General features: G+C 41.8%; 1 protein-coding gene across 3 annotated transcripts; it reads left to right on the top strand.

Moving 5' to 3' along the window:
• Positions 1-19,183: 19,183 nt before the first annotated feature.
• On the top strand, positions 19,184-88,216 carry azi2 (5-azacytidine induced 2). Of its 3 annotated transcripts, XM_043689498.2 has the most exons (10): positions 19,184-19,536; positions 20,563-20,669; positions 23,188-23,269; positions 23,668-23,958; positions 28,039-28,164; positions 28,860-28,959; positions 33,405-33,553; positions 55,201-55,262; positions 81,187-81,311; positions 86,247-88,216. In XM_043689498.2, the coding sequence occupies exons 3-10, from the start codon at positions 23,189-23,191 to the stop codon at positions 86,648-86,650; spliced, it is 1,338 nt and encodes a 445-aa protein (XP_043545433.2). In that variant the 5' UTR covers positions 19,184-19,536; positions 20,563-20,669; position 23,188; the 3' UTR covers positions 86,651-88,216. The 3 variants fall into 3 exon arrangements, with proteins under 3 accessions (XP_043545433.2, XP_043545432.2, XP_043545434.2); XM_043689497.2 differs by lacking the exon at positions 20,563-20,669 and having other exon boundaries at positions 19,185-19,536; XM_043689499.2 differs by lacking the exons at positions 20,563-20,669; positions 23,188-23,269 and having other exon boundaries at positions 19,185-19,536.
• The last annotated feature ends 12,933 nt before the right edge of the window (positions 88,217-101,149 follow it).

Genomic DNA, 101,149 nt, shown 5'->3' with positions numbered 1-101,149 from the left:
CATTTTAGTTTAATGTAGACAAATTAGGCTCTGCAGTCAAGCTTTTCTGACATTGTTTTCTAACTATAGTATAAGCTGGGAGAGGAAACTTGGATATTCCCACCTTGCATGATGCAAGCTAGCAGTTCGTCCTTGATTCTGGATTAGTGGTGCTGGAAGAGCACAGCAGGTCAGGCTGCATGCAAGGAGCTTCTAAATCGACGTTTCGGGCAAAAGCCCTTCATCAGGAATAAAGGCAGTGAGCCTGGAGCGTGGAGAGATGCCAATCCCACCCAATCTTCCCAACCTGGCACCTTACCTGCTGCTTTTCACGCAGGGAAAATTCTTCTTTGTGTTTTTAAAAAAATTATGGTGACTATTAAAACAAATTATCTGCTGTGTCAGTACAGGAAACAGTAATGAGCTGCATCTCTAACAGTCACTGAACAGGCCTACAATTAAAAAAAACCCAGATCAATTAATATACTGTGACTTGAGACCTTATTTGTTTAAAGCTAGGCTTTCAAGACAATTTGAGGGCAAATGTTTTCTTTTAATAATGACTCATTTGAAAATGTTATTCTTATGGGAAGCGGAGGGAATCTTTTTGTTAATGTAAAGTTCACTTCCAAAAAGTAAGTTTAGAAACAACTGACCAGAGAGGAGGCTTTATCAAAATTTCATAGATCAGAATCTGTTTAGGAGACATTCTATAATGTAATTTCAGGAGACTGGGAAGAAAGGATAAGCAAAAGCTGATAGAAAATATATAAATAATTACTTTGGATTAAAGAATAAACAGTGTAGAAACAAACAGAAAAATCTATTTCTTTAAAGTCCTTCAGGGAAGGAAATCAGCCGCTTTTACTTGGTCTAGCCTACATTTAACTCCAGACCCACAACAATATGCCCTATGTACAATTAGAGCTAGACAATAAATATTGGCCCAGCTAGAGATGCCTACTTCCTGTGTATGAATTTAGAAAAAAGACAAACCAATCCAACAATTTATCCTCCAGCAAAGCCTTCTCCCATTTTTAGGAGAAAGTGAGGACTGCAGATGCTGGAGATCAGAGCTGAAAAATGTGTTGCTGGAAAAGCGCAGCAGGTCAGGCAGTATCCAAGGAGCAGGAGAATCGACATTTCGGGCATAAGCCCTTCTTCAGGAATGAGGAGGGTGTGCCAAGCAGGCTAAGATAAAAAGTAGGGAGGAGGGACTTGGGGGAGGGGCGTTGGGAATGCGATAGGTGGAAGGAGGTTAAGGTGAGGGTGATAGGCCGGATAGGGGGTAGGGGCGGAGAGGTCGGGAAGAAGATTGCAGGTCAAGAAGGTGGTGCTGAGTCAGAAGGTTGGGACTGAGACAAGAATGGGGGAGGGGAAATGAGGAAGTTGGAGAAATCTGTATTCATCCCTTGTGGTTGGAGGGTTCCTAGGCGGAAGATGAGGCGCTCTTCCTCCAGGCGTCGTGTTGCCATGGTCCGGCGATGGAGGAGGCCAAGGACCTGCATGTCCTTGGCGGAGTGGGAGGGGGAGTTAAAGTGTTCAGCCACAGGGCACCATCCAACCCAACCGCCCTGTGGCCCAACACTTTAACTCCCCCTCCCACTCCGCCAAGGACGTGCAGGTCCTTGGCCTCCTCCATCACCAGACCATGGCAACACGACGCCTGGAGGAAGAGCGCCTCATCTTCCGCCTAGGAACCCTCCAACCACAAAGGATGAATGCAAATTTCTCTAGCTTCCTCATTTCCCCTCCCCCCACCTTATCTCAGTCCCAACCCTCGGACTCAGCACCGCCTTCTTGACCTGAATCTTCTTCCCGACCTCTCCGCCCCCACCCCCTCTCCAGCATATCACCCTCACCTTAACCTCCTTCCACCTATCGCATTCCCAACGCCCCTCCCCCAAGTCCCTCCTCCCTACCTTTTATCTTAGTCTGCTTGGCACACCCTCCTCATTCCTGAAGAAGGGCTTATGCCAGAAACGTCGATTCTCCTGCTCCTTGGATGCTGCCTGACCTGCTGCGCTTTTCCAGCAACACATTTTTCTTTTCCCATTTTTACTCATATTACTATGCCATCATAGCCTTATCTTTTCCTTCATATCCTTGTTTAGCTTCTCTTAAATGCATTTACATAATTTTCTTCAACCATTCCCTGAGACAGCAAATTCCATATGTATTATATATTCTGGAAAGACGTTTTTGCTTAATTCTCTGCTAGTTTGCTTGGTAACTATCTAAAATTAATGATCTCCAATTATGCTGCATCCCACTAAGGAAACATTTTGCAGTCTCACAGAGCAGTTTCAGGACTGGAGGGGGCCATTTGACCCTTTTTGTCATGTTGATTTATGACAACTCCCCCCCCCCCCCCCCCACCCCACCCCACCACACACACACACAGACACACTTTCTCTTCATTCTTTACTTTTGGGATAAGAATTCAATGGGAGACTGTTTAGCAAGGTTGGATCTCATGGAATACAGAGAGAACTAGCCATTTGGATACAGAACTGGCTCAATGGTAGAAGACAGAGGGTGGTGGTGGAGGGTTGTTTTTCAGACTGGAGGCCTGTGACCAGTGGATCGGTGCTAGGTCCTCTACTATTTGTCATTTACATAAATGATTTGGATGCGAGCATAAGAGGTACAGTTAATATGTTTGCAGATGACACCAAAATTGGAGGTGTAGTGGACAGCGAAGAGGGTTACCTCAGATTACAACAGGATCTTGATCAGATGGGCCAATGGGCTAAGAAGTGGCAGATGGCGTTTAATTCAGAGAAATGTGAGGTGCTGCATTTTGGGAAAGCAAATCTTAGCAGGACTTATACACTTAATAGTAAGGTCCTAGGGAGTTTTGCTGAACAAAGAGACTTTGGAGTGCAGGTTCATAGCTCCTTGAAAGTGGAGTCGCAGGTAGATAGGATAGTGAAGAAGGCTTTTGGTATGCTTTCTTTTATTGGTCAGAGTATTGAATACAGGAGTTGGGGGGGTCATGTTGCGGCTGTACAGGACATTGGTTAGGCCACTGTTGGAATATTGCGTGCAGTTCTGCTCTTCCTATCGGAAAGATGTTGTGAAACTTGAAAGGGTTCAGAAAAGATTTACAAGGATGTTGCCAGGGTTGGAGGATTTGAGCTATAGGGAGAGGCTGAACAGGCTGGGGCTGTCTTCCCTGGAGCATCAGGGGCTAAGTGGTGACCTTATAGAGGTTTACAAAATTATGAGGGACATGGATATGATAAATAGACAAAGTCTTTTCCCTGGGTTGGGGAGTCCAGAACTAGAGGGCATAGGTTTAGGGTGAGAGGGGAAAGATATAAAAGAGACCTAAGGGGCAACATTTTCACACAGAGGGTGGAACGTGTATGGAATGAGCTGCCAGAGGAAGTGGTGGACGCTGGGATAATTGCAACATTTAAAAGGCATTTGGATGAGTATTTGAATAGGAAGGGTTTGGAGGGATATGGGCCGGTTGCTGGCAGATGGGACTAGATTGGGTTGGAACATTTGGTCGGCATGGGCGGGTTGGACTGAAGGGTCTGTATCCATGCTGTACATCTCTATGACTCTATAACATCTTCTTAAGTGCCTCAATTGAACTTACTTCACTACATACTCAGACGATATATTCCAGATCATAATGTGAAAAATATCCACATGTCACCATTGCTACATATTGGCAATTAAATCTGTGCTATCTTGTTTTTGATCCAATGTTCTTCCCAGTGGAACCAACTTTTCCCTGTATACTCTGTCCAGATCTAAAATTTTGTAATATCTCAATCTTCTCTCCTCTCATGAAAACAGTCAAAACTTTACCAATCCATCCACTAAACTGAATTCACAGGATGTGTATCCCATGATTGCCCATATAAAATTTCCCTCGAGAAGGCAATGGTGAGCTAGAGCCATCTTTTTGAATTTCATGCAGGCAATAATGCTATAGCTACATTCCATACAGATACACCCCAATTGCTAAAGGAAAAGGAGTTCAGAATTTTGATACAGTGGCAGTGAAAATGCGGTGATATATTTCCAAGTCAGAATGTTTGAGCCTTGAAGGGTACCTTGCAGGTTGTGGTGTTCCCATGTCTCTGCTTCCCTCGTTCTTTGTGGTAGTAGAGCCTTCAGATTTGGAAGGTGCTGTCAAAGGAGCCAGGGTGTGTTGCTACAGTGTATTTTTTGGATGGTACACTTTGCTGGCACTGTGTCGCCTGTGGAGGAGTGAATGTAAAGAGATTGGATGGGGTACCACTTTCTAATGGATAGTGCTACAGTTTTGGGTGTCAATGGGGCTGCAAGCAAGTGGAGAATATTCCAACCCACTCTATCCTAGTGCCTTTCAGATGGAGAAGAGTTTTTGGAACTAATGAGGTAAGGCAATTGATGCAAGTTTGTCAACTTCTGACCTGTTTATGCAGCTGCAGTATTTGAATGGCTCATGAAGTTCATTTTCTGGTCAGTGTTATCCCCGGAATCTTAATAGTGGAAGATCCAGTTCAGGTAATTCCATCAGATATCGTGGGAGATGGTTAGATTTGCATGATGACTCAGTGGTTAGCACTGCTGCCTCACAGCGCCAGGGATCCAGATTTGATTGCACACTCTGGCGACTGTCTGTGTGGAGTTTGCACATTCTCCCTGTATCTGCATGGGTGCGCCAGTTTCCCTCCACAGTTCAAAGATATAAATAGAATAGTACAGCACAGTACAAACCCTTCGACCCTTGATGTTGTGTGAATCTTTTATCCTACTCTAAGATCAAATTAACCTACACGCCCTTCATTGTACTATCTTCGATGTGCCTATCCAAGAATCGCTGAAATGTCCCTAATGAATCTGAATCTACGATCACCGCTGACAGTGCATTCCATGCACCCACCACTCTCTGTGTAAAGGACTAACTCTGACATCTCCCCTAAACCATCCTCCAATCACCTTAAAATTATGCCCCTTCGTGATAGCCATTTCCATCCTGGGAAAAGCCTGTGGCTATCCACTCTATCCATGCCTCTCAACATCTTGTACACCTCAATCAAGTCATCCTTCTTCGCTCCAATGAGAAAAGCCTGAGCTCCCTCAACCTTACTACATAACACATGCGCTCCAAACCAGGCAGCATCCTGGTAAATCTCCTGTGCACCCTCTCTAAAGCTTCAACATTCTTCCTATAATGAGGCATACAGAACTGAACACAGTATTTTGGTGTGGTCTAACCAGAGCTGCAGCATAATCTCACGGCTCTTAAACTCAATCCCCTGCTAATGAAAGCCAACACCTTCTTAACAACTCTATCAACTTGGGTGTCAAATTTGAGGGATCTATGGACATGGGCCCCAAAATACCCCTGTTCCTCCACACTGCCAAGAATCCTGCCTTTAACCCTGTATTCTGCATTTAAATTCGACCTTCCAAAATAAATCAGTTCATACTTTTCCAGGTTGAATTCCATCTGCCACTTTTCAGCCCAGTTCTGCATCCTGTCAATGTCCTGTTGCAATCTACAACACCCCATCCACACTATCCACAACTCCACCAACCTTCTTGTCATTGACAAGCTTACTAACCCAGCCTTCCACTTCCTCATCCAAGTCATTTATAAAAATCACAAAGAGCAGAAGTCGCAGAACCTATCTCTGTTGCACACCACTGGTCACCAAGCTCTACACTGAATACCTTTCATCTACTACCACCCTCTGTCTTCTATAGGCCAGCCAATTCTGTAGCCAGACAGTCAAATTTTCCTCTCTCCCATGCCTCCTTACTGTCTGAATGAGCCTACCGTGTAGAACCTTATTAAATGCCATGCTAAATACCATGTACACCACATCCACTGCTCTACGTTCATCAATGTGTTTTGTCACATACTCAAAGAATTCAATAAGGCTTGTGAGGTATGACCTGCTCCTCACAAAGCCATGCTGACTATCTCTAATCAAACTATGGTTTTCCAAATAATCGGAAATCCTGTCTCTCAGAATCCTCTCCAATAATTTGCACGCCACACACATAAGACTGATTAGTCTGTAGTTCCCACGACTATTCCTATTCCCTTTCTTGAACAAAGGAATAACATTTGCCATCTTCCAATCATCTGGCACTGCTCCAGTGGACAGTAAGGATGCAAAGATCATCGCCAAAGATGCAGAAATTCTTCCCTTGCTTCCCGTAGTAACCTTGGGTATATTCCGTCTGGCCCAGGGGACTTATCTATCCTATGTTTTTCAAACTTTCCAACATATCTTCCTTCTTAACATCATCTTGTTGAGCATGTCAGTCTGTTTCACACTGTCCTCACAAACATCCTCTCACTAGTGAATACTGAAACACCATATTCACCAACAACTTTGCCTATTTTCTCCAACTACAGGCACTTGTTCCCTCCACTATCCCTGATCAGCCCTACGCTCACTCTGGCCATCCTCTTGTTCCTCACCTAAGTGTAGAATGCCTTAGGGTTTTCCTTAATCCTACCATCTAAAGCTTTTTCATGCCCCCTTCTAGCTTTCCAAAGTCCATTCTTCAGTTCCTTCATGGCTACCTTGTAACTCTCTAGAGCCCTGTCTGATTCTTGCTTCCTAAATCATTGCAGGTTATGTGGATTGGCCATGCTAAATTGCTCATAGTCCCGGGATGAGCAGGCTAGATGGATTAGCCATGGGAAATGCATAGTGATGTGGTGGGTGTGGGTGCTCTTTGGAGACTTGGTGTGGACTCGTTGAGCCAAATGGTCTGCTACCACACTGTAGTGTTTCTATGAACCTGTCTTGTTGGCGATGGTTTTGTTTGGCACTTGTGCAGTGTATTTTACCTGCCACTTTTCTAGCCAAACCTTACCAGTTGCTGAGGAGTAACAAAGTTTGTTGAACATTGCACAAACATCAGTGAATAAACTCAATACTGACCATTTGATTGAGGGAAAGCCATTGATGAGGCAGCTAAAGATACTCGAGACTAGGACACTACCCTGAAGAATCCCTGCAAATGACCTTCAATAAGCACCACTTTGATTTGTGCTAATTATGAATGCAATAAATGGGAAATATTTTTTCCCTAGTTCTCATTGACTGCAGTTTGTTTTAGGACTCGTTGATGCTATACTTGGTCAACTGCTGGCATGATGTCAAGGAGAGTTATCTAACCTCATCTATGCAATTCACCATAGCATCCTTACGCCATGGAAACAGGCACCTCAGCCCAACACATCCAATCTGACCCTCTGAAGAGTAACCCATCCATTTTCCCCTACCTTATTGCTCCACATTTACCCCTGACTAAAGCACCTGACCTACACATCCCTGAACACTATGGGTAAGTTAGCTTGGACAAATTGACCTAACTTGCACATCTTCGGATTACGGGAGGAAACGTATGCAGACACGGGGAGTATGTGGAAATGCCACACAGAGAGTAACCCGAGCCTGGAATCAAACCTGGGTCCCTGGTACTGTGAGACAGCAATACTAACCACTGAGCCACCATGCCGTCCCATGTTTGGGCAAATGGAGTAATGAATTCTGGAACTGAATGAGTCTGATGGCACCTAAACTGTGTCTCATGAGCAGGTTATTGCTGACTAAGTGAGACTTGATAGCATGTTGATAACACTCATCATCACTTTTGTTTGATGAGTGAGCGTAAACGGTTTGGTTTTGGTTGTCTTGTCCTGTTTTTTGTTTACATAATAACGGGCACACACACAACACTGTTGGATTGATGAAAGTGCTGCATCTGGAATAGCTTGATTAGAGTGCAGCTTGTTCTGACACAGAAATCTTAAATATTATTGCCTTTACGGTATCCAGTGCCTTTAGAACTTATCGGGTTACGTTAGGGCCCGGGTGTCCTTGGAGAAGGAGCACGCGGTGTCGACCAACACCCTGGAGTTGTTCAGGGAGAGGTGGGCGCTGCAGGGAGTGGAGTGCATCATTTCTCCCTCCAATTCTATTTTGATTTAGTCCCTACCCTCCCCTCCCCTTCACTGTTTTGATCACACAGCACTGCCCTTTGATGTGAAGGGCAGTGTTTGTCACTGGCCACTCGGGTGTTTTCCTATCTTCCTGGTGGTGGAATTTGAATAAAGATTCGTGCACCTTGTGTCTTTCACTGTGTCTCACACCTGCACACACACACCATGGGTGCTGGGGACAAAATAAGCACTACCGCACTTAGGTGGTAGTGTGGGGGTTAAAAATAAAAAAAAAAGAAAAAAAGAAAAAAAAGGAGGAAAAATATATAAACAGGGCATCAAATTTAAAAAAAAAGAAAAAAAAAGAAAAAAAAGAACTTGTCGGGAAGGAGAATCCCAACCAAACTGAGGCATGATCATAGTAAGTATATAGTTTAGGGATAGAACTAGTAAATGTTTCTTTCCTTTCTACATTTAAAAAATTTAAAAATCAGTCGTCTAATCTAAAGGTTAATAAGGTAGTTGACTCAGCTGACTGAGGGACGGTCATTAGTCAACAACCCGAAGCCTGATTAGATGTTAATTACGATTGAATCTTAATAAGTGTGAGTCATCTCAGCTCATTTCAGATCTATTTAAGAGAGGGCCTGTTGGAAAACAAGTGGTCAGTAAGCTTCATGCAGTTAAGAAGGAGAGGCTTCATCCTGAATAAGATACTGCATGAGTAAGAGTATAGTTCTGGGACTTTGATGCAGAGGGGAGAAAGGTTTTTTGGTCTAATAGCTTATAAGGTTTTGTTTAAGAATGGAATAAGTTGAAACACAGGTTCAGGGACCTAACATAAAGGAATGATATTGCTGGTAAACCATAAATTGTGTGGAGGTGGAGGTGGAGGTGGAGGTGGAGGTGGAGGTGGAGGTGGAGGTGGAGGTCTGATGTGGACAAAGCTTAAAAATCGCACAACATTGCCTTATAGTCCAAAAAGTTTATTTGAAGTACAAGGAGCAGTGCTCTGAAAGCTCAATATCATTGGTGATAGCTGCTAGTTTTTGCTTAACTTCAGACTGAAGTTTAAAGTAAAGAAATCTTTAAAAACAAAAGATCAGTTGGAAACTTGTAAAAATCAAAGAAATGGCTCAGTAAAACAGGCATGTAGGCCCAGATGTGTTGTATTTGCATGGTGTGAGCTTGTGGCACCCATTGTGGTTCATAAAGACAACATCTGTAGCAAGTGTTGATTTCTTCAACTCCAGATCAGAGTGGATAAGCTGGACTGATCTTTTTTGAATTGATCTGTTAGGGAAAGGAGTTACATGGGTGTTGTGTCTCTGGCAGTCACACCCTTAGAGTCACTACCTCTAATTTTGGTCAGTGATGTAGCAGATAGAGGGATCCAGAATGTAGTACTGAAAGAGCCTCTACTAATGAGCTTGTCTAAAGAGTTTTGAAATTCTTGCTCTCTGGGTGAGGTTTCCAGAGAGAGCAGAGACCGTAGCTCAGTGGTATCGAGCCAGTGAAGTAGGACCAGAAGAGAGAAATGTAGTTAGAATCAAGAATGATATAGTCTGGGGTACTGACACTTGGTCCTCAGGATCAACAGGATTGTATTGCCTACCTGGTGTCCAGGCTCTGGATATCTGAATAATCCAGTTGCTGTGGTCCATATAGGTACCAACAATATAGGTGGAAAGATGTTCTGAATGAATGAGTACCTAGGGGCTAAGGTTAAAAAGCAGAACCAAAAAGTGGTAATGAGATTAGGTTCCCTACAGTGTGGAAACAGGCCATTGGGCCTCTATTCTGTCTTATTGCTGGAGGCATAAGCAAGTTGGCACAGGACCACAAGATTAGGGGTAAATAGTGGCTCAAAGATTGGTGTGAATTGTATTTCAATTCCTGGGACATTTGCCCCAGTACTGGGAAGGATGGAGCTGGTCTGGTAGGATGGTGTCCATTTGAATAATGTTATTACCAGAGTCCTCATCTCTCTTGTAGAGCTATGGATGGGATTCAAACTAAATAGTAGGAAAATAGGTTCATTTCCATGGAAAGGGTTAATGTGGTGAGTGTTCAGCAGAAGTTAAAGTTTACAGAACAAGCAATAGGACAGAGTATAGAAAAGTTTAGGAATATAACTTCAGGCACATTGAGAAGCTCACCACCATTAGAGGTGGCTAATTAGAAGTTATACTTAAGTTTGCAGTATATCAGAACAAGGGATAAATGAGTTTGTAGCAATGATTGAAGTTGGCAGGTAGTGTTGTGGGTATCTTGGATGTGGCTAGAAGGGGATCAAGGTTGGGAACTAAACATCTGAGGATACATGTCCTATTGAAAGCATAAGCAGGTGAGTGGGGAATGTGGCCTTTCAAGAAATGAAATTAAGTTGATAGCAAGAAGTGATTATAGAGTTGGCAGATGTATAAATCTGTGGGCAGAGTTGAGAAACTGCAAAGGAAACATTACCTTCATGGGTGGAATATTCTGGCCTCTTAGCTACAGTTAAGATGAGGGGAGGAAATAAATCAGGATAATAAAACTCCTTTACTAAAAATCAGCTAGGGAGTAACAATCATGTGGAAGAATCTCAAACTTTGAGGGGAAGCAACTCTGGTCTCAAGTGTTCTCAACTTAAAGGCAATTATAGAAGTGTAAAGCAAGTTGGCTAAAGCAGACTGTAAAATATTCTAAGGGAAAGTTTACTGATGAACAGTGCAGGCATTTTAAGCAGAATTCCCAATGCTCAGCAACATTTTATTGGCCTAACAGAAGGACCTCACTGAGAAGGTTGAGTCATCCATCCTTAAAGATGGTCAAGGAGACTAGCCAATCACAGTAAGACATACAAACTGAAGCTAGTGGTGGGACAGAGTTGGGAGTGTTAGGAACAAGAGAAAATGAGGTCTGCAGATGCTAGAGATCAGAGATGGAAATGTGTTGCTGGAGAAGCGCAGCAGGTCAGGCAGCATCTAGGGAACAGGAGAATCGACGTTTCGGGCATTAGCCCTTCTTCAGGAATGAGGAAAGTTTGTCCAGCAGGCTAAGATAAAAGATAGGGAGGAGGGACTTGGGGGAGGGGCGTCGGAAATGTGATAGGTCGAAAAAGGTCAAGGTGAGGGTGATAGGACAGATTGGGGTGGGGGCGGAGAGGTCGGGAAGAAGATTGCAGGTTAGGGAGGCGGTGCTGAATTTGATGGATTTGACTGAGACAGGCTGGGGGGAGGGGAAATGAGGAAACTGGTGAAATCCGAGTTCATCCCTTGTGGTTGGAGGGTTCCTAGCCGGAAGATGAGGCGTTCTTCCTCCAACCGTCGTTTCGCTGTGGTCTGACGATGGAGGAGTCCAAAGACCTGCATATCCTTGGTGGAGTGGGAGGGGGAATTGAAATGTTGAGCTACAGGGTGGTTGGGTTGGTTGGTCCAGGTGTCCCAGAGGTGTTCTCTGAAACGCTCCGCAAGTAGGCGGCCTGTCTCCCCAATATAGAGGAGGCCACATCGGGTGCAGAGGATGCAATAGATGATATGTGTGGAGGTACAGGTGAATCTGTGGCGGATATGGAAGTTTCCTTTGGGGCCTTGGAGGGAGGTGAGCGGGAGGTGTGGGCGCAAGTCTTGCACCTCCTGCGGTTGCAGGGGAAGGTGCCGGGAGTGGAGGTTGGGTTGGTGGGGGGTGTGGATCTGACGAGGGAGTCACGGAGGGAGTGGTCTTTACGGAATGCTGATAGGGGAGGGAAATATATCCTTGGTGGTGGGGTCCGTTTGGAGGTGGCGGAAATGACGGCGGATGATGCGCTGTACATGGAGGTTAGTGGGGTGGTAGGTGAGGACCAGTGGGGTTCTGTCCTGGTGGCGGTTGGAGGGGTGGGGTTCAAGGGCGGAGGATCGGGAAGTGGAAGAGATGCGGTGGAGGACATCGTCGATCACGTCGGGGGGGAAATTGCGGTCCTTGAAGAAGGAGGCCATCTGGGATGTGCGTTTTTGGAACTGGTCCTCCTGGGAGCAGATGCGGCGGAGTCGAAGGAATTGGGAGAATGGGATGGCGTTTTTGCAGGGGGCAGGATGGGAGGAGGTGTAGTCCAGGTAGCTGTGGGAGTCGGTCGGTTTGTAGTAGATGTCCGTGTTGATCCGGTCGCCTGAGATGGAAATAGAAAGGTCGAGGAAGGGGAGGGAGGAATCTGAGACTGTCCAGGTGAATTTGAGGTCGGGGTGGAAGGTGTTGAAGTGGATGAACTGTTCCACCTCCTCGTGGGAGCACGAGGCGGCGCTGATACAGTCATCGATGTAGCGGAGGAAAAGGTGGGGGGTGGGGCCAGTGTAGTTGCGGAAGATGGATTGTTCCACATATCCTACGAAGAGGCAGGCATAGCTGGGGCCCATGCGGGTGCCCATGGCTACTCCTTTCGTTTGGAGGAAGTGGGAGGATTGGAAAGAGAAGTTGTTCAGGGTGAGGACCAGTTCAGTCAGTCGAAGGAGGGTGTCAGTGGAAGGGTACTGGTCGGTACGGCGGGAAAGGAAGAAGCGGAGGACTTTGAGTCCTTCGTGATGGGGGATGGAGGTGTACAGGGACTGGATGTCCATGGTGAAAATAAGGCGTTGGGGACCGGGGAAGCGCAAATCATGGAGCAGGTGGAGGGCGTGGGTGGTGTCCCGAACGTAGGTGGGGAGTTCTTGGACTAAGGGGGACAGGACGGTGTCAAGGTAGGCGGAGATGAGTTCGGTGGGGCAGGAGCAGGCGGAGACAATGGGTCGGCCGGGGCAGTCAGGTTTGTGGATTTTGGGCAGGAGGTAGAAGCGGGCGGTGTGGGGTTGTGGGACTGAGGTTGGAGACGGTGGATGGGAGATCCCCTGAGGTGATGAGGTTATGGATGGTCTGGGAGATGATGGTTTGGTGGTGGGGGGTGGGGTCATGGTCAAGGGGGCAGTAGGAGGAGGTATCTGCGAGCTGGCGTTTGGCCTCAGCGATGTAGAAGTCGGTGCGCCAAACTACTACCGCGCCTCCCTTGTCTGCTGGTTTGATAGTGAGGTTGGGGTTACAACGGAGGGAGTGGAGGGCTGCGCATTCCGAAGGTGAGAGGTTGGAGTGGGTGAGAGGGGTGGGGGTGTTCAGGTGGCGGTTAATATCGCGGCGGCAGTTGGATATGAACAGGTCGAGGGCAGGTAGGAGGCCAGCACGGGGTGTCCAGGTGGATGGGGTGTGTTGGAGGCGGGAGAAGGGGTCGTCAGAGGCTGGGCGGGAGTCTTGGTTAAAGAAATAGGCACGGAGGCGAAGGCGGCGGAAGAATTGTTCAATGTCACGCCGCGTGTTGAATTCATCAATCCGGGAGCATAGGGGAATGAAGGTGAGGCCTCTGCTGAGGACTGATCTTTCATCCTCAGAGGGGTAGGTCTGGAGGGATAGTGAAAACACGGCAGGGATGGGAGCTAGGACCTGGTGTGGGGCTGGAGCTGGGTGTGGGGGCGGGGTTAGGTCTGGGGGCGGGGATGGAGATCGGCGTGGGGGCGGGGTCGGGCGTGGTGATGGCGATAGGCGAAGGGGCGGGGTTAGACGTGGTAGTGTTAGGAACAAGCAAATCACTGTTCTAAAACTGAATGTTGATTATGACAGTAAATTAAAAAGAAATATAAAATAAACATAAATCATCTATAAAGGGAGAATAGGTGAAATTAGATCCTTGGTTGATCTAATTGCAGACAGGGAAATGGCAGATAACCTCATGGTGGAGGACAGGTATGCAAAAATCTCAGGTAAGCAACACAATGGGAGGAAATTCGTTTAATCTCTGGTCTTGTACTACTAAATTGGTCTGCTCAGATAAAGAAAACATTATCTTTATTTCAGAAATGTCTTTCTGAGAATCCACTTTACCAAGACAGTAAGACTAAGATCATATGATGTGTGAACTCTTATCTCTCAATTAGAATTAACCCCCTTAGACCACATCATGCTGCTCCCTTACAATGTGTAAATGGAGAAAGATTTATCTCGTGTAGCTGAAAGTTTGTTCATCTGGAATCAAGTGTAAATGAAGCAGAGATTTAAGTGCTGAGAACAGAAATGAATACAACACTGGCTCTCAAACGTCCTCAATCTGGACAGCCTACACTTAGCCTAACATTTATTTCCCCATCTGTAAACTTCCATTCCATCCACTCTTTTCTATATGCCTGCATTTCAGACCAGACCTAGATTAAGTTGCTCAATACTAGTCTTAATACAATGTTTAGTGCACTTATTGTGCTTGCATTAACTGTTCAAATAGTCATATTCTCAAAATAACTTTTCCTTTCCCCCCAATATTCTTTAAGTTATAAATGTTTCCTTTCACTTTGTTTCTACATAGCACTTGTTAAGAACAGAAATACTAAGTGGTTGAAATGCTTTTGGACTTTACTAAATGTTGTAAGAATTGTTGGCTCCCATGTGGCCATTTAGCTTTAAATTTTGCCAACAACATAATTTTCTCTTCTCATTAAGCTTCTTCTCAGCACAAGGCCAAAGCTGCACTGGGACCATCAAATAATTGACAAGCTGACCATGAAAAAGTGCAATTGTCAGCACACTGCAGGCTGCACTAAACTAGCTATTCTGAATTGTATTTTTCCACTAACTGGGAAATTATCCTGTTTCATTACTTTATTAAAAACCTGTAGTCTTTGTGCTTTGTGACCATTGTAAAACAGCTTTTGCAAACTGTGGTTTTCCAAGAAAATCCTCTACTAACTTTGAGGTTAAACTTCCGATCCTATATTTGCAGGCAACTATGATTCATGAACAGGGTCAATTATTGGGCTGTACTTGAGTATCAATTCTATTAAAGTCCTCACTCACTTTAGTAAAATAATAACTTGTATTTATACAATGTCTTCAACACAGCATTTTGTCAGTAAAAAGTGAACTGCAGATGCTGGAAATAAAATTGCTGGAAAAGTTCAGCTGGTATGGCAGCATCTGTGGAGAAAATTCAGTAAGTGTTTTGCATCCAGTGACCCTTCCTCAGAACTGAATTGTTATTGTGGATGTGGGATCATGAATTAGTTTAATTTCTTCACATAAGAATTTTGTGTAGCTTACTCAAAAGGGGGATGAAGTATAGTGGTGTTTACCCAGATCTCTGGATTAACAATCCAGTGATCTGGGTAATGTTCTAGGGATAGAGTTGGAATCATGATATGGCAGATGGAGGAATTTAAATATCTTGTTTTTAAAAAAAAACTAAGTAATGGTCTAATGTTGACCACTAATCCATTGTCAATTGTTGGTGCGAAGAACCCATCTGGCTCACTAATGTCCTTTTTAGGGAAGGAAATTGCCATCCTTACCTGGTTTGGCCTAGTTGACTCCAGACCCACAGCAATGTGGTTGACTCTCAACTCCCCTCTGGGCAATTGGGGATGAGCTATAAATGGGGATGCTATCGTTCTTGGGAATAAATTTACAAAGGTAAAAACAATGACTGCACCTGCTGGAAACCAGATTCTGGATTAGTGGTGCTGGAAAAGCACAGCAGTTCAGGCAGCATCCGAGGAGCATAGAGTACAGTGGGGGAGGAGATGAAGGTGATAGGTCAGGGAGGAGGGTGGAGTGGATAGGTGGAAAAGATGGGCAGGTAGGACAAGTCATGGGGACAGTGCTGAGCTGGAAGTTTGGAATTGAGGTGGGGGAAGGGGAAATGAGGAAACTAGTGAAGTCCACATTGATGCCCTGGGGTTGAAGTGTTCCGAGGTGGAAGATGAGGCCTTCTTCCTCCAGGTGTCGGGTGGCGAGGGAGCAGCGGTGAAGGAGGCCCAGGACCTCCATGCCCTCGGCAGAGTGGGAGGGGGAGTTGAAATGTTGGGCCACAGGGCGGTGTGGTTGATTGGTGCGGGTGTCCCTGTGCCTGTCTCTTTGTTGGCTACGTAGAACAGTCCATCTTCCATAATTACATCGGCACCACTCCCCACCTCTTCCACCGCTACATTGGTGACTGCATTGGCACCACCTCATGCTCCCATGAGGAGGTTGAGCAAATCATCAACTTCAACACATTCCACCTTGACCTTAAATTTACCTGGACCATCTCTGCCACCTCCCTCCCCTTCCTGGACTTCTTCATCTCCATTAATGACAACTGACTTGACACCGACATTTTTTTTTTTACAAACCCACAGCATTGCACCTCTTCCCACCTTACCTCCTGCAAAAATGCCATCCCGTATTCCCAATTCCTCCGCCGCTGCCGTATCTGCTCTGAGGAGGACCAGTTCCACCACAGAACATACCAGATGGCTGCCTCCTTTGGAGACTGCAATTTCCCTTCCTATGTGGTTAATGATGCCCTCCAATGCATCTCGTCCATATCCCGCACCTCCGCCCTCAGACCCCACCCCTCCAACCATAACAAGGACAGAATGCCCTTGGTGCTCGCCTTCCACCCTACTAACCTTCGCATAAACCAAATCATCCACTGACATTTCCGCCACCTCCAAACGGACACCACCACCAGGGATATATTTCCCTCCCCACCCCTTTCCGCCTTCCACAAAGACCATTTCCTCCATGACTACCTGGTTAGGTCCACCCCCCCCCCCCCCCCCCCCCCCTCCTACAACCCACCCTCCCATCCTGGCACCTTCCCCTGCCACTGCAGGAACTGTAAAACCTGCGCCCACACCTCCTCCCTCACCTCCATCCAAGGCCTAAAGGAGCCTTCCGCATGCATCAAAGTTTTACCTGCACATCCACCAATATCACTTATTGTATCAGTTGCTCCCGATGTGGTCTCCTACATTGGGGAGACTGGATGCCTCCTCGCAGAGCGCTTTAGGGAACATCTCTGGGACACCCACACCAATCAACCACACTGCCCTGTGGCCCAACATTTCAACTCCCCCTCCCACTCTGCCGAGGACATGGAGGCCCTGGGCCTCCTTCACTGCCGCTCCCTCGCCACCCGACGCCTGGAGGAAGAAGGCCTCATCTTCCGCCTCGGAACACTTCAACCCCAGGGCATCAATGTGGACTTCACCAGTTTCCTCATTTCCCCTTCCCCACCTCACCCCAGTTCCAAACTTCCAGCTCAGCACTGTCCCCATGACTTGTCCTACCTGCCTATCATCTTTTCCACCCATCCACTCCACCCTTTTTCCCCCCCCCCCCGACCTATCACCTTCATCCCCTCTCCCACTCACCTATTGTACTCTATGCTACTTTCTCCCCACCCTCCCCTCATTTATCTCTCCACCCTTCAGTTACTCTGCCTGTATTTCTGCTGAAGGGCTTTTGCCCGAAACATCCAATGTCTTTTTTTCTGCTCCTCGGATGCTGCCTGAGCTGTTGTGCTTTTCCGGAATGAATTTATAAAACAAAATTGTATAGGGCTTGAATTGATGAAAAGAGAATGATACCAAAGCTTTTCATTTTACACTCGTCAGGATCAATTTTCAAATTTGAAAGGATTGTGACAATTTACACTGCAGGATTTAATTAAAAAGTGCTGATTGCTTGGTAAATTGAATCTGGCCATGGAGGAAAAAAATCTAGGAATTATACGATCAAGCTTCCTGCTAATTTTTTTTGTTTTTTAAAAAAGCAGGAGTTGAACATATTTCTTTTGTAGAGAATGAGTCCCTGCATATGTACATTACTGCTAGTAAATTAAATTCAAGCACATGATAAACTTGACTGTATCTTAAATTGGGTGTTAGTGTAGCTATTTGTACAGTCATGATTGGGAACCGCCTGCTGAACAATCACTGAATCACATCTAATAATATGCATTTTACAAAAGGTGGGATAGTTGACGGTGTTCTCTAGTTCATCATCCACAACCAAAGTGTGAGAAACAAAGCTCGCTCACTTCAATAATTTCAATCCGAGACAAGATCTGAATCAGTAGTGTCATTTATTTTACCCTTGCAATAGGGTGCGATGTCCACTGTCTACAAAGCAGGGACACACACCCACTGAATTCAACGAATACACGATATTTATGTAATTTGGTTCCTATTTTTTTTATCCCATTGCTCCTCCCTGTTTACATCTTCCACTTCTCTAAGACCAGCACCAATTACTCCTCCTGTTTATCTCTTGCCTTATCCGGCCTTGTCTGTGACAAAATGCTTATTTATAGCCTCACAAGGACGTTTGACCACATCCCGCTGTGGCCCATTGTTAGGTATATCCTTTCTTCACCATTATCTACTCCATCTGTGCTTTCCCCAACCATACTGATCCTTATGACCTTTTAATTGGGGTTTGTTCCTGTGTTTCTGTAAAAGTGGGAAACAGATGCTTATAACTACTGCTTGTGCAAGCATATCTGGCTTAACCTACATCCTCACAGCACCTTATCTATTTGTCTGTAACATCTACCATTGTTTTGCAGTCATGTTTCATTCTTGCATACAATTTTAGCTAATACAAAAACAATTATGTATTTCCTCCACATAGTTTGCATTCTAGTTGACTCCGCTCTTAGTTGAAACAATTACACATTGGTATGAGTTCATTTACCTTGCATAAGTAATTATAATTGCAGAAGTAACACTACTTTACCTATATCCCCACAAAAGGTAACCTGCTGTTTGATCTGATGGATCACACCAGTACAAGATGGCACATATCTATTCTCCATAATCTTTACTGTTCCCCATTAGTTTACCACCACTACATGACTCATCTTGTCACTTAGCATATCGTGGTTAGTTACCAAAAAAACTCTTGTAGTACAGTATGATTTTACTACTTCTGGGCTAAGAGGTTGTCATCCTGTATCTGAACAGATTGATTTAAAATATCCAGAGGGCTCCTGTGCTGCAGTGGACATAGGCTCTACCTCTTGCTGAGGATTTGTGGATTGGAGCCTTTGTGGAAGTTTGTAGTAACGTCTATAGTTTTTGTTTAGAAACTATCTTTACTACCCATAACAGAGGCTCTGTGTGGCACAATGGTGGTATCCCCACATTCCATATCTGTACCTACACCATACACCAGCTTATGATCAAAAGAGGAGAATTGGACAGTAAATAAAAGATTAACGTCTCTGCCAGAGACAGACACAACTAATAATTTATCCTGTCAATTTTAAAAAGAATTAGTAAGATAAACTTGACAAGAATAAGTCCTGTTTTGTTTTGTTTTGATTTGAAATGGTGAAAGTGAGACAGACAGAACGCCACATGCCCCACCTCCCCCCCAGGATATGGGCGGGGCCTACACGTCATGCCGTAACGCCGCAGTGATGCCGTCACGGCGGCGGTCAGGTGGGGTGGCGTGACCCGGTGGTGAAAGGTCAAAGGTGAGAGGAGGCGGTGGCGGCGGCTGTGCAGGATGAAGCTCCAGCCCTTGGCTGACAACATGAGGCAGCAGCTGTCCACCGTTCCGCGCCCTGGGTGTCGGTGTCCGTGACTGTGGCTGGCAGGGCGCCATTGGCTGCGGAGGAAAAGGGAGGGGGTGAGCCCGCACTCGGGCCTGTCCGCTGTCCCTCAGAAAGTACCTGGTCAGGCCCTCGGTTGCCTGACCCTGGTGTGAAAAGGCTGAGCGGCAGCGGCTCCAGTCTCCGTCCTCGGGTCGCCAGCCTCACTCCGAGCATTTCCCTGACCTTGTGTCGTGTCCAGTCAGTCTCCAGGCTCTGCTGGGAACCAGTCGATCCTAGCGTTAGAAAGGTATAACCGCAAATTCGCCAAGTCATTTAACCGTGTGTTTACATGTACTTCCGTGCAGTGAGTGCCTGCTCCAGCTTAATTCCAGCGAATTTATTATGTTTTAAAAGCTCACTGTTAATAACAAGATTTCCCCCGACGTAAGGCGAAGTTTGAAGAGCATGAATAGGTAAAACGAGTACGACACTTGTTTTGATTAGTTTAGATTGTTGTGTGAATAAAATTACTTGGTCAAAGGTTATGGTGACTTGTTAGACTTCAATTTTCCCGTGTTATGTTTCTAAGAGTGTACGGGAAATCGGGTTCCATTTACATGTTGAACTGTACCAAAACTTTACTTCTGAGCAGTCGATTTGTTTCTCTCTCTAATAGTATATAGAGCTTTTCACCTGGGTTTCTTCAAACATTTCAAAAACCATTAACTTATTTTAAGTGCTTTTTGTTTAAAACAAACTCAGAAACTGATTGAACTGAGCTACAAAAAGAATTTAAACTATATCCCCCTTAATCTTAAGAGGGGTATATGCACACATACATGCAAAAACAGAATGAGATGATGCAGTTATACAGCAAAAATTAATGGAAAAATAAAGAAAATCCTTGATCAAAATTGTGAACTAAAAAGGTAGAATAAGGTCTTTCAGTTTTCTGTTGACAAGATCAAATTGCTGCTTGACTTTGTGATTGAAGATCCTTGGTTTGTATAGTGGATCATATATCTCAGTTGGTTGGTATGCAAAGCTGACAACGTGGGGTCAGTTCCCACACTGGCTGAGATTACCATGAAGGAGTTCCCCTCCTCAACCTCTCCCCTCACCTGAGGTGTGGTGGCCCTCAGGTTGAATCACCACCAGTTGTCCCTCTCTAACGAGAGAGCAGTCCTATGGTCTGGTAAGGCTATGGCAACGTGACATTTCAATATAGGTCTCATGATTGAGTTATTGTCAGGATATTCTTTCTTTCCTGGTGTTTTCTCTGATTTTCAGGGAATACTTCACTCAGATATTTCTTTTACTGGTTTTCTTTAAGGTTTATATTGTGCCGAGAAAGAGGTAGCATTGTTGCCTTTCAAGTGTCTCCACATTTGAACAACTCTCAAGCCTGTGGCAAAACATTGATAAAGTCCCACATAGGAGGTTAGTGAGCAAAATTACAGCACATGGTATTAGGGGCAAAATACTGACATGGATTGAAAATTGGTTGGCTGACAGGAAACAAAGGATAGTGATAAACTGCTCCCTTTTGGAATGGCAGATGGTGACCAGTGGTATGCCGCAGGGATCAGTGCTGGGGCTGCAGCTTTTTACAATGTACATTAATGATCTAGATGAAGGTATTAAAAGTAATATTAGCAAATTTGCTGATGACACAAAGCTGGGTGGCAGAGTGAAATGTGAGGAGGATGTTAGGAGAATACAGGGTGACGTGGACAGGCTAGGTCAGTGGACGGATGCATGGCAGATGCAGTTTAATGTGGATAAATGTGTGGTTATCCACTTTGGCAAGAACGGAAAGGTAGATTACTACCTAAATGGAGTCAAGTTAGGTAAAGGGGCAGTACAACGAGATCTAGGTGTTCTTGTACATCAGTCAATGAAAGCAAGTATGCAGGTACAGCAGGCAGTGAAGAAAGCTAATAGCATGCTGGCCTTCATAATAAGAGGAATTGAGTAAAGAAGCAAAGAGGTCCTTCTGCAGCTGTACAGGGCCCTGGTGAGACCGCACCTGGAATATTGTGTGCAGTTTTGGTCTCCAAATTTGATGAAAGACATTCTGGCTATTGAGGGAGTGCAATGTAAGTTCACGAGGTCAATTCCTGGAATGGCAGGACTATCTTACGCTGAAAGATTGGAGTGACTGGGCTTGTATACGCTTGAGTTTAGAAGACTGAGAGGGGACCTGATTGAGACATATAAGATTATTAAAGGATTGGACACTCTGGAGGCAGGAAGCATGTTTCCGCTGATGGGTGAGCCCCGAACCAGAGGACACAGTTTAAAAATAAGGGGTAGGCCACTTAGAATTTAGTTGAGGAGAAATCTCTTTACCCAGAGAGTGGTGGGTGTGTGGAATGCTCTGCCCCAGAAGGCTGTGGAGGCCAAGTCTCTGGATACTTTCAAGAAAGAGTTGGATAGTGGAATCAAGGGCTATGGGGAAAAGGCAGGAACAGGATACTGATTGATGATGATCATAATGAATGGTGGTGTTGGCTCGAAGGGCAGAATGGCCTACTCCTGCACCTATTGTCTAAAACAGAAACCAATAGTCCAGGGATTGCACTGGGTTCTAAAACTCAGAAAAATAAGAATGATTTTAGAAGATGTAGAGTGCAAATTCACTGGAATTGCATTAAGGCTTTAAAGTTAAATTTTAAGCATGGAATGCATTGCATTGTGTTTCAAGGATTGAGGGGTATTCTGATTGAGATTCTGTACATTGCCAAAAATTATTGAGTTGTCTTTGGTACCAAAGATTTTTCCTATGTCTTGTGTAAAGTTGATCCCAGCTTTCCAAGAATCAAACTGGACTATGATTATTAATTGCAAATTAGCAGTTATACAGTTCTTTAATGATGCCCACAGAAGCAATCAGGTTATCCCTTCCCTTCCCCCAGTTCTAGCAGCCATTTCCCAAACAGTTCAAAGGGCAGTTGTAATATTTTCCTACTATCTTTGAGAAAAAAATTGCAGTAATGGACCTTCATTGGGCACTTTTTTATACATTTGAGTTGCATAAGAATCCTGGTTTAATGTCTCATGAAAGGCCGAGCCTCGAGCAGTGCAAAACTTTTACAGAACTGTACTTGAATTCGGTCTTTATCTTTTTGCTCAAGTCCTGGATTAGGACTTGAAACTGAAACTGAAACTGAATGTCCAGTTCGGGCGCAAATATCCTGAGTGAACTGCCAGGAAGACTTTAAGGGGACAGTCTTGGGTAATAAACTGATAAGTGGAAGATTTATCTAAGAATAAGGAATGGAAATGTACCTTAAATTTCCTAGTTCCTTGGAAAAGCAAATGACTTGATAGAGTTTTTTATTAAAAGTTAAATTGATTAAAATTTTTTAAAAACCACTGAGTAGGCAAATGAATTTTTAGGATATATATCAGGAGAAAACATAATGGTATAAGTTGTTTAGATCACAACTAAGTTACTGTGTGTAATTTTGACTTGCTCAGCATAATAATAGGTCATTTGGACCAATTAGTCTGGGTTTATGTTTCTAGACGCGACATTTTGCATCTCAGCATTTCATCATATCTTTCCAAAGTCTTGTGTTCATATGTACTCTTCTGTTTTCCTTATGCATGCTTAAACAATTTGGCACAATCACCCTGTGGTGGCATGTTTCACATTCTATCCAATTCAACTGAAGAAATTTCTCTGTTTTCCTGTTGGGTTTACTTATGACTGTCCTGAATTTGTGGTTCCTATTTTTGCACTCTTCTGCAGGAGAAAATATTCTCTGCAACTAACCTATTCATCCTATTCATAACATTAATGTCCCCTTTCAGATCACCTCAATGTTATACTTCTTGAAATTAAAAAGTCCAACCTGTTTGTTTTTGCCCCCTGGCTTCTCCTTCAGTTCTGTCACTGTCTTTGTAAATCTGCATTATTTTTCTCTAGAATTTCTGCCGCCTTTTTCTTTAGTATGGAGACCACAACAACGCACAATACTCCAAATGCTCAAAAATGCAACACATTTGACAGGGACGAAGAACTGAATTATAAGGTCTGTATTCCCTCAAGCTATACTGAATTGATTCAAAAATGATGGCAAGATCAGTAAATTTTAAAAATTTTATTGTCAAAACATGAGGACAAGTTGAGCAAAGGCAATAGTTTGCTACTATTTCAGACTTTTTAAAAAATGTATAATTATATGAAGGCATTTTATGTTTAAACTGACAAACCTTTTGATGTAACAGAATTTTTTTCATCATGTGAGAAGATGTTAACTCTTAAACAGATCCTGTACATAAATCTAGTAGCAAAGTAGTTTGAATTTTATTTCCATGCTACTATTACATCAGTGAACAATATGTAATGTGTTTTCTTGTGTGGCACTGCTATCTGTGACAGTGATTTTTTTGAAACTTTTTTTTACTCACTATTTTGTTTGACAAGTAGCTTGTGCGGTTTAGGAGGAGGGGGCAGCTTCTGCCAACATTGGGACTCTACGAAAGTATGAGCATGGAAGGACTAACTGTAGAAGATGATATCTCTATATTGAACCATGAAGAAGCAAGCCCTGAAATAACAAATCTGAAGTATAGCCGAAGTGCAGCTCCTTCAGGTGATGAATCTCTTGCTTCCCACTTTGCACTTGTCACGGCATATGAAGACATCAAAAAACGACTGAAGGAAACAGAGTCTGAGAATTCTTTCTTGAAGAAAAGAGCACGGATGCTAGAAGAGAGGGTAAAATATTTTTAATAAATTATATAAGTATTGTGTTCAGTTTTGAAGTTATGAATGTTATCAAATGATTGATGTTTGCCATCTCTTCCCCTGCTAGCTTTCTGTCACTCTTTTCTCCACTTCCACCACCACACCATTGGGCATTTTCTCCATTAGTGAGTTTTAAGAAGATTTGTAGCTCAGGTTGTGGTTCTGGATGTAGGTTGGCTCGCTGAGCTGGAAGGTTTTTTTTCCAGATGTAAACAGAAAGCAGGAATTATCAGCAGTGCTTCGCCTGGAGGCTCACTGAAGATGTTACCTAGTAGGGTGAGAAACATCTGGAAATGTGCCTTCCAGCTCAGCAAACAAATCTACATCCATTTTCTCTATTCTAACTCACTCTTATCAAGATTGTGCTCAGTCAGTCACATTTGTGCTATGATCTCACTAGGAACCAGTAATTTCTATTGAAAGGTGGACAAAGTGAGATGTTCCAGGAATTTACCAAACAAAACCCGCATTGATTCCACTGTTTTGAACAAACAAGAATTAACTTTGTAAAGTTAGCACAGTAATGTAGTCTGTTTATATGGAATTATATTGTATTTAACCTGTAATGTATCGTCAAGAATTAACATGAGGCAAACATTGGAAGCAGACCAGCTGTGAATGTGCACCCCATGGAGCACATCAAAGGACAGATATATAGTCAAGGCAAATCCCATGGATTTTGCAGCAACACCCATTTCCTACTAATGTGGATGTGCTGACATAATCTCAGTAAACTTTACAAGGGATTCCAGTTCTTCTGTTTCAAAGGCATGGCTTCAGACCTTTCTCGTTGTGGACTGCCTTAATGATTGCTCATGTGCTGGGTGTACACCCTTTGCGTTCTGGAAACTGCACACTAGCATACCTTAGAGCATAATTCCATTTTTTTCCACGGGTGCTTTGTTTCCCCAAGCTAGTACTGTTCTTTGGTATCTGAGCTGCAATATTATTCAGCCATGCCAAGCGAATACTATTTGTGAGCTGCTTTTAATTCTGCTTTCACTACACGACTGTCAGTGGCTGTTGGGATTGTGTTGAGCTCCCTATAGTTCTGAACTTATTCCAACTCCTGAATTCAGTTAGTAGTTGCACTCACTGTTTCCCAGTATTTCTCCCAAGTGCAAAGTGCATGAAACTATCAAATAACGTCTTAGCTGCCATCTCAGAAAGAAATCTATGCAGACACAGCAGTCTTGGTTGCTTTCTCACCATTGCAGTAAACAGTACTGTCCTTGCACAGAGCCTGTTTTTCATTCTGTGTCTGACTTCTATCTACTGTATTCTTCAGTGCTCCAAAAAATGTTTTGAGTGGCCAACTTACAAAACCTGGCAAGAAGTCCTACTCCTGTTGCGAGGTAGAAACAATTGTAACTAACATTGGAACATTTTTCCTGATGTGTTACGATTTTTACAACTTGCTGACTTACATAATACAAATGGATCTAAGAGGAAATTCAGCAGCTTGGTGGCACACTGCTGCCTTACAGTGCCGGAGACCCGGGTTCAATTTCATCCTTGGGTGACTGTCTTGTTGACTTTGCATGTTCTCCCTGTATCTGCGTGAGTTTCCACTAGGTGCTCCTGTTTTCTTCCCACAATCCAATGATGTACAGGTTAGGTAGACTGGTTGGTTGTGCTAAATTCCTGAAGAAGGGCTTATGCCCGAAACGTCGATTCTCCTGTTCCCTGGATGTTGCCTGACCTGCTGCGCTTTTCCAGCAACACATTTTCAGCTCTAAATTGCACTATAGTCCAGGGATGTGCTGGACAGGTGGATTAGCTATGATAAATGTGGGGTTACAGGATAGGATGAGGGGGTCTGGGTGGTATCCTCTGGGGAGGGTCCGTACAGACTTGATGAGCTGAACGGCCTCTTTCAGCACTGAAAGGCTTCTATGAAACTTGGATTTCATTGTGCTGTTTCTAATTAACACTCTCTCTCTCTCATTGACTTGTTTTTACAAAAAACGAATAGTCCATTAATTTTGCGTTACTTCAGAAACAACAGGCAGGATTCAAATTTGAAAGCTTGCTAGTTTCCATTAAGCATACAAGAATCTTTTATTCCTTTATTTTTCAAACCTTTGATCTTTATTGCTAAGTTGCACTATTAGGCTTGTATATCTTAAAAATGGATTGAATCAATCAAAACAAATGAATTCTCTAACTTTTTAATATTTTCTCGCTTTTGCTGTTCAGTAAATCACTAATAGGCTAGTTCATAATGCTGAAGAACATGAAATCTTTACTATCTATGATGAAAATCAGTTAGGTGGAATGGATTTTTATATTGTTGACTTCAAACTGCATTAACAAGTTTCAGATTTTGCAATTCGCAGTTTTTGATCAAACCTTCTGTTGTGCATATCAAGCATGGAGTATAGAGTGCAAATTCTTTTTGCAAGGAGTATAAATTTTATCCCATCATGGAATTTACCGTTTTATTTCCTGAAAGAAATTTCTGCTTAATTTCTCCTTATTACCCATTACCAAGGCATGGTTCATCCATCCGTTAGCCAAAGGCACAGACTACCACAAACCATTTTTCATTTTGCTTGATTCTTCCCTAGTAGTGTAAGCATCTGTTGCCATGAAGTATTTAAACCTCATTGTTGCGATGTGCCAAATAATTGGGCTGAGGCCAATTTGAATCGCACAGGTATCATTGATAGCCTGTTGGCTACAATTTAAGGGTGTGGCAAACTTGTATTTTGTTCAGTAAACTTTGGATCTGTTCAGACATTTTCGACTCAGTTTGTTTGATCTACCCACCATTCTGCAGCATTGTACAGCTTTGTTTCTTTTTGGATGAGAATCTCTCCTTGCTTTTCCAAAATGAACAATGTATTGTGGAAAGGAAGCATAAATGTCAATGGGGATACCAAAATAAAACGGCATTAAGTTTCCCATCTCTTATTCTTCCATTACCAAGTATATTACTACATACTGATCTATGTTTAAGTTGCAACCACTTGTCTGTCTAAATATCCTGGTTGATCTTGCCTTTGTTATTTTTTTCCAAACAAACTCTCAGATTCTGAGCTATGTTATGAATGTTTAAAGATTTTTTTTTTTTAACAGTGACAGCCCAATGTTTATTTAATCATTTGCACAATAGCCGTGGCTGATGTACAGTGCCTTTTCTGTACAATTTCTTTTCTGGAATTTGCATGACCATAGGGTGTAGATTGTGAAAGGAATGGACCTGATTAATAAAATGAATTCCGCTCATTCATTGCTTGCCTTTTGTGAAGGCAGTTTTCTTATCACTATCATAAAAAATTAGCTTTATAAACAGTATTTTGTGAAAACGTGTTTTTGAAGTGCACTATCAAATATGTAAAATCATTTGGTGTAAAGTTGCCTTTGCCAATATAAACTTCACTTTCTATGATTATAATAACAATTACTGATTTTTTAACTTTTGTACAAGTTATGATTATTGAGGAGTATAAATAGCCTTTCTGATATTCCCTATTCATGTGGTGAGGCCTGATTTCAAAAGTTTGGAATAATTTGTGGGTAAAATGAATTCTAGGGTGATGCTGAAAAGACTGAGTCCATTTTCCTTACAGCGTCAGAGGCAAACCCTGTAGAGGTTTATAAAATCATGAAGGGCATGGATAGGATGTTTTCTGAGGGTATGGGAATCCAAAACTAGAGGGCATAGGTTTAGGATGAGAGCAGAAAGATTTAAAAGGGACCTAAAGAGCAGCTTTTTCACGCAAGGGATGGTACATGTATAGAATGAACTGCCAGAGGATGTGTACCAGCCTCCAATCACATTTAAAAGACACTTGGATGGGCTTAGAGGGATAAGGGCCAAATGCTGGCAAATGGGACTAGATTAACATTGACAAGTTGGACCGAAGAGTTGTACAGTACAGAAATAGGCTTTATAACTCTAAATGTGACTAGGTCAGACTGGGAGGCTGTTTGCCCCGGACGAGTTGGACTGAAGGTTTTTTCTATGCTATTTGACTCTCTCAGTACATTCTGGAGGTACATGAAAACATAACTTTACTTAAATGTTTATTTCTCTCTTTTCAGCTTCTCACTGCCTCTCTTGACAATGAGAAAATTTCTTTAGGACAGGAAGAAGTGAATAAAGCATATCAGGCTTATCGGGAAGTCTGTATTGAAAGAGATAAGATGAGACAGAGACTGGAAAGAATGGTAATGTTCATATAATGCTTTTACATAAAGTAAGATAACTGTAGAAATTTAAAAATCACGCAACACCAGGTTATAGTCCATTAGCGTACTGGGAGCATACAAAGTTAAAAATCCATTAGGACTATAACCTGGTGTTGTGTGATTTTTAACTTTGTACGCTCCCAGTCCAACACCGGCATCTCCAAATCAAGATGTAGAAATTGAATTTCTTTGAATGATTTCTGTAGTAAATGATTAATTTGAAGTAAATTTTGGATTTATCTGTAAATACTGAAGACATCGAGCATGTTATTTTTTTCTAAAATTCTTGATCTTTTAGTATGTCCTCAGATCTTTGTTGAAAAATAGATTAAGTATCTACGAATTGTAATTTGTCATATTGAAAAATATAATTTTTAGTAAAATTGTGTTTGTTATAGTGTGTGCAAACCTTTTATCTGTAGCCATCTTTAAGTTCGGCCACTTTGTGAATTTCTGCTTAGCTAGACTCTTGTCCACTGTAAAAGAAGTCGTCTTTAATTGTGAGCCAACCAGGTATTGCTGTTTCCCATCTGTCAGACTAGCGTAAAGCAGAAAAAGCACTTCATCCTCAGTGGCAAAGTTCTAGTTTGTTTCTGGAGTAGTTTTTAAGAATTAATGAAAATATATTCATTTTTTGTTGTTCACACCACTGATGAAAAGTTTGTGCTTTAAAGATCAAAGAGCAGATGGATTCTGTGCAAATTCTGAATGAAACTCTGCAGGCTAAAGAAGTAGAGATTCTTCAGCTCAGAAGCGAAGTTGAAACCCATCAAGGTACATTCTCTGACAATGTTTTTGGTTCTTTAAAATGACTGAAAATTTAACAGCAAAAGCTCTCTGACAATGCTTTTGGTTCTTTAAGAAAACTGAAAATTTAACAGCAAAAGCCTTATGGAGTATAAGAACTGTGTGTGGAATTAACATTCTACTTTGTTCACTGTGACAGTTCTGTAGGAAAAATACGTTTCATATTATGGTACTGATAGGTATTTGATCCAGTTTTGATCCATGGCTGTTCTGAAATCTAACCTTGATCAAGGTAGTGGTGAATAACATCAATGAACTTCAGAATCCCTGTGTTAAAGAATGAAAAAGAAACCAGCATTCCCACATATTTTATAATTATCCATATGTGTGAGAGATGGGGCTTAAATGAGGCATCCATTTAGCAGGAGTACATGAGAACAAGGAATAAGAGTAGGTCACTTGGCCCTTGCAGCCGGGTCCACCATTCAATAACATCATGGTTGATCTGATTTTAATCTCAATTCTACATTGCACATCTCCAAAAAGGTTTCATCCCCTTGTTATTCAAGAATCTATCTACCTCTGTCCTAAAGAATTCAAAGATTCTGCATCCACTGTCTTTTTGATGAAGGGCATTCCAGACATGCTCAAACACCTGAAAGGAATAAAGGTTCCTCATTTTCTGTTTTAAATCTCTTATTTTTAAATTATGACCCCTAGTTTTAGACACTCCAACATCCCACACAATCAAGTCTTCTGAGGATCTCCTAGTTTTAATTAAGTCATCTCTGGCTTTTCTAATCTCCAGAGAGTTAGCATTTTGAATCTTTCCTCATAAGGAAGTCCACTCATTCCCAGTATTATCGTCTATTAAACGTTGGACTGCTTCCAACCTATTAATATACTTCTGTAAGTACAGTGACCAGTACAGTGCATAGTACTCCAGATGCTGTCTCACCAATTCTATGTATAACTGTAATTGATAGGTTACTAGCATTCATTGGACAATCAAGTTATTAGAATTGTCGAACTATTCACTAAGGTAAGAAAGGATAGAAAATTGGTAGAGATGGGGGAAGTGAGAAAAATTGCGTAAGTAAAATGTGCTTGTTATCTGCATCCTAACATCTTTGTTACATAACTTAGCAATCTCACTTGAATTGTGGTACACTTATTGTATGAAAATCTTATTATAGAACTGCTAAATCCAAAATTGCTGCTTGCCAACTCTAAAACAGTCATCTACAAGTTTACTCCAAAAACCTGCATTACTTGAATCAGCTACCAAAGCAAGTCCCACCATTTTTGCCTAGAGGCAATGTAGGTAGATGTGAGTAGTCCTGACACTTTGCTATTTCTAACTTTCCCTGAAGCATACATTGACAGGAATACTTTGAGCAGTGTTCAGAGTGACTGTTTTGCATGTGAACATGGTTGCATCCAATTATCAGGTTGTAAGTTTGCTTGTTGAGTTGCCAGGCTTGTTCTCTGATGTTTCATGATAGGTAGCATAATCAGTGAGCCTCTGTTGAAGTGCTAGTGTTCAGTCCTGCTTTCAATTCATGGCTTGGTCTGTTAAGGTGAGTGATTGTAATTTTCAGTTCTTTTTCTCAGGTTGGTAAATGGAGTCCATATTGATGGAGTTCCAGTTGAATGCCAGGCATCTAGGAATTCCCCATGTGTGTCCCTATTCAGCCTGATCCAGGATGGATGTGTTGTCCTAGTCGAAGTGGTGTTCTCCTTCGTCTGTGTAAGGATACTAGTGAAAATTGGTCATGTCTTTCGGTGGCTAGTTGGTGCTTGTGTATCCTGGTGGCTAGTTTTCTGCCTGTTTAAAAATGGATAAATCCCCAGGACCTGATCAGGTGCACCCTAGAACTCCTGTGGAAAGCTAGGGAAGTGATTGCTGGGCCTCTTAATGAGATATTTGTTATCATCAATAGTCACAGGTGAGGTGCTGGAAGACTGGAGGTTGGCTAACGTGGTGCCACTATTTATGAAAGGTGGTAAGGACAAGCCAGGGAACTATAGACCAGTGAGCATGACGTCGGTGGTGGGCAGGTTGTTGGAGGGAATCCTGAGGGACAGGATGTGCATGTATTTGGAAAGGCAAGGACTGATTAGGGATAGTCAATGTTGAGTTGATTGAGTTTTTTGAAGAAGTAACAAAAAGGATTGATGAGGGTAGAGCAGTAGATGTGATCTACGTGCACTTCAGTAAGGCGTTCGACAAGGTTCCCCATGGTTCCCCAAGGGGTGGCAGGCTTGCTCAGTGATTAGCACTGCTGCCTTACAGTGCCAGGGACCTGGGTTCAATTCCAACCTCAGGCGACTGTCTGTGTGGAGTTTGCACATTCTCCCCGTGTCTGCATGGGTTTCCTCCAGGTGCTCCGGTTTCCTCCCACACTCCAAAGATATGCAGGTTAGAGTAGATTGGCTATGCTAAATTGTCCCATAGTGTTCAGGGATGCACAGGTTAGGTGCATAAGTCAGGGGTAAATATTGGATAATAGGGTGGGGGAATAGGTCTGGATGGGTTACTCTTCGGAGGGTCGGTGTGGACATGTTGGGCCAAAGGGCCTGTTTCCACACTGTAGGAATTCTAGGATTCTACCAGTTTAGATCTCTGGAATACAGGTAGAACTAACCAATTGGATAAAGATAGTTGAGAGGGTGGTGGTGGAGGGTTGTTTTTCAGACTGGAGGTCTGTGACCAGTGGAGTGCCACGAGGATGGGGGTTGGGTCCACTTCTTTTCGTTATTTATAAAAATGATTTGGATGTGAGCTTAAGAGGTACAGTTAGTAAGTTTGCAGATGACACCAAAATTGACGGTGTAGTGGACAGCGAAGAAGGTTACCTTGAATTACAATGGGATCTTGACCAGATGGACCAACGGGCAGAGAAGTGGCAGATGGAGTTAATTCTGATAAATGTGAGGTGTTGCATTTTGGGAAAGCAAATCTTAGCAGGACTTGGAAATGGAACAAATTAGAGGAAACCTTCAGTATTGTTAACAACATCCTTACTGGCATAAATTTCACCCAAGAGGAAGCAAACAATAACAGATTCTCCTTCTTAGATGTCACAGTGGAACAACCAGTCAGTGGAGAACTGCAGACCAGTGTCCACAGGAAAGCAACACACACAGACCAGATCCTCAACTACAGGAGCAATCATCCTAACACCCTCGAACAGAGCTCCATGAGGACATTATTTGAACAGGCCACAACACACTCGGCACCCAGGAACTGCGAGCAGCAGAAGAAAAATACCTATACGATGTATTCAAGAACAATGGGAAGCCAATTTCTTAAACAACAAACCCAAACAAGAAGACAGTGTGTGCCTCGAGACTCTAGCCACACTACCATACATCAAAGACACCTCCAAGATGACTACCACACTACTCTAACCTCTTGGTATCATGGTAGCCCATAAACCTACCAACACTGAAACAGCTATTGATGAACCCTGTACCACCAGCCAGCAAATCAAATGTCATAAACAAAATACCTTGCAAGGACTACAACAAACACTATATCGGGCAGACAGGCAGGAAACCAGCCGCCAGGATACACTAGCACCAACTAGCCACCAAAAGGCATGACTAGCTATCACTATATCCTTACACACAAAGAAGAACACCACTTCAAATGGGACAATGCATCCATCCTGGGACAGGCTAAACAGAGACACAGACTGAAAATCCTCAAGGGCTGGTATTCAACCTGGAACTCCATCAATAAACATGTTGATTTGGACCTCATTTACCAACCTCTGAGAAAAAGAACCGGAAATGATACCACCCACCTTAACAGACCAAGGCACACAAATAGAAAGTGGGGCAGAACACCAGTGCTTCACTGGAGGCTCACTGATGATGTTACCTTGCATGGTGATGAAATGTCTGAGAACAAACCTACCAATCTAGCGAGCAAACTTACGACCTGAGCTACAAATCCTTTCAAAAATTGCATCCAATTATGTTTAGCAGCTTGATTGATGTAACTTGGGAGATATTATTTAATGTTGGCTTCTTAAAAGATATTCAGTTGTGAATGTTGCTGGCTAAGCCAGCATTTATTACCCATTCATAATTGTTCTGTAGAATGTGGTGATGAGCTACATCCTTGAGCTTCTGCAGTCCTTGTTGTGTTAGGACTCCCACAAAGATGGTAGGAAGAGTTCCAGGATTTTGATCCACCAGCTATGAAGGAAGGTTGCCAAGTTGACAAGCCAAACGTAAGCACTGATTAGAACATTCAAGAAATGGCGATGGAAGAGAGAGAATAAATTTGAGACTTTGTTATTTACTGGCAACTTAAGTGATGCATTTTATTTATAGGAACTTTTCAGTACTTGGAAGAATGTTATTACAAATGTGCTGCCAACTATTTGACAAATCTTCTATAGAAAAGTTAATGCAATTTTTGTAATTAGGCAATTAACACTAACTTTGCTAATTTGTAGTGATGGATGATCTGCATAGAACCCAGAATTCTTGGGATTTAGCAAAATCCAATAACGAGCTGAAGATGTATACCCTGAATCAAGAGCTGGAGATCCTTAAACAGGAATGCAGTTTTCTCCGAGGAGAACTACACAACTGTAAACAAAAGGTAAATTGAAAGTTTGTGAAGACTTACAGGTTTAAACTTGTTTGTAAATTATTTTGTTTCTCATACATTCATAGCGGCATGTCACGGTTGTACTATTTTTATTCTTCAATAGTCAAATTGAACAACATTTGCCTTTTTTTGGCAATAAAAATTGAAACTGGGGAAAAGGTATTAAATCTTCAAATCTTTCAGCTCAGTGAGGGCAAGACATACTTCTGATTAACCACTTTCAGGGCATAATATTGTGAGGAAGAATAAGTACATTTTCTAAGAAATGCTTAAACAAAAAAGTAGTGATTTCGTAGAGATGAGAAATTATCAAAGAAACTGTGAAAATAAAAGCTATGCAAGAGAATGTTTAATAGATTCAAAGAGAGGTAGTTAAATGTGGCAAAATTGGTGATGTGATGTCGGCTGCAATGGGCCAAAAATTTAGAAGCAGAAGAAATCACCAGATGTGCCTATTTGACTGTTGCCATGCATCCACAGAAGATCCCTATATAACACAGCTGTGTTGAGCATCACTGGACCAGATGCTGATAGTGGGTTAACTTTTTTAAACTTATACATTCAATCTACAAGTGCCATTCTTGAGCTTCCTACTTGGTATTTTAATCTTTGCACAATGCTCACTCTGATCTCTAGGTTTTGACCTTTTTATACTTTGCTGGCCTCCAATGAGAACACTTGAATTGAATGAGATTGACAACATCAGCTGTCAAAGAGGAGTTTGGGCCCAGGATGACTTGCTTGAAGACTAGTTTTGGGTAGTCTGCAACTAGATGTATGGCATTAGGGCTGACACTGAATGAAGGAATGATGTGAGAGCAGACATGTAATCCTGAATGAAGATTATAGCACTTCTCCAATAAGACCACTGCTGATTAGTAGGTTACTTCTCAGAATTTCCATATGTCTGTGCGAAGATATACTTGGGAATGTTTTTGAATTATGCACTCTGGGTGAACTATTTGTTGAACTGGGTAAAAATGCCCCTGTCTATTTTACCACCTGCAACCTGACAACTGGAGAATATCTGTTGTCATGCTCAGTCTCTTGAGATGAGGTTGATCTGTGGCAGGTTTCATGATTTGTCCTTCGGTGATTCAGCAAGTCAAACCTGGAGCCAGAAGTCTTTGGGCAAAGAGAGCAAGACTCCTGTTGAGAAGATTGGTTCTATGCGTTATTTGCTCTTTCCTTGTTTCTCTGCATAAGGACTTGTATTGTCAGTTTCTGACAATGTTGCAACTTGTTGGATGAAGCATATCCCATGTATCAATTTGGTCTCTTTTTGGTGCAATCTTGCAAGTATTGGTAAAATGGTTTTTCTATACACCTTGTGATGAAGTGCCATCCTTGTGCTCTGGAAACAAGCTGTGCTATGGAAGCTGTTATTTGCTTGGTTGGGTGTGGCATCCAACCAGTGGAACTGATTTCATGTGATTGTGATGCTGGTGAAATTGGCTTCCGGATGCTAGAGTCTGTTCTCCTGTCTTCCCACTTGATTGAATCTCCTGCAGCAACCCAGCTGGTGAAAATTCTTCACAGGTGTCTTCGGTAGGTGTCCTGAGGTCACTGCCGATTGGAAGAGTGGTGACAATCGCCTTATAGGTGAAAGCTTTTATTGTCTTATGGAGACCCTGTCAAAAGTTTTGGAAGGTTGCACTGATGCATCTGATTTTTTTCGCTGCATCTGTTTTGAAGGTGACATTATAAGCACGTGAGCCATCATCGCCCTATTGGACCATGATTTTTCCCTTTGGTGCTTTTCAAGTATGAAGCTTACACAAACCATGCACTTCACACTCTCTCTTTACCCCACCCAGTGCTAATCTCATCTGCAGTTCTGAAAATCTGACTATGAAACTCTCCGTCCTTTTTCTCCTTGCAATTTACCTGTTTGACCAGGCTTTTTGTGATGTAAATCTCATACTCTAATCTTTTTTGGATCAGTTTACATGGTTGTCTTGCACTGGAGGTTCATTTTTGATAAATGTGAGTTGCTGCATTGTAGAAAGAAAAATCTGGTCAGTACTTGTATACTTAATATGAAGGTCCTGGGGAGTGTTGCTGAACAAAGAGACGGGGGCGGCACTGCAGCCTCACAGCACCAGGGTCCCAGGTTCGATTCCACCCTCGGGCACCTGGCTGTGTGGAGTTTGCACATTCTCCCCGTGTCTTTGCGGGTTTTCTTCGGGTGCTCCGGTTTCCTCCCACAGTCCAAAAGATGTGCAGGCCAGGTGAATTGGCCATGTTAAATTGCCCGTAGTGTTAGGTGCATTAGTCAGAGGGAAATGGGTCTGGGTGGGTTACTCTTCGGAGGGTCGGTGTGGACTTGTTGGGCCGAAGGGCCTGTTTCCACATTGTAGGGAATCTTTAAAAAAAATCTAAAAGAGACCTTGGAGTGTGGATTCATAGTTCCTTGTAAGTGAAGAAGGCATTTGGTATGCTTTCCTTTATTGTTCAGTGCATTGAGTATTGGAGTTGGGAGGTCATGTTGTGACTGTACAGGACATTGGTTAGGCCACTTTTGGAATATTGTTGCAATTCTGGTCTCTCTGCTAAAGGAAGGATGTTGTAAAACTTGAAAGGATGCAGAAAAGATTTACAATGATGTTGCTAGGATTGGAAGGTTTGAGCTATAGGGAGAGGCTGAATAGGCTGGGGCTGTTTTCCCTGGAGCGTTGGACCTTCCAAAGGTTTATAAAATCATGAGGGGCATGGATAGGATAAATAGACAAGGTCTTTTCCCTTGGGTGGGGCTGTCCAGAACTAATGGGCATATGTTTAGGGTGAGAGGGGAAAGATCTAAGAGACCTAATGGGCAACTTTTTCATGCAGTGTGTGGTGGGTGTATGGAATGAACTACCAAAGGAAGTGGTGGAGGCTGGTACAATTACAGCATTTAAAAAGCATCTGGATGGGTATATGAAGGGAAGGATTTAGAGGGATATGGGCCAAGTGCTGGCAAATGGGGTTGGATTAGTTTCGGATATGTGGTCAGCATGGACGCATCAGACTGAAGGGTCCGTTTCTGTACTGTACATCTCGCGACTCCGTAACTATGACTCCTGGAATCACCATGGCACTATATAAATGCAAGTTGTATTTGTCAAATCTCTCCAGTAGATGGCGATCTAATCACTTCTACAGAATAATGGAGGATAAAGTAGAAAGAATCTAAACTTACCGCTTCCTGTTAGAACCATTAACTAATGTACATAACTATCAATAAAATGTAATAAATATAATCAATCTTGTAAATCCTTGAGCATGCTAACCTAAAAACAAACTTTTGTCCAGTGCTACTGGTGAGTAATTTTGTACCTTTTCTGAGGTCTTCCCAAATTTTCTCTATTGCAGGTTTTCTTGGGTTATGTTCTAAGCAGGATCTTAAAGATGGGTTGTCTGCACACAATCTCCTCTCATCTGGACTGTAACAAAAATGTTTTTACTTTTTGAAAATAGTCACTTTTAAAAGATGTAATGACCTTTTATTGAATTAGTAATTAGGTTGAAATCGAAAGAAAAATATCATCTTAACAAAGGTAGTGTTTTTTTCTTTCACAGACTCATTAACTCCATTGATAAACTTATTAGAACAAAGTTCTATTCCCACAATATTTTTAATTTAGATGTGCTTTAAATTTAGGATCATTACACTTAAAGATGCAGTGGTGTTTAGTGAGTGATATTAATGTTGATGTTAATAAAAGATTTATAAGAATTGCTTGGGTTAAATGTAGTGACCAGTGTTGCAATAGTGTAACACTGATTCATTTCACGAAAAGATGAAACAAATCAATTTGCAGTGACCCTTCCATGCATCTTGGAACACAAATTTTGTCATTTTATATAAGTTAATTAGATGTGAAACTAGGAGGTACAGTTAGTAAATTTGCAGATGACACCAAAATTGGAGATGTAAAGGACAGCGAAGGAGGGTTACCTCCGATTGCAATGGGATCTTGATCAGATGGGCCAATAGGCTGAGGAGTGCAAATGGAGTTTAATTTAGATAAATGTGCGGTGCTGCATTTTGGGAAAGCAAATCTTAGCAGGACTTATGCACTTAATGGTAAGGACCTGGCGGAGTGTTGCTGAACAAAGGGACCTTGGAGTGCAGGTTCATAGCTCCTTGAAAGTGGAGTCGCAGGTAGATAGGATAGTGAAGAAGGCGTTTGGTAGGCTTTCCTTTATTGGTCAGAGTATTGAGTACAGGAGTTGGGAGGTCATGTTGCGGCTGTACAGGACATTGGTTAAGTCACTTTTGGCAAGTTGTGTGCAATTCTGGTCTTCCTATTTGAAGGATGTTGTGAAACTTGAAAGGATTCAGAAAAGATTTACAAAGATGTTGCAGGGTTGGAGGGTTTGAGCAAAAGGCAGAGACTGAATAGGCTAGGACTGTTTTACCTGGAGTATCGGAGGCTGAAGGGTGACCTTACAGAGGTTTACAAAATCATGAGGGGCATGGATAGGGTAAATAGGCAAAGTTTTTTCTCTGGGATGGGGAGTCCAGAACTAGAGCGCATAGGTTTAGAGTGAGAGGGGAAAGATATAAAAGATGCATGTGGAGGGTGGTGCATGTATGGAATGAGCTGCCAGGGGAAGTGGTGGAGGCTGGTACAATTGCAACATTTAAAAGGCATCTGGATGGGTATATGGATAGGAAGGGTTTGGAGGCATGTGGGCCGGGTGCTGGTAAATGGGACTGGATTGGGTTGGGATATCTGGTTGGCATAGAGTTGGACCGAAGGGTCTGTTTCTGTGCTGTACATCTGTGATTCTATGACTCTAAGACCATCTCTCTCTACCACATCCGTTTCAAAAAAAAATTATCCCAACACTGGCAAAAAGTCTGACCTGAAGACTCGGCTAGAAGCACTTTGACACATAAGGGCGAAGATTTGCTGGTATTTTGCTCCTGAGTGCAGTCTCTCATAGAGGAAAGCACAAGGTGAGTGAAAATTGAGATTTCAGTGTATACAGGACTTCTTTCTCGCTCAGCATGTGAGAAATGCAGCATGAAATGCAATTTTGCTAACTGGATAATGAGTTAGATGGCTGGGAAAATAAAAATTAGAGCGGATCTTGATAAAAGTGATTGCAATATAGCAAGGATCGTGATTAGAGTTGAGAGTGACAAATGGAACAAATTGAAGTAGTAAATTGAAATAAATGTGGAAGTAAAAAAGGCAAGCAGGAATAAAATCCTGCATATCTAAAACACAGTGAAACATTCCGAAGTCTATAAAGATTGATCAAATGTTCCAGCAGTAACATACTCCACATAGCTGAAAAGAAGGAAACTAATTGTGGGGCACTCAGCTTGTCCATTGAAGTTAAGGCAATTTGAATAAATTGAAAAGCCAATTAGAAGTAAAGATGTAGAGTTGCCATAGTCTGAGGACTATAGCATTGCTCTCTCCTAGAGGTGGTGAGTTTAACCTGAGGGTCATTGCAACTCCTTTATTTGAATACTAAAGGAGAGGACAAAGGGGAATGCGCTGAGCTTGGGGAAAATGTATTCCTCAAAAAAAAGAAAAATACAAAAATTGAAAAATCATTTACATTACCATATGGATATATTTTAAAGCACAGATGCACAATAAACAAAAGAAAAAAAAAATGGGTAGAGTTAAAGCACGAGCAAGATAAACTCGCTGGTAAGGATACGCTAAGAGAAAATTTAATCACAACTCTATCTTTTGTTTGAAACCTGAAGCAATGAAATAGATAATGTCATTAGGAACAAAATATACAGTTGAGTAGAAAGGGGGCAAGCTGTTGACAGACTTGCTAAGCTTAAAGATTGAGCCTCGTGTACGAACTTCAGAAGTACTCATGAGAAGCTGTTCTTGTTCATGTAGAATACTAATGTGTACTTAATTTCTAATAAATTGACACTTATTATTTCTAGATATCTAAAGGGAGATGGAACAAAACTGTTTGCTTAATATCAGGGTACTGGAATACAGTGGCTCAGTGGTTCACACTGCTGCTTCAAGACGCCAGGGACCTGTGTTTGATTTGAGTGCCTGTCTGTGTGGAGTTTGCTGAAAATGTGTTGCTGGAAAAGCGCAGCAGGTCAGGCAGCATCCAGGGAACAGGAGAATTGACATTTTGGGCATAAGCCCTTCTTCAGGAATGAGGAAAGTTTGTCCAGCAGGCTAAGATAAAAGGTAGGGAGGAGGGACTTGGGGGAGGGGCGTCGGAAATGTGATAGGTGGAAAGAGGTCAAGGTGAGGGTGATAGGTCAGACTGGGGTGGGGGCGGAGAGGTCAGGAAGAAGATTGCAGGTTAGGAAGGCGGTGCTTAATTCGATGGATTTGACTGAGACAAGGTGGGGAGAGGGGAAATGAGGAAACTGGTGAAATCCGAGTTCATCCCTTGTGGTTGGAGGGTTCCTAGGCGGAAGATGAGGCGCTCTTCCTCCAACCGTCGTGTTGTTGTGGTCTGGCGATGGAGGAGTCCAAAGACCTGCATATCCTTGGTGGAGTGGGAGGGGGAGTTGAAGTGTTGAGCCACAGGGTGGTTGGGTTGGTTGGTCCGGGTGTCCCAGAGGTGTTCTCTGAAACGCTCCGCAAGTAGGCGGCCTGTCTCCCCAATATAGAGGAGGCCACATCGGGTGCAGAGGATGCAATAGATGATGTGTGTGGAGGTGCAGGTGAATCTGTGGCAGATATGGAAGTTTCCTTTGGGGCCTTGGAGGGAGGTGAGGGGGGAGGTGTGGGCGCAAGTCTTGCACCTCCTGCGGTTGCAGGGGAAGGTGCCGGGAGTGGAGGTTGGGTTGGTGGGGGTGCGGATCTGACGAAGGAGTCACGGAGGGAGTGGTCTTTACGGAATGCTGATAGGGGAGGGGAGGGAAATATATCCTTGGTGGTGGGGTCCGTTTGGAGGTGGCGGAAATGACGGCGGATGATGCGCTGTACATGGAGATTGGTGGGGTGGTAGGTGAGGACCAGTGGGGTTCTGTCCTGGTGGCGGTTGGAGGGGCGGGGCTTAAGGGCGGAGGAGCGGGAAGTGGAAGAGATGCGGTGGAGGGCATCGTCGACCACGTCAGGGGGGAAATTGCGGTCCTTGAAGAAGGAGGCCTTCTGGGTTGTATGTTTTTGGAACTGGTCCTCCTGGGAGCAGATGCGGCGGAGACGAAGGAATTGGGAGAATGGGATGGCGTTTTTACAGGGGGCAGGGTGGGAGGAGGTCAGTTTGTAGTAGATGTCCGTGTTGATTCGGTCGTCTGAGGAGTTTGCACATTGCCCTCTGTGTCTGCATGGCATGGGGGTTTCCAATTTCCTCCCACAGTCCAAAGGTGTGCAGGTTAGTTGGATTGGTCATGCTAAATTGTGCATAGTGTCCAGGGATGAGGCGATAGTGAGGACTGCAGATGTTGGAGAGTCAGTGGTTAGAGTGCAGTGCTGAAAAAAGCACAGCAGGATAGGTAGCATCTGAGGAGCAGGAGAGTCGATGTTTTGGGCAGAACTCCCAGATCCAGGGATGTGCAGGCTAGACGGATTAGCCTTGGGAAATGCAGGATTACAGGGATAGGGTAGAGATGGGATGCTCTTAAGCAGGTCATTGTGGACCGAATGGTCTGTTTCTACACTGAAGGGATCCTGTGTACTAAGTGACCAAGCATTCAGAGAAAAAAAAGCAGCATTCAATGTGGCTTCAACAAAGTTGAATCATGCTTAATTAACTTGATAAAATTCCTTAAACTGATAGGGAGGTAGAGAGTGGTTATGGAGATTAAAAGAAAATAGCACTGTTCCAAAAGGATTAATGTCGGTTTCTGGTGTTCATATTTTTCATTAATAATTTGAACTTGGAAGTAAGAAATTAAATGCAAGATGTCTTTAATCGCCTGTTTATAGCCTCTTTGAGTGTAGTCATATTACAGGGCACAACTTCGTCACGGGTGAGATTCAATTTGGCATTCACATAGTAAACCAATTCTTTCATTTTGAATTGCTTCAGTCCAGTCCCTTGGTATTTTATCAACTTATGTATGAATGTTGTGCTATAAGCCTGGTGAATGGGCTTGCAGTGTGTTAAGTCTCACTGAGTGTGTTAATTCTCACTCACTGCAGAACTAGCATTCTTAGACTCCAACTGATACTCTTTGGTATGGGGCTAGGCCCTTAGCTTTCTGCCATTCTTGCAAATTCTATTATGTGCATTCAGCTGAAATCTGGTCATCTTTTTATCCAAGTGCCCAAGTTGTCAATGGTCTTCTGTCAGACCATGATTAGCATTAATAGACAATACACTCAGCATTTGCAGCATCCAATAAAGTTCAGTTTTTTTCTTTTTCAATTATTATTTTTAACCTTCTAAATGGTGAGTTTTAACTCCTTGACATTTGGCTCAGTATATGTTCACAGAATGGGAATCTGTACGCCATTTAAATCTTCTCCAGCTGATTTGGAAATGCAACAGGGTAGATTGAAGTTATTAGCCACCTGTGAATCACTAACTGAAGCATAAAACCAGCTCCCAGTTGGAAAAACATTCTAAGCAAGTGTTCACCATAGCAGTTCTTTCCAAGAAATGAGCATTATCATGTTTGGATACATAGGCATACACTCCATGTGGCTAAAATATGCCATTTTGCCAAATTATTTCTGACAGACTTAAGACTTGCAAAATCTATGACCACATGCATGCATAAATAATTAATAGACTGAGTTGCAATGTTGTTTTATTGTGATCGTGCAGTTCTCCCATACATGACATTGATTATAATTACACAAGTGCAAAATATTGTAGATACTGGAAATATTAATTAAAACAAAATATCCTGGACGAACTCTGGTCAGGCAGCATTTGTGAAGCGAGAAACCATGTTATGTATTGATAATTTTGTTCTTTTCATAAATACAACCTGACATGTTGGATATTAATATTTTGATTTTGGGGAAAAATGCATTTCTCACTGTTCAACGTGTCCTTAGTAGTACTTCCTAAATGTATGCCCACTATAAACTTCATATTAAGGTTTGAAAATTGTCAACCCCTCAGAACTAAGAGAGCAAATAATGAGGGTGAGAGAGAGCAGGAGCCTTTTTTTAAAGTGAGATCACAGCTGTTATAACTTGGTCAGAGCTCCACGGTGGTCATTGCTGCCTTAGTGCTTGGAACATTTCAGCCCATGACCCCACATAGGATTCTGGCACCAATTTGAGAAGCCCTGTCTTTCGAGATGCCAATGAGAGGGCTTAACAATACATTATATGGTTTGTCCTGATGATCTGTAAAAGATACAGCTGGCTTTGTAATCGTTTTGATAATTTGTAATGTCTCCATCTATCTGAACTCTTCCAGATTGATTGACTGACAACTGATTTTGTTTTTGTTAAACAAAAGCATATCCTAATAATTAGCCTGCACAATGGGGTGGCATAAAGCCCTAGGTAATCTATGCTCATTTACCCTTAACATATAATCACTCTGCTAATCCTGTGTTCTTGTGATCAGATTTGCTGCAATGCACCCTTTCACTAGATGTTCAAGAGCATGTCCCTGTTGTTTATTCTGGCAAGATAGCACTGATGGGAGAAAGTGAGAACTGCAGATGCTGGAGATTAGAGTCGAGAGTGTAGTGCTGGAAAAGCACAGCAGGTCAGGCAGCATCTGAGGAGCAGGAGAGTCGACGTTTGGGGCATAAGCCCTTCATCAGGAAGGTAGCACTGATGTGGCACTGGCTGAAGGAGTGATGAGTAATAGAAGCTGGCATCTGAAGAATAGTAAAGAAGTGGCTTAAGATAATAGATTGTGAACCTGCCATGAGCTTCAAATAATAGTTTCTATTTAAAGATTGCACTGATTACTGCTGTTAGATTGTGACAGATGCTGTGTTTGATACTGTTGTTTACCCATTATGTTTACAATCATAAATTTAATTCTTTTCATTGAAATTGTGTTAGTTACATTATGAACTGTTTCATTATGACCGACTGCAGTGAGATTGGAAATTAAATAAAATTGCATTTGTATCAAAGCATGAATCAAAATGCTGAATACTGAAAATGTGTGAAAAATATCAAGGATTGAGCGGGTGTTTTGCGTTTCAAAAAAAAAGTGGTTGTGTGGGAGTCTGAAACACCTGATTGTATCGGTGGGTAGCAGCAGAAATGGTGTGGATGATTAGGTAAACAGCTGTGGTTTTGTGTACTAAGCATTTTGGACTGGCATAACTTTATGCACATTAAATTCTCCTTGGCAAAATACTGAAAGGTGAACATAACACTGTTTCATTATCAAAACCAATTCTACATTCTTTTTCTCCATTTAACAAATAAAGTGAAAATTTGTTTTATTTCCACCCTCTTCTTTCCAGATTAGCCAAGTGGTTATCAGCAATTTAGATTACATTAGATTCCCTACAGTATGGAAACAGGCCCTTCAGCCCAACAAGTCCACACCGACCCTCCGAAGAGTAACCCACCCAGACCCATTCCCCATATTTGCCCCTGACTAATGTTCTTAATACTATGGGCAATTTAGCATGGCCAATTCATCTAACCTGCACATCTTTGGATTGTGGGAGGAAACCAGAGCACCTGGAGGAAACCCACGGAGACACGGGGAGAATTGTGCAAACTCCACACAGTCACCCGAGGCAGGGATTGAACTTGGGTCTCTGGTGCTGTGAGGCAAAATTGCTAACCACTGAGCCACCATGCCGCCCAAAAAAAACACACCTGTTTCACAAATTTCTTTTGTGAAAAAGGTGTGGGTTTTTTTCTACTGCTTATTACCTTATGTATGCCTTTTTAAAAATAATTCCCCGATGTTCTTACATAATATAGTACTGTTGCTAATTTTCTCACATGGAAACTGGCATCCACCCTCCTCATATAGAAACATAAAAGGTAGGAGCAGCAGGAAGTCATTGACCCTTTGAGCATGTTCCCCCATTCATCATGATCATGGCTGATCCTCCAACTCCACAGCCTAATGCTGCTTTCTCCACATAGCACAGAACATAGAACATTACAGCGCAGTACAGGCCCTTCAGCCCTCCATGTTGTGCTGACCTGTGAAACCGATCTGAAGCCTATCTATCCTACTCCATTCCATTTTCAACCATATGTCTGTCCAATGACCATTTAAATGCCCTTTAAAGTTGGCGAGTCTACTACTGTTGCAGGCAGTGTGTTCCACACCCCTACTACTGAGTGAAGAAACTACCTCTGACGTCTGTCCTATAACTATCACCCCTCAACTTAAAGCTATGTCCCATCGTGCTAGCCATCACCGTCCAATGAAAAAGGTTCTCACTCTCCACCCTATCTAACCCTCTATCTTACGTCTCAATTAAGTCAGCTCTCAACCTTCTTGTCTCTAATGAAAACAGCCTCGAGTCCATTAGCCTTTCCTCATAAGACCTTCCCTCCATACCAGACAACATCCTTGTAAATCTCCTCTGAACCCTTTCCAAAGCTTCCACATCCTTCCTATAATGTGGTGACCAGAACTGTACGCAATACTCCAAGTGCGGCTGCACCAGAATTTTGTACAGCTGCAACATGATCTCTTGGTTCTGAAATTCAATCCCTCTCCCAATAAAAGCTAACACACTGCATGGCCGCCTTAACAACCCTATCAAACTGGGTGGCAACTTTCAGGGATCTATGTACCTGGACACAGAGATCTCTCTGCTCATCTACACTACCAAGAATCTTACCATTAGCCTAGTACTATGCATTCCTGTTGCTCCTTCCAAAGGGAATCACCTCACACTTTCCTGCGTTAAATTTCATTTGCCACCTCTCAGCCCAGTTCTGCACCTTATGTCCCTTTGGCACGATCCACAACTCTACCAAACTTAGTGTCATCTACAAATTTACTAACCCATCCTTCTATGCCCTCATCTAGGTCATTAATAAAAATGACAAACAGCAGTGAACCCAAACAGATCCCAGCGGTTCACCATTAGTAACTGAACTCCATCAGCCACCACCCTCTTCAGCTAGCCAATTTCTGATCCAAACCGCTAAATCACCCTCAATCCCATGCCTCCATATTTTGTGCAATAGCCTACCATGGGGAACCTCATCAAATGCCTTACTGGAATTCACATACACCACATCAACAGCTTTACCCTCATCCACCTGTTTGGTCACCTTCTCAAAGCTTTTTTTGGCAGCAGTTGCAGTGGGAGAGACGACATTGAGGACCAGGGGCTTGATGGGAAGGTAAATTTTAAAGTATAAAAACTTATCTCTGGTGTAGGCAGAATGCACACTGGACAGGAGCAGAGGCTTTATATTTGGGCGGTTGCTTTACTGGGTCACGTCTCCCACCCATCTTCCTCCTTTAACCAAAAAAGGTTCTGTGCGCCAGATTGGTAAGGTGATTAGTTTTTTTTTAAATAGTTTTCAGTAGTCTCTTTAGGAATTTAGAATAGTGGGAATGGAAGTTAGGGCAGTTGAATGTTCCTCCTGCAGAATGTAGGAGGTAAGGGTCCCTGCTGACTGCATCTGCGAGGAGTGCACCCAACTCCAGCTCCTTCAAAATGCATTAGAGAGCTGGAGCTGGATGAACTTCGGATCATTCGGGAAGGAGAGGGGTTATTGAGAGGAGTTACAGGGAGGTAGTCACACCACAGGTTCAAGAAGAAGGTCGATGGGTTACCGTCTGGACAGAAAAGGAACAGGCAGGCAGTGCAGGGAACCCCTGTGGCCGTTCACCTCCACAACAGGTATACAGTTTGGATACTGTTGGCAGGGGGAAGAGGGGATTACTTATCAGGGGTAAGCAATGGGGCACAGGTCTCTGGCACAGAGTCTGCCCTTGTTGCTCAGAAGGGAAGGGGGAAGAGGAGCAGAGCTTTAGTCATTGGGGACTCCATAGTTAGGGGGACAGATAGGAGGTTTTGTGGGGACGAGAGAGACTCATGGTTGGTGTGTTGCCTCCCAGGTGCCAGGGTCATGATTCTCTGATCGTGTTGTCAGAATCGTTGTGTGGGAGGGGGAGCAGCCCTCAAGTCAAGGGCCACATAGGCACCAACGACGTTGGTAGGAAGGGAGATGGGGATTTAAGGCAGACATTCCGGGAGCTAAGGTAGAAGTTTAGGCCAGAACAAAGTTGTTATCTCTGGTGTTTTGCCTGCGCCATAAGCTCGTGAGGTGAGGAATAGGGAGAGAATAGGGGGATTTCAACATGCAGGTAGACTGGGAGAATCAGGATAGTATTGGATCTCATGAAAGAGACTTTGTGGAGTACCTCCGAGATGGATTCTTAGAACAGTTGGTGCTGGAGCCTACCAGAGAGAAGGCAATTCTGGATCTGGTATTGTGCAACAAACCAGAATTGATCAGGGACCTCGAAGTGAAGGAGCCATTGGGAAGTAGTGACCATAATACAATAAGCTTCAATCTGCAATTTGAGAGGGAGAGGGTACAATCGGAAGTGACAATATTTCTGTTGAATAAAGGGAACTATAGAGCTATGAGGGAGGAGCTGGCCAAAGTTCAATGGTACAATACCTTACTAGGGTTGACCGTGGAGGAACAATGGCAGATATTTCTGTGTATAATGCAGAAGTTGCAGGATCAGTTCATTCCAAAAAGGAAGAAAGAGCCTAGGAGGAGGCATGGGTGGCCGTGGCTGACGAGGGAAGTTAAGAAACATATAAATTAAAAGAGGAAAAGTATAACATAGCAAAGATAAGTGGGAAAACGGAGGACTGGGAAGCTTTTAAAGAGCAACAGAGGATTACTAAGAAGGAAATACGCAGAGAAAAAATGATGTATGAAGGTAAACTGGCCAAAAATATAAAGGAGGATAGTAAAAGCTTTTTTAGGTATGTGCAAGGTAAAAAAATGATTAAGATTAACATTGGGCCCTTGAAGACAGAAACAGGGAAATATATTACGGGAAACAAAGAAATGGCAGAAGAATTGAATTGGTACTTCAGATCTGTGTTCACTGGGGAAGACACAAGCAATCTCCCTGAGGTAACAGTGGCCGAAGGACCTGAACTTAAGGGAATTTATATTTGCCAGGAATTGGTGTTGGAGAGACTGTTAGGTCTGAAGGTTGATAAGTCCCCAGGGCCTGATGGTCTACACCCCAGGGTACTGAAAGAGGTGGCTAGAGAAATCGTGGATGCGTTGGTGATTATTTTCCAGAGTTCGATAGATTTGGCATCAGTTCCTGCGGATTGGAGGGTGGCTAATGTTCCACTTTTTAAGAAAGGTGGGAGAGAAAGCAGGAAATTATAGACCAGTTAGTCTGACCTCAGTGGTGGGAAAGATGCTGGAGTCTATTATAAAGGATGAAATTATGACACATCTGGATAGTAGTAACAGGATAGGTCAGAGTCAGCATAGATTTATGAAGGGGAAATCATGCTTGACTAATCTTCTGGAATTTTTTGAGGATGTAACTCTGAAGATGGACGAGGGAGATCCAGTGGATGTAGTGTACCTGGACTTTCAGAAAGCTTTTGATAAAGTCCCACATAGGAGGTTAGTGAGCAAAATTAGGGCGCATGGTACTGGGGGTAATGTACTGACTTGGATTGAAAGTTGGTTGGCTGATAGGAAACAAAGAGTAGTAATAAATGGCTCCATTTCGGAATGGCAGGCAGTGACCAGTAGGGTACCGCAGGGATCAGTGCTGGGACCGCAGCTTTTTACAATATATATTAATGATATTGAAGATGATATTAGTAATAACATTAGCAAATTTGCTGATGATACTAAGCTGGGTGGCAGGGTGAAATGTGAGTAGGATGTTAGGAGATTACAGGGTGACCGGGACAGTTTAGGTGAGTGGTCAGATGCATGGCAAATGCGGTTTAATGTGGATAAATGTATGGTTATCCACTTTGGCAAGAATAGGAAGGCAGGTTACTACCTCAATGGAATCAATTTAGGTAAAGGGGCAGTACAAAGAGATCTGGGTGTTCTTGTACACCGGTCAATGAAGGTAAGCATGCAGGTACAGCAGGTAGTGAAGAAGGCTAATAGCATGCTGGCCTTCATAGCAAGAGGGATTGAGTATAGAAGCAAAGAGGTTCTTCTGCAGCTGTACAGGGCCCTGGTGAGACCACACCTGGAGTATTGTGTGCAGTTCTGGTCTCCAAATTTGAGGAAAGACATTCTGGCTATTGAGGGAGTGCAGCGTAGGTTCATGAGGTCAATTCCTGGAATGGTGGGACTACCTTACGCTGAAAGATTGGAGCGACTGGGCTTGTATACCTTTGAGTTTAGAAGACTGAGAGGGGATCTGATTGAGGCATTTAAGATTATTAAAGGATTGGACACTCTGGAGGCAGGAAACATGTTTCCGCTGATGGGTGAGTGCTGAACCAAAGAACACAGCTTAAAAATACGGGTTAGACCATTTAGGACAGAGATGAGGCGAAACTTCTTAACCCAGAGAGTGGAGGCTGTGTGGAATGCTCTGCCCCAGAGGGTAGTGGAGACCCAGTCTCTGAATTCATTTAAGAAAGAGTTGGATAGAGCTCTCAAGGATAGTGGAATCAAGGGTTGTGGAGATAAGGCAGGAACAGGATACTGATTAGGAATGATCAGCCATGATTATATTGAATGGTGGTTCAGGCTCGAAGGGCAGAATGGCCTACTTCTGCACTTATTGTCTATTGAGTAAAACAGTTGAACATGTAGGTACAGGGACGGTGCAGGAGGGAGGGTTTTGGATTCCGAGATAATTGGGGTTCTTTCTGGGGTAGGTGGGGCTTCTACAAACAGGATGGTCTTCACCTGAACTAGTGGGGTACCAATATCCTGGGGGTGGGGGGGGGATAGAATTTTCTAGTGCTCTGGGTGGGTTTAAACTAATTCATTTGGAGGATGGGAACCTAAGTTGTAGTTCCAGTATTCAGGAGGTTGAGAGTAGTGATGTCAGACATAAGGTTGCAAGGTCACAAGAGGCACTGACAAGCAAGAAGTTGGTTTAAAGTGTGTCTACTTCAACACCAGGAGCATTCGGAATCAGGTGGCTGAACTTGCAGTATGGGTTGGTACCTGGGATTTCAGTGTGGTGGCCATTTAGGGCATATGGGTAAAGCAGGGATGGGAATGGTTGTTGCAGGTTCTGGGATTTAAATGCTTCAGTAAGAATAGGAAAGATGGTAAAAGAGGAGGAGGTGTGGCATTGTTAGTCAAGGACAGTATTACAGTGGCAGAATAGATGTTTAAGAACTTGTCTACTGAGGTGGTATGGGCTGAGGTTAGAAACAGGAAAGGAGAGGTTACCCGGTTGAGAGTTTTCTATAGGTCTCCAAATAATTCCAGAGATATAGAGGACAGGATAGCAAAAATTATTCTGGATAGTAAGAGTGACAGAGTAGTTGTTATTGGGGGACTTTAACTTTCCAAATATTGACTGGGAATACTCTAGTTCAAGTACTTTAGTTGGGTCATTTTTTTGTCCAATGTGTGCAGGAGGGTTTCCTGACACAGTATGTAGATAAGGGTGAGGCCACATTGGATTTGGTACTGGAGTAATGAACTTGGCCAGGTGTTAGATTTGGAGGTAGGTGAGCACTTTGGTGATAGTGACCACAATTCGGTTATGTTTACTTTAGGAATAGAAAGGGATACGTATATACCTCAGGGCAGGAGTTATAGCTGGAGGAAAGGCAATTGCAATGCGGTTAGGGAAGATTTAGGATGCATAGGATGGGGAAAGAAACTGCAGGGGATAGGCACAACTGAAATGTGGACCTTATTCACGGAACAGCTACTACAGGTCCTAGATACGTGTGTGTACCTGTCAGGCAGGGAGGAAGTTGTTGAGTGCAGGAGCTGTGGTTTACTAAGGAAGTTGAATCTGTTGTCAAGAGGAAGATGAAAGCTTACGTTAGGATGACATGTGAAGGCTCAGTTAGGGCGCTTGAGAGTTACAAGTTAGCCAGCAGAGACCTAATGAAAGAGCTAAGAAGAGCCAGGAGGGGACATGAGAAGTTGTTGGCGGATAGGATCAAGGAAAACCCTAAAGCTTTCTATCGGTATACTAGGAAAAAGAATGGCCCTAATCATATTGTAGTCAATCAAGGATAATAGTGGGAAGTTGTATGTGGAGTCAGACTAGATAATGGAAGTGATAAATGAACATTTTTCATCAGTATTCACACTAGAAAAAGACAATGTTGTCGAGAATGGTGAGATACATGCTACTAGACTAGATGGGATTGAGGTCCACAAGGAGATATCAGCAATTCTGGAAGGTGTGAAAATGAATCCCCTGGGCTCGATGGGATTAATCCTGGGATTTTCTGGGAAGCCAGGTAGGAGATTGCTGAGCCATTTTGGCTTTGATCTTTATGTTGTCATTGTCTACTGGAATAGTGCCAGAAGACTGGAGGATAGCAAATGTTTAAGAAGGGAAGTGGAGACAACCCTGGCAATTATAGATCGGTGAGCCTTCATTCGTAAAGTGTTGGAAAAGGTTACAACAGGATTTATAATCATCTCGAAAGGAAGAAGTTGATTAGGGATAGCCCACATGGTTTTGTGTAACCTTTGATTCCATTTGCCCCAAGTGCTATATCTAGCTGCCTTTTGAATGTATTTAGTACTTTGGAATCAACTACTTCTACTGAAAATGAATTTCATAGGCTCCCCACTCTTTGGGAGAAGAACTCTCTCTTCATCTCCATCCTAAACAGTCTACCCCGAAGACTCAAACTGTGACCCCTAGTTCTGAACACACCCACTATCGGGAACATCCTCCCTGCATCTACCACCATGTCTAATCCTGTTAGAATTTTATAAGACCTGGGCACGTGCGCGCGCATGTGTCCCCACCCCACCCCACCCCACACCCTCTTCTTTTGAATGGAATCTACGAACATAAAAGCCCGATTTGACTTCTGTTAGTTAGGATAAAATGTCTCATAATCAATTTAACTTGTGCTGTAGCAACTGAAAGACAATAGAACCAAATTTGAATAAGGTAATTTTAAGTTTGCCTCCATTGTTATTTTTGGTCATACTGCCATGTTACTACCTAGTTGCATTTATAATCACACTTGTGTGATTCAGTGCATCTTTGGTGTTTGATCTGTACTGACTTCAACAACTTCTTTTCTAAATAGACCTTTAACAGCCTTGTTTCCGGGTCAGTACCTTATCTTGTACTGTTTTGATGCACATTAATGTGTTGGGCAAGGCAGTATGACCACTATGGGTGTTATCTGACATCAGCTGCTGATCACCATTAAATATATCTTGCTGGACAAGTATGGATTAAGTGGCCGGTGCAAGGCATCAAAATACTGTTCCACCCAGTGAAGCAGCTTGCAAGTCCAATAAATAAAGGCTCCTTTTGTAGAACTGTCGATAAACTTTCACTGAAGAATGCCAAGTGGAAGTGGCTGAAGAAGTGCTAATCTGCCCTCTCATTTGCATAAACCTAAGATAGGGTAACAGCATTATCTGCTTGAGGTTTCTGCTGATATTTTTGCATAAATAGGAAATGTTGGCTTGTGATAATTCTTAACAGCACATTTCTGGGAGCTTAAATAAGCACTTCGGCAACACTTGCGTACCGAACTGTGCACGCATGTTGATGTTTCAGTAGGGCACGCTGCAATCCTGGCAAAATATACATTTGCCCTGTGGCCTGTGAAATGTAATAAGGAACAACAACCATGCTATCAGTAGAAAGATATTGAGCATTCTGCATGTTCACAGACTTGCACAAGGTTCCTGCTGTGCACTGGGTGATATACATGTGTTCTCTCATTTATTATTCCAACATATGTCTCTTATATCTGCTGTGAGTTAATGGGATACATAGTCTTTGAAAATAATTTGAAGAAAGCTGGAAGAGATTAAGGTATTTGGACAATTTCTGGTTTATAGAGGGTTTACCAGGTGATCACTTGGAAGTAAAGAATCAAAAATTCAAGTGTTGTGGTTTACGTACAATTTTTAAAAAAAGGATGTCAAGCAAAGATTTTGAGATGGATTTTTTTGCTTTATTTACTGGACTTGTTGGTTTTGGAAGTCACCTGCTATCAAGGAGGTAGCCTAGACCCGAACTTTTATCTTATTTAAAGGCAAGTGTGTAAAGTACTACTTTCCAGATGCGATTAAATTGGTCAAGCCACTAGACTTTAAGCAAAATGCACTTCATTCTTACATCACAGTTAAAATACAAACAACAGAAGAATAATTGGGTTAACTAATTCTATCAAAATAGTTAGCAAGGTATTATTTACCCACTAATCCAGTCTAGCAGCATCCCATTAGCACTGGTAAAGGCAAATTCAGTAAAATAAATTTGCTCACTTGTTTTCTCCTCCAATCCAAGAGAAGGAAAAAACTGAAAGGATGAATTGAGCAGCATTGAGTGACTACATCTACCAGCTTCAACTCCAAAACCCCAACTTCATCAATTGAAAGTAAAACTAAAATGCAGAGTCTCTGAGTCTAACTCCTTCCACTCATGCTTTTCTTGTCTGCATCGTTTTTAAAAAAACGCTTTTAAGCAGGCATCCTGACACCAGGTTTATAACTCCTCTCTTGAAGAAGAACAGGACAATACAGATCCCTCTAAAAGGCACATTTTGTCACACTGCCAACAGTGCCTGTATTGCAATTGCTGTGATGTCTTGTAAACCTCTGTTTGAAGGTAAAACTAGTTTAAAAGACCTGTAGGCTGTAAAAGTGAGATTCTGATCCTCCTGAAAAGTAACAATTTTTAAAGCAGATCCAATTGCAAAGATACATCTCCTGTTTGGGTTATTGTAGAACTTTAAATTCAAACGTCAGAATTTCAAGCTGACTTACATTTAAACTCGCAAATCTAATTTGAAGATCTTTTCAATTTTGCTGCTATCACCATTCAGCTCTTGGTAAGTAATCAACTGAATTGAAGTCTTCCCATTTTTATTATTTGAATTTGGTCTCTTGGTCCATCATATTGTTTTCTCACCTTTTTTTTTAAGAAACCTAGTCTCTGTAGAGCTGTATTGTCTTTTCTGTCATGTGTGTTTGGGATTAGTGAGAGAGAGATAGAGGATGTCTTTGAACAGTCAAGGACATAATATATTTGTTTAGAGCTGAGAGATTGAGGTACCAGAACGTCAGAAGTATTTTGTAGGCCAGGAACTATTGAAAAAAAATAGAGCAAATTTGCAAGAAAATTACATGTGCAAGAAAGGGTATGTAGGTAGTCAGCTAATCCAGACTGGGAGAGCAATAATAAGGCAAAGACAAGAAAGAGTTTTTAATTGAATTCAAGAGAATTATCTTGATCTGTGTACGGCACAGGTTTAAACTTTACAGATACCAGCATGTAAGCACTCAACTCTGAAGCTCAGTGATGCATGCTACAGAGATATAAGTGAGCTGATGGAATTGATGTGATAAAGTTGAATCTAAACAAACGTGAAGTTAAATATTTTGCGTAAAAGAATGAGGAGCAACAGCATAAATTGAAGGGTACAGTTGTAAATGAGAGTATGTTATCGAAGGTCACAAGGCAAGTTAAAGTGGTTAAAAAGGCAGTTGAGACCTTGGGATTTCTACGTAATGATGTAGAGTACAAAAGCAAGGAAATCATGCCAAGACTTTATAAACCTCAACTGGAGTACAGTGTCCAAACCTGGGACACCACCTTAGAAATGATGTGTAGGCTTTAGTCTGGGTGCAGAGAAAGATTGGTTCTAAGAATAAGGAATTTCCAATGCCAAGGTAAATTGGGGAGCTGGGTTTATTTCCTGTGGAGAGATGTTAGAAGTCTTCAAAATCCTACAAGATTCAGAAAGTTAGACTTTCCTTTGGTGGGAGTTTGGAGTGGGGTGGGGGGGGAAGGGGTGGTGGTTGAGAATCAGGGAGAGTTGAGGTGATTTGTTCTTTGCCAAAACTAATATGAGGAAAAACATTTATTTGAACAGCAAATGTCTATGATCAGGAATGAATTACCTGTAACTGTAGTGCATGCAGGTTTAATTGTGGTATTCAAAAGGCAATTGGATAAGCATCTTAAGATGTAAAATAAAGTCAAGGACAGGGCAGAGGAGTGTGGCTAGCTGCATTTTTTTCATTCAAAGAGGTCCATAAGCCATTGTGACTTCCAGAGCAGCAAGTTGGTGCTGTGATTGAATTGCCAATGCTGTTTGCTGTGCACAGACCTTTTTGAGAAAGGGTGCCACATGGTCACCTATTGTGCTGTAACAGAGGGCAGGATGCTTTGAAAATTTGAACCTCAACAAATTTTAATCATTGTATCCATGAAGTGAGCATTATTGTTTTAAGACACAGACATATAGTTCACTTTGGCTAGTGTGTGGTGTGTCACTGATTTCTGACAGACGTGGGTTTTACAATATCTTGCCCATCCGTTTGCAGGATTCATTAGATATGTGCAAGAGTTGCCAGGAGATGACCACACCAAGGAAAAATAGTTTCAATGTATTGATGAACCATTTTGGTCATCAATTTGTCAAGTAGAATGTTGTTTTTTAGTTCAAACTGAGGTGTTTATAAAAGGTGGTCCTTAATCATTGTAGTGGTCTATTTGAAAGTTGGTAAGTGATCAGAATCATATGGCTTGTATTTTTTAGCAAGGAGCAGAGTGATCATGTATTCATATTTTCATTGCCATCTTATAAAATATTATTTAATTAAATTATCTTACTATTTCATTTTCCCTTACAGGAATCCAGCCTGAATGACCACATGTCCAAAAGAGAGATTCTGAACAATGAGGAGACGGTAAGGTATGTTGTCAAAACTGATATCCTTCATATGAAGAATTCCTCTTTGTATCAAATTTTGGTCATTCAGTAGTTTGCAGCAAGCTTAGCCAAAGTTCACTATAAAAATCAATACGACTTCCCTCATGCATTACAAGCAACTCGCACCAGCCTTACACATTTTCCTCTTATAGAGAGTTTAAATTGGAAGTTGCATTTGCACTTCGACAGTTGCATCCTGCCTTCTACTTTAGTGACTTGGACACTGGTTAGGTTACTCGCACTTGTATCGTTGTTACTGAAAATATGTGGAATTGGGTGAGAGAGAACAAAGGCGGCAATGTAAACTAGTGGCTAGTACCCTGTAAAATATTGTATTTGTTATGATCACCCTGTCACCATAAAATTGAGATTTTTATGTAGGTAACTGGCTACTGTTGTTTCTCCCCTTCTAAGATGTTCTTGTAAACTAATGAGCACTTCTGAGAAAAATAGAAATAGTGATTGGATCTTTTTGACACTTGGAAAGAAAATGGGTTAATGCACCCTCCTTCATGTGATATTGTGATGTGTGTCACTATATTGATTATGAACTTGGATTTTCTGTATCTGAAAATTATTTAATTATTAACTTGTATTTCTGTAGACATGATGACTTCCTTTTAAAGTAAAACGTAAGAGAAAGGTTTCTAGGAGAGTAATAGGTTTTTGTTTACATCGAATTAATTTTGCCTGTGAACAGGATAAAAAAATTGTGCATTTAGGCTCCATGTTAGGAGGTCATGGCTTTATTTCTTTTCCATTTTTGATTAGGACAAGCTTTAAAAATATTCTTTTGTTTTCAGTCAGGGCAATTCCGCATAGTTATTGGCTGAAGCTGGATGTGTAAAGCAATTGCTTCTAAGAAAAAGAGATGACTTAATATTTTATTTTTAAAAATGTCACCTTTCATGGAAGGAGTTTTGTAAAAGTTCCACACCGAATGCATTTGGTTAAACCCCGAAGGGCTTACTTGAAACTGAGAAAATGTTAAGCTCAGTTGTAAGAAGGCTCCTGGAAAATGCTATCAAAATCTCTAGACAGAGTTGAGTCTACATTTTAAATTAAGCCCTGTTGGGGTGATTGGGAAAGAATTTCTCTCTGGAGTGTATACTGTAACGGATTGATTTTGGAATTAATGGTGTTACATTTTTATCATGTGTTTTGAAATCTTTAAATGTTTACTATATATAATTAGTTTGCTATATTCTACATTACCTTAATTTCTTTTGCATAATAATCTTCCACTTTATTATTAAGCCTAAATCCAACACTCCACATTTGTTTCACTGAAAGACCACCTCATTAAAATGTTGGAATAGAATGCTGCAGGTTCAGGCACTCCATTCCAACACTGAGTCCCCTGAAGCAGGCCTATTGTCAATACAAAGATCCATGCTGTGTTCCTTCAGCAGAAAAATACTGTCTCAGTGGGAGCATTTTTCCACTTCCATTGCTAACAATCCTATGGCCTCCATGTGCCAATTGTTTTCTTATGAGAAATGGTTTGTCTTATGGGATCATACCCATTCGACTAATATGTCTATGGAGCTTCATCATTGCCTTTTTGAGTAAAAGTGATGTTTGATTTGCATTGAGTTTTTAATGATTTCCTTCCTTAAGACTTGTAACTCTGCTAAATCTAGAAATTGTTGATCATGTGGGAGAAGCTTTGAATTTATTAATCAAAATTTATAAGTAATTATTATTTAGTAAATAGGTTCATGACCTGTTTGAATCTGATATCTGGGGATATTTAAGAGACTGCTGGACATGCATATAGTCACAGAAATTTGAGGGTTCGTACATTAGGTTTACCTTACATGAGGATCAATGGTCGGCACAACGTCATGGACTGAAGGGCCTGTTCTGTGCTGTACTGTTCTATGTTTTATAACTCTGCATTTACCATGGCTAACCCAACTAGCCTGCACATTCCTGGACATGATGGGCAATTTAACACCGCCAATCCTCCTGATACTATAGACTGTGGAAAGAGACTGGAAACTCATGTAGACATGAGGAGAATGTGAAAACTCTACATAGCCAGTCACCCGAGGCTAGAATCAAACCTGGGGGGTCCGTGGTGCTGTAGAGCAGCGGGCCTCACTACTGAGTCACCATGCTGCTCTTGTTACAACCCCTGGGATGGCATGCCATAAATTGAACCCTGCTATTCTTGAAGTTGTACCAAATATTATTTTTTAAAAGTACACACTGCACCCAATTTGTTTGCCTTTCAGATAAAGGTTAATGAAAAGCAACATACCAAGACTACCACGAACTGTGTACTAACCAATAATTATTACTTGTTACAAGTAATTAAGCTGTAACTGCAGGTAAAAAAAAACCATTGGCATATAACACTCCTGAATAAAACTCTAATCGCCTTCTAAACCGCCTTCCTTTTACACAAATGTGTGCGTGCACACAGAAACAAATAGGGAAATTAGATTTTTGGCAGAGATAGGAAAACTAGAAAAGCAGTTGGGTAGTCTGTGCTTCCCGGTTTTGCTATTTGAGATGCTCCTTTCTCTGAATGCTTCCAATGGTTGGTAAGAGGCACTGAATGGATGGTTCTCTTGTGAAATGAATCTGATTTGTTCATTCAAAATTCACAGCTCCCAGCAACTATGGAAAAGGTTTTTAAGTTTGAACAGAGTTTAATACTGCAGAGAATAGGCAGCTTCTGCTAGGGAGAACAACTCATCAAATACCATGTTTTTCTTTGTTACATGGCTGTTTCTCTATGTCATCTTTCTGGTCCCAACCTGCTCAATTTTAGCTGAGAACAAATCAGCTTAACTTTTTTCAATAAAAAACCTCCACAACCTCTGATCATCTGCACATTACAGAAACTCTCAGCCACAAAACAACATTCACAATTGGTATCAAATTCTGCTACTGAGTTATACTGTCATTTTGGTAAATTTGTATTTTTGAAAAGACTTCGTCCTCATTGCAGTCCACATTTTCTAAAGAAATCAAAATAAAAAGACGTGGTCCTTTTGTCTGCAATAAAAGCTACTTTTACTCTTGAGAGAACCTATTTTATTTTTCTCCCAGTATTTGCTGTAAGCTGTTAATTCTGAATTAATAACACCAGACCTTTTGTGTGCAAACCAGCCCCTATGCTCCCTGCAAACAAATGGAAATATCCGGAGAAAAGATTGAAAAACTGTTTCTGACCATCATGAGAACCACAAGAATTGTCTCCGGAACCACTGAACTGTGATCCCAAGTCTTTCCTCTGCCCAATTTTAGTTTCTTCTGTGCGTGAGAGAGAATGGGAAAGTTTTTGCTGGCAGTTCATAACTGTTTACCTGTAATCTAGAGGTTTAGCCATTTCTACCTATGCTGTTATGGACAGTTGCATCTATGCTGGGCAGATTGATGAGGCAAAGATCAAATAAGGTTTTTTTTTTCTCTCTTGTTAATGCTGTCATCACCTGCTGCAAGACCAGTCTGGCATCAGTAACATGTCAGACTCGGCCAGCTCAGTCTGTAGTGGTCCAATCAACTCTTCAAGATGGATATTGAGGTTCCCTCTCTTCTCCCCCCCCCCCCCCCCCCCCCAAACTAACTTCATACCTCTACCATCCTGATTGCATCTTCCAACTGATGTGCTGCTGAGAGAGGCAGTATATGGTAATCAGTAGAAGTGCTGTCAGAAGTCTAGCACCTCATAATAGCTAGTTCTCTCATCAAAGCTTTGCTGCTGCTTGTAGCAATGTCTGAGGATGTGGTTAGTGAACTTGTGGAAATTAATTTTTGTGACCTTCTCAAGTCTGAAGGACCATACAGTGAAGTCAGCATTTGAAACTTGGATGGCGATGCCACCCTTTTACGGTGAGAAGTGCAACAGTGCACTAATAACCTTGCTGTTCTTAAGTGAAAGGGTGAAATTGCTGACCTGTGCTCAAGCATCAACTGAAAATACATATGTAGGCAGCACATTAGCTGATAGGACAAAAGCAGAAATTACTGAAAAAACTACAGAGAAATCAGTGTTAATGTTTCAGGTTGAGTGACCCTTCCTCAGAACCGATGTTAGCTAGGAAAAATGTCAGTTTATATGCAGAAGATAAGGTATGAGGGAGTGGTAAGGAGTGAATGGTGGTTGGGATAGAGCCCAAAGAAAGAAAAACAGTTGGACAGAGGAATGGGAGTGATGTGCCTAGGAGGGTGATTAGCCCTGGTTATTAGCTAAAGTGGCTAGCAATGTGTAGTCTGCTATGACATACAATGATGGTAACGCCTGGCGTGTGTCCTGAGGAAGGGTCACTGAACCCAAAACGTTTACTCTGATTTCTCTCCACAGATGCTGCCAGACCCGCTGAGCTTTTCCAGCAATTCGTTTGTTCTTGGTGTGTAGGGGTTGGGGTAAGGACATGGGATAACTCGAGCTCTAAAATAATTTGAACTCAATATTGAGTCCAGAAGGCCGCAGGGTCCCCAAGCAGTAAATGAAATGCTGAACTTCGCTGGAGCTCTGCAGTAAGCCTGAGATGGGGATGTTGACCAGGGGACAGGGTGGTGTGTTGGAGTGTCAGGCAAGTGGAAGCTCAGGGTCTTACTTATCAGTACATAGGTGTTCTGCGAAAGTCACCCAGTCTACGCTTTATTTCCCCAATGCAGAGGAGATCACATTGTGAGCAGCAAATGCAGTAAACGAAGTTGTGTGAAGTGCAGGTAAATTCCAAAACAGCACCCCGCCCACCATCGCCTGCCCATTGCCCACAGTTAAATCAAGGCTGTAATGAGCTAAATGTTCCTGATGGAACCCAAATTGGGTGTCAGTGAGCAGGACAACTACTATGTTGATGACACCTTTGATCACTTTGCTGTCTACCCTTGATTATCAGTAGTGAACCTGCGCAGTTACTGCCTTTGCTGTTGAATTCATGTATCGCTGGACATCGGAGTGTGTCTGAGAAATTAACAAACAGTGAAGTTCACAACTGATCTTGGAGGAACCTGTTTGGGAGAGGTCACAGCACAGACAGATAGATAAATAGTTTTAAGTGTGGCATTGCTGTAAGTCTGCAGTAGTGAGTAGAGTGGGTTATTTCTTGATTTTTATTTTTGTTTTATTGAGCTTTGTCTCGATTAAACGTAAAAATATGAACCATATGTATTAAGATAGCCTGGAGCAGTGTTTTGTACAGGAACCAGATGGGGCTATTTTCTGGGTCTGTAGATTGGAAGAAGCAAAAATGGCCCTTAGTAGAGTGATATGCTCTTGTTGGATGTGAGCGTTTAGGGAAAGTTTACGTGTTACTGTGGATTATATCTGCAACAAACGACATTGATTGCAAATCCTATCAGATCAAATGGATCAGTTACAGGCAATGAGGAATTTACAAGAACAAAGGGGTTGATGGGTGGCAGTTATAGGAAGGGGGGAAACTCTCAGATACAGTTACATAGATGAGTTAAGTCCAGGAAAGGTAAGAGAGGTAGGCAGAGGGCAGGAGTCTTCTGTGGCTATCCTCATTTCAAACAAGTATGCTGTTTTGGAAAAGATAGGGAAGATGGATTTTCAGGGGAATGTAGCACAAACAGCCAAGTTTCTGGTATTGAGACAGGCTCTAATGCAATGAGGGATACATCGGGTTCCAAGAGATCAATTGTGTTAGGGGACTCTCTAGTCCGAGGCACAGGCGGACATTTCTGTGACCAGCAGTGAAAATCAGATGGTTTTGCTTCCCTGGTACCAGGATAAAGGATGTCTCAGAGAGGGTGCAGAATGTTCTGAAGTGGGGAGAGGGCCCAGCAGGAGGTCATTGTCCACATTGAAACCAACGACATAAGAGGTGAAAGGTTGAGATTCTGAAGGGAGAATACAGTTAGGCAGGAATTTTAAAAGGAGGTCCTTGAGAGTAGTAATATCTGGATTACTCCCGATGTTCCGAGCTAGTGAGGGTAGGAATGGGAGGATAGAGCAGATGTATATATGGGAGAAGGATTCACATTTTTGGATCATTGAAATCTCTTCTGGGGTAGAAATGACCTGTACAAAAAAGATAGATTGGAAGGGGATTAGTATACTGGCAGAGAGATTTGCAAGAGCTGCTCAGGAGGATTTAAACTAGGAAGGGGTGGGGAGGAAGGTTTGGGACCCAGGGAGATAGTGAGGAAAGAGATCAATCTGAGACTGGTACAGTTGAGAAAAAGTAGTATGCCAAACAGTCAGGGCAGGCAGGGGCAAAGCAGAGAACAAGGTAGGACTGATACTTAAGCCTCTTGCATTGAACTAAATGAATTTTAACAGGAAAGGCAGATGAACTTGGGGCATGGTTCGGAAAATGAGACTGGGATATCATAGCAATTACAGAAACATGGCTCAGCGGTGGACATGACTGGCAGCTTAATGTTCCAGGATACAAATGCTACAGGAAGGACAGACAGGGAGGTAAGAGAGGAGGGGGAGTGGCATTTTTGATAAGGGATAGCATTACAGCTGTGCTGAGGGAGGATATTCCCAGAAATTCATCCAAGGAAGGTATTTGCATGGAGCTGAGAAATAAAAAAGGGATGATAACCTTATTGGATAGTATTATAGACCCCCTAATAGTCATAGAGGGAAATTGAGAAGGAAATGTGTAAGGAGATTTCAGTTATCTGTAAGAATAATAGGGTGGTTATGGTAGGGGATTTTAACTTTCCGAACATAGACTGGGACTGCCATAGTGTTAAGGGTTTAGATGGAGAGGAATTTAAGTGTACAGGAAACATTTTCTGATTTCGGTGTGTGAATGTACCTACGAGAGAAGGTGCAAAACTTGACCTACTCTTGGGAAATAAGGCAGGGCATGTGAAGGGACGGCTGGAAAATAGGAAGCCTTCAGAAATGTGATAAGAGTCCAGAGAAAGTATATTCCTGTTAGGGTGAAAGGAAAGGCTGGTAGGTATAAGGAATGCTGGATGACTAAAGAAATTGAGGGTTTAGTTAAGAAAAAGAAGGAAGCATGTGTCAGGTATGGACAGGATAGATTGAGTGAATCATTAAGAGTATAAAGGCAGTAGGAGTTTAAGAGGGAAATCAGCAGGACAAAAAGGGGATATGAGATAGCTTTGGCAAATAGAGTTAAGAAGAATCCAAAGGATTTTTACAAGTACATTAAGGACAAAATGGTAACTAGGGAGAAAATAGAGCCCCTCCAAGATCAGCAAGGCGGCCTTTGTGTGGAGCTGCAGGAGATGGGGGGAAAGAGATGGAACGAGTATTTTGCATGTGTTTACTGTGGAAAAATACATGGAAGATATGGAATATAGGGAAATAGATGGTGACATCTTGAAAAATGTCCATATTACAGAGGAGAAAGTGCTGGATGTCTTGAGATGCATAAAAATGGATAAATCAGAAAGATGATGTGAAACTTGAAAGGGTTCATGCTGCCACTGTACAGGACATTGGTTAGGCCACTTTAGGAATATTGCTTTCAATATTGGTCTCCTTCCTAGCAGAAGGATGTTGTGAAACTTGAAAGGGCTCAGAAAAGTTTTACAAGGATATTGCCAGGGTTGGAGAATTTGAAATATAGGGAGAGGTTGAATAATTTGGGGCTGTTTTCCCTTGAGTGTCGGAGGCTGGGGGTGACCTTAATAGAGGTTTATAGAATCATGAGGGGCTTGGATAGGATAAATAGACAAAGTCTCTTCCCTGGAGTGGGGGAGTCCAGAACTAGAGGGCATAGGTTTAGGGTGAGAGGGGAAAGATATTAAAAAGACGTAAGGGCCAACTTTTTCACGCAGAGGGTAGTGCATGTGTGGAATGAGCTGCCAGAGGAAGTGTTGGAGGCTGGTACAATTGCAACATCTAAAAGGCATCTGGATGGATATTTGAATAGGAAGGATTTGGAGGGATATGGGCTGGGTGCTGGCAGGTTAAGATTAAGTTGAGATATCTGGTCAGCATGGACGGGTTGGACCAAAGTGTCTGTTTCCGTGCTGTACCTCTCTATGACTGACAGTAATTGGCTGACTTAGATTTGTCCTGCTTTTTATGGATGTGAGATACCTGGGCAATTTTCAGAATTGTTGCGTTGATGCCAGTGTTATAACTGTATTGAAATTGCTTGGCAAGTTTTGGAGCACAAATCTTCAGTACTCTTTCCAGAACATTGTCAGAGCCCATAGTCTTTGAAGTATCCAGAGTCTCATGGAGTGAGTAGAGTTCGCAAAGACTAGTATCAGTAATACTGAGGAGCACTAACAGAGGCTGAGATAGGTCATCTGCTCAGCACATATTGCCAAAGATTGCTGAAGCATTTGCAGATTATCTTTTGCACTGTGCTGGCTCTTCCATCATTGAGGTTGGGGATAAGTGTTGAGCTTCCTTGTGTAGGGAGTTTGTTTCATTCATCACTATTCACTCAGCAGGACTTGCTGAGTTTAGATTTGATCCATTGATTTTGGGATTGCTTTACAGTGTCTGTCACTTGCTGCTTATGCTGTTTGTCATGCAAGGGGTGACACTGTGACTAAGTGGTTAGCACTACTGCTTCGCAGTGCCAGACATCCAGGTTTGATTCCATCCTTAGGTGACTGTCTGTCCTATTTGGTAGCTTCACCGGGTCAATGCCTTATTTTTACATATGCCTTGATCCTGCTCCCAGCATGCCCTTCACTCTCCACTAAACCCTTCGCTTGGGTAGGAATGGTCAAGAGGTTGATGTGCTATGCCATGAGATTTCAATGTTGAGTCTGATTCTGCTGCTGTTGATGGCCCACAGTATTTCATGGATGCTGCGTCTGCATTAAGGTGCTAGATTTGTTTTGAAGTCTATGACCAGTGACAGTGCCTCACAATATGTTGTAGGATGTTCTCAGTGTGAAGGTGTGACTTTGTTTCCATGAGAACTGTGCTTGCTTACTCGTTGCGACACTGCCAGGGGTAAGATCATGTCTGCAGGTCTGATTGATCAAAGGTGGATGAGGGCATTCTGTTACTGATTTATTTGTCTCCCCTTTATATTATGTCTGTTCAACTAAGGGATACTGTATTTGTGTATCATAATATGAATCCTAATGTTACTTTTAGTTTCAGTTGTAGCATTTTTGCCTCAGAGTCACAGGCTTTTTAAAGATAATAATTGATACTCTCTGGTGCAGTAAAACTACAGTGCTGGAGATTAAGTTAAAACGCTAGTTGCCACCTCTTTTGGCTGTAAATGTTTCCATGACAGTCCTTTGAATAAGAGCAAAGGATTTAGCCCAGAGTGCTGGTTGTTATTCATTCGCCAATCAACTTGATGATAAAGGATATTGTCTGGTCACAGGGCCTGGAACAGAGGTTACATAAGAGTTGTAAGGAACTTGTAATGTTTGGGTTTGAGGTGGGGCTAGAACTGGGTGCCCAGGCTAGGAGCAGCACTGGATTTGCTGCCTTTGCATCACTTATCACTTTGTGAATACAGAAAACCAGCAATTGACTCCTGTCTGTCATACTTTACAACATTGATTACTGTACTATTGTCAACATTGTATTTTTGAAGAGCAGTTTGAGGCATTCAGTAATCATGAATTTCTTTCTTTACACTTACCTTGACTTAGTCCAGTGCTGATCAAATGTTTTTTTTTTCTGATCTGTTTCCACTCTAATTCCTCAGATTTTGTGATTGGGGAAGAGAATGTGATATAGATGTTTTACGGGAAGGGTGTGAGTAAATAGCTTCAGGTGCTGAACAATAAAATGGAGTCTGACTCCTGAATGGGAGGCGGGGTAAGCGTCAGCTCCTGCGTGTGGTTTGCGGGAGATGTTCAGCATGGTGGGAATTGTTTAAATGGCAGAGTTGTTTATTCGAAAGAGAAAAACCTATTGTCACATGCTTTCTTCTGCAATTGCAATTAATCCTCAAAGATTTGTCCTTTAGGCCACACTTGCTGATGGAACAGAGAGGATTTAAAAGAGCCATACCAATTGTTTTTACAGTGACCCCTGTTGCCTTGAAGCTCACAACCTCAAACTTTCTTCGCATGTCCTCACTGGGTTCACAACCCACAATTGAGAAGTCCTGATCTAGGTGATTTATGAACTTGACATTCAGTGGAAGTTTGTGTTGGATTTTTTTTTTTAAAACTCAGCTATTCTGCTAAAATCTTGAGATCTGAAAGAACTTGACACTGTTTTGGGAGATCCCAACAGAACGTGGAAGGGGAGTAGATATTAAAAATGAGGATAACTTGCAAGGAAAGGAGCACTAGCACTCTAACACTCATGGAATACAGGGAGAACTAGCCATTTGGATACAGAACTGGCTCAAAGGTAGAAGACCGAGGATGGTGGTGGAGGGTTGTTTTTCAGACTGGAGGCGTGTGACCAGTGGAGAATCACAAGGATCGGTGCTGGGTCCTCTACTTTTCTTCATTTATATAAATGATTTGAATGTGAACATAAGAGGTCTAATTAGTCAGTTTGCGGATGACACCAAAATTGGAGGTGTAGTGGACAGCAAAGAAGGTTACCTCTGATCAGATGGGCCAATGGGCTGAGAAGTGGCAGATGGAGTTTAATTTAGATAAATTTGAGGTGCTGCATTTTGAGAAAGCAAATCTTAGCAGGGCTTATACACTTAATGGTAAGATCCTGGAGACCGTTACTGAACAGAGAGACCTTGGAGTGCAGGTTCATAGCTCTTTGAAAATAGAGTCGCAGGTGGATATGATAGTGAAGGTCGTGTTTGGTATGCTTTCCTTTATAGGTCAGAGTATTGAGTACAGGAATTGGGAGGTCATGTTGTGGCTGTACAAGACATTGTTTAGGCCACTGTTGGATTTTTGTGTGTAATTCTGGTCGCCTTCCTATTGGAAAGATGTTGTGAAACTCGAAAGGGTTCAAAAAAAACTTACAAGGATGTTGCCAGGGTTGGAGAATTTGAGTTATAGGGAGAGATTGAATGGGTTGGGGCTATTTCCCCTGGAGCATCTGAGACTGAGGGGTGACCTTATAGAGGTTTATAAAGTCTTGAGGGGCATGGATAGGATAAGTGGACATGGTATTTTCCCTGGGATGGGGGAGTCCAGAACTAGAGGGCATAGGTTTATGGTGAGAGGGGAAAGACCTAAGGGGCAACATTTTCACGCAGAGGATGGTACGTGTATGGAATGGGCTGCCAGTGGAGGAGGCTGGTACAATTGCAACATTTAAAAGGCATCTGGATGGGTATATGAATAGGAAGGGTTTGGATGGATATGGGCCAGGTGCTGGCATGTGGGACCAGATTGGGTTGGGATATCTGGTCGGCATGGACCGGTTGGACAGAAGGGTCTGTTTCCATGCTATACATCTCTATGACTCTATAACACTACAGTACAAAAGAAAGTTCAGTCCTCCTTTTACTCTGGCTGCCTCCCACAATTTAATGTTTACAATCTTTAACCTAATGTTTTAATTTTCCTAATTATATAGCTGAATTTCGGCACCACAAAAATGCCACCATAAGGTCGCGATTGCTTCATTGCAGGTACTGGAATTTACTGTGCAGCATGAGCCTGTTAGAGACATTGAGTAATTAATAAATTAATTTCAAGTTAGCTGACTTGAAAATTGCTTAAAATAGAAAGCATGAAATGAAAGATGGAAGAAAATAAAGTACTTACGGACTTTTAGGCAATCATGGCATTCAACTTGCACAAATTACTGTATCGCAAGCAGTAAATGAAATTAAAGAATGATCCATCTGTTTTGTTGAAGGATGAATGTTAGTAAGGATATCAGGAAAACAATTCCATCATTTTAGTAAAATGTTTATCAAGTTTTAACAGACGAGACCTTTGTTTCACACATCGCCAAAGATGCAGGACTCTTTCATCACTGCCTGATATTAGGTTCTGAACCAAGTTCTGAAGTCATGCAGATGCCTGTTTTGAGAAGAGAGATGCCCTACTAGTGTCATTCCATCAAAATTTCCTTTTTCTTAAACATGTTGGTCTTTGTCCCGCTCAACTCCATCTTTTTATTAAACGTTTTCTGTTGCCTGTATATTCCTCCCCACTTATTTCTCTTATAATTTGAGTCACTTCCCATTACTAAACCCAGTAGTGGTTACTCTTTTGTTGAACTTCTTAAATAGCTACAAAGAGTGGAATCTGAAATATGCTGTTAACAGTCCATTCCACTTCCCTACTCCATCTTCCAGTTTATTCAGTACTAAGTTGAATGTCCCAATGATTGCAGTTCTACCTTGTCAATCATTTTATAGATTTGCTTACATAATTTGTCCTTGACTTCCTTGAGGCCTTGTCTGTTTTCTGGTCATTGTAAAAAGACCCTTGACCCTATTTTGAAGAGAAGCAATGGAGTTGCCCTCTGTATTCTCGCCTGTGTTTAATCTTCTGCGTGAACATGACAAACAGATTCATCATTATTATGTAACTGTAAATTATAGTTGCGCTCCTGAACTTACTGCACCCTAGTTAGGCTGTTCTTATACAGCTACAGTATTAACATCAATCCAGCAATGTGGGCAATTGCCGAGGTATGTCCTGTACGTAAAACAGCATCCAAATGTAGCACAGCCAATTAACAGCCAAACAGTCTACTGTTAATCATCAGCAAATTCATGTAGGGATAATCAATTGTACTGTCCAACAGTATCCTGCTTGCTCTCACTTCGTTTGATAATGACCACTGTCATTCAGTTCTTGAACTTACTACATATTGGTTCAAACATGACAAAAGAGCTGAAACTCAGGTTGGTAAGAGTGACTAACCTTTACACCAATAATTCATTTGGCATCAAAAACCCCAGTCAAACTAAAGTCAGTGTGAATTGTGAGGGAGAATTCTCTTCTGATTAGAGTCTGACCTAGCACAAAGGAAGTGGTTATGGTTGATGGGTCACTGATGTCATTGGGTCAAAATGCAGCCATCATTCCCTGACAGCATTGTGGGTGAGCCTATCTTAAATTAACTGCAGCTCCCCCCTGCTGTCTTGGCCTTTGGAAATGATGGCCAAGTCAGTGAAGCCCAATTCCTGTGAATAAATAAAAATTGTATTTTGGCACTTGCATTTGGCTATAGCATTTGTTTTTAGTATAACAGTTATACCTGGAAGGTTCTGTAAGGTGCTACAGATGCCAGCCTGTCTATCTTTGTGTTCACTCCCCTCTATCTACCTAATAGCTTCTATTTCTGGTGTTTTTATTCATTCATAAGATAGTATTGCTGACGTGGTCAGTTATAATACTGTGCTACTGTTTCCTCGTAACTAATGACAAGATAAGATTCTTGTTTTTCTTTCTTTCACTTGCTCTTTTACCCATTTTCTCAATCCATATGGGTGTCACTTTTTTCTGTTATTTATGTACCTCTAATTTAATGCTACATCTCCACTGACCCCCTTCTTTTTCTAACCTTTTTAATTGCATTACATCTTGCCGTCTTTAACTGCAAATACTGCTGTCATGCCCTTGGTGATGCAGGCACAATCTAAGTTTTGATGTGTAGGTTAATTACACTCGTGGCCCCTCCTCATTCCTAATCTCTCTCCATGGCAAATGTGTTGAATCCAACTTCTACCAAACAAATTTAAAGTTTTGTACACCCTTTTATCTCTTGAGTAATCAAGACATCCGCATTGGTTCGATCGTAGCATTATCCTTATTGAAATCGCAATAGATTTAAACTGCATTTTAGGATAGTACCACTTGTGTGGTACTGGGAGAGTGCTGCACTGCTGACGATACGACCTTTTGAAAGAGTGCAAAACTGAAGTTCTTTATATACCTTCTGGTGAATGTAAAGGATCCCATAGCTACTTGTAAATTGCAGGCATTCTCTGGAATGCCAGATTCTTTACCAACATTTTATTTCTTAACCAATATACAAAGCAGATACAATGGATATTTCTAGGCAACTCACTGTTGAAGACTCTCTGAATTTTATTAGCATTATTTCCCTGGAGCATCAGAGGTTGAGGGGTGACCTTAGAGGTTTATAAAATCACGAGAGGCATGAATAGGGTAAATAGACATGGTCTCCTCCCTTGGGTAGAGGGTCCAGAACCAGAGGGTTTGGGTTTAGGGTGAGAATAGAAAAATTTGAAGCGAATATAAAGGGCAACTTTTTCATGAGGGTGGTGCATATGTGGAATGAGCTACCAGAGGAAGTGGTGGACGCTGGTACAATTACAACATTGAAAAGGCATCCAGATGGGTAAATGAATAAGAAATACTTAGGGGGTTATGGGCCAAATGCTGGCAAATGGGATTAGATTAATTTAGGATATCTGGTCTGTTTAGATCTGTACATCTTTATGACTCTAAGTAGGATTTGGAAATGTGGGATAAGTGATCAGGATGATTATGGCAGGGAGGACAAAGTGATGAGATAGAAGTGTGGTTATGGAGGGAGGAGCAGCCAGGAAAGGAAGAAGGCAGATACCAAAATATATTGGTCTGGGAATGTGTGTATGTTGCCTTACTAGAATACTACCTGAACCTCGAGGGTTAAATTATGAAAAGTCAATTAGATAAACTAGGATTGAAGTCCCTGGAGTTAAGAAGCTTGAAGGGTAATTTCAGAATTATTTACAATATTGAAGGGTACTAAAGATAGCTGAAGGAAGAAAAAAAATTCCAGTGATGATTGATTGAATTTAGAATTAGGATGTGCATAAGTTTTGAAATAGAACTAACCCTTTCATAAAGGAGGTGAGGAATTAGTTTACATACAAAGCTAAGTGGAAGTTTGGACATCTTCTGCAAATAGCAGGCAATGCTAGATCAATTGATAATGTTAGACTTGAGATTGATAGAATTTTGTTAACTAAAGGTCTTAAGGGGCATGGGACAAATATAGATTTGGGTGACACATGAAACATGATGTCATCGAATGGCGGCACACTCTTGGGGTACTAAATTATCTATTTGTTGCTATATTGAAGCAATGTCACTTGTAAAGTTGGAAACAGAGAAACCAATTTGCAAAAAGCAAGGCCCCATTTTTAAAAAATATTGAACTTTTTTTTAAAGAGGCAAGCTCTTTGTGGAAATTGTGTAAATGGGCAAAACAGGGACAGAAATCACTGCTGATTTTGGCCTAAGTCCTGGCTATTGGGCTCTGATGGTTTGTTCAGCTCATTCTGCAACTTTGATTCCACTGTCTGTCATTGGTATCATCTGCAGACTTTGCTTACTTTCATATAATTTAAATACATTTAATGTAATGATTTGGAAGAGAAATATTTTAAGGGCTAACTGATCGTTTAATCATTTCACTTGATATCCAACTCCCACGTGAACTATTTTAACAACAGTCTAATGTCTACCTTGTGGCCAAAGCCTTTATTCACTTGTTAACAATACATAGTTTATGCTGGGACTGGAGAAACAGATTTGCATCTGATTCAAGGTGAATTCTGTTGTTTGACCAAGGCCAATTTATTAGATTATGCTAATAGCTGCATTAACAACCAGCTTAAAATAATTACTTGAATTTGTAGCATTGCACAATTTTATGCATGCTGTCTGGGAAATTGGCTGCTGTGCTCATTTACATTATCGAAGTGACTACACTTCAGGCAGACATCATTAGGTGTAAATGTTCTGAAAATGCAAAAGCTGTTGTTAAAATGCAAGTTTTATCTTCCTTTTTGAATTCAGAATGGTTTGTCGCAGTCTTGTTAAGAACTGCAAAAACCCAATATAGAATACTGGGCCAAGGGGGCTGAGATATAAATGGAAGGGGATGGGGGGGGGGGGGGTGGGGGGAGGGCGGGCGGGGGCGGGGGGTGGAAGGTAGCTAGGAATGTGATAGGTAGATGAAGGTGGGGGTGGGTGGTGATGGTGATAGGTCAGAGCAGATGGGTGGGAATAAAGATGGACGGGTAGGTCAAGATGAACCCCCACATTCCTGATGAGTTTATGCTCTCAACGTTGATTCTCCTGCTCCTCAGATGCTGCCTGACCTGCTGTGCTTTTTCAGCGCCACACTTTTTGACTCTGATCTCCAGCATCTGCAGCCCTCACTTTCCCCTGTACATAGGGGAGCCCTCATTTACGAAGGCTTATATTGACTAGCACAAACTCATACAAGGATTTTAGTAATTTTAAAAACCTGACATGCAGCCATTCATGAATACAGGAAGTGTTTGTATTACAGTCCTACATTATGTTCTGATTTGCATGTAAGTTGTCTTAAGAATCCTCTCCAAAACAGAACTTGCCACCCAGGGATTGCCCTGTGCTATATATTTTAATATGATTCATGATGAACACTGGTTTTGGTCATCTCATTTCTTCAGGTTGCCTTTCCCATCGTCCTCACCAATGTAAAACATGATTACAGTGATAGAGATTATGATTAGTTTTTTGAATTAAATATGTAGTGGACAATTAAAATAAAACAACAATTGTAGCATGGGTTCAGTTTTGCAATACTCTGTCAACAACTCTAAAGTGAAGAACTATAGAAACACTATACAGGGAGATTTTGCCTTAACCGGATGAAAATCAGGCAATTGTAATTGAATCTTTGTAAATTTATTCTTCTTATTAACTATTGAAATTTCCTGATTTACTGAATGATCTGCTTATTTGCAATGTGAGATCCAAGGAATAAAAGGAGAAATGTTCATGCTTCTTTTCCCTCCCCACCTGATGCTTCGCATATCTTAGAATTATCCTCTCAGGCTTGCTTGATTAGTATACACACTCCTTAAAACAAATTTACCAATGAAGCAAGTATATCAATGAAGAGTGCAGCAGGACTTGCCAGAAGCAGCACCAAGCTTACTGGCTAGCAGAAGGCAGAGTGTGTGGATAAAGCTATCTGGCTGAGAATGGTAACTGGTGAGTAGTGGAGTTCCTCAGAGGTCAGTGTTGGAACCACAATTATTTGTTACACATTATAAATCTGGAAGAAGGAACTGAAGGCATTTTTAAGTTTGCAGATGATATAAATGGGTGGAGGGACAGGTGGTATTAAGGCAGGAAGGCTGCAAAAGTCCTTGGACAGGCTAGGAAAATAGGCAGATAGAATATAGTGTGGGGTTATGCACTAGGAAGAATGGCAGCATAGACTATTTTCTAAGCAAGCAAAAAGCTTTGGAAATCTGAAGCAAAAGGGGATCTAGGAGTCCCAGTTCAGATTCAATTCACAATTGGGAAAGCAAATGTTAAAAAGCAAAAGTAAGTATCCATTTCAGGAACGCTAGAGTACAAGAGCAGAATGAACTGTGACTATGAAAGATTCTGTCTGACTGCATTTGGAAAATCATGAACGATTTTGGACTCTCTCTCCGAGAAAAGATGTACTGGCCTTGGAGAGGGTCAAGAGGGGTTTATAAGAATGATTCTGGAGATGAACAGCTTATTGTATGATGAGTCTGGGTCTGTACTTGGTAGAGTTAGTGTGGTGTAATATGATGAGTCTGGGTCTGTACTTGGTAGAGTTAGAAAGATGGGGTGGGGTGGAATCTCCATTGAAGCTTACATAATAATGAGGCCTGAATAGAGTGGACATGGAAAAGATCATTCCATTCATTGGAGATACTAAGAACTGAGGGCACAGCTTCAGAGTGAAGGGACAATCCTTGGAACCGATGAGTAATTTCTTCAGCCAGATGGTGCATCTGTGGAACTTGGTTTCCTCAGCCTTCAGAGGCAATAAGTCATTGAGTGTGTTTAAGACAGGAAATTCTTGATTCTTGACTTGTAAGGAGATCAGAACGAAGTTGTGAAACACATCAGCAATGATTGAATGGTTGAGCAGACTCGATGGGCAGAGTGGCATAATTCTGTTCCTATATCTAATGGTCTTAAGCTTTGCAGTTCTGCCACGTCCAGTTTTGTTGTTGGATAATTTTAAAATTCACTGAGGAAATACAAATCCACAAATGTCTCCCTCAAAAAATTATGGGGAAGTCCAGCACATCAGCACAAAAGACAAGGCTGAAACATTTGCAACAACTTTCAGTCATCAGTGCTGAGTGTATGATGAGGAAATTCCCCAGTACCATAAAAGCTATCTTTCAATCAATTTGATTGACCATGTAACATCAAGAAACTACTGAAGGCCTTGGATACTGCAAGGTCCGTGGGCCCTGACAGCATTCTGGCAATAGTACTGAAAATTTATGCTTCAGAACTTGCCGTGCCCCTAGTCAAGCTGTTCTAGTACAGTCGCAACACTGACATCTACCCAGCATCAGGGGGAATGGCCCAGGTACAACCTGTATACACAAAGCACGATAAATGCAGCCTGACCAATTGCCTCCCCATTTTGATAGTTACTAAAGTGATGGAAGGTGTCAAAACCACTGCCATCAAGCAGCTCTTACTGAGCAATAATCTGCTTATTAATGCATAGTTCAGAGTTTCTCCAGCGCCTCTCAGCTGACCGCCTTTACTCAAACATGACAAAAGAGCTGTATTCCAGAAGTGTGTTGAGATTTGACTGCCCTGATACTGATGCCACTTTGGGATCAAGGAGCCGTGGCAAAACAAGCCTCTGTGGGAAGGATGAGGGTGTTGGGCACTAGCACAAAGGAAGGTGGTTGTGGTTGTTCTCGGTCAGTAATATCAGCTCCAGAGTTCCTCAGAACAGTGTCCTGGGCTCAGCCATATTCAGCTGCTTTGTTCATGACCTTCCTTCAATTGGAACAGGACTAGGTCATTCATCCCTTTTAAACCAGTTCAGCCACGATCTCATTAAATGGCAGATCTGGGGCCTAATTCCATATGTCTGCCTTGGGGCCATGTCCCTCAATGCCTTTGCTTAACAACAATGTATTTATTTTAGATTTAAAACTGATCTAGCATCATTTGTCATTTGTGGAAGTGTTCCAAACCTCTCACCCTTTCTTTGGAGAAGTGCTTCCAAACATATCTCTCGAATGGTCTAGCCTTAATATCAAATTGTGCCTCCTAATTCTAAAATCTCCAACCAGTGAAAATAGTTTTTGTTTACCTTGTCTTCTGTTCATACCCTGAAGGCTTCAACCACAATTGGTAGCTCAGTGGTTAGCACTGCTGCCTCACAGCGCCAGGGGCCTGGGCTTGATTCCTGCCTTGGGCAAACTGTGCGGAGTTTGCACATTCTCCCCGTGTCTGCATGGGTTTCCTTTGAGTGCTCTCATTTCCTTGCAGAATCCAAAGATGTGCAGGTTAGGTGAATTAGCCAGACTAAATTGCCCAAATGATAGATGCATTAGTCAGGGGTAAATGTAGGGGAATGGGTTTGGGTGGGTTACTGTTTGGAGGGTTGGTGTGGACGTGTTGGGCCGAAGGACCTGTTTCCATACCATACGAAATCTAATCTTCTAAATTCTAGGGAAAACAGGCCTAGTTTGTATAATCTGCGCTCCTATTTTAACCCCTGACATACGTGTGTCATTCTTTGGGAATTCTTGCTGATTGTGCAATCTTCACGTTTTCATGATTCCTCATACTGAAGTGCCCATGTCCAGATGCAACAAGACCTTACAAAGGACAAGTAACATTTGTACCGCAAAGGTACCAGATGATGACTATCTCCAACAAGAAAGCACTCAACCATTGTTCCATGACATTCAATGCCATTACTATTGCTCACTCCCCTACTACCTGCATCCTGGTAAGAGTTACAATTGACCAGACCTAACTGGTCATATGAAATGTGACAAGTCAGCAGCTTGGAATCATACACTAACCACCTGATTCCCCAAAGCCTGGGTACAGTTGTCAGTGCACAAGCCAGGACTGTTGGAATGCTCCCCATTGGTGTGGGTGGGTGCAGCTCCAACATAACTCAAAATGTGACAGCATTCACAATATAGCAGCACGCTTGATTGGCCCCGTGTTGACAAATGTTCAGTCCTGGGTAACGAGGCATCTTTGACAGCATCTTCCAAACCTATAACCAACATCAACTAGAGGGACAAAGGCAGTAGATACATGGGAATGCAAGTTACTGTCCAAGCCAGTCACCATTCTGTCTTGGAAATACATCACTGTTCCTTTACTGTCGTTGTGTTGAAATCCTGGAACTCCCTTCCAAACAGCATTGTGGGCTTACTTACACTAAGTGGACTGAAGCAGTTCAAAAAGGCAGCCCACCGGGGTGGCTCAGTGGTTAGCACTACTGCCTCACAGCACCAGGGTCCCATGTTCTATTCCAGCCTCGGGTGACTGTCTGTGGAGTTTTCACATTCTCCCAGTGTCTGCATAGGTTTCCTCTGGGTGCTCCGGTTTCCTCCCACAGGCCAAAGATGTGCAGATCAGGTGAATTGGCCATGTTAAATTGCCCATAGTGCTAGGTGCATTAGTCAGAGGGAGGTGGGTCTGGGGGGGTTACTCTTTGGAGGGTCAGTGTGGCCTGGTTGGTCTGAAGGGCCTGTTTCCACACTGTAGGGAATCTAATCTAATCTAATAATCTTCTCCCGGGCAATTAGGGTTGAGTGATAAATGCTGGCCTAGTCAGTGAAACCCACATACTGTGAATGAATAAAATAAATTGACATCACTGATAATGTGTGATTGAATATAATCAAAGTTTCTCCTCTAGGAGGAGCTCAAGCATTTATTAACAACTTGCTTAATGCACTTTCTACTTCTGTTGTGAAATGACTGACAAACTTTAAGGGAAAATAAGACTGGTTACGTAGAATATTGAATAACTGCTTTCAAAAACATCACTTGCCTCTTAAACTGTGCTGCCTTCCCCAGAAAATAAATCTTTTATTTTTACTTCATTTCTACTTTATCTTTTTCCACATATAACTGGCATTCATTTGTAAATTTCAATGAATTTTTTTCAATTTCTAAAAGCATTGCATTAATGTATGGAAAATCTTGTAATGTGAGAAGACATGAGTTATTGATATTGGCTGTAGTATTGTGAACAGGTGTTGATTAAAATCATGAGCTGGTATGGAACATTAGAAAGGGACTTAGCAGAAGTGTAATTGGCTGACTGAGTTCTTACAAATCTCCCTTTTCAGTTTATACATATTTTTTGACCATGCATCATTTTGTGCACTTCTTTGCCCATATTATATTGAGGTGTTTTTGTGCCTTCAAAGTCCAGAATTTTTTTCCTCTTCTCCCATTAATTCAGGATGTTGCTAAATGTCCAATCTGTTTACTTGTGGAAATACCTAACCGCCAGATTATTGAACTTTGATGAAAAGCTACTTCCATAGAAAGATCAGATTTGAACTTTTTGATCCAAGAAGTAGGCACCTTAGCATGAAAGGGATTTGTTATATGGTCAGCTGGGAGGATTTGTTGCACAGAGACAGTTGGAGGACTTGGAGATGCTAAGGAGAAAGTGAGGACTGCAGATGCTGGAGATCAGAGCTGAGAAATGTGTTGCTGGAAAAGCGCAGCAGGTCAGGCATGCTAAGTTGGAGATGCTAAGACCATGATTAGAAATCTCTGGTTGAAACCCTGTTGTTATTGACCAAACGGAACAGCTGCAGACTGATCTATCAACAATCCAGCACATAGGAATTAACCTGTGACTTCTGGACTGAATAAACATGTTAAAAAGGAGGTGTGTCCTTGTGTACTTTTTATGGATAAAACCCTTGATGTGCTTTTTCCCTTCAGCAATTTCCAGAAGATTCAAAGTTGACTAGTCTGTACTGCCTTGATTACAGTTGGTTTGCTGACATTTGCTGCTGGAAGTTTTGACAGTCTTGACTTTGCTAAAGCTTCTGAAGGACATAATCTTTTGTTCATTTGGTGCCTGGGCCCACACCGTCAATGGTTAACTTAATTGCTTCAAAGCATACTAGAAAAGGTAAAGCCTGGAGACTCGAAACATGGTGAGCCATGTGTCCGTGGTGAGTAATTTATTGGAGGGAACCCTGAGAAGTAGGATTTATATGCATTTGGAAAGGCAAGGACTGATTAGGGATAGTCAGCATAGCTTTGTGTATGGAAAATCAATGGTGAATGAGGTTTTTGAAGTGACAAAGAAGATTGAAGGCTAGGTGGTAGATTTGGTTTGTATGGACCTCAGTAAAGTGTTTGTCAAGGTTCCGCATGGTAGACTGGTTAATAAGGTTAGATCACATGGGATCCAGGAGGGGATAGTCAATTGGATACAAAATTGACTTGAAGGGAGGCGACAGAGGGTGGTGGTGGAGGGATAATTTTGAGACTGTAGACCTGTGACCAGTGGTGTGCCGGGTTCACTTTTTCAACATATTATAAATGACTTGGATGTGAATTATGGTTTGTAAGTTTGCAGATAACACCAAAATATGTGCTGTGATGGTCAGTGAAGAATATCTGAGTACAATGTGTTCTTGATCAGATGGGCCAAGGAGTTGCAGATGGACTTTAATTTAGGTAGATATGAGGTGTTGCATTTTGGTAAGACAAACCAGGACAGGACTTAGACAGTAGACGGTGAGGCCCTGTGGAGCGTTGCTGAAAAGAGACCCAGGGTACAGGTGCATAGTTCCTTGAAATTCGAGTCACAGGTAGACAGGGTGGTGAAGGCGACATTTGGCACGCTTGACTTCATTGGTCAGTGCATTGAGTACAGGAGCTGGGATGTCATTTTGCTATTGTACAGGACTTCGGTGAGGACACATCTTGAATACAATGTACAATTCTGGCTGCCCTTCTATAAGAAGGACGTTGTTAAGCTTGAAATGGTGCAGAATATATTTACAAGGATGTTGCCAGGGAGAGACTGAACGGGTGGGCTTTTTTTCTTCCATGGAGCATCAGAGACCTTTTATAGAGATAGATAAAATCATGAAGGGCATGGAGAGGGTGAATAGTCAAGGTCTTTTTCTTAAGGTGAGGAAGTTCATAGGTTTAAGGCGACAGGGGAAAGATTTAAAAGTTAACCCTAGAGTTCTTTTTCTGGGAAAAAAACTGCCAGAGGAAGCGGTGGAGGCTGGTATAATTACAACATTTTAAAAGGCATCTAGATGGTAATATGAATAGAAGAGGGTTTGCAGTGAAATGGGCCAAATGCTGGCAAATGGGACTCTGTTAGATTGGAATGTCTGGTCGACGTGGACAGCTTGAATGGAAGGGTCTGTTCCTGTGCTGTTTGGCTCTATAAGCAAAAAATGTTCATGACCCAGTCATTGATGTTTTTCAGAGCAATATTAGTCTCCAAAGAATGTCATGTCATTAAAGCGGATGCAAGCAGTTTACTGGTAAACACTATTCTGCAAAGGTTTCACCAGTCCTACAATAGTCACACCCACCTGCTCGCACGCCTATTAAATCTACGTTTACGTCTTGCAAAACTTCACAGCTACTACCAGGACATCAACCATACCGAGTAACCTTTTTACTTTGATTCTATTGAAGCTCACTACACTTAGCCTCACCTGTGTGGGTGAAAACATGATGAACTGCCTCCAAACGTTAGTCTGTGCTGCCTGGAAATTCCTTTCCAAATAATCCAGTTTATTCTTTTGTTCAGGATTTGAGCTATTCTATTGATGTATGGATGTATGGATTTAGTATTCGTATGGTGTGATCTTATGGGATTGGATCACCTAGAGTTCAGATCATTTTTGTCTTTTTCATTTATGGTCACTTCCATGAGTAGAAAGTAGTGGTTGCAGTGGTGAAGTTTCTGCTAATCCGGTGTAATATGAAGTGACCCCTGGATCCCAATTTAATGATGAGATCTCTGACCAAGGAAATAAGCTGTTCACTTTCAGGGTCACAAATCTGTCACACTGTAGGGAGTGAATAAACACTTCCAGTGTAATGAAGGAATTTTTCAATGCTGTTGTCACAAAGATGCATCCATGTACCTCTAGTCTGTGATAGTTAGGTAGTTTGTAGTTAGCTTGGGCGAGTAGATTCTTGACTGTCTATCTCCCTGCATTGAATGGTATATGTGCAGGCAGAAGTGAGTAATTAAGATCCAATAGGCATGAAGACAGGAACTGAACACAAACCCTTGACGCACGACAAATAACTGGTCTTACAGGAAGGTCAGAAGACTTAACCTTCGAATGATTGTAGTGGTGTTGTCACTGATACTAGTCAGCTCGAGGCTGGTACTGTATTTTCATACCTGTGCTCATTTGAACAGTTGCAACGGAACATGATCAGTACTATATTATTCCAGCAAGTTGTAAAGGTGCATAATGAAATGTTTCTGACCTGTGTTTGGAATTGTCGACGCTGGCATATCTTTTTATTGTCCGTGAGGTTGCACTATTTATTCTTCATTTCTGACTACCTTTCCCTTCAAGTTTGAGAGTACAATCTGAGATTCCAACCTATTTTGTGTACTTATAAATGAGTCGTTGAATTTTTCTTGAATAATTAAGTAGGTACTTAACAAAAAAAAATCTTTTGTGAGTGGAATATGACTTAAACATTGAGCTGTTACTGCTCACTGCTGTTTGTAAGCTGGCTGAATATTGTATTGAAGGGGCAGACATTTCCTTCAATTAAATACAGAATTGTGAAAGCCATTGTTTCAGCCCCTGTCAGAATCTCCATTAGTTAGCCACTGATTCCTGTCTCTTTCTAACAGCTAAGACTCGACCAGATTGTTTGCATCCTTACTGCCATATTTGATCCTTAGATTAACATCTGACATTCATCTGTGCTGCAGAATGTAGGTGAACTATTTTCACCTTTGCACTGCCCAACTTAGCTTTGGCAGTAGCATCAGAAGCAATCATACGTAACTTTTTAAATCTTTGTGGCCTTGCAATGCATTAGGCTTGCCTCCCACATTCTACTCCCCATGAATTTGAGCTTGTTCAAAACTCTACCTATATCCTTATCCAAACCAGCCCTTACTGACCTCTTAGTTCCCAGTCAAAAAGCTGTTTTAAAAATGATCGTTGTTTTCCAATCCCTCTGTGATCTTTCTCCTTCCTATCTCTTGTTATCATCTTCAACCATACAACTTTCCATGATGTATGGACAATTTTAATTCTAGTGTCTTCAGCATTCCCAATTTGAATTATTCTACCATTGGTGGCTGTGCCTTCAGCTATTTAGCCCTAAGGCATAGGATCCCAAACGGTGGTTCACAAACTCCGGCTTGCACAAATTGAGTTGCAAGCTCCAAGGCACCTGTGGAGTGGATACTGAGTTGGCAGATCTGGGATTAACCATGAGGTCCCTTTTGAGTATGTCTTTTCCTTTTGTCTGTAGGGGTAGGGTTGATTGGGTTGATTGCTCACAGTAACAGACCTTGCAAAATAATAGGTGTTTTGCTTGTTTCATTGTGCCTGTACACTTGTCTGAATCCCCACCCCACTCAACAGCTGTCTTGCACCCCAGAATTTTCACTCTTCTGTCGCACTAAATGTGATGCATTAAAATAGATCACAACAGAAAAACGTTTAGGAAACACTGCCTGAAGTCTGGAAATCCCTCCCTCAATTTCTGTCTCTTTTCTTCTTTTAAGAAACTGGTTAAAGCCTGTCATTACATTAAAACCAACAATAAATTAGACATTTTTTGTTTGATTAAAGGTGCAATATAAATATAATTTGTGTTTTTTTTAATAACTTCATTCTACTGCCCCCCGCTCCCTGCTGAACACTTTCAAAAGAGAGAGCCCAGTAACCCTTTCACAAGTTGGCTCCTGTGCCGCTAAAATATATGCTTGGTAACAAAAAAGAATTGATGATCATGTTAAACAGTGACCTTTATAGCCATATATAAAAGCAAACTAGATATTAAGAGAAAACATGATAACTGTTCTAAAAGTAAATATGGGTGCCATCATATCATCATCTTTTTCTCTTTTAGTAGGTTTTTGCTTAAACCCAATTACTTTGCTATTCATTAAAAAAATTCAGTTTCAATGTTTGGTTTTTGATATGTTTTACCTTTTTCAGAAAGGTATTCCTCAAAATGATTTCAGAGATATTCCATCTAAGTTATATATTTTAACATTATTCATATTGTTTGCTATGTTCTTGTGACAAACTAGACAGTGAAAGTTTTTTTTTAAAATGTATTTTAGAGAAGTTGGTTTGCAGAAACCATACCAGGATCTGAAGAGAGAAATGTCTAACTTACACTTGGTGACAAAGACACAAGCTGAACTTCTGCGAAAACTGTTAGCCACACAGGGCTCAACAAAGAATGGTAAGTAATGTAACGTGTGAAGGGGAAATGGTCGGCCTTAAACCACTGATTCTATCAATACCAATAAAAGAGCAGCTATCAAATATATCTTGTCAGCATCTCCTGATAAGTCTAAATACGTAGGCTATCGTCTAACCTTCATGTGTATTAGTCCTGTCTATCTCTTGTTGATCAGCTTCACACACAAAGGTGTTACTCATACAAAACAAATGTGTTCTGTATTTTTTTTCTGTTCTTGTGGCTTCATCTCCACAGTTGAGAAAACTACTACCCTTTGCAAGCAATGCTGAGGTGTGACCCAAGCCATTTTGTAGCAACCTTATTGTCCAATTTCTCAACTGACAGGAAGAAAATTCTTCATTTTATAAAACAAGCCTTCAAGTTAAAAGATATAAAATATATTATTTTGTTCTTGTTAATACATTGCCTTAAAAAAAAGTATGTTACCCCCTTTTTGTTTGGATTTGTTTTCAGTCTTGTTGCTGAAACCTTTGTGACTTTTTTTTTGACACAGTATAAAATGTTTTAATTCTTCCATGCAACATTGTTATTGACAGGCCCAACATTGGCTTGCTCAACCATGTTGCTGGAGAGCTGAAGTTAGTGCAGGCTAAAATCAAAGTTTGCTGGAAAAACTCAGCAGGTCTGGCAGCATCTGTGGAGAGGAAGTTACCCTTCTTCAGAATGATCTTCTGAGATTTTCCAGAAATTTCTGACCTTGTTTCAGATTTCCAGCATCTGCATTTCTTTGTTTTATTGGGTGTAGGTTAGGCTGCTTAAGGATGGCATGTGATGGAAATGTGTTGCTGGAAAAGCGCAGCAGGTCAGGCAGCATCTAGGGAACAGGAGAATCGACGTTTCGGGCATTAGCCCTTCTTCCTGAAGAAGGGCTAATGCCCGAAACGTCGATTCTCCTGTTCCCTAGATGCTGCCTGACCTGCTGCGCTTTTCCAGCAACACATTTCCATCTCTGATCTCCAGCATCTGCAGACCACACTTTCTCCTTAAGGATGGCATGTTTCCACTTAAATAGTATTAGAACCAGATGGATTTTTATGACAATCGATGATCATTGTCTTGGTTACCATTCTGCAGACTAGTTTCTAATTCCAAATTTGTGAATTGAATTTAAATTTCTCCTGCTGCTGTGCTGACGTTTAAATTCATGTTCTTAAATCATTGGCCTGGGCTACTGGATTACTAAGCCAGCAACATTACCACGATTCCACTGTTACCCCTTTATACATAACAATACCTGTTCTACTTCACTAGTAAGGTAGTTGAGAACTATTCATCTTTTATATATATTTTAAAGTCAGCGGGACTGGCAATCATCTGTAGAGAGAGAAACAGTTAAAGGTTTTCAGAACTCCTTTGCTTGTACTAGACTGTGAGCCAAGAACCAATTGACTGTGCAAAAGCTGCACTTTACAATCTTAAGCACTCTTTGGAAATTTAAAGAATGTATTACAATTGTACACCTTTGATCAACACTAAAGGAGCTAGAATCTCCTGGTTGTGGGGTGAGAGATGGGTCCATTGACAGATGGTCCCTGAACAGTGGTGACTCTGACATTGGTGGTCCAATGGAGGGGTGTGTTGATTAGCCAGCTCAGGGCCCATGGCATAGACAGCAGAACAAAGATGGACTGTCTTTCAGCTCTACTTTATTAAACAATTCAAAATGGCACCAGGTTGTGGCAAAAGTTGAAGCTTTTCACTGTATTTTACTGGGTTGCTCATTGTAGATGATAAGTAACAATAAATCATCATTCATAACAAATGATAATCCTCATTGGAAACTTCAAACTTGAGAAATTTTTAACTTTTGTAAAGTGTGAATGATGTAGATGAGTATTTAAATAAAGATTTTCTTTGAGGCAAGAAAGAATTCATCTGCATCAATAACCTATCAAAATTAACAAATGGAATGTGAGTGTAACAGTCCTGCTGCTCCAAATCCTACTGCGCCCCCACCCCTCCTTCCTTTTACAAAGTCAGAAATATTAGAGGCTGGCCAAAAAGTCGTCCTATTTCTTTTGAAGTGCACTTCTAGGGTCAAATATCTAGATTAACAATTAGGCCTCAGATGTTTCCCTGTGCGGTCTATCTCCTGGAAAACTTGGGACCAGAGGTGTGGGTTATTGTCAAAAGAATCTGGGCTGCAGAATTATGGGCCTGTGATCAGACCATGATGTTAGCTGTACATTCCTGTGACAGAGCTGCTGTTGTCATGCACCACAGCTGGGTGATCCAGCAATATCTTGTTCAAACAGCTAAATATGGACAGAAAACTGTGCTGCTTACCTTCTACTCCCTTGCTTCAGGTGACAGAACATTTTTGTTTTCACAGTGCTCTCCTGTCAGATCTTGAGGCTGCATTGAAACATTTTATGGTGGACAATAAATGCAAACTTGTAGTCACTGTTTTGCCTTGTTCTAATGAGTGACTGCAAATTTGAGTGTAACTTGACATCAGAATGTATACTGTTTTACGTCTGTCCTCCAAGTTATGCCCATGGAGTAATTTTTCAGTTTTTAAAAATTATTTTCTTCATGCAACAATTTACATCATATGGAACAACAAACTCATATGAAAAATGCCATCTTGATTAAATGGGACATTCCCCTTTTAAGACTATTTTCATCATGTAGGTGCTTTTTTGATTGAAGAGCCATTCTATTTCTCTTGTATACAGTAATAAAATCCAGTGTTTGTGATGAACAAGCCAGCCATCTGTGACTGGTAACATTTATGGAACAAAGCGTTCCAAGAGATACTCAGTACTAATATTCTGGCCAGCAATAGGGGATGGGCCTGTTTCAAAGCTTTCATACGTCCCTCAGGATAGTTGGGGCATCAGTGAAGAGGATTTCAAAAGGGACAGGAAATAAGGCCATCAGTTATTTGTAGAAGAAAACATGGATAGAGACTCCATTTTAGGGAATGCTGCACTTAACTGTGTTGGCAAACTACTTAGCTTTTGTGCAATGAAAACTCCAGGAAGTCCAACAACAGTTGAATAACTTTAGTGAGGGCTGAAGGAGGACCTAGAAGCTTTGGGGGTTCAAAGGAAGCCATGCACCATGAGTACTTCGCTACAGTTGCTAATACTTTGAAAAGTTCTCAAACAGTATTTACTAGTTGCAACTGAGCAAGATTGGAGCTCAGAATAATCTAGTAGTACTGGCTTGTAAAGACTCCCTGATGGGAAAGAGCTGGAGCTTGAATGAGTTCTGAAGTGCAAGAGATGTAGAGTAGCATAGACTCAAGAAAAACAGGAGTAGGCTTTGAGGCGTTTTATAACATGTTTTTTGACCGTTTCAAGATCCAATTGACAAAAATTAAGCTTGGTGAGATTTCAAGGGCCAATGTGTCATTGGTGTGTGCGTGTTGGGACTGAGAGGTTAGTTGCTAAGAAACTCCTGTGGTCTGTCTTTATTTGTGTATCATTTGGTATGTTCTGTTGGATGATCAATGACTGTCTATTGTCCATATTTACAAAATGTTAATTCTAGCTGTTAGAAATGCGATCTACACACATTGTAGACTGCCTTACTGTAATAATGTTGTTTAGTAACCTTGTGTTCAAAATTGTGGAATTTTGTGCCTTTGTTCTTTTAGCAATCTACTTGGATCTTACACTTCATCTACTTCAAAAATAGCAGTTACTGGTCCCTAGCAAGGTTGTCATGTAAATTTAGCAGTCTGGTCTGGGATTGTAACAATAAATAGGACTTGTTCTGAGCCTCATTTCACTTTCATTTCATTGATGTTCAATCCCTTGCATTACTTTTGCATGCACCAAGTCATCAATGTTTTATTTGGGAGTTTTTTTTTTGTAGTATTTGTTATGGTTAGTAGGTTTTTGGTAAAAGTCCGAATTACTGGCTTCATCATCAAAGTCATTAGTTTTCATCTCTAGCAATGCCTGACTTACCCCTGGTTTATCCTTTTGGCTACTGAAACCCCCATCTATGCCTCTCCAACCTCTAGACTTGAGAGACCGTCCATTTTCTGTGCTATCTAAACTTGAGCATGCTGAAAATTCTGCTGTCTACTTTCTGACTAGTCCAGTACATCTCCCACCTCCATTATTATTAATCTGCATTCGGAGTGGTTGAACAGCACATTCTATTAAAGTTCTGTCCCTCATTTTCAAATCCCATCAAGGCCTCACATTGAGCACCCAAATCTCCAAGGTCTCTGCATTCCTCCAATTCTGATCTCTTGCGTAGCCTGAGCTTAATTTCTCCAGCACTGAGGGCCAGCTTTCAGCTGCTGAGATACATATCTCTGGAATGCTGTCCTTAAACCTTATCTACCATTCTGCTTTTCTAGCATCTTTAAAAACTGCCTCTTTGACTAAAACCGTTGGTCATCTGCTCCAAAATGCAATTGAAAATTAATTTCAATTGATGGTGATACCATATTTAAAAGTTTAATGTTATATTGCCTACTAATAGTACATTGGTTTCTAAATGGAACAGTTCATTTTTATGATTCAGTTTTTTCTTAGTTCTTCATTCAAATGCTGTTGGTTTTTGTTTCTATCAAAGGTGAACTTCAAATTTCAGTTTAGAAAAATAATTTGATTTAGGTCAGGATCTCACCAAGGAATGATCTAACGAAATTGTGCTTTATTCTTTCTGTTTGAATTTTTTCTTTTAACTTTTCTCTCCTACTTTTCCTGGTATTGTACATGGGATTGGGGAATATTTGATTTAAGATTGTTCCTGCTCTGGGGAAAAGTGTAGAAAGGGCACATTCGTAACATGTTATTTAACATTGTATCCCACCAACTGAAGCTATGGATATATTTGAGAAAATCTTGTTTTTACTTAAGTCAGGAAGTCTGATTATATATCTCTCAGATAAATAGTCAACTCTGTACTCTTGAGGAAGGGATTTAATTTACTTTGTTTTTTGCACAGTTCAGTGTCTAGATGACTTGGTACTTGACTGTGGGAAACTGGAGCTCAATTCTTCTGGAGCAGTTTATCGAGCAGCACGTTCCTCTTCAAAGGATACTGATGTGAAAATTTCCAACTTTCCTCCAAGTCACCATTTTCAGCAAGAGACAGCAGCCTTATGTGATCGAGAGTTCCTTGCGCCGTGGACAAATTCAAGACCCAGTCCTGTTGGCAGTGCTGGTTTGGAGGAAATCGGTTCTTGTGGAAAGAGCTCATTTGATGATAACTCATGGGTTTTTCCTAGCTCACCAATGGATAACCCAAGCAATGCAGCATTTTGGAAAACTGGAAACAGCTGTCCCTCTTCGACAATGAAAATCCCTCTTGTGAATATACGTGATTCAGACTCTGCATTCAGGAGCTGAGCTATATAATATAATTGAGAACTTTCTGTTAATGGAGAACGTCTGGTCACAGTTTGGCAAATGTAAATTTAGTTAAAAGCAAATGGTTGGCCAGGCAATAGTTTCCGTTGATGCTTCTATAATTGGTATCCCATTTCAGAAAAGTAACCATTTTTGATAATTGCTGATAACCTTTATAGAATGTGCCAAGTGTCAGACCTGTTGCACAGTGGCTTTTTTCTTTTTCCCAACTAATAATCCATCTTGTGTAAAATTTAAAAAAAATAGGAATAAGCTTTTCTGTATGCTGTCACATGAACCTGCCCCTCGTTTTGGGCAGTGGTGCTGAAAATGATTTTGCAAGAAAGTCCTTGTGGCACTGGAGAACCTCGAATCTGTAAGAAATGCAAACCTGTTGGTCATGTTAGCTAAATTCTGTTTAACATTATGAAAACCAATGATAAATTCTGTTTGAAAATAATGTTTTATTCTGTGGTGAAAGATATTTTACTTGCACTGATATTGCACCTCTAAAAGTGCCTCCATATTTAATGGAATATGCTTGGTTTTTCATCCAGAAGTTTCTCTTTACTCCACTGCCATTCTTGCTCAAAAGAAAACACACATTTGCTTTAAAGTTCAAATAAGATTTTAAAAATAAAACTGCAGTTTTGTCAGTGCGTACGTAAGCAATATAATGCTCTCATGTAGCCTGTTGTGCTTGTCAGTGCAGTCTAGCAATGGACAGAACTTATAAAAGGCTGAACTCTAATTGTTGCTCAGTTTTCTTAAAGCTGTGAAATGTCAATATTTTCTCTTGAAATATGTTAATACTTGCCAAGTTATAGCCAATTTAAAGGTTTTGACAATAAATGGAAAGTTTAGATAGCCATGTTAGTTCGATCTTCAGTGGATTAAGAGAAGTGAATTTGAATTCCAATATTAGTTGGTTTTCATTCTCTAGTGGTGAGTTTATTAACTTTAGCAAGTTTCCAAACAGGGCAGAGAGATCCATCAGGAAGAGGACTAGCATTAATCGTGACCCATGTTACCAACCATGTTACAAAGGAAAATTTGTGGTTGGCTGTGGAAGTGGAAACATTAAATGGAAATATTTAAAATCATTCTGTTTCAGTACTATCAGAAATCTGCATTTAGGGAAATAGTGATAGAGTTGTATTCAATTTCTAGATATTTCTGGGTGGGAATGATTGCCATTTCAGAGTATCACAGCAAGCGTTTCTGAATATTTAGGTGCTGTATCAGCTCTTTAATCAGTTCAGAATTTTAAGTGATTTGTTGCAAAGAAATGTGATTTTGCAATTTTAAGTTGTTCTGTGACACTTATTTGCAATAAGTGTCAATTTAGCACTTAACAATAGGTTATGTCCAATTTCATCTATTTATAACAATATAAGCAAAGCATAAATTGGGTTTTAAATTATGGTCCAAATTTTTTTGTCAAATAATATAGCCCTTACAGATCACTTGTGTACATATTGTCATTCATTTTTTTCAACAATGAAACAATTGTATGTGATGCAATGTATTTACTGAATAAATTAATGATGACTAAACTTTACAAAAAATGTGGTGTACATTACTTGTTGAAGGAGAGTTTTTTTCTTGTATGTTCTAATGTGTAACTGACATTGCACTTCTAGGTTCAATCCCAACAAGATTAGAACACACTAGTGCAGTGGTTACACTATTGAATTAGCATTCTAGGGGCCTTGCTTAATGCAGCAGAACTGTTTTCTCAAATCAGACCATGGCAAGGTTAACTTGTTCAAGATTTATTTAACATGGTGGTCATGAAACTACTGAACTGTCTTTTTGGAAAAAAAAGTGGATCGCTTATGCCCTCTAGGGAAGGAAGAGTTTAGCTGGTCTGGCTTAGAAGTAGCTCCAGATCCACATCAATGTAGTTGACTCTTTACTGACCACTGCAATGGCCTAGAAAGTCACTCAGTTGTGTCACAATCCTGAAAAAAAATCTGATCTAAATAAAACTGGATCAGCCATCCAGCATTGGCCCACACATCAGACACAACAACAGCACCAGCGCAGACCATTTGCTAACATCTCAAGACTTAGAACTGTCATTTAACCTAGATAAGCAAAAGAGTCAAGAGTGTGATGCTGGAAAAACACAGCAACTCAGGCAGCATCCAAGGAGAAGGAGAATCAACATTTCGGGCAAGAGCCCTTCATCAGGAATGAGGTTTGTGAGCTGAGGGGGTAGAGACATAAATGGGGTTGGGGGGTAAGGTAGCTGAGTGTGTGATAAGGAGATGGAGTTGAGGATAATGGTGATAGGTCAGAGAGGAGGGTGGAGCGGATGGGAGGGGGGGAAGGAAGATGGACAGGTAGGACAGTTCATGAATGCGTTGCTGAGTTGGAAGGTTGGTACTGGAATAAAGTGGGTGAAGGGGAAATGAGGAAACTAGTGAAGTATGCATTGAGGCCATGGGCTTGGAGGGTCCCAAGGCGGAAGAGGAGGTGTTTTTCCTCCAGGTGTCAGCTGGTTGTGTGGCGATGGAGGAGGCCCAGGACCTGAATATCCTTGGAGTTGAAGTGTTCAGCCACTGGGTGGTGACATAGGAATGTTAATGGAGGAGTCTGGGGTGTTAGTTGTCAGGTATCATTTGACAATTATGACTAAGGTTTTTGCTGATCTAGGAGAAAGTGAGGACTGCAGATGCTGGAGTACCAGTGTGGTGCTGGAAAAGCACAGCAGGTCACGAGGGCAGTGGCGAGTTGTAAGGTTGGAACTGGGATTAGATTACTTAGTGTGGAAACTGACCCTCCGAAGAGCAGCCCACCCAGACCCGTTTCCCAACATTTACCCCTTCACCTAACACTACAGCAATTTAGCATAGCCAATTCACCTAACCTGCACATTTTTGGGCTGTGGGAGGAGACTGGAGCACCCGGAGGAAACCCACGCAGACACAGGGAGAACGTGCAAACTCCCCACAGACAGTTGCCTGTGGTGGGAATTGAACCCGGATCTCTGGCGCTGTGAGGCAACAGTGCTATCCACTACCATCCAGAAGGGATAAGGTAGGGGAAGGGGAAATGAGGAAACTAGTGCAGTCCACATTGATGCCTTGTGGTTGAAGGGTCCCAAGGCAGAAGAGGCGTTCTTTCTCCTGTGGGATGTGTCAATGGAGGCAGCACAGGACCTGCATGTCCTTGGCAGAGCAGGAGGGGGAGTTTAAGTGTGCGGCCATGGGACAATGGGGTTGGTGCAGGTGTCCCGGAGATATTCTCTGAAGTCTCTGCGATTAGGCATCCTGTCTCCCTAATATAGAGGAGACCACATCAGGAGGAATGGATACAATAAATGACGTGTGGAAGTGCAAGGAAAACTCGATGTGGAAGGCTCCTTTTGGGGCCTTGGATGGAGGAGAGGGTGGAGATGTGTGTGCAGGTTTTGCATTCCTGCGGTGGCAGGGGAAGGTGCCAGGAGGGGAGGGTGGGGGGTGGATCTGACAAAGGAGTTGCAGAGGGAATGGTTTTTATAGAAAACACCCCCCACCAACCCACCCTCCCCTCCTGGACCTTCCCCTGCCACCGCAGGAATTGCAAAACCTACGCCCACACCTCCTCCCTCACCTCCATCCAAGGCTCCAAAGGAGCCTTCCACATCCATCAGAGCTTTACTTGCACTTCCAAATGTCATTTACTGTGTCCGTTGTTCCCGATGCAGTCTCCACCACGTTGGGGAGACAGGATGCCTAATCGCAGAGCGCTTCAGAGAACATCTCTGGGACACCTGCATCAACCAACCCCGTTGTCCCATGGCCGCAAACTTCAACTCCCCCTCCTGCTCTACTGAGGACATGCAGGTCCTGTGTTGCCTCCATTGGCACATCCCACAGGAGAAAGAATGCCTCCTCTTTTGCCTTGGGACCCTTCAACCACAAGGCATCAATGTGGACTTCACTAGTTCCCTCATTTCCCCTTCCCCTACCTTATCCCAGTTCAAACCTTCCAACTCGCCACTGTCCTCATGACCTGCTGTGCTTTTCCAGCACCCCACACTTCACTCTGATACTCCAGCATCCGCAGTCCTCACTTTCTCCTAGATCAGCAAAAGCCTACCTTAGTTATAATTGTCAAATGATACCTGACAACTAACATCCCAGACTCCTCCATTAACATTCCTATGCATGTACTGTCCTGCCAACAGGACTGACCTACCAGCTGTAACAACAATTGGAAAAAGTCAAATATTTCCCAGTTATGTCCAGTCCATTAAAATCAGGACAAATCCAATCTACCGTGCAATCAGCCTCTTGATTGTCAGCAAAGTAATTTGTTGTAATTGACTGGTATAATGTGGCAAATGATCAGCAATACCTTTGTAACTGATGCACGGGTTTGGGTTTGGCCAGGATCTCTCAACTGATTGCATTTCAGCCTTTATTCAAATATGTATACAAGAGCTAAATTTCACTGCTGAAATTCAAAAGACTGACCTTGACATCAAGGCACTATTTGGCAAGAGAGTGGTATCTAGGATTCCTAATAAAATTGAAACTAAAGAGGGAACTCTACTGCTGGAATCATACCTGGAATAAGGGAAGATATTGCAGTTGCTGAGGGCATTTGTCTTTGCTGCAGGCCTTTGTTGATGTTGAAGAATTCCTAAAGCATTCTCCATTTATCAGGAACTTAATTAAAACAGCTATATAAGTCATGTGACTGACTGGGCACGTCAGATGCTTGTCGCCGGTGTGGTGCTGGAAAGGTACAGCCGGTCAGGCAGCCTCCAAGGAGCAGGCAAATCAATGTTTTGGGCATAAGCCCTTCATCAGGAATGAGGCTTATGGGGGTGAGAACTCGTAGAGAGAGGAGGAGAACTTCAAGGTAGGCATCCTTGGAAAATACTTGGACAATCTTTGGACCCCTGGCATTCCATCATTTACAAGGCATGTCAGAAGACTGATGCAATACTTCTCACTTGTCTGGATGAATACAGCTCCAAAAAGATGCCAATACAAAGAAACTCTACCTAATTGACATCCTATCCATCACCTTAAATAAACGTTCATTATAATACTGGCACACCTTGAAAGCAGTGTGTACCGTCCGCCTGATATTCTGCAGCAACTCTCCAAGGTTCCTGCAACAGCTCCTCCAGATCTTTTCCATTAAAGGGTCAGCAAATCTGGGGATGACCATCACCTGCAGGTTCCCCTTCTGTTGGAGGCACCATTTGGACATGTAAATGTATTGCTGTTCCTTTACTGTCACCTGAATAAAATCCTGTCATTCCTTAAGCGCTGCAGCTGCACCTACACTCCATGAATTGCAGTGGTTCAGAACGTGGTTCACCACAGATCTTGTAAGGGTAATAAATGCTGGCCTTGCCAATGTAATCACATCTCTTGAGTGAATAAAATGAAAAATAAACGACAGCAGCTGGAAAATGCATAATAAGAAGTAAGATGGGTCAGTGAAGAAACATTTATTTTTTGTGTGCAAATACTTATCTGGATAACAGGCAAGAAGAATGGTTCATGGACAGGTTGTTCTGCTATAATGTGGCAGTTGTGATTCCCTGCAACCCTGCACTATTGTAAATCGCACTGTGTAAGATCACTGTACCCGTTCAGTAGAAACTTCACGTTGTCCAAACATCGTCCACAAATTGTCAATCACATTACAGCCAATTCGTGTTGATGAAATATGTGTTATACCAGAACGACCTGTATCTACGTTTTCACCTTTCCACTTAATTCCTTTTTGAAGCCCAACCGAATTATTTATTTCCCCCTTCGCCAATCCTGGCTAGGAAATTTCAAATCTCTGTATTGTGAAATGTAGTATTCTCAAGCCTCTTCTAAGTCACAGCTTAGTCACACAACCACAATTGTATATTTGTTTATTGAGAAAAATAATATAATGGTGCACCATTTTAGCACCGTCTTTTTGATCTAGCTTCAGATCCTGCCAGCAGGGGTAGTTGCACTGAAAAGGATCATTAACGGTGCAGCATGAATGTTGAACTGGTATTTCTTCAGTTCGAATGTCACACCAATGGTTCAGTCTTTAGGGCATCTTTGAAGAAAAATCACCTTTGTAGTCAGTATCGCATATATCAGAAATTTTAAACAAAAAGTTACATGTAATCCCAAGTGATTCTTGGATAAAATTCCACAAAGGGCTTGTCTTTAAGGGATCTGTCCATATTCCTTTTATTTATTTGAGTGAAAGCAAACTTTGACGACCTTGCAATGTTGCACTATGCTGGGTCCTAATTGTTACCAGGATATAAATGTATAGTGACTATAACTTTGACAAAGTTTCACATTTTCATTGCTGTAACCAGTGTCTTTATGTGGATGTTTCTATAAAAATATATTTCTGGATGTTCATAATTGCAATCTCCAAATACCAAGAGGTACAAAGTAGTGAGACTCCGAAAGACCTCAGTTCTTACCAGTGTAATTCAAAGAATGTCATTGTGATATATTGAACTCTGTCAGGGAATTGTGTAGCTCTGATAAATTTGCTGGACTTTATTGATAATGTTGGTGTGATGCAAGCATTTCTTTCTGGCACTGAATAAACTTTCTGGCTGTTTTGGATGTTCCAGCTAGCAGAGGATCTGGACTTCACTAAAATCTCCAGAGATGTTGCTGCCAAAGGTTTTGTTTCTCCTCTCGAGTTGCCTGAGTGTGACAAAGGCTGCATGAGTATATCTGGGCATTTGGTTCAAAATGGAAATTCAGTGCAGAGGGGGAAAAGGGCTTCTTTGAGCAGTACCAAGAGAAGTAAAGTATTTTGACTGGAAAATTTTGCAAAGGGCAGGAAGAAGGTGCTTTTTTTTTCTTTCTTATTGGAAAGAAACTGCTGTGAGAGACCGTCTTAAAATTGCAGTAAATTGTAAATTGCTAGTTAAAGAAGGAGCTGACCACCACCTTCTCAAAAGCAGCTGCAAATGGGAATTAAATGCTGGCCTGGCCAGAGCATCCCATAAGTCCATAAAAAATGAGAAAGATGGATTATTTTCAAAGAATATTTATACTGGAATTTAACTGAAAAACACCAGGAATGAAGGAAAGTCAGGGCCAATATAATAAAGTAAGTTAGTTAAACCAAAACAGAATAATGCTAACATTAGAGAAGTAAGGTTAAGATATACCACTTTCCAAGCTGCACTGTTGTATGTGACCTGCAATTTGTGGAAAGTCATGGACCTTACCAGACTTTCTTGAATGACTACATATGTAAGTAGTGCTGCCAGCTTCAGAAAATTGAGCTAGAAATCTCCGGCCAGTGGGTCAGTGCAATGCATTCAAGAGTGCCAGGCCAGTGGGTCAGTGCAGTGCATTCAAGAGTGCCAGGCCAGTGGCTCACTGCAGTGCATTCAAGAGTGCCAGGCCAGTGGGTCACTGCAGAGCATTCAAGAGCAACAGGCCAGTGGGTCACTGCCATGCATTCAAGAGTGCCAGGCCAGTGGGTCACTGCAGTGCATTCAAGAATGCCAGGCCAGTGGGTCACTGCAGTGCATCTAAGAGCACCAGGCCAGTGGGTCAATGCAGTGCATTCAAGAGTGCCAGGCCAGTGGGTCACTGCAGTGCATTTAAGAATGCCAGGCCAGTGGGTCACTGCAGAGCATTCAAAAACGCCAGGCCAGTGGGTCACTGCAGTACATTCAAGAGCACCAGGGCCAGTGGGTCACTGCAGTGCATTCAAGAATGCCAGGCCAGTGGGTCACTGCAGTGCATCTAAGAGCACCAGGCCAGTGGGTCAATGCAGTGCATTCAAGAGTGCCAGGCCAGTGGGTCAGTGCAGTGCATTTAAGAGAACCAGGCCAGTTGGTCACTGCAGTGCATTCAAGAGTGCCAGGCCAGTGGGTCACTGCGGAGCATTCAAAAACGCCAGGCCAGTGGGTCACTGCAGTACATTCAAGAATGCCAGGCCAGTGGGACACTGCAGTATATTCAAGAGCACCAGGCCAGTGGGTCACTGCAGTGCATTCAAGAGCAACAGGCCACTGGGTCAGTGCAGTGCATTCAAGAGCACCAGGCCAGTGGGTCATTGCAGTGCATTCAAGAGCTCCAGACCCGTGGGACACAGCAGTGCATTCAAGAATGCCAGGCCAGTGGGTCACTGCAGTGCATTCAAGAACGCCAGGCCAGTGGGTCACTGCAGAGCATTCGAAAATGCCAGGCGAGGAGGACACTGCAGTACATTCAAGAATGCCAGGCCAGTGGGTCACTGCAGTGCATTCAAGAGCACCAGGCCAGTGGGACAATGCAGTGCATTCAAGAGCAACAGGCCAGTGGGACACTGCAGTGCATTCACGAGCACCAGGCCAGTGGGACACTGCAGTGCATTCAAGAGCACCAGGCCAGTGGGTCACTGCAGTGCATTCAAGAGTGCCAGGCCAGTGGGACACTGCAGTGCATTCAAGAGTGCCAGGCCAGTGGGTCTTTGCAGTGTATTCAAGAGCACCAAGCCAGTGGGTCACTGCAGTGCATTCAAGAGCACCAGGCCAGTGGGTCACTGCAGTGCATTCAAGAGTGCCAGGCCAGTGGGTCACTGCAGTGCATTCAAGAGTGCCAGGCCAGTGGGACACTGCAGTGTATTCAAAAATGCCAGGCCAGTGGGTCACTGCAGTGTATTCAAGAGAGCCAGACCATTGGGCCACTGCAGTGCATTCAAGAGGCTAAGAGTTACACACATAACACGTTCAAGGAGTTGGCCGCACCACAGCTTAAGTGCCTGGAGGTGGAAGGAAGTTGGGTGATTGTCAGGTAGTATATAAGAAACAGACAAGTAGTGCAAGAGTCCTGAGGTCCCACTCACTATTCTGTTTTCCATTTTGAAAGCTGATGACAGCACTGGTACCCTGAAGGGAGTGGCAACACCAGCAGCTTGGCTGCGCAGGAGGAGAGGAAGAAGAGTTGAGGAGCAGTATTGACTGCGGCTTTATTAATTTGAACAGGTAGGTGTTACTTTGACTATCAAAGTGATTTCAAGATGGTATGTTACCTCCATGGTACCAGGGTCAAAAAAAAGTAGGAGGATGAGGTAGATGAATGGGTGACTGGAAAAATAGTGCATGGGGGGGGGGCTTTAAATTCTTGAGAGACTGGGATGGCTATTTGGAAGATGACAACAGTGCAACTGCATAGGTTTGCACCTGGGAAGAGGAGGGATTGAGTTCCTTCAGGAGCGTTTTGCTTGTGATGTTGGGAGGACTACAAATTTACTAAACCAGGATATTGGCAATGCGAGGGACTGTTGTTCCTGTATTGTGTTCTGGAGAATTTCTCACAGCAATATGTGTCCAGTCCAGCAAGAAAGGCTGCACTGTTTGGACCTAGCTTTTGGAAATGAGGTGAGTCACGTAGATTAATTGTCAGTAGAGCATTTCAGAAATCAAACTGCTTGCATCAGAAGGTCTGGGATGATGGTGGAGAATGAAAATGATCAATCCAGAGCAAGAAAAATTCATTAGCAGAGAGATAACTTTATTGAGCAAGAACAGAGCTGGACCGAATAGTCTGGAATGAAAGGATAATGGGGTGAACTGTCACTGAACAATAGGCTCCCTTTAAAGAGGAGATGTTTCAGATATAATAATGGTATATTGCTTAAAATGGAAAGGTAGGACAAACAACTCTAGAGCTCCCTTGATGACAAAATAGAATTCAATAAACAAGATAAAAACATGCTTATGATTGGTGAAAGTATAAAGTACAATTGCGAATTGAGAAATATTGAAGATTTAGAGGGGAGATGAAAACATACATTAGAGAAGCAAAGATGAATTATGAGAAAAAAAACTTGAAGCCAATATTAAAGGATATATTATTGACCAGACTAAGTCCCTTCACAATATATTAAGGTAGCCTACAACCTATTTTATTTTTATTTTAAAGGTAAGTATAACACATTGCGTTCCAAATGCAATTGGATTGGTCAAACTACTCGACTTTAAGAAAAACATACTTTATTGTTACACTACAATTAAAATGCAGAGAAAATAAAAATAAAAAAACGAATTGGCTTTACTGTAGCTATCAAAATCCATAACAATATATATATTAACTATTACTAATTAGCTGTTCCAATGTAGTAACATCCCATAAACATACCCTTGGCAATGGCAAATTCAGTAAAATAGGTTGTCTCACATGTAATTCTAGCAGCAGGAAGAGAACCCCAACTTTTAGCTGTAACAGAAGAATAAGAGCTTCCACATCCAACTTCAAGACCCTAGCAATTGCTGAAAGCTAAGACTAAAAATCATGTTTCTGAGCTTGACCCCACCCATTCAGGCTGCCTCTACTGTTCCAACTTAATAAAAAAAACACCCAAGGTCTCACAAGCTATTTACTTTATTGGTTTTGAGCAGATTGCTCAGCACCTCTCTTCATATAAATAAAAACGGGTCAAAATTCACCTCATATTTTATTGTCACAGATATCCCAAAATCTTCTACAGTTACACAAATAGAAAAAAGGATGGTAAGAGAAGAAGCTGATCAGGAACCAAAAAGGGGATTTACTTATGGAGGCATTAGGTGCAGAAGAGATATTAAATGAATACTTTGCATCTGACTTTATCAAGCAGATAAATGTGACCCAGGTTGTGGTGATATGGGAGAAAACTCTATGTCACCAGGTGGATTCAAAATGGATAAGGAAGAAGTGTTAGATGTACTATGGTGCTTAAATTTGACAAGATACAAGTACCAGATGAGTTGCATCCAAGGATACTGGAGGAGTGAGAGTGGAAATTTCAGGAGCACTGGCCATGATCTTTCAGTCTTCTTTAAAATAAGGAGACGTTCCAGTGGACTGGAGAATTGCAAATGCCACATCCTTGTATATAAAAGGTTGTAAGGATCAGCCTAGCAATACAGATCAGTCAGCCTAACTTCAATGAAGCAATTCTTCAGAATAGAATTAATAGTCATATGGCAAAAGGTGGATTGGTTAGAAAAACCAAGATGAATTTTTAAAGGAGAAGTCATGTTTTTTAAATAGGTAATGGAAAGTATAATACGGTATATGAGGTTGTTGTGGCAAACATGGATTTTCAGAAAGGCATTCGATACTGTGCCACACAACAGACAGAAAAGAAAAGTTATAGATCTTGGAATAAAAGGAACAATAGCAACATGAATATGAATTATCTGAGTGACAGGAAACAGACAGTAATGGTCGATGGATACTTTTCAGTCCTGGAAGAAGGTTTGTAGTCGAGCTTTCAAGGGGAGAGTAATGGGATCTTTGGTTTTCCTGATATATATTAATGATCTAGATCTTGCTGTGCAGGGAACAATTTCAAAATTTTCCAAAAATACAAAACTCAGAGGCTTTGTAAACTGTGAGGAGGACAGTGTAGAACTTCAAAAGGACGTAAGACAAGTTGGTGGACGGGTAAATATAGTTCAGTGCAGAGAAGCATGAGGTTATGCATTTTGGAAGAAAGAACATGGACTGACAATATAAAATAATGGTATAATTGTAAAAGAGAGTGTAGGAGTAATGGACCTGGGTATTAATGAGCACTGATCATTCACTTAATGGTAAGGTCCTAGGGACAAAGAGACCTTGGAGTGCAGGTTCATAGCTCCTTGAAAGTGGAGTCACAGGTAGATAGGATAGAGAAGAAGGTGTTTGGTATGCTTTCCTTTATTGGTCAGAGTATTGAGTACAGGAGTGTGCTCTTCCAGCACCACTAATCCAGAATCTGGTTTCCAGCATATGCAGTCATTGTTTTTACCTACAGGAGTTGGGAGGTCATGTTGCGGCTGTACAGGATATTGGTTAAGCCACGGTTGGAATATTGTGTGCAATTCTGGTCTCCTTCCTATCAGAAAGATGTTGTGAAACTTGAAAGGGTTCAGAAAAGATTTACAAGGATGTTGCCAGAGTTGGAGGATTTGAGCTATAGGGAGAGGCTGAACAGACTAGGGCTGCTTTCCCTGGAGCGTCAAAGGCTGAGGGGTGACCTTATAGAGGTTTACAAAATTATGAGGGGCATGGAAAGGATAAATAGGCAAAGTCTTTTCCCTGGGATCAGGGAGTCCAGAACTAGAGGGCATAGGTTTAGGGTGAGAGGGGAAAGATATAAAAGAGACCTAAGGGGCAACCTTTTCACTCAGAGGGTGGTACGTGTATGGAATGAGCTGCCAGAGGATGTGGTGGAGGCTGGTACAATTACAACATTTAAGAGGCATTTGGATGGGTATATGAATAGGAAGGGTTTTGAGGGATATAGACCGGGTGCTGGCAGGTGGGACTAGATTGGGTTGGGATATCTGGTCGGCATGGACGGGTTGGACCGAAGGGTTTGTTTCCGTGCTGTACACCTCTATGACAGGTACAGAAGGGCAGTTAATAAAGCATATAGCGTCCTTAGCTTAATTAATTAGGGGTGTGAGTACAAGAGCATGGAGGTGATGCTGAACTTGTAGAAAACACTTCTCAAATTATTGTGTAGCATTATGGGCATTGCATTGTAGGAAGAACCTCAATGTATTGAAGTGAATACGAAAGAGATTTACAAGAATGGTTCCAGGATTGAGAAACTTTTGTTCTGTAGGAATATTGGAGAGATTGGGACTGTTCTCCTGGGAAAGAAGGCATCTAAGAGGAGATTTGATGAAAATCTTCAAAATTGTAAGGGAGCTGGATACAGTAGATGAGAAATATTTTCTGCTCGTAAAAAATTAGGGGGCACAGATTTAACATGATTTGCGAAAGAACCAAATGTAATGTGAGGAGAAAATGGTTTCGAGCAATGAGTGGTCCAGGTCTGGCCTAATATTGGAGACAAGTTCCCCTGAGTCACACAGAAGGACATTGGGTAGTCATTTGAAAAGAGATAATATGCAAAGGTTATGAAGAAAAGGCAGCAGAATGGCACTAATGATGCTCATTTTGAGAACTGGTTCAACATTGGGACTAAATAACCTCCTCCTGTGCTGTAACAGCGCTGTGGAATCTGTTACTTCTGTTATTCTCCTACTCAACTAACAGAAGCTGGGAAGAGTTTCATGTTTGATATTTTTTGATCTTTGGCCTCTGAAAAGAAAGAATGGGTTATGATTTAATGTGTGTGTTTTGGATCAGTGACTTCACAGTTTAAAATATTCAAAACACTTAGGCACAGAGTTCATTTTTATGGACTAGTTATTGAAGATACATATCAAAACTGTATGAGCAAGATTGTAGAAAATTAGAGCTCTCTGTATGAATAAACTAATTATTACACATTCTAGTATCTGAAGGAAACTCTTGCTTGTAGTAGTTGGAATAAAGAATCACAGTGCCAAACTGAATATATCAGAGCCAAGGTCATCGAGGAGATGTGGGGGTGCAAGAAGAATTGAATTTTTATGTTTCTTAATTAGTCATCTTTACTGTGGTAAGTGACAGATTGGAAATTTTACATGTTCAGTGTCATACGGAATTTTATTTTTTTTTATTATTAGTGTGTGGAAGTATTCGCTTTAACCTGAATGTTGCAGACTATCTTTTGTGAACTGCAATTGAATTCACGTTCACTAAGTGCCGAGAGAGTAACAACCATGTTGGGTGTCTGCTACCTGCTGGGAAAACTGTCTAGTTCCAATTGCACAATCATGTTTCTGGAAGGATAGGAGCTAAAATATACGAATGTTATCAGACGATATTAATAATGTTTGATGCTCCCTCAGACACAAATTTGTTATTGTTTCAGCATCTACTCACAGATCTAATTGCTGACCTTTTGGAAGAGTAAGTATAGATTTTACTCCTGGCAGGTGTTCTGGGCAGTCAGGTGTCATTATGGGTTAGGATCACAATTTCAGTAAAACCCTAAGTGAAGCTGTTGTTGCTCAAATCCTGCTGGCAAAACCACATAAGATTAGAGAATTTTCACATTCATGTTAAAGCATTGAGGGACAACATCAAAATCAGTACATAAACAACACTGGTTTAAAGAAACTAGGTGTTCCATGGCTTGTCTTTGGGACAAATGGTTGATTCTTCAAAACTCATTCTTGTGTATTGGTGAGGCAGGCAAGGCTATTTGTTGTTTATTCAATTCCTTCTGAAGATGGTAGTGGTAAGTACCTTTTTAAACCACAGCCATCCATAATGCAGTGTCATCACAATCTTTATTGCCTTGCACTGAAATTATTGAATATGTGTTTTCGGTCATTGGTGCTGAGCGTAAGGGAAGTACAGAATGCAATCTGTAAATCTTACCTCTAGCCTTTAGTTCATTGGCATAGCATGTTTTAATCAAGTTGAACAAAACAAAAAGCTATTTGACTGAGAAGAATTTGTTTTATTACTTCTGAGTTATCTCGTGTTTTGAACATTTTTAAAGCTAACATAATTGTGTTTCACTTGGAAAGTTGTGATTCCTAATAGAACAGCCTTAATCATGCTGTTAGCTGATTTCTGAAAATTAATGGAAATCATATTGCAGCCAAAAATTTATCATGACAACTGAATAGAACTGACTCAGGGGAATCCAGTCATCAAGCTC

Source organism: Chiloscyllium plagiosum, unplaced genomic scaffold (genome assembly GCF_037043375.1).
Source record: "Chiloscyllium plagiosum isolate Xiang-an unplaced genomic scaffold, Cpla_swu_hap1 HiC_scaffold_5, whole genome shotgun sequence".
Taxonomy (NCBI): domain Eukaryota; kingdom Metazoa; phylum Chordata; class Chondrichthyes; order Orectolobiformes; family Hemiscylliidae; genus Chiloscyllium; species Chiloscyllium plagiosum.
The sequence above is the reverse complement of the archived record's forward strand: the minus strand, read 5'-3'. Positions and strand labels throughout refer to the sequence as shown.

Excerpts from the sequence above, each read along its gene's own strand:
- azi2 (XM_043689498.2), top strand. The coding sequence starts at position 23,189 with ATGGAGACCACAACAACGCACAATACTCCAAATGCTCAAAAATGCAAC. Across the intron at positions 23,270-23,667 it reads ACGAAGAACTGAATTATAAG|CTTGTGCGGTTTAGGAGGAG; the intron begins GTCTGTATTCCC and ends TTTGACAAGTAG. Across the intron at positions 23,959-28,038 it reads CACGGATGCTAGAAGAGAGG|CTTCTCACTGCCTCTCTTGA; the intron begins GTAAAATATTTT and ends CTCTCTTTTCAG.